The 137,119-nt window shown below is 64.2% G+C and overlaps 3 protein-coding genes across 3 annotated transcripts; all 3 read left to right on the top strand.

The window, feature by feature from the left end:
* Positions 1 to 44,308: 44,308 nt before the first annotated feature.
* On the top strand, positions 44,309 to 45,286 carry LOC142819881 (uncharacterized). Its single transcript, XM_075908527.1, has 2 exons — positions 44,309 to 44,838; positions 45,092 to 45,286. Exons 1-2 carry the CDS (start codon positions 44,365 to 44,367, stop codon positions 45,284 to 45,286), a joined length of 669 nt encoding a protein of 222 aa, XP_075764642.1. The 5' UTR covers positions 44,309 to 44,364.
* A 7,821-nt stretch (positions 45,287 to 53,107) lies between these two features.
* Positions 53,108 to 125,741, top strand: FOXO6 (forkhead box O6). Its single transcript, XM_075909185.1, has 2 exons — positions 53,108 to 53,597; positions 120,273 to 125,741. The coding sequence occupies exons 1-2, from the start codon at positions 53,157 to 53,159 to the stop codon at positions 121,665 to 121,667; spliced, it is 1,836 nt and encodes a 611-aa protein (XP_075765300.1). The 5' UTR covers positions 53,108 to 53,156; the 3' UTR covers positions 121,668 to 125,741.
* Positions 98,314 to 102,807, top strand: LOC142819930 (uncharacterized). Its single transcript, XM_075908847.1, has 3 exons — positions 98,314 to 98,415; positions 99,562 to 100,009; positions 100,097 to 102,807. Exons 1-3 carry the CDS (start codon positions 98,314 to 98,316, stop codon positions 100,693 to 100,695), a joined length of 1,149 nt encoding a protein of 382 aa, XP_075764962.1. The 3' UTR covers positions 100,696 to 102,807.
* Positions 125,742 to 137,119: the final 11,378 nt, after the last annotated feature.

The raw sequence follows: 137,119 nt of genomic DNA, 5'->3' as shown, positions 1-137,119 counted from the left end.
TCGGCGCAGGGCGTGTGAGACGGAGCAGCGCGTCGCTCGGCGCAGGGCGTGTGAGACGGAGCAGCGCGTCGCTCGGCGCAGGGCGTGTGAGACGGAGCAGCGCGTCGCTCGGCGCAGGGCGTGTCAGACGGAGCAGCGCGTCGCTCGGCGCAGGGCGGGTGAGACGGAGCAGCGCGTCGCTCGGCGCAGGGCGGGTGAGACGGAGCAGCGCGTCGCTCGGCGCAGGGCGTGTGAGACGGAGCAGCGCGTCGCTCGGCGCAGGGCGGGTGAGACGGAGCAGCGCGTCGCTCGGCGCAGGGCGTGTCAGACGGAGCAGCGCGTCGCTCGGCGCAGGGCGTGTGAGACGGAGCAGCGTGTCGCTCGGCGCAGGGCGTGTGAGACGGAGCAGCGAGTCGCTCGGCGCAGGGCGTGTGAGACGGAGCAGCGTGTCGCTCGGCGCAGGGCGTGTGAGACGGAGCAGCGCGTCGCTCGGCGCAGGGCGGGTGAGACGGAGCAGCGCGTCGCTCGGCGCAGGGCGTGTGAGACGGAGCAGCGCGTCGCTCGGCGCAGGGCGTGTGAGACGGAGCAGCGCGTCGCTCGGCGCAGGGCGGGTGAGACGGAGCAGCGCGTCGCTCGGCGCAGGGCGTGTGAGACGGAGCAGCGCGTCGCTCGGCGCAGGGCGTGTGAGACGGAGCAGCGCGTCGCTCGGCGCAGGGCGTGTGAGACGGAGCAGCGCGTCGCTCGGCGCAGGGCGTGTGAGACGGAGCAGCGCGTCGCTCGGCGCAGGGCGTGTGAGACGGAGCAGCGCGTCGCTCGGCGCAGGGCGTGTCAGACGGAGCAGCGCGTCGCCTGACACAGGGCACAATTAACAAGAACTAAAATAGCAGTGAGCCCTGAAAATCACCTGGAAGAGAATAACGAGAAGACGAGTCTCTGGGGTTGGATAACTCCTTGCAGCTCTGTGGATTTATTGTCCCCTTTCCAAAGCGTAACAGCGTGCGAGGCCGATGTGCTGGCTTCCACTACAGGGAACGTTTCGCTTTTTATTCCTGGATCCGAAGCAGCAGCGGAGCTAAATCACCAGGCAGTGAAAGGTTTGCGACCTGCCGGAGCGATGGTGCAAGCAAATGGGTTTCACCTGCCAGGTGGCCTCGCCCTTGGTGGGCACTGCGGTCCCAGGGCCGTTCCTTTCCCAGGTTTTCCCCATGTTCGGGGGCGTACGGAGGGGACTGGCGGGGACACACGTGCCATAGAGGTTCCTTCGCGCTGTTCTGAGAGGCGCGTTTCCGGGTTTGAAAGCCGGCGGAAGGCCGAGAGGCGCTGGGCCCTGGGGAGGGAGGGATGGGGCAGAGGGAGGGATGGTAAAAAAGCCCTAATTGGATTGGAGTCCTGAGCTGAGCGACTGGAGGCTCCACCTCCCACTCTGGTACCCCAGGCCACACGGGTGGGTGGGGCTTAGCACCGCGGGAACCCAGGACTCTGCGCTCTGCCCTGCCCTGGCTGGCAGACGTGGGGCAAGTCTTGGCTCCGGAGCTGGGTTATCGCTCCCAGTCACAAGGCCAGCAGGCTCAGGGCAGGCGGGGGAGACAGGCATCGCCCACAGCAGCTGGGCTCTCTCCCGCTAGGGCACTGGGAAGTGGATTTCGGTGTGCGAGTCCCTGCACCCCTGCCATCCTGGATCCTGGCTGCCTGGGGGCTTTGACACTGGCCCCTGGTCCCCGTCAGCTGCTGACCCCAGAGCTTGGCCATTGGCCTTGCCAGCAGAGCTGCCCAGCCGCTGGCCCGGGGTCCTGACCCCCACCCTGGCCCCGCACACAGGATCCCAGCTGCCAGTCTTGGCTCCAGTTGGCAGAGGGGGCGCAGCAGAGGCAGGTGGGTGCCGTGCAGCACCCCCAGTCCAACAATGTTCCTGAGCCACTGGCTTGGGCCCTGTCAGCGGCTCTGCTGCGTGTGCTCCCTCGGGCCCGGCAGGTTCACTCTGCCCTTGGCTGGGACGCTGGGGCAGGCTGGCTCGTGCGCCACTCCCTGGCCGTGGCAGAGAAACATGCGCTCCAGCCCCTCAGCAGTTTGGTTGCCCTCCGCTGGACCCTCTCCAGCGCGTCCACGTCCTTCCTGCAGTGGGAGGCCCAGAGCTGGACACAGCGCTCCAGACGTGGCCTCCCCAGTGCTCAGTGAAGGGGAATGGTCACGTCTCTGGATGTGCTGGCCATGCTCCTAATGCAGCCTGACATGCCATGAGCCCTCTGTGACAGGGCGCCTGCCCGGCACTGGCCCTTTAAGACCAGGACTCAGGCCCTGAGCCCGGGCTGGAAACAGAGGCCAGCTGAAGCCGTTAGGGCGAGTGAGAGCCCAGCTGGCAGCTATATAAAGAAGCACAGTTCCCTTAGAGAGGGGCAGCGAAGGGCTGACTGCAGAGGAAGCAGGGACTCCCAGGAGAGAGACCAGCTGGGGATAGCCGGCTGGGAGAGGGCCAGCCAAGACTCCCCCTGGACTAGGGGCCGGAGGCAAGGCCCAGGGTTCGGAGGCGGATCACAAGGCAGCCTAGGTACACAGGGCAGTGGAGACAACCCCGATGCCAATGCTGAGCAACCCGTCCAGGCTGTAACTGGCCCTGAGAGGGGCTAGATGAGGACAGTCAGGGGGCACTGAGGCACGGGGGGGGGACCTGCACCCTGACACCCTCTTGGCTACAAGGGCGCCCTGTGACTCATCTCCATGTTCTATGAGGGGAGGCTGTGAGATTTGGGCTGATTTGGTTGACAAAAGAGAAGCATGAGGGGGATTTGAGAGCAGCCTGCAACATACCCTCAGGGTCCTGATTCAGCAAAGCACGTCAGTGTGTCAGGCCTTTCCTGCTCCGCCCACAAGCACATGGCTGACTCCAAGGGCCTGTCTTCACTACCCTCTTGACTGGCGGGCAGCGATCTATTCAGAGGCAGTAGGTTTAACGTGTCTAGTACAGATGGAATAAATTGACTGCCAAGCGTTTTCCCATCGACTCCACCAAAACGAGAAGAGTTGGCGGAATCGGCAGGGGAGCATCAACTGCCAACGTAGCGCTCGAAAGATGCTCTGATGAGCAGGCGTGAGTGTGCCATCGTCAGCCTCGTACACTGGGGTGTGTGCTCCCTGCCAGCCCGCACTGCGAGACTCGTTCCTGTGGGCTGCACAGAGATGCCCGTGAGACAGCGCTCACCCTTCAGCACGTGCTTACGTATTCTGCCGAATAGGGAAGCACCTCTGAAACAGGGTCTGACGGAATTGCTAGGATCTCTCATAACTTTTCTGGGAAAAGGCCTGAAGCAAAAATGAGCATAAAGCTACCAACTCAGCCCTGACCAAAACACATTTTTTTCGGCACCTAATTTGAATTTGTTTCTTATGTGGACTGTATAATTTTTCTTTGTGGAGCCCCTGTATTGTGATAGAGGCAACTGAAAACTGCAGTTAACGTCTACGCTGCACTGATTAGCCTCAGTTGGAGTACAGCCGCTCCCCGAGTTGCGAACGGTCAAGCTACGACCGTTCGCACTTACGACCAAAGCTCCCATGGAGCGGTCGTAAAGGTGGTCCCCGAGTTACGAACGCGACCTGCGCTTACGAACAGAGCGGTCAAGTTTAACTCAATGGGGTCCGAGTTACAAACAGATCGAGTTACGGCCAAGTGTTCGGTCCGTAACTCGGAGAGAGGCTGTATTATGTTCAGTTCTGGGCACCACATTTCAAGAAAAATGTAGAGAAATCAGAGAAGGTCCAGAGAAGAGCAACAAGAATGATTAAAGGTCCAGAGAACATGAAAACTGAACGAACTGAGCTTGGTTAGTTTAGAAAAGAGAAGACTGAGTGGGGACAGAACAGCAGTTTTCAAGTACCTAAAAGGGTGTCACAAGGAGGAGGGAGAAAAATTGTTCTCCTTGGCTTCTGAGGACAGGACAAGAAGCAATGGGCTTACATTGCAGAGGAGGAGGTGTGACGGACCGGGCCGTGTCTGGGCACAGCTGAGGGCGTCCGCTCAGGGCGAATTGCTCAACTCCGGGGCTTCTTACAGCCCCCAGACTGATGACCTCTCCAAACAGGCCACAAACCAGTCCCACAGAGCGCTTCAGCAGCCTGCCTGAAGCCTCCCGAGCAAAACCCCTCCGACACCCCAGCAATATCCGTGCCCCAGATGGCCCCGGGCCTCATACACAGGTGGGGGGTCCTAACACCCAATCCCACCTACCCCGAACAAGTCCTGTCCGGTTCCAAGAAACCAGCCACAGATCCCTGGTCAATTTACCCTTTGGACCTTACCCAGTCCTTTAGCATCTAACATCTAAAGGTTTATTATTACAGTAAAGAAAAGCACGAGAGTGAGGTTGTTAAAGGATAGTACGTTACATGCACCGAATCTCCCAGTTCTCGATGCAGGCTCTAGCAGAGATATTACAGCTGCTGGTTTAAAAGTTCTTGTTGTGCATCCTAGGATCAGGATGGGTCCACAGGTCTTCCGGGCTCTTCGATCCCTGCACTGCTGCCTCGGGGATGAAGTGCTGAGCTGAGAACAAGATGGAGACCACCACATGGCCTATTTATCCCTCCTTCCTGGTCTCTTCTTGGCTATAGCAGGTCACCTGGTTCACCTTATTCCTGTGTTGCCTGCTGGTAGCCCTTAGGTATGAGTCACCCTCATTCTTTATGTGTGTCCTTGGCCCATCGAGTGCCATTGTCCCACAGGGCCTCGCTAATTAGCATGTCCATAGGCCGGGCTCTGCCCAATGCTCAACCACATGCAGAGAAATATTCAGTATCCACACAGACTACAGATTCCTAACTACACACACAGACATTATACACTCACATGACTAGTGTACACAGGATCAGCAGACAGCAAGCCTCTATTCAACACCCCACATGGTGCCCTTTTATACCATTTTCTGGGGCCATCACCCCCACCTATGGGTTCAGCAGTGATCTGGCTGCTCCCCTCAAAATCCAGTAACGTGACAGGAGGTTTAGTTGGACATTAGGAAAAACTTCCTGCCTGTCCGGGAGGTGAAACACTGGGATAAGTTGCCCAGGGAAGTTGTGGAATCTCCATCTCTGGAGATACTGAAGAGCAGGTTGGACAGACATCATTCAGGGATGATCTAGACGGTGCTTGGTCCTGCCGTGAGGGCAGGGGACTGGACTTGATGACCCTTCGAGGTTCCTTCCAGTTCTAGTGTTCTAGGATTCTATGACTCCCTGCAGGGGGTTCCAAAGAGGATGGAGAGAGGCTGTTCTCAGTGGTGGCAGATGGCAGAATGAGGAAAATGGTCTCTAGTTGCAGTGGGGAAGGTCTAAGCTGGAGATTAGGAAAAACTATTTCCTTAGGGAGGGGATGGAGCACTGGGATGCGTTCCCTAGGCTGGGATGATCGATTTGGGGCTGGTCCCGCTGGGGGGAGGTGTGTGTGTGTGGCGGGGGGCTGGACTCGATGCCTCCTGAGGCCTCTGCCAGGCCCAGGGCTCTCGGGTTCTGTGACGTCTGTAGATTGTTCCTCCGAAGGCAGAAGCCACAGAGCAAACTCTGCAGATGGAAACTCCAGGGTTCAAACGGCTCGTAGCCTCTGGGGCAGGCTTCGGGCAGCCCGGTGAGCGAGTTCTTACATGTCCAGGTTGTGTAACTTGAAAAGCAGCTTGGCTCAGGGCACTTACCGGCCTGGCCCAGGCGCAGCCGGGGGACAGTGAGGCCGCAAGCGGTGGGCGTGGGACTGAGCAGGGCGTGGCAGGGGATGCTGAGTGTGTCGCCACTCGGTGTCGCTGAGTGTAAAATCCCTGAGTTCCATGGGCCAACCCCACCCCAGCTGGCTCTCAGGGTCGCAGGACGGAGGGGCCGGCGTGGTGCAGAGAGGCAGGGTGGGAAGCAAGTGCCCCGGGACAGGGCGAACCTGAGGAGCCCAGCACTGAGGCCAACCCACAGGGCCAGCGCGTTTTCTCACCCTGGCTGCTCACTCACCGGGCTTCTCGAGCCTGGCCTGGCGCATGGAGCCGGCGCCCTGCAGGGGAGACACTGAGGCCCACCCGGGGGCCCAGACCCGTACCAGGGCCGGTCAGAGCCTGTGCAATGGGCCTGGCAGGGCAGGAGGACCCTGAAGCCAGCGGCAGCTTTACGGATGCAGAGCTAACCCTGCCGGCCTGGCTCAGCCAATGCTCAGGCCAAACTCGACTTCTTCCTCCATCTCCTGCACTCCCCCGCCATGCCAGTGCAAGCCCATGGACCTGGTCCCCTGCTGTACCGTGAGCCCCTCCCATCCCTGTGTGGGACCAGCTCTCCCGGCCACTGGCCAGGGCCTGGCCGAGCGGTGCCCTGACCCACGTCACTCTCGGTGCCAGGCCCCAGGTGCACAGCAGCAGAGATTTGACCCATTGGCATTAATGGGGATTTTGCACCATTGCTTTGTAACACGTGCTCCTCGTTGAAAGGGCCAGAGCCCTGGTTGGCTACGCCCTGACGTCAAGGGCCCCGCGCTACTGCCTGGCCGAGGGTCACACGGGACGAGGGTCCAGCGATCAGGGCCCCACCCCCACATGCCGGAGGTGGGGGCTTGATTCCCAGGCTAGGCAAGTCACCAAGCTGGCGCTCAGAGTACTGAGGTGTCTAGCGCCCACTGAAACCAATGGGAGTTAGGCACCTAAACACCTTCCAGAATCCAGGCCTCAGTTCCTCACCCGCACGAAGACAGTCTGGGAGCAGAATTCAAACGCCAGGAGCCCAGGGCTGCGGCAGCGGCTCCTCCGGATGAACTCACAACCCTCTCACAACCGTTCACACTGGCTCCCGCCGGGACGTGTCTCGGCTCCAGCTGGCATTTGCGCTTTTCCCAGGTTGCGCTTTAGCAAACGTCTCCCTTCCGCTTCCCTGCAGCCTTGGGCCTGCACACACGCCCCAGCGCCCCGCACGGAGCCGTCTGCTCAGCCTGGCGCTGTCCTCCCAACCGAACAGTGAGAATCTCAGCTGGCGGGACAGTGTCCGTGCGCTGCCCCGTTTACACCCGGCGTCCGGGCGCTGCCCCGTTTACACCCGGCGTCCGGGCGCTGCCCCGTTTACACCCGGCGTCCGTGCGCTGCCCCGTTTACACCCGGTGTCCGTGCGCTGCCCCGTTTACACCCGGCATCCGGGCGCTGCCCTGTTTACACCCGGCGTCCGTGCGCTGCCCCGTTTACACCCGGCGTCCGGGCGCTGCCCCGTTTACACCCGGCGTCCTGGCGCTGCCCTGTTTACACCCGGCGTCCGTGCGCTGCCCCGTTTACACCCGGTGTCCGTGCGCTACCCCGGTTACACCCGGCGTCCGGGCGCTGCCCCGTTTACACCCGGCGTCCGGGCGCTGCCCCGTTTACACCCGGCGTCCGGGCGCTGCCCCGTTTACACCCGGCGTCTGGGCGCTGCCCCATTTACACCCGGCGTCCGGGCACTGCCCCGTTTACACCCGGCGTCCGGGCGCTGCCCCGTTTACACCCGGCGTCCGGGCGCTGCCCCGTTTACACCCGGCGTCCAGGCGGAGGCGTCTCAGAAGATTCGCGTCACCTGCAGGGGGGCTCCAGGCCTCAACTACAGGAGTGAAAATACCTGCCCCAGCAATTGCTCCCCAGGGGAAAAGTGGGAGCAGCCTTGAGCCTGGCGTGGCCAGGGCTCTCCAGAAGTCACCAGGAAAATCCCCCCGGCCCCAGGCTTGCTGTCGCTGCGAGAGCCGGCCAGCAAGTCTGTGGCCAGGAGCCAGCTCCGAGCGCATCGCTCTAGCCGGGCTACAGAGAGTTCGCTCTGAGCGAGTCTGAAACCGGGGCCCTGCCTGGGAATAGGGCCGGCCTTCCCATGGGGCGAGCTGAGGCAGCCGCCTCAAGTGCCAGCCTGGGGGGGGGCACTTGGACCCAGAGTGTAGGAAATTGTGTCTGTGCTCAGGGCCGCATTACGACTTTCGTGGGCCGAGGCACTGTGCCTGCGCTGTGTGCTGGTGTCTGTGTATTCGCTCTGCAGTCCCATGAGAGGAGAGCAGGAAGGAGGCAGAATTGAGACGTTCAAAGTTCTGGCCCAAGCGAGGGGCCTGGGGGCGTCATTCGAGCGCCCCGCCTCAGGTGCAAAATGTTGTGGGCCGGCCCTGCCTGGGAACATCAGCACCAGGGTTGGGGAGCGGGCCTGGCCCTTCCCGCCGCCACAGGAGCGAGGCAAGATTCACCCCTCGAGAGGGGGCCCTGGCCCATTGGCCTAGAGACCCCGAAGCATCGAGCAAGCGCCGCCCTGCCCATGTCCCCACTGTGATCCCAGGACCAGCCTCTCGGCCTTGCTCCGGGCTCCCTGGGTGGGGCGGAGGCGGCCCAGGGGAGCACTGCAGGGTTGTGTAACCACTGGAGTTACTCATGGGCACAAGCCGAGCCAAGGAACCGGCTTGTCGGGAGGAACTCGACTTGCTAAGAAGCCAGGAAACTGGGTCAGGCATCTCCTGCTTTGCAAAGTGCTTGGAGATCTCCGAAGGCGCAGGGAGGGGCCCGGCGTTCTGTGCTCTGCGCAGTTTCCAGGCGGCAGGAGGTGGCACCGGTGTGTGTGGCAGGGTGGCAGGGAACGCCGGGGGCAGGCATCACCCACACCAGCCAAGGCACCGGGACGTGGACTCGTGCGTGAGTCCCAGCCGAACGCAGAGCGGTGGGAGCGTGTGCATGTCCGCTGCGTGTCCGTGGAGCGGGCGTGGCCCCCGGATCCGTGGAAGCTGCAGCACCGCTCTGGCTGCTGGAGAATCCGGCCCAGTGGCCAAGGCAGGTGCCAGCGCAGGGACAGGTCTGCAGCAGCCTGGCGTGGCGCGGGGTTAGCTGGCTTGCCCTGCACGGCCGCCCTCCCCGTTGCTGCTGCGGCTGCTGCCCAGGGGCATTGCAGCCACAGGCCGGCTGAGCCACGTCGCTCCTTTGCGGCTGGTTATTTCCCTGGATCTAAAATGCAAGTGACTCTGCAGGAATCCCTGCGCTTTGGGCACCGACACTGAACACGGAGGCCGTGCTGCCAGCGAGGCCTGGGCCCTGGGGCAACGGGAGCCCCCTCTGGCTGGAGCCGGGGTTGCCCAAAGGCTTCCAGCCCCCGCTGCCCGCGTTGCCCCAGGTCCCTGCAGGCTGCACCAGCTGAGCTACAATTGCCTCCCCACTCGGGCCAATTGACATCAGCGGGAACTTCCCCCTGGCAGGCTCCAGCCCCAGAGCGTCCCCGTCCCAGTGCCCTGCCACGTTCCCACGCTCCCGGCCCTCGCCCCTTGGTGTCAGACTCCAGGGTGCAGGCAGAGCCGCAGGTGCACGAGTCCCGCGAGGGGCCCGACAGCGCCCGTTGGACGGAGCCGGCCCACCCGCAGCAAGGCGCCCGGCTGGGGCGGAGGCCACGGCCTGACGGGCATTTCGCTCTCGTGTTGCTTTTCCGTGGGCATCGCAGTGAACTGCCGCTGGGCGCGGGGGGCGGGATGAAGGGAGCGAGGCCGCCAGGGGGCTCGGTCGGTTTGCCCAGCGGCGCTCGCGGGCTGCAGCTGCAATTGCCACAACGGCTGCACAAGCGGCAAATGGGATGTTTCCGGAGGCAGTCTGTGATTTGTGCGCACGCCCCCCCGCTCCAAGAGCAGCTTCGTGCAGCTCTGCCGTGCCCCAGGCGTGCAGTGGGGCGTGCGTGTGATGTGCACGTTCGTGGGGTTCGCTTTTCGGGCAGCGCAGGCCTGGGTGCGAGGCCGAGCGGAGCCGCAACCCCCCCCCGGCTGTGCTCATGTCATTGCTGGATCCAGACCCGTGTCCAGTAATGATCCACGTGAACAGGCCTTGGCTGGCTTCTGCCGCTTGCCCCCAGCGCGGCTCGAGTCCAGTGGCCCCAAACCTCCGCTCAGCTCTCACAGCGGCTGCAGCGTCCGCTGGAGGACTCCGGGCACTGCCGGTTCCATGGTGACTGGTGGGTTTCCCGCCCTCTGAACACGGCCTCTTGGCTGCCACACTCCTGCCATCTGCTCGAGGCCTGCCTGGGCGCTCGGCCTGCTTGGCCCTTTGCCCGGGGCAGAAGTGCCAGGAAGCGACGGTGTAAGCGGGTGGCTGGAGCAGCCCCGCGAGCTCCCCCCGGCGGACGCTGGCAGGCCCCAGTGCCACGCGCAGCCGGCAAGCAAAAGGGAGGCGCATGTCTGCAAGCCCCAGGGGTCCCGCAGGAGTCCCCGGGCTCAGGCGAGCCGGTGGGGGATGCAGCCCTCGCGGGACTACAGGAGCGACGCCTGGAGCAGGGCGGGCAGAGACCTCAGGAGGATCCAGTCCAGCCCCCGCCCAAGGCAGGACCAGCCCCAGCTCCACCACCCCAGCCTGGGCTTTGACTGAAACACCCTGGGGCTGGAGATTCCTCGGGAGCCCGTCCCGGCTCCCCCCCGAGGGGTGGATGGCGCCTGCGCAGCCCACGCGGGAACGGGCCGTGTCCTCGCTGAGGCAACTGGCTGATCGTGCAGTCAAGTCGCGGTTCGTCCTGCGGGGCCGCCGCGGCTCTGCAGGGTAAATGCAGGAGCTGGGTGCGCAGGCAGCCCGGCTCTGCTACATTTAAAGTGCAGGGCCACAGCGGGGCAGGGCCCGGACCCGGCTCGCCCAGGCCCTGGACTGCTGCGCCTCTGCCTCCCCCGCCCCACCCCCGCGCTGCGAGACGGTGCTGGGGGGGACCGGCTGGTGCAGAGGCAGCCCGGGGGGAAGCCATAGTCCACTTCCCAACAAGCCTAGAGCCACTGGGGTCTGGTGACCCGCTCTGGCTCTGGAGCCACCAGGATCAATCTGGGGGTCTCACCCAGGCCCATCTCCCAGCCAGGCCAATCAGACAGGGTCCGGGCACGCGGCCCCCTCGCTGGCAAGCCAGAGACAGGACAAATGGGGTTGGTGGCAGCGGGGTTGGCAGGTGGAGATCGGGGGGGGGGCAGCCGGTGGGAAGCAGGGCTGGTCGGGGGGGAGGTCAGGGCAGCGGGGCTGGCAGGCGGAGATTGGGGGGAGCAGCCAGTGGGAAGCAGGGCTGGTCGGGGGGGAGGTCAGGGCAGCGGGGCTGGCAGGCGGAGATTGGGGGGAGCAGCCAGTGGGAAGCAGGGCTGGTCGGGGGGGAGGTCAGGGCAGCGGGGCTGGCAGGGGAGATCGGGGGGGGCAGCCGGTGGGAAGCAGGGCTGGTCGGGGGGAGGTCGGGGCAGTGGGGTTGGCAGGTGGAGATCGGGGGGGGCAGCCGGTGGGAAGCAGGGCTGGTCGGGGGGGAGGTCAGGGCAGCGGGGCTGGCAGGGGAGATCGGGGGGGGCAGCCGGTGGGAAGCAGGGCTGGTCGGGGGGGAGGTCGGGGCAGTGGGGCTGGCAGGGGAGATCGGGGGGGGGCAGCCGGTGGGAAGCAGGGCTGGTCGGGGGGGAGGTCGGGGCAGTGGGGCTGGCAGGTGGAGATCGGGAGGGGCAGCCGGTGGGAAGCAGGGCTGGTCGGGGGGGAGGTCGGGGCAGCGGGACTGGCAGGGGAGATCGGGGGGGGCAGCCGGTGGGAAGCAGGGCTGGTCGGGGGGGGAGGTCGGGGCAGTGGGGCTGGCAGGGGAGATCGGGGGGGGGCAGCCGGTGGGAAGCAGGGCTGGTCGGGGGGGAGGTCGGGGCAGTGGGGCTGGCAGGTGGAGATCGGGAGGGGCAGCCGGTGGGAAGCAGGGCTGGTCGGGGGGGAGGTCGGGGCAGCGGGACTGGCAGGGGAGATCGGGGGGGCAGCCGGTGGGAAGCAGGGTTGGTCGGGGGGGAGGTCGGGGCAGCGGGGCTGGCAGGGGAGATCGGGGGGGGGGGCAGCCGGTGGGAAGCAGGGCTGGTCGGGGGGAGGTCGGGGCAGCGGGGCTGGCAGGGGAGATCGGGGGGGGGGGCAGCCGGTGGGAAGCAGGGCTGGTCGGGGGGGAGGTCGGGGCAGCGGGGCTGGCAGGGGAGATCGGGGGGGGGGGCAGCCGGTGGGAAGCAGGGCTGGTCGGGGGGAGGTCGGGGCAGCGGGGCTGGCAGGGGAGATCAGGGGGGGGGCAGCCGGTGGGAAGCAGGGCTGGTCGGGGGGAGGTCGGGGCAGCGGGACTGGCAGGGGAGATCGGGGGGGGCAGCCGGTGGGAAGCAGGGCTGGTCGGGGGGGAGGTCGGGGCAGCGGGGCTGGCAGGGGAGATTGGGGGGGGGCAGCCGGTGGGAAGCAGGGCTGGTCGGGGGGGGGGGGGGTCGGGGCAGCGGGACTGGCAGGGGAGATCGGGGGGGGGCAGCCGGTGGGAAGCAGGGTTGGTCGGGGGGAGGTCGGGGCAGTGGGACTGGCAGGGGAGATCGGGGGGGGCAGCCGGTGGGAAGCAGGGCTGGTCGGGGGGAGGTCGGGGCAGCGGGGCTGGCAGGGGAGATCGGGGGGGGCAGCCGGTGGGAAGCAGGGTTGGTCTGGGGGGAGGTCGGGGCAGCGGGGCTGGCAGGGGAGATCGGGGGGGGCAGCCGGTGGGAAGCAGGGCTGGTCGGGGGGGAGGTCGGGGCAGTGGGGCTGGCAGGGGAGATCGGGGGGGGCAGCCGGTGGGAAGCAGGGCTGGTCGGGGGGGAGGTCGGGGCAGCGGGACTGGCAGGGGAGATCGGGGGGGGGCAGCCGGTGGGAAGCAGGGCTGGTCGGGGGGGAGGTCAGGGCAGCGGGGCTGGCAGGGGAGATCGGGGGGGGGCAGCCGGTGGGAAGCAGGGCTGGTCGGGGGGGAGGTCGGGGCAGCGGGACTGGCAGGGGAGATCGGGGGGGGGCAGCCGGTGGGAAGCAGGGCTGGTCGGGGGGGAGGTCGGGGCAGCGGGACTGGCAGGGGAGATCGGGGGGGGGGCAGCCGGTGGGAAGCAGGGTTGGTCGGGGGGGAGGTCGGGGCAGCGGGGCTGGCAGGGGAGATCGGGGGGGGGGGGCAGCCGGTGGGAAGCAGGGCTGGTCGGGGGGGAGGTCGGGGCAGCGGGGCTGGCAAGGGAGATCGGGGGGGGGGCAGCCGGTGGGAAGCAGGGCTGGTCGGGGGGGAGGTCGGGGCAGCGGGGCTGGCAAGGGAGATCGGGGGGGGGGGGGCAGCCGGTGGGAAGCAGGGCTGGTCGGGGGGGAGGTCGGGGCAGCGGGGCTGGCAGGGGAGATCGGGGGAGGGCAGCCGGTGGGATGCAGGGCTGGTCGGGGGGGAGGTCGGGGCAGCGGGACTGGCAGGGGAGATCGGGGGGGGGCAGCCGGTGGGAAGCAGGGCTGGTCGGGGGGGAGGTCGGGGCAGCGGGACTGGCAGGGGAGATTGGGGGGGGCAGCCGGTGGGAAGCAGGGCTGGTCGGGGGGGAGGTCGGGGCAGCGGGTCTGGCAGGGGAGATCGGGGGGGGCAGCCGGTGGGAAGCAGGGCTGGTCGGGGGGGGAGGTCGGGGCAGCGGGGCTGGCAGGGGAGATCGGGGGGGGGCAGCCGGTGGGAAGCAGGGCTGGTCGGGGGGGAGGTCGGGGCAGCGGGGCTGGCAGGGGAGATCGGGGGGCAGCCGGTGGGAAGCAGGGCTGGTCGGGGGGGGAGGTCGGGGCAGCGGGGCTGGCAGGGGAGATCGGGGGGGGCAGCCGGTGGGAAGCAGGGCTGGTCGGGGGGAGGTCGGGGCAGCGGGGCTGGCAGGGGAGATCGGGGGGGGCAGCCGGTGGGAAGCAGGGTTGGTCGGGGGGGAGGTCGGGGCAGCGGGGCTGGCAGGGGAGATCGGGGGGGGGCAGCCGGTGGGAAGCAGGGCTGGTCGGGGGGAGGTCGGGGCAGCGGGGCTGGCAGGGGAGATCGGGGGGGGGCAGCCGGTGGGAAGCAGGGCTGGTCGGGGGGGAGGTCGGGGCAGCGGGACTGGCAGGGGAGATCGGGGGGGGGCAGCCGGTGGGAAGCAGGGCTGGTCGGGGGGGAGGTCGGGGCAGCGGGGCTGGCAGGGGAGATCGGGGGGGGGGGCAGCCGGTGGGAAGCAGGGCTGGTCGGGGGGGAGGTCGGGGCAGCGGGGCTGGCAGGGGAGATCGGGGGGGGCAGCCGGTGGGAAGCAGGGTTGGTCGGGGGGGAGGTCGGGGCAGCGGGGCTGGCAGGGGAGATTGGGGGGGGCAGCCAGTGAAGCGCGAGCGAGTCCGGCTGCGGCTCCACAACGCGTTGGACCAGCGCTCAGGGGCACGGACGGGGCTTCTCCTTTCCCCAGGGCACCACTCCACGTCAGACACAACCAGAGGCTCCCAGCGCCGATCACGCCCCCTCCCAGCCACGCCCCCGCCCCCTCCAGGCTTCCGTCGGGCGCCCAGCTGGAGAACCAGAAAACACCGGACATTGCACGTGTTGGGTATTTTCTGGATTTTTTTACCAGACAGAGGGTGCAAAAACCGACTGTCCGGTTGAATCCCGGACACCTGGCCGCCCTAGCAGGGGTGGTTGCACCTGGATTTCTGCGCAATGGACGTGCTCCGCTTCGCACGGACCGTGCCGCACACGGCCCTGCCTGCTGTGTCCGTGAAGCACGACGCTCGCTAACCTCTCCCAGCCCCCGCTGGCGTTTCCTTGGGGTGAGCGCCCAGGGCCGGTCCCAAGGCCCCTTCCCCAGCAGAATGCCCTGGCCTAGCCCCGGACAGGAGAGGGCGAGGGGCTCCGCGGCACCACACGAAGCACTGCTGGCTACACGCGCGTCTGCCTGTGCGCCAGGGGGCAGGGAGGGGCCGGGCCTGGCGCTGCTGGGCAGGGGAAGCAGGGGGCCGTTGGGGGCCGGGCAGGGCCAGGGCCCAGCTACGACAATCTGAGTCCAGGCCTGAGGGACTCCGAGTGGCTTCCGCGCCCTTCTCAGTCACGTGGGGGAGTCGCTCCTCATGGCCCCAGGCAGCCCCCGGCCCACGTGCACGTTCCTGGCACGACGGTTCGGCTCGTCACTCGCGAGTCTCCGGGCTTTGTCGCGACGGGAACATTTCACCAGAGATTTGCTGACCCAGCGACGGGATTTACTCCCGATTCCCAGACGAGGCGGGACTTCCGCACCCCCCGCCGGAGCGCTCGCCTGGCCGGACGTAGCGTGAAGTGTCGTGTGTGGAGCGATGGCTCTGGGGCTGGGAATTCACCCTTAGTGGGGGGTGGGGGGCTGTGACGTGACTGGAGGGGGGGCTCTTGCGGGGCCAGGGACGTGCTCTGCTCATGTCTCTCCCGGAGCCTCTTCCCAAAAGCAAAAGTCACCGGGATGGACTCTGCAAGGGGCTGGTTTGCCCCTCGCACACGCACATGGAGCCCAGCACGGGAATGACCCGGCCTCCTCCTTTGTCCCGTTCTGCGCTGCACGTTGGGGGGTCGCTTCCAGCCGCAGATTGCCCCCGGCGAGTGAGCAAGCCAGGGATTTGCGACATCCCCAGCGAGTTCGGCATCTAGCCCTGGGCATGTGCAAATCCCTGACGTGTAGACACGTGCAGCAGTGAGCACACAACACGGGCGTGCGACCTGCGTGTGCTCACGGCCCAGTCCCCGTGTAACGGCAGGGGGTTTGCAGCCCTGACTCTACCAGTGACTTTGCTTTTTAACAATTGAATTGATGGCAAAACATTTTCCACCAATATTTTCTTTAAAATTCACATTTTTTTACCCATTTTCAACCAGCTCTAATATTGAATAATGCCTCTCCGCAGGAAAAGCCTCAGACGCAAGCGTGCGGTGGGGAGCGGTGTGTTTTAACGGCCTGCTGTGCTTTGGCGCTGGAGAGGAAGGGCTGAATACCTCCACGTTGTTGTAGACAAAGGGAACGTGTTTTGCTTCACGTGTCAAATCTTCACTTAAATCTGTAGGTGAAACATTGTGTATAATTATTATTGTACATTTGTCCTCCTTTGCAGGCCGGCCTCCGTCACTCGCGTGCGTTTGCCAACACGTCCACTGCTCCTCCTGCTTGCAGGGATGCTCCGTGTAGAGTCCAAAGCTGCCTCGTGGCACCTTCTAGACTAACAGATTTATGGGCGTGTGAGCTTTCGTGGGCAAAGACCTGCTTCGTCAGATGCACCCAAGACGAAGTGGGTCTTTGCCCACAAAAGCTCGTGTGCCAATAAATCTGTTAGTCTAGAAGGTGCCACAGGATGCCTTGTTCTTGCAGATTCAGACTAACACGGCTGCCCCTCTGATACAAAGCTGCCTCCTCGCTCCCGTCACACCCCTGCCTGGAGCTGCGATGCCGCGATGCCCTGGATTGTGCCACCACAGGAGAATCTGAGCACGTATGTAAAAGGACAGGGACTGGCTAGCTCGGCACGGCCGGGAGGCCCAGAAAGTGGCTTCCAAGGGCAGCTGTGAGAGCCCTGTCCCTGGCGGTCCCTAGGAGCAGGTTGGACACACGCTTGTCTGGGACGATCTAGGAGGGTTGTGTAAGTGTCAAACTGCAACGTGTAAATGCTGCTAGGGACACGCCGCACGGAACTCGTTTCCACGGCTTTAACTCACGCCACCAGGCAGAATTCGTTCCGGCTTTTCAGCTCCTCTGCTCAGACCACGCCTCAGGGTTTGCATTTAGGCCAAAACCAAGGGTCTTGTTTGTTCAGCAGTCAGGTGAGGGCGAACGTGGGCCTCTCATTCCCACTGCAGCCTCAGCTCCGCCCTTGGCCCTATTCTGGCGAACGAGGAGGAAATTCTCGTCATGAGAACCTAAGGCTACGTCACATTGGCAAGATTTTGCGCAAATACGCTTTAACGCAAGAGTTTTTGTGTTAGAGTATTTGTGCAAGAGAGCGTCTACACTGGCATGTGCTTTTGCACAAGAGCATCCATGCCAGTGTAGACGCTCTCTTGCACAAGAAAGCTGTGATGGCCATTTTAACCATCGGGCTTTCTTGTGCAAGAAATTCATGTTGCCTGTCTACACTGGCCTCTTGTGCAAGAACAGTTGCACAAAAGGGCTTATTCCTGTGCGGGAGCGCCATAGTTCTTGTGCACGAAGCCCTGATTTCACACATTCGAACGTCAGGGTTCTTGCACAAGAACTCGCGGCCAGAGTAAACAGGCAGCCAGTTTTTGTGCAAAATCTTGCCAATGTAGACACAGCCGAAGAGCGGCCAGACGGAGTCAGACCAACGGTCCATCCAGCCCAGTGTCCTGTCTGCCCACAGTGGCTGATACACGATGCCCCAGAGGGAGGGAACACAACAGGCAATCCTCATGTGATCCCTCCAGTCACCCATTTCCAGACAAACAGGCTGGGACACACATCCTGGCTAATAGCCACTGATGGACCTAACCTCCATGAATCAATCTAACTCTTTTTTGAATCCTGTTAAAGTCCTGGTCTTCATAACATCCTCTGGCAAGGAGTTCCACAGGTTGGCTGTGCGCTGAGTGAAGAAAAAATGGCAAAATCCTCCCTGATTTCAGTGTGCCCAGGATTTCATAGAATCATAGAATCATAGAATAATAGGACTGGAAGGGACCTCGAGAGGTCATCGAGTCCAGCCCCCCGCCCTCAAGGCAGGATCAAGCTCCGTCTACACCATCCCTGACAGATGTCTATCTAACCTGTTCTTAAATATCTCCAGAGAGGGAGATTCCACCACCTCCCTTGGCAATTTATTCCAATATTTGACCACCCTGACAGTTAGGAATTTTTTCCTAATGTCCAATCTAAACCTCCCCTGCTGCACTTTAAGCCCATTACTCCTTGTCCTGTCCGCAGAAACCAAGAGGAACAAATTTTCGCCTTCCTCCTTGTGACACCCTTTTAGATATTTGAAAACCGCTATCATGTCCCCCCTTAATCTTCTTTTTTCCAAACTAAACAAGCCCAGTTCATGAAGCCTGGCTTCATAGGTCATGTTCTCTAGACCTTTAATCATTCTTGTCGCTCTTCTCTGTACCCTTTCCAATTTCTCCACATCTTTCTTGAAATGTGGCGCCCAGAACTGGACACAGTACTCCAGCTGAGGCCTAACTAGTGCAGAGTAGAGCGGCAGAATGACTTCACGAGTTTTGCTTACAACACACCTGTTGATACAACCTAGAATCATATTTGCTTTTTTTGCAACAGCATCACACTGTTGACTCATATTCAACTTGTGGTCCACTATGACCCCTAGATCCCTTTCCGCCATGCTCCTTCCTAGACAGTCGCTTCCCATCTTGTATGTATGGAACTGATTGTTCCTTCCTAAGTGGAGCACTTTGCATTTCTCTTTATTAAACCTCATCCTGTTTACCTCTGACCATTTCTCTAACTTGCTAAGGTCATTTTGAATTATGTCCCTATCCTCCAAAGAAGTCGCAACCCCACCCAGTTTGGTATCATCTGCAAACTTAATAAGCGTACTCTCTATCCCAATATCTACATCATTGATGAAGATATTGAATAGTACGGGTCCCAAAACAGACCCTTGAGGAACTCCACTTGTTATCCCTTTCCAGCAGGATTTAGAACCGTTAACAACAACTCTCTGACTACGGTTATCCAGCCAATTATGCACCCACCTTATCGTGGCCCTATCTAAGTTATATTTGCCTAGTTTATCAATAAGAATATCATGCGAGACCGTATCAAATGCCTTACTAAAGTCTAGGTATATGACATCCACCGCTTCTCCCTTATCCACAAGGCTCGTTATCTTATCAAAGAAAGCTATCAGATTAGTTTGGCATGACTTGTTCTTCACAAACCCATGCTGGCTATTCCCTATCACTTTATTACTTTCCAAGTGTTTGCATACGATTTCCTTAATTACCTGCTCCATTATCTTCCCTGGGACAGACGTTAAACTGACCGGTCTATAATTTCCTGGGTTGTTCTTATTCCCCTTTTTATAGATGGGCACAATATTTGCCCTTTTCCAGTCTTCTGGAATCTCCCGTCTGCCATGATTTTTCAAAGATCATAGCTAAAGGCTCAGATACCTCCTCTATCAGCTCCTTGAGTATCCTGGGATGCATTTCATCAGGACCTGGTGACTTGCTGACATCTAACTTTCCTAAGTGATTTTTAACTTGTTCTTTGTGTATCCTATCTTCTAAACTTACCCTCTCTCTGCTTGTATTCACTACGTTAGGCACACCTCCAGACTTCTCGGTGAAGACCGAAACAAAGAAGTCATTGAGCATCTCCGCCATTTCCAAGTTCCCTGTTACTGCTTCTCCCTCCTCACTAAGCAGTGGGCCTACCCTGTCCTTGGTCTTCCTCTTGCTTTTAATGTATTTATAAAAGGTCTTCTTGTTTCCCTTTATGCCTGTAGCTAGTTTGATCTCATTTTGTGCCTTTGCCTTTCTAATCTTGCCCCTGCATTCCCGTGTTGCTTGCCTATATTCATCCTTTGTTAGTTGTCCTAGTTTCCATTTTTTATATGACTCCTTTTTTATTTTGAGATCGTGCAAGATCTCCTTGTTAAGCCAAGCTGGTCTTTTGCCATATTTTCTATCTTTCCTACACAGCGGAATTGTTTGCTTTTGGGCCCTTAACAACGTCCCTTTGAAATACTTCCAACTCTCCTCAGTTGTTTTTCCCTTCAGTCTTGCTTCCCATGGGACCTTACCTACAAGTTCTCTGAGCTTATCAAAATCTGCCTTCCTGAAATCCATTAGCTCAATTGTGCTGGTCTCCCTTCTACCTTTCCTTAAGATCATGAACTCTATTATTTCGTGGTCACTGTCCCCTATACTGTCTTCCACTTTCAAGTTCTCAACTAGTTCCTCCCTATTTGTTAAAACCAAATCCAGAACAGCTTCTCCTCTGGTAGCTTTTTCAACCTTCTGAAACAGAAAGTTGTCTCCAATGCAGTCCAGAAACTTATTGGATAGCCTGCGCCTCGCTGTGTTAGTTTCCCAACATATGTCTGGATAGTTGAAGTCCCCCATCACCACCAAATCTTGGGCTTTGGATAGTTTTGTTAATTGTTTAAAAAAGGCCTCATCCACCTCTTCCACCTGGCTAGGTGGCCTGTAGTAGACTCCTAGCATGATATCACCCTCGTTTTTTACCCCTTTTAGCTTAACCCAGAGACTCTCTACACAGCTATCTCCTACGTTCATCTCCACTTCAGTCCAAGTGTGTACATTTTTAATATACAAGGCAACCCCTCCTCCCTTTTTTCCCTGTCTGTCCTTCCTGAGCAAGCCGTACCCTTCCATACCAATATTCCAATCATGCGTCCCATCCCACCAGGTTTCTGTAATACCAATGATATCATAGTTGTATTTATTGGTTAGCAATTCCAGTTCTTCCTGCTTATTACCCATACTTCTCGCATTTGTATATAGGCATCTAAGATACTGATTTGATCTTGCCTCCCTGTTGTGCCCTGACCCTCCTTTCTCCTTGCCATTATAGGCCGTAGTCCCCCCCATTTCCAACCCATCTCCCAGTCCCGCACATGCAGCACTTACCTGTGGGCTTTGCTCACCTGCCCCTGACAAACCTAGTTTAAAGCCCTCCTCACAAGGTTAGCCAGTCTGTGTCCAAACAAGGCCTTCCCACTCCTGGAAAGGTGAACTCCATCTCCGCCAAGCAGTCCTTCCTGGAAGAGCACCCCGTGATCAAGGAAGCCGAATCCCTCCTGGCGACACCATCGTCGCAGCCAGGCATTCACCTCCAGGATGCACCTCTCTCTGCCCGGGCCCCTACCTTTGACAGGAAGGATAGAAGAGAATACCACCTGTGCTCCAAACTCCTTCACCCGTACTCCCAAAGCCCTGTAGTCACACTTGATCCGCTCAGTGTCACACCTGGCAGTATCATTTGTGCCCACGTGGATGAGTAGCATGGGGTAGTAGTCAGAGGGCCGGATAATCCTCGACAATGCCTCCGTAACATCTCGGATACGGGCCCCTGGCAGACAGCATACCTCTCGAGATGAACTGTCAGGGCGACAGATGGGTGCCTCCGTTCCCCTCAGAAGAGAGTCTCCAACCACCACTACCCTACGTTTCCTCCTCGCAGTGGTGGCAGGAGACTGCTCAACCTTGGTGGTGCAAGGCCTGGTCTCCTCCACTGTGGGGGGTGACTCCTTGTCTCCTGCTGAAAGTAAAGTGTAACGGTTATGTAACAACACAGTGGGAGGGTTAGGAGCAGGGGTGGAACACTGCCTGCTGCCGGAAGTAACCAGCTGCCAGTGCTCACCCTGCACCACCGCCTCCTCCATAAGTGGCTGGTCAACAGTCCCACATCCTAGGACAGTGACCTCCGTGGACTCCACAGGAATACTGTCCAGGAATTCCTCATGGCCTCGAATGCTCCTCAGCCTGGCCACCTCCTCCTGTAGCTCTCCCACCTGCTGCCTGAGAGATTCCACCAGCAGGCACCTTTCACAACGGTTGTCTCCCCCAGCCTGGAGATCACTCAGTGGGAATTGCAAGCCACAAATACAGCAAGACCACACCAGGACCTGGGTAGAGGCATCCATGCTCTGGTTCTCTGTCTGGATACAGGCACAGGTGGAGGAGACAGGAGAAGAACTGGCACAAGCACTTCGGGTCTTCATCACCATAAGTCACTCCCTCTGCTCAACTCCCCTGTCTGCAGTCCCCTGTCCGCTTCGCCCATTCTCTTGCCTCAGGCTCCATCAGTAGGTGGGTTACAAGCAGGGAGTGATCTCCAACTCCTGCCCCCCTTGTCCACAGTCTCAGCCAAGAGACCAGCCCCACGAGCACTCCCTCTCTGGGTGTAAATCCCCTCCAGCCACACGCCTCTGGGACAGCGCAGCTGCACGCTGCAGTGTAGACAGGGCTCAGGCACGGCGGCCTCGGCTCAGCACTCCTGTCTCTGGAGAGAGAGGGGCCAGCCAATGGAACGGGAGCGGCGACATGGGTTCCATGACGAGTCGGTTCAGTTCCCCGCCCTTAAGATGGGGGCGACGCTCCTGACCCCTCGCTAAGGGACTCTGAGATTGCAGCTGACACAGGCGGGAGCAGAGCTGGTGTTACTGTCACAGGCTCCCGGAGAGCATCCTGTGTGCATCTCCTGGACGCCCTCCCCCGCTCCGCACACACGGCGCACGGTGCTGCTGGTGGCTGTGGGCTGGGGGCGCTGCGGAGGCAGCTGCATCCACACCCACACGTGGCCACGGCCCAGGAGGAAGGTGTCACGTTGCTGAATTGGAGGGAAGCAGCCAGATCGCTGCTGCACCCCTAGGTGGGGGTGTTGGCCCCAGAAATTGGTATGGGGGGAGCCATGTGGGGTATTGAATGGGAGATTATTGTTTGTTAATCTTATGTACGCTATTTATGTGAGTGTATAATGTCTATGTGTGTGGGTAGGAATCTGTAATCTGTGTGGAAGCTGAATATTTCTGTGAATGTGGTTAAGCATGGCTATGGACAGGCTGGGTAGCAAAGCCCTGTGGAACAATGACTCTCACTAGGCTATGGACACACCCAAAGAATGGGATTTGTCACCTGAGGGCAGCCAGCAGGAAACATAGAGATTGGCCTCTGACCAGGTGACCGGCTGAGACCAGAAGAGGCCAGGAAGGAGTATAAAGAGGCCATGTGGTCGATGCCATTTTGTTCTCAGCTCAGCCCTTCATCCCAGAGGCAGCACTGCAGGGATTGAAGAGCCCGGAAGACCTGTGAACCCATCCTGATCATAGGATGTGCAATAAGAACTTTTAAACCAGCAGCTGCAACATCTCTGCTAGAGCCTGCATCGAGAACTGGGAGATTCGGTGCATGTAACGTACTGTACTTTAATAACCTTACTCTCAGGCTTTTCTTTCTTGTGTTAATAAACCTTTAGATGTTAGATTCTAAAGGATTGGCCCAGCGTGATTTGTGGGTAAGGTCCAGAGGGTAAATTGACCAGGGATCTGTGGCTGGTTTCTTGGAACCGGACAGAACTTGTTCGGGGTAGGTGGGATTGGGTGCTAGGACCCCCCACCTGTGTATAGGCCCGGGGCCATCTGGGGCACGGATATTGCTGGGGTGTCGGAGGGGTTTTGCTCGGGAGGCTTCAGGCAGGCTGCTGAAGCGCTCTGTGGGACTGGTTTGTGGCCTGTTTGGAGAGGTCGCCAGTCTGGGGGACTGTAAAGAGCCCCGGATTTGAGCAATTCGCCCTGAGCGGACGCCCTCAGCTGTGCCCAGACACGGCCCGGTCCGTCACAGAAGGTGCTGGGGGGAGATTTCTAGGGAATCCTGTAAGCTCAGCTCCCTGCCACGGAGGGCTGCCGCTGGCCCGCCCAGTGCAGGGGGGGGGGCTGCCGTCTCCCCGCCTGACCCCTGCACAGCTCGCCTTCTGTGCCGTAGTGGGGGGCTGTCTGCTCTGTCACCAGGGCTCCCTGCGCTGGGCTGCACGACCCCACTGACTCACCCACCTAGGCTGGCCTGGGCAGAGAACCAGGCTCTTCCTGGGGGGAGACAAAGGGAGGGGGGCGGAGACGGCACCCGGCTGGGGGGCAGGCCCGGGAGCGGGGCAGTTTCCAGTTTCTGGCTCGAAAACATGAAGGGAACAGACTCAGCTGGGTGCTGAGGGTGGGGGGGCGATGGACCCTTAGCCCCAGGGGTCTGAGGCATCCGGGCCCTGGCTCCTGTAGCCACCTCACGTCTGTGCTGGGCTGTGTCCTCTCTAGTCCACTGGCTGGCGGAGCCTGTTCTTCCTGCTACGGGGCTGCAGGATCGGGGGGACCCCGACGCGCCGTCACACCTTCCCCCCACAAGGCAGCAGCCCCTCAGTGTGTGTGTTTGTGTGTGCAGCATTGCATGGCTCTCTGCATGCCGTATGTGTGCCAGTTTTTGTGTGGCTGCACGTGCCCATGTTAGTGTGTGTGGGAGGGTGTATTTGTTAGTGTGCGCGTTTGTGTCAGTGTGAGCGTGTGTCTGTGTGTGTGTGTAAGTGTGTGCATTTGTATCTGTGGGTGTGTGTCAGTGTGTGTTTGTGGTAATGTGTGTGTGTGTCATTGTGAGTGTGTGTGTGTCTCAGTGTGAGTGTGTGTGTGTGTGTCAGTCAGTGTAAGTGTGTGCGTTTGTATCTGTGGGTGTGTGTCAGTGTGTGTTTGTGGTAATGTGTGTGTGTGTCATTGTGACTGTGTGTGTGTCTCAGTGTGAGTGTGTGTGTGTGTGTCAGTCAGTGTAAGTGTGTGCGTTTGTATCTGTGGGTGTGTGTCAGTGTGTGTTTGTGGTAATGTGTGTGTGTGTCATTGTGACTGTGTGTGGGTCTCAGTGTGAGTGTGTGTGTGTGTGTGTGTGTGACTGTGTGTGGGTGAGTTTGCCGGGCCGGGCGGAGCAGCGTGCTCTGTAGGAGGCTGCGGGCAGGGCGCCGGGCTGGGCCGGACGAGCGCCGGGAAGCGCTGAAGCGGTGGCTTTGCCCAGGCCAGCGGTGTCCGCGGGCAGCTGGGCCCAGGTTCCTCCGGCGCTTCGGGAGCCTCGCGGCTCCTTGGCCAGCACAGGGAACGGCGCGTCCTCGGAGCCGCCCGCCAGGCCACGTGGCCGCGCCGCAGGAATGTGGGACCACAGGCGTGTCGGGCTCCTTTCCCACAGCCCCCGCGGGGCCGGCCCCCTGTGCTCGGGGCAGCCCTCCGGTTCTCACCATTGAAACTCCCCCGGCCTCGGCCCTGACATTCTGACAGTCTGGTCCTCGATGGCTTTAGTAAATAGTAAAACAGCACCCGTCTGCCCCCCACAGCACCCCTCTTTCCCCCACAGCACCCCTCTGCCCCCCACAGCACCCCCTCTGCCCCCCACAGCACCCCTCTGCCCCCCAGAGCATGCCCTCTTTCCCCCACAGCACGCCCTCTGCCCCCCAGAGCACCCCCCTGCCTCCCCACAGTAACTCCTCTGTCCCCTCATACCCTCTGCCCCCCACAGCACGCTTCTGCCTCCCCAGCATCCCCTGTGCCCCCCACACTCCTCTGCCCCCCACAGCAACCCTCTTTCTCCCTACGGCCCCACAGCACCCCTCTGCCCCCCACACCCTGCAGCACCTCCTGTCCCCTGCAGCACCCCTCTGTCCCCCTGCCTGGCCCTGCTAGAAACATTCCCTGCCCCTTGGTGCCGGTGCCGTGGCCCTGAACACCCCTCTGGTCCCACCAGCTCCACGTGTTGCGCAGCCCTGCCTTTCTGCAGCGTGGACAAGTGGCCAGCCTGGCCCTGGGGGCAGCTTCCTGCCTGGCAGGTCCCAGAGCAGCCAGTCCATGGAGCCCAGGGTGCAAATAGCACAGCATGGACCTGCGAGGGCCACGCAGGAAGGGGCGGCGCGGACGGGAGCCAGGCCCCTGCCTTGCTGGAACCTCAGAAAACCCACAAAACCGGAGCCTTGCTCCAACTTTGCACTCAGTGGGCCGGGCCTCCTGCAGCAGCCAGGCCGAACCGTGTATGGAGCCCTGCCCCGGCTCCCTCCCATCCTGGCCTGGCGTGCGAGCCCCATGTGACAGGCATGCGAGCCCCGTGTGACAGGCGTGCAAGCTCCGTGTGACAGGCGTGCGAGCCCCGTGTGACAGGCGTGCGAGCCCCGTGTGACAGGCGTGCGAGCCCCGTGTGACAGGCGTGCGAGCCCCGTGTGACAGGCGTGCGAGCTCCGTGTGACAGGCGTGCGAGCTCCGTGTGACAGCGTGCCTGGCTGCGGCGAGCAGCGCGGGCGGCTGAGGAAGGGCTGTGGAGCCGGTACCCGGGGAGGCTGCGGCGGGAGGGCTGCTGCCTGCAGGGCCGGGACGGCCCAAGCGCGCTCTGCATTCCCCGAGCCTTTTGGAGTCTCTCCAGCAGGCCCGTGCTGCACGAGAGCCAGGCCTCTCGCACGGGCCCCACCTCCGGCCGGGCGCTGCCCAGCTCCTCCCACCGGCCCCAGGGCAACCCAGGGCTCAGGCTGTACCAGAGCCCACCCGCTCTAGAGCCTCCACAGCCCGGAGCTGGCACCGTTCTGGCTGTGGGACCCAGGCTCCCGAGTCCCTTCCACACTGGGCCAAAGAGCTTCTGCAGGAGTCCTGTGTGTGTGTGTGTGTGTGTGTGTGTGTGTGTGTGTTCCTTCTCACACTGTTTGGAGTGTGTGTGTGTGTGTGTGTGTGTGTGTGTGTGTGTGTGTTCCTTCTCACACTGTTTGGAGTGTGTGTGTGTGTGTGTGTGTTCCTTCTCACACTGTTTGGAGTGTGTGTGTGTGTGTGTGTGTGTGTGTGTGTGTGTGTGTGTGTTCCTTCTCACACTGTTTGGAGTGTGTGTGTGTGTGTGTGTGTGTTCCTTCTCACACTGTTTGGAGTGTGTGTGTGTGTGTGTGTGTGTGGGTGTTCCTTCTCACACTGTTTGGATTGTGTGTGTTTGTGTGCGTGTGCGTGCATGCGCTGCAAGGCGTGTGTGTGTGTTCCTAGTCACACTGCTTGGATTGTGAGTGTGTGTGTGTGCTGCAAGGTGTGTGTGTGTGTGTTCCTACTCACACTGCTTGGGTTGTGAGTGTGCTGCAAGGCGTGTGTGTGTGTGTGTGTGTGTGTTCCTACTGACGCTGCTTGGGTTGTGAGTGTGTGTGTGTGTGCTGCAAGGTGTGTGTGTGTGTGTTCCTACTCACACTGCTTGGATTGTGAGCGTGTGTGCATTTGCTGCAAGGCGTGTGTGTTCTTAGTCTTACTGCTTGGATTGTGAGTGTGTGTGTGTGTGCTGCAAGGCGTGTGTTTGTGTGTTCCTACTCACACTGCTTGGATTGTGAGTGTGTATGTGTGTGCTGCAAGGTGTGTGTGTGTGTTCCTACTCACACTGCTTGGATTGTGAGTGTGTGTGTGCTGCAAGGCGTGTGTGTGTGTGTTCCTACTCACACTGCTTGGATTGTGAGTGTGTGTGTGTGTGTGTGTGTGTGTGTGTGTGCTGCAAGGCGAGTGTGTGTGTGTGTGTTCCTACTGACGCTGCTTGGGTTGTGAGTGTGTGTGATTGTGTGTGTGTGTGTGCTGCAAGGCGTGTGTGTGTGTTCCTACTCACGCTGCTTGGGTTGTGAGTGTGTGTGTGTGTGCTGCAAGGTGCGTGTGTGTGTGTTCCTACTCACACTGCTTGGATTGTGAGTGAGTGTGTGTGTGTGTGTGTGTGTGTGTGTTCCTACTCACACTGCTTGGATTGTGAGCGTGTGTGCATGTGCTGCAAGGCGTGTGTGTTCTTAGTCCTACTGCTTGGATTGTGAGTGAGTGTGTGTGTGTGCTGCAAGGCGTGTGTTTGTGTGTTCCTACTCACACTGCTTGGATTGTGAGTGTGTGTGTGTGTGTGTGCTGCAAGGCGTGTGTGTGTTCCTAGTCATACTGCTTGGCTTGTGAGCGTGTGTGTGTGCTGCATGTGTGTGTGTGTGTGCGTAGCCACACGTGCCTCTGCTAACTCCTGGGGAGTTTGTGTGTGAAAACACGGGCAGTCCCGTGACCTGCAGCGAGGTCCGGCCCGGGGGCTGGCGCGGAGCCGGGCAGATGGCCCTGCCGGAGCACGCTGGCCGTGCACGGGGGTTTGCTCTCCATTCCTGAGCCCGCTCCAAGGCAGCTCACGGAACAGGACTCGGGCTGCGCTCCTGGGAAGGCCGCCACACGCCCAGCCTGAGGAAAGCTGCTGGGACGAGGCCAGGCCTGGGTGTGGAGCAGGGGGAGGCTGTAGAGAACATTCCAGCCGAGATTTGTTCCCCACTGTGAAATGTGAAGCATGGAGCCAGGGAGGAGGGGCCGGAGGGCAGCCAGCACAGAGCTCAGGCTGGAGAGGAGCGGGCGAGCTGGGGATCAGGGGTCGGAGGGGCCGGAGGGCAGCCAGCACAGAGCTCAGGCTGGAGAGGAGCGGGCGAGCTGGGGATCAGGGGTCGGAGGGGCCGGACGGCAGCCAGCACAGAGCTCAGGCTGGAGAGGAGCGGGCGAGCTGGGGATCAGGGGTCGGAGGGGCTGGATGGCAGCCAGCACAGAGCTCAGGCTGGAGAGGAGCGGGCGAGCTGGGGATCAGGGGTCGGGGGGGCTGGACGGCAGCCAGCACAGAGCTCAGGCTGGAGAGGAGCGGGCGAGCTGGGGATCAGGGGTCGGAGGGGCCGGACGGCAGCCAGCACAGAGCTCAGGCTGGAGAGGAGCGGGCGAGCTGGGGATCAGGGGTCGGAGGGGCCGGACGGCAGCCAGCACAGAGCTCAGGCTGGAGAGGAGCGGGCGAGCTGGGGATCAGGGGTCGGAGGGGCCGGAGGGCAGCCAGCACAGAGCTCAGGCTGGAGAGGAGCGGGCGAGCTGGGGATCAGGGGTCGGAGGGGCCGGACGGCAGCCAGCACAGAGCTCAGGCTGGAGAGGAGCGGGCGAGCTGGGGATCAGGGGTCGGGGGGGCTGGACGGCAGCCAGCACAGAGCTCAGGCTGGAGAGGAGCGGGCGAGCTGGGGATCAGGGGTCGGAGGGGCCGGACGGCAGCCAGCACAGAGCTCAGGCTGGAGAGGAGCGGGCGAGCTGGGGATCAGGGGTCGGAGGGGCCGGACGGCAGCCAGCACAGAGCTCAGGCTGGAGAGGAGCGGGCGAGCTGGGGATCAGGGGTCGGAGGGGCCGGAGGGCAGCCAGCACAGAGCTCAGGCTGGAGAGGAGCGGGCGAGCTGGGGATCAGGGGTCGGAGGGGCCGGACGGCAGCCAGCACAGAGCTCAGGCTGGAGAGGAGCGGGCGAGCTGGGGATCAGGGGTCGGAGGGGCCGGACGGCAGCCAGCACAGAGCTCAGGCTGGAGAGGAGCGGGCGAGCTGGGGATCAGGGGTTGGAGGGGCCGGAGGGCAGCCAGCACAGAGCTCAGGCTGGAGAGGAGCGGGCGAGCTGGGGATCAGGGGTTGGAGGGGCCGGAGGGCAGCCAGCACAGAGCTCAGGCTGGAGAGGAGCGGGCGAGCTGGGGATCAGGGGTCGGAGGGGCCGGACGGCAGCCAGCACAGAGCTCAGGCTGGAGAGGAGCGGGCGAGCTGGGGATCAGGGGTCGGAGGGGCCGGACGGCAGCCAGCACAGAGCTCAGGCTGGAGAGGAGCGGGCGAGCTGGGGATCAGGGGTCGGAGGGGCCGGAGGGCAGCCAGCACAGAGCTCAGGCTGGAGAGGAGCGGGCGAGCTGGGGATCAGGGGTCGGAGGGGCTGGACGGCAGCCAGCACAGAGCTCAGGCTGGAGAGGAGCGGGCGAGCTGGGGATCAGGGGTCGGAGGGGCCGGAGGGCAGCCAGCAAGGAGCCGGCCAGGCTGTGACGGCGCTGCGCTGGCGCTAGAGGGCTCCGGGCAGGGCTGTGGCTAGTGCAGCCTGAGGCAGTGGGTGTCAGGAGAGCCAGGCGGGACGTGTTTTGCCGGTGCTGTGCTGTGACCGGAACAGGCAAGGCTGGTCCTGAGCCAGGGAGCTGCGCCCCCAGCCCTGTGTTGTAGGAGCTGCCTGTCGCGGGAAGCGAGCCAGCCCCGCTGCCACTGCTGGGACCAGGGCAGGACCCAGCCACGCGGACACGGAGGCAATCGCAGTGGCTCCCCAAACACCCGCGGAGTCTGAGCTGCACAAAGCAGAGAATCAGGCCTTGCACTAACCTCTCTTCCCCTCCCCTCCCCTCCATAGGGTCATGGAAGCCTGGGGCTGGAAGAGACCTCAAGAGTCATCCAGTCCAGCCCCCTGCTCAGCACAGGACCAACCTCGACTCAGTCGTCCCAGCCAGGGCTGTGTCAAGCCGGGACTTAAACACCTCCAGGGATGGAGACTCCCCCCTCCCCAGGGAACCCAGCCCAGCGCTTCCCCACCCGCCTGGGGAAATAGTTTTTCCTAATGTCCAACATAGACCTCCCCCACTGTAACCTGAGCCCATTGCTCCTTGTTCCGCCACCCGTCACTACTGTGACCAGCCTCTCTCCAGCCTCTTTGGAACCTCCCTTCAGGACGTTGAAGGCTGCTCTCAAATCCCCCCTCACTCTTCGCGTCTGCAGAATAAATAAGCCCAAATCCCTCAATCTATGCTCGTAGGTCATGTGCTCCAGCCCCCTCATCATTTTGGTCGCCCTCCGCTGGACCCTCTCCAGTGTGTCCACATCCTTTTTGTAGTGGGGGGCCCAGAACTGGATGCAACACTCCAAATATGGCCTCACCAGAGCTGAATAAAGGGGAATAATCACGTCTCTGGATCTGCTGGCAATGCTCCTCCTAATGCTCCCTAATATGCCATTAGCCCTCTTGGCTACAAGGGCGCCCTGTTGACTCATATCCAGCTTCTCATCCACTGTAACCCCCAGGTCCTTTTCTGCTGAACTGCTACTTACCCAGTCTGTCCCCAGGCTATAACTATGTTTGGGATTCTTCCATTCCGAGTGCAGGACTCTCCACTTGTCCTTGTTGAACCTCATCAGATTTCTTGTGGCCCAATCCTCCAATTTGTCTAAGTCACTCTGGACCCTATCTCTGCCCTCCAGCATATCTACCTCTCCCCCTAGCTTGGGGTATGTCTACACGACAGCACTAATTCGAACTAACTTAATTCGAATTAGTTAATTCGAACTAAGCTAATTCGAACTAGTGCATCTAGACCTAAAAACTCATTCGAATTAGCGTTTTGCTAATTCGAACTAGCATGTCCACACTGAGTGGACCCTGAACCGAGGTTAAGGATGGCCGGAAGCAGTGCCGGCAGGGCATCAGATTAGGACTTAGGGTATGTCTACACTACTCTCCTAATTCAAACTAGGAGGGTAATGTAGGCATACCGCACTTGCAAATGAAGCCCGGGATTTGAATTTCCCGGGCTTCATTTGCATGAAGCCGGCCGGCGCCATTTTTAAATGCCGGCAGTTCGAACCCCTTGCTGTGCAGCTACACGCGGCACGGAGTAGCTAGTTCGGATTAGGCTTCCTCATTCCACGAGGAGTAACGGTAGTTCGGACTAGGAAGTCTAGTTCGAACTACCTAGTTCGTGCCACGTGTAGCCGCGCTGCACGGGGTTCGAATGAGCAGGGATTTAAAAATGGCGGCTCCCCGCTTATGCAAATGAAGCCCGGGAAATTCAAATCCCGGGCTTCATTTGCAAGTGCGGTATGCCTACTTTACCCCACTAGTTCGAACTAGCGGGGTAGTGTAGACATACCCTCAGGGATCAGGGGTGGGGGGTCTCGCCGGGCCAACCGCCTCCCAGCATGGTGAGGGAGGGGGCCTCGACGTCCCCGGGGGATGGGGTGGAGGGTGCGGAGGTCGAGGTGGGGGGTGTGGACATTGAGGAGGAGGAGGGTGTGGAGGTTGAGGAGGAAGAGGTGGGAGGGGGGGCAGGAGTAGGAGGAGGGACAGTGGTTAGGGGGGCAGCAGGTGCAGGACTGGCGTGGTGCACCATGCCCTGCAGCAGGGCCTGCAGGTTTGAGTTCAGCCCTCGGACGTCAGCCAGCAGCTCATGGCGGAGCTGCAGGTCTGCCCGCATCCAGGCCTCAACGGTGCGGTTCAGGGCTCGCAGGGCCCCCAGGTACCGGTCCCAGTAATCCTGCTCCGTGGTGGCGGTCCGGAGCAGGCCGTGGGTGCGGGAGCATGTCCTGGTGCGCCCTGCACGAGCAGCTGGTGCAGCTGTAGAGAAAGGAGAGAAGTGTCAGTTCTCCCTGGGGACACAGCGGATGATGCCCAGCACCCCCCTGCGACGTGAGGGCGACCATGCCCTGCACCGTCAGAGCTGCTGTGTTTGTACAGAGGCCATGGTCAGGATGTCTGGCTCTCCCCGGGCTTGGGAGCTGCCCCAAGACTTCACCCATGTCCCCGTGCTGTGTATAGTGTGGCTGGGGCGGGGGAGAGGTGTCCCCTGCCTCTGTGTAGGGGGGCATGTGAAGGGAGAGCATCCTGCTGGGTCCTGCCCCGGGGTCGGGAGCGTGTCAGGTCTCTTCATACACGCATGTGTCTATTGGGCCACGGCCCCTGGGTGTCACACAGCTGGAGCCTCCTGCCCAAGGGTGGCATGGCACATGTGAGCATGTGCACAGGTGTCTGTATGATCCGTGGGAGGCATGGCCCACGCGCGCGGTCCCTGGTCTTCCTCCCCAGCTCCCCCCCCGGGCAGAGGACACTTACCCGGTATGGTCTCCGTGGCCGACCCTGCTGATTCCAGTGCCAGAACACTCGGTGGTGGCCCCTGTGGTGTGCCCAGGTCAGGGCCCTCCGGTCCCGGGCTGGTGCGGACCGCCCCGCCCCCCAGGAGTTGGTCAAGGGCGGGGAAGTAGGGGCAGGTGTCAGCCCCTGCTGTGGCGCCGCCCCTGGTGGCCCTGGCGTACGCCTGCCGCAGCTGCTTCCCTTTCAGGCGCACCTGCTCCTGGGTGCGCTGTGTCCCTTTTGGGCCATGGCAGTCGCTATGCGGCCATAGACGGTCTCGTTCCTCCTCCTAGTGCGGCGATCATGGAGGTGGGGGCCTGCCCCCAAACCTCAATGAGGTCCATGACCTCCGCACTAGTCCAGGAGGCCGCGTGCCGTCTACGTCCCCTGGCCTGCTCCTGGGTGCTGGGGGACTGGGCGGGGGACAGATCGCTGGCACTGGCTGGCTGGCTCATCATGGGGCCACTCAGTCAGGGGCAGAGACTGCTGGTAGGGCTGTCTCTGGAAAGTGCTGTCTGGCCAGAGTCTACCCCTTTAAGGGCCCGGGGCTGGGGGAGAGGAGAGGAGTTTCCTTGGTGGTGCCCAGAGTGGCCACCGGGGCAAGCTGGGGAGGGCTAGCCTCCCACTAGTTCGAATTAAGTGGCTACACAGCCCTTAATTCGAACTACTTAATTCGAACTAGGCGTTAGTCCTCGTGGAATGAGGTTTACCTAGTTCGAACTAACGGTTTGCTAGTGTAGCGCCTAGCAAAGTTAATTCGAACTAACGGCTGTTAGTTCGAATTAACTTTGTAGTGTAGACATACCCTCGGTGTCATCCGCAAACTTGCTGAGAGTGCAATCCATCCCCTCAGCCAGGTCATTAATACAGATTGCTTCAGGGAGCAGACGCGTTAGTCTGTCCAGGATAAACTTAAAAACCAACAAATGGTCTGGTAGCACTTTAGAGACTAACAAAACGTGGAGATGGGATCACGAGCTTCCATGGGCACCGCCCACTTCTTCAGATGGCCGGAGGTTTGAGTTTAGGATGTGCAGACCCAAAAAACATTAATAAAGATGTTGAGCAGAACCGGCCCTCGAACCAAGCCTTGGCACTCCACTTGAAACCAACCGCCAGCCGGACAGCGAGTCATTGACCCCGTTGGGCCTGACAGTCTAGCCAGCTGTCTGTCCATCTTACCGTCCATTTATCCAATCCACATTCCCTTAACTTGCTGGCAAGAATATTGTGGGATCCCGTATCAAAGCCTTGCTAAAGTCAAGGTCTATCACATCCACTGGCTTTCCCACATCCACAGAGCCAGTTACCTCATCATAGAAGCTAATCAGATTGGTCAGGCACGACTTGCCCTCGGTGAATCCATGCTGACTATTCCTGATCACTTTCCCCTCTTCCAAGTGCTTCAACATGGATTCCTTGAAGATCCCCTCCATGGTTTCTGTCCCCAGAGGAGACCTCAGAAGCTGGGCTGACCCCCCGCCCCCAACCAATGTCCCAAGCTGCCCTGGGCTGTTCATTGGCAATACTTACCCAGGCTCTCTTTGTGAGCCCCATGGGATGGCTTGCTGGGTATGTACAGCGCCTAGCACCTGGGGTCCTCATCTGTCCCTGGGGCCCCCAGGCACCCCCCAAAGAACTGGAATAAGCCCTGGATTTCCAGCAGACAGGGAAAGACCTGGCCTGGGCGGGTACCTACCTCCCCTGCCCCTGCCCCTAGGGGGCAGCTGGAGCCCACTGGGGCTCCAGGGAGAAGGGCAGTCCAGGGTCCATGCTCTGGAGAAGTTCCCAGCTCCTGGATCCTGCAGCAACCCGACCACGGCAGCAGCAGCAGCAGGCACATTGCCCAAGGCAAGTCTAGGAGCCAGAGACGCAGCCGGGAACAGGCTCCGTGTCTAGGCGCCACTCAGCCCCCCGCGGCATTTAACGTTCGTGGTGGAAGGAGCCAAGGACCCAGCCCTGCCTGCTAGCTCATGAGCTGCTCCCTCCCTGGGCTGCCCCGCTCCCATTTCACCTGCTGCTCCCTGCCTGCCTAGCCATGACCCTACAGCCCCGGAGGGCAAGGGGCTGGCCGAGGGGGCCGCTCGCTGGCCTCCCCAGGGCGGGCCCCTCTCAGGGCAGGCACCTGAATTCAGCTCTGCCCGTCCCCAGGGCGGCCCAGCCCCCTGCCACTGTGGGTCTGCCTGGGGAGCTGCTCCCTCGGGCCCATTCTGAAATGCTCCTTGGCCGCCACGAGGGACGTGCTCTGCCGCCTGGCGGCCACATGGTCCTGGCTCTTCGGCGGAGGCAGCCTCACAGCTCTGGCTGCTGCTGCCTGGGAGAACAGAGCAGCCCCCCCCCCCCCCCGAGCCTGCAAGCCAGGCTGCCCCGGGGGATGTGCAGGTGCCGGCTCCAGTGCCGAGTCGAGTGTGCAGCTCCCAGGCCAGCTCGCCAGCCCCAGGGCTGAAGGACGCCCTCGCCCCATGGCCAGAGCATCGCCCAGGAGCCCATGGGCAGCCCAAGAGCCACCAGGCCCCTCCGGAGTCCTGGCTTGCCAGGTGTGATGGCCGTCGGGGGCCCCGGAGCAGCCAGCCCAGACTCCGCCAGCCAGAGAGCAGGGGGGTTCTCGCTCCTCCAGGGGACAGCCCAGCACAGACGGGACGTGGCTACAGGAGTCTGGGCCAGGATGCCTCAGCCCCCTTGGCCCTTAGACCCGCAGCCCCCCCTTCGTCTGTCCAGCCAGAAACTGCCCCTGCCCCTGCCCCCAGCACTCCCTTCCTTTGTTCCATCCCTTCCCGTAACTGGTAGAACCGGCTCGGTCAGTCATGGGGGCCCTCCAGGTGCCCCCCGCTGGGCCGTGTTTACACACAGAGGCCAGGAGGGGTCATCCACAGCCCACAGCCCACAGCCCACAGCCCAAGCACAGCGACCAGCAAGCACCTGACACTACATCACGGCAGGCGGGAGTCCTGGTGATGGGCTCTGCTCCCAGCCGCAGACCCTGACGTCTGGCTCTATCATTCAGGCCTTGCTGGGGAGCAGTGGCTCTCAAACGACAGGGGCAGGGAGCGGAGGATGAGCTCCCAGGCTGCGCCGTGGGCCAAGGGGCCAGTGCAGAGCCTTGGATGCACAGCCAGGGACTCTCGAGCAGGATCAGAGAGGTTAATTCCCCCCATATTGGGCACTGGGATGACCCCCAGGCCTGGGGCCCACGCTCCGGAAGGATGCTGTAAGCGAGAGGAGCCCAGAAGAGCTGCAGGAATAGCTGAAGCCGGCTTAGAAAGGAGCTGCGTTGTGACAGGCACCGGGGCTCCGCCCGCCTAGCGTGGTCACAGCCCACGGGTACTGCTGTGTGTGGGGGGCCATCAGGCCACCAGGAAGGGCCGACAGGGCCACAGGGCTGGAAGTTGAAACTGCCCAAGCTCAGGCTGGGAGAGGCACAATGCTGTCGAGCGAGGGGGGTTCCTTGTGCAAGCCACGTGCCCCGGTGGGCGCTCTGCGGCTTGGCCATGGAGAATTGAAGCCAGGATGTGTCTGGGCTCAGTGCGGGGAAGGGCTGGGGCGGTCTCGGTCTGTGCCGTGCGTGTGGGTCAGACATGGTGCCACAAGGGTGCCATCCGGCCTTGCATTCTCTGCAGAGGGGCTTGCAGGACGTGCTGGGGCAGGGCAGGGAGCGGCTGCAGCTCTAGGCACTGGCAATCACTCCAGGAAGCCCATCCACTGCCATGGAAAGGCAGCCCTCCGTCACCCCAGCCCCAGCAGTGCTGAGTCGCTGGAGGCCCGGTACCCCCGGTACCTCCTTCTCCCACAGGCAGGGCCTCCGACAGCAGAACCCCCCCTCGCCTTTCGACGCACAAGCTGCTCGGCCAGCACACCTGAGACTGGAGCCATTCTCCTCCGAGCTCTCAAAGGGGCCCCTGGCCTTCCCTCCAGCCGCCCTGCCCCGGCACAGAGCAGGCACCTTCCAGCCGCCCTGCCCCGGCACAGAGCAGGCATCTTCCAGCCGCCCTGCCCCGGCACAGAGCAGGCACCTTCCAGCCGCCCTGCCCCGGCACAGAGCAGGCACCTTCCAGCCGCCCTGCCCCGGCACAGAGCAGGCACCTTCCAGCCGCCCTGCCCCGGCACAGAGCAGGCACCTTCCAGCCGCCCTGCCCCGGCACAGAGCAGGCACCTTCCAGCCGCCCTGCCCCGGCACAGAGCAGGCACCTTCCAGCCGCCCTGCCCTGGCACAGAGCAGGCACCTTCCAGCCGCCCTGCCCGGGCACAGAGCAGGCACCTTCCAGCCGCCCAGCCCGGGCACAGAGCAGGCACCTTCCAGCCGCCCTGCCCGGGCACAGAGCAGGCACCTTCCAGCCACCCTGCCCGGGCACAGAGCAGGCACCTTCCAGCCGCCCAGCCCGGGCACAGAGCAGGCACCTTCCAGCCGCCCAGCCCGGGCACAGAGCAGGTACCTTCCAGCCGCCCAGCCCGGGCACAGAGCAGGTACCTTCCAGCCGCCCTGCCCGGGCACAGAGCAGGCACCTTCCAGCCACCCTGCCCGGGCACAGAGCAGGCACCTTCCAGCCGCCCTGCCCCGGCACAGAGCAGGCACCTTCCAGCCGCCCTGCCCCGGCACAGAGCAGGTACCTTCCAGCCGCCCAGCCCGGGCACAGAGCAGGCACCTTCCAGCCGCCCTGCCCCGGCACAGAGCAGGCACCTTCCAGCCACCCTGCCCCGGCACAGAGCAGGCACCTTCCAGCCGCCCTGCCCCGGCACAGAGCAGGTACCTTCCAGCCGCCCAGCCCGGGCACAGAGCAGGCACCTTCCAGCCGCCCTGCCCCGGCACAGAGCAGGCACCTTCCAGCCGCCCTGCCCCGGCACAGAGCAGGCACCTTCCAGCCGCCCTGCCCCGGCACAGAGCAGGCACCTTCCAGCCGCCCAGCCCGGGCACAGAGCAGGTACCTTCCAGCCGCCCTGCCCCGACACAGAGCAGGCACCTTCCAGCCGCCCAGCCCGGGCACAGAGCAGGCACCTTCCAGCCGCCCTGCCCCGGCACAGAGCAGGCACCTTCCAGCCGCCCAGCCCTGGCACAGAGCAGGCACCTTCCAGCCGCCCTGCCCTGGCACAGAGCAGGCACCTTCCAGCCGCCCAGCCCGGGCACAGAGCAGGCACCTTCCAGCCGCCCTGCCCCGGCACAGAGCAGGCACCTTCCAGCCGCCCTGCCCCGGCACAGAGCAGGCACCTTCCAGCCGCCCAGCCCGGGCACAGAGCAGGCACCTTCCAGCCGCCCAGCCCCGGCACAGAGGAGGCACCTTCCAGCCGCCCTGCCCCGGCACAGAGCAGGCACCTTCCAGCCGCCCAGCCCGGGCACAGAGCAGGCACCTTCCAGCCGCCCAGCCCGGGCACAGAGCAGGCACCTTCCAGCCGCCCAGCCCGGGCACAGAGCAGGTACCTTCCAGCCGCCCAGCCCGGGCACAGAGCAGGTACCTTCCAGCCGCCCTGCCCGGGCACAGAGCAGGCACCTTCCAGCCACCCTGCCCGGGCACAGAGCAGGCACCTTCCAGCCGCCCTGCCCCGGCACAGAGCAGGCACCTTCCAGCCGCCCTGCCCCGGCACAGAGCAGGTACCTTCCAGCCGCCCAGCCCGGGCACAGAGCAGGCACCTTCCAGCCGCCCTGCCCCGGCACAGAGCAGGCACCTTCCAGCCACCCTGCCCCGGCACAGAGCAGGCACCTTCCAGCCGCCCTGCCCCGGCACAGAGCAGGTACCTTCCAGCCGCCCAGCCCGGGCACAGAGCAGGCACCTTCCAGCCGCCCTGCCCCGGCACAGAGCAGGCACCTTCCAGCCGCCCTGCCCCGGCACAGAGCAGGCACCTTCCAGCCGCCCTGCCCCGGCACAGAGCAGGCACCTTCCAGCCGCCCAGCCCGGGCACAGAGCAGGTACCTTCCAGCCGCCCTGCCCCGACACAGAGCAGGCACCTTCCAGCCGCCCAGCCCGGGCACAGAGCAGGCACCTTCCAGCCGCCCTGCCCCGGCACAGAGCAGGCACCTTCCAGCCGCCCAGCCCTGGCACAGAGCAGGCACCTTCCAGCCGCCCTGCCCTGGCACAGAGCAGGCACCTTCCAGCCGCCCTGCCCCAGCACAGAGCAGGCACCTTCCAGCCGCCCTGCCCCGGCACAGAGCAGGCACCTTCCAGCCGCCCTGCCCCGGCACAGAGCAGGCACCTTCCAGCCGCCCAGCCCGGGCACAGAGCAGGCACCTTCCAGCCGCCCAGCCCCGGCACAGAGGAGGCACCTTCCAGCCGCCCTGCCCCGGCACAGAGCAGGTACCTTCCAGCCGCCCAGCCCGGGCACAGAGCAGGCACCTTCCAGCCGCCCAGCCCGGGCACAGAGCAGGCACCTTCCAGCCGCCCAGCCCGGGCACAGAGCAGGCACCTTCCAGCCGCCCAGCCCTGGCACAGAGCAGGCACCTTCCAGCCGCCCTGCCCCGGCACAGAGCAGGCACCTTCCAGCCAGGACTGAGGTGGGGAGGAATGAGGATGAAGCCTCCATGGCTTTCAAAATACAGCTTGAAGAAGATGACTGAAGTAGGCACGGCCATGGAGCTAGGAGACACCTGCCCCCCCAGCCTGCCCAGGGCCATAGGCAACAATCCTGAGGCTGCTCATCACCAATGGGGATGAGGATCATCATCCTCACTTCACAGATGGGGAAACTGAGGCACAAAGTGGGCAAGTTCTTTCATGGGTTTCAAGGATTACCACCTGTTACAATGAGTCTCCAGTGTAATATCCTCTGGTCTCTCCACAGAATTTACTACTCAACAGAACAAGCTCCTGGCAGCAGCAGGGACGTCCCACCAGTTCACAACCACCCAGCCAAGCCAAACGTGAGCAGTGTTGTGTTGTGTTTGGTGATTGTATCACTAACTCCTGTGCCTGGAACTTGCTGTGTGTATGGTGGTTTTGTAAGAAATTCTACATCTCTGTTATTACTTATTCATTGTATTTTATCTACAGAGCACATTAGCTGTGTCAGAAATCCGAGCTCCCAAAAGCTAGGAGATTCCAGCTTCACAGTTGCTTGTGCAACCCTAATTCGACCCCCTCCCTCGTGCACTGAGCTCGGGGGCTGGGTCCAGTGGAAGAAGTGCTTTGCAAGTCACTACTGTCCCACTGCCCACAGGCAAGGGGCTAAAGTCAGGTTACACGGACAAATGCAAGTCTGATCTGTAACTTCCACCTGCATGACTCGCCAGCTGGGCGGGACTGGACAGGCTCTCAGAGTGGTGTGGCTACTCCGCGTCTTAACGAGCTGCCCGTTATTTCGAGATGGCGGGCGTGCTATTTCGGCCTCCCTGTAACCCTCATTCCACTATTTCGAAATAGAAATCGAATCTCATTTCGAGTTTAGGGTGCTGTGTAGATGGACCCCAGAGATCTAGTCCACTCTCCTGCAGATCTCTGGAGTATTATCTAGACCCTCCCTGTTTACCCAGCCTCCTCTTACGAACCTCCGGGGCTGGACGTCCCATCACTGCCCTAGGCAGGGTGCATGACTTTACCCGGTTAGGAAGTTTTCCATAAGGTCTAACCTGAGTCCCCTTTGCTGCGATTGGCCCCCCGATTCTTGCCCTGTGCCCAGGGGGAAGGGGACCAGTTCATCACCGTCCTCTCTCTAACAGCCTTTGATGTACTTGCAGATTTTTCAGTCTCCTCTGCTCTGTGCCTGCTCTCGAGCGAAGAGCAAAGCAGCCGATCTCCAGGGTTGGAAGTTGCGGCTCGAGTGAAGACAGGCTCTTTGGAACGGAGAGGGCACCCAGCGATGCTGGTGTCAAAGGCAGGGGGTGCCCCAGTCACCCTCTCGCAGCGTGGACGGTGCCAGAAGTCGAATGAAGATATTTCGACGTAAGCTCCGCAGGTAACGCAGGGATCTCGGGGGAGCAGCTGGCCGTGGGCTGGTAGCAGGCATCTAAGGGGCTGGGGAAGGCATGGACCTGCAGGTGAGAGGGGAAGGGGTCTTGCATGGCAGCAGAGCAGGGAAGGGGCCCCCGTTTGCTGGGAGAGTGCTACTTCCTCTTCTTGCAGGAGTGGGCAGGTGGGGGGGTTAGTGGCCCCCCAGGGCCACGGCCGGGCCTTAAGCCTGGCTTCCCTGGGGATGAGCAAATGGAGGGCTACTGCAGAAGCATCCCTGCTTCGTCCATGCGGGTATCAGCCTCCCCCTGGCCACGCAGTGGCAGGGAGCAGCCACTGACCCAGTGTGGCCGGAAAGCTGGTTTGCGGCCAGTGGGGCTGCGATGCTGCGCAGGGCAGGGGCAGCGTGAGGAGCCTCCCTCGGGCCCCCACCTGGCCCCCGGCCCGCTCTCGGAGTGCCGTGGGGGCGGGGCGGGCTGGGAGCCTGGCTGAGGGACCTGCAGTGTTTGTTACGTGTGTGGCCAGGCCTAGATTTTCCTTGATCGCCGCCCGCAGCCCCGCTTGGTCTTCCTTTGTTTTCTCCTTGTGGATCTGGCTCCAGACCCTTCCCTGCTGCTTTTCATTCCTTTTGCAAGGTCCCAGGCAGCTCCTGCCTCTGCTCCTGCTTGCCTGGCTCTGCTGGGAGCTTGGCCCTTCTCCAGTGCAGGTGCTTAGCATTCAAAAGGGCCGCCCCTCCCGCCGCGTCCTTAGCCCACCCCTGCTTGGCAGCACAAAGGAGCGGGAGCTCAGTGGCTGGTTGCTTGTGCAGAGCACACACCTTTTGCACCTGGCTGGGATCGGCCCTCCAGCTGGGCTGGCAAGCGGCCAGCCTGCAGCAATGAGAGGCTGAGCAGAGCCTCCCTGCAGCTCAAACACCTGGGTGCCCAGCTGTGATCTGGGCCCTGGGCTCTGGCTGGAGCTGAATCCGGAGCAATGGGAAACAAATGTGCCCCCCCCCCACACCCCCGAAACAAACCAGCCCGCGGATGTAAATGCAGAGAAACCCGCCTGGAGGGACGTGCGACTGAAATCGAGGCGCACAGGGCTTGCTGCAGCCTCACTGCCTGAGTGCAGGAGACTCTCAGCTCCCGGCTGATGGACAAGTCAGGTTCCAGCTCTCCCGGCTGCAGAGAGAGCTTGACAGCTGGGCCCAATGTGGCCCATGGCTCTAGCGCCAGAAAGCAAATTGATCCCAAATGTGTCCGCTTAAGCCAGTCTCAGCTGGGGGCCTGACTCACCATTCCGGAGCGCTTGGGGCTGCCTGCAGACTGACACGCCCCACTGGCAGCCCACGCTCTGGCTCTTGGCGGGGAGGGGCACGCCGGAGCGCCCCAGCCAGGAGCGGGGAGCAGTCGTGCAGAGAGCGCTGTCAGCAGGCGGGGCCGGTCCTGGTTTGCAGAGAATAACGACACGGCCCCCGTGGTCCCTTCGCCTCTCGAGACAGCCGGACAAATGCTCTTCTGCGCAGCCTTGGGCAGCACGTGGGTGCCTGGGGCGCCAGCCTGTCCCAGGTGCCTTCGCAGCCTTGGGGTAGCCGGGTTAGGCCCAGGGGAGGGGGTTATTTTATCTGGGCTTATTGACACGTGGAACGCTCCCACACAACAGCTGCGCAGCCACAGCACGCCAGCGTGGACATGACCGAGGCTGAGGGGAGGGGTAGCGTGGGAACCCCACCTTCTGGGGCAGGGCAGGAGTTAGGGGGCAAGAATTCTTCCACTGACCGAGCGCTGCCTCGGCTGGGGCCAGTCGCTCTCCTTGCGCCGCTCGGGGTGCGGGTGCCAGCCGGCTGTGACCAGGCCTTACGGACACTTCTCATTTATGCAGCCAAAACAATGAGATGAAACGGGCCAGGAACTCCCTCGGAACTGAGATTCGCCTTTCGCCACGTTCGTGTGTCCGGGTCCTAGAACGTGATGTAGCCCGTCTACGAGGTGAAACAACGAGGAGTCCTGTGGCCCTTAGGCTCCGTCTACACTGCGGCACTATGTCAGGATACCAGAGGTATCCCGGAAGAGCTATTCTGCATCTTTTGAGCGCCTCCGTTATTTTGAAATATAAGGGGCTCGCTATTCCGACGTCCCTGTAAACCTCTGTGACATAGTGGGGGTACCTGGCTGGTTTCTATGCTGCTGGCTCTGGGGTAACCCCCACTGGCTGCCGAGGGGACCACGACCCAGCAAAACAGGATGAGTCACTATGCAAACCAGTATGGCCAGACACCCCCCATGGAGAGGAACAAAGGAAGGGGGAGTGCTGCCCTGGCTGGGGGGCAGGGCTGGAAGAGAGTTAGTTAGTGAGTGGCGGTCTGGGAGCATGGAGGAGACAGCCTAGGGAAAGGGGCTGGAGTTTAGGGGTCCAGTCTCCCCCATCTAGAGGGGGCCTGAGGCATCCTAGCCCAGCTCTGTGACCAGATTCCATCTGTGCTGCGCTGTATCCTGGAGAGGCAATAAACTTCCTCTATTCCACCGGCTGGTGCAGTCTGTTTGTGCCATTTCGGAGTGCAGGAGACGGGGGACCCCAACGCGCCGTCACAACCTCATTCCGTGAGGAGTAAGGGACCTTTCGGAACAGCGATCTATTTCAAAGTGAGTGCTGTGTGGACAGCGCCAAATTTCGAAATAAGCTATTTCAAAACTAACTTGAAATAAGCTCTGCAATTAGCGTAGCTCAAATCGCGTCGCCTATTTCGAGCTACAGCTCAGTGTGGATGCACCCCTAGACTCTGCATTGTCTTTACAGACTGACATGGCTAGTAGCCCTCTAAGACTTTACCCGGCCAGGCCCAGACGAGAGCGGGGCTAAGGCTGCACAGTTTGGATCCAGATGTAGATTCCACCATCCCAAAGCTTTGGGGACATTCAGGTCTGGGGGTTAGTTCAGCCCATGCCATAGACAGAGGGTCGTTTACACACTGGGACTGTGGGGGCAGGTTTCAGACATGCCCAAAGCTCAGGGCTGTTTCCCTTGGGCTGAGCTCTAACACAGATACATGGAGCATCGCCCCCAGGGCTGGGCAGGACTCTGCCCTGAGGTGCCACACGACAGCTCACAAGTCCCATTCGCTGCGGAGCATGTCTCTAGATCATGTCATGGAGGTTAGGTTCATAAAAGGCGATTAGCCAGGGGATAAAATGGTGTCCTTGGCCTCTGTCTGTCAGAGGCTGGAGAGGGATGGCAGGAGACAAATCGCTTGATCATTGTCTTCTGTCCACCCTCTCTGGGGCACCTGGTGCTGGCCACTGTCGGCAGACAGGCTACTGGGCTAGATGGACCTTTGGTCTGACCCAGTCCGGCCGTTCTTATGTTCTAGCATTCCATCGGCAAGGCAGAGTGAAGGGGCAGAGATTGTGCAGGGGGCTTTGAAGGGCGGAAGCAGCTACAGGGACCGAAAGGGAACATTTATGCTGGATGTCAGGAAAGCTCCCTAGCACAGCACTGCACTAGGTGCAATGGTCTGCCCAAAGGGAGTGGTGGAAACGCTGTTGTTTGGGCCATTTAAAACTGGGTTGGACAGGGCCCTGAGGACTATGATCCAGAGGTCGGTCCTGCCCTGGCTGCTGGAGGCATGTGGGTCTTTGCAGAAAGCGCTTGGCAGTCTCCAGTTCTAGGCTGCGGAGAGAGAAAATGTTCAGTTGTACATTCCAGGCAACAAAAAGCATCACAGAGAATCGTTCCTGTCATACGAATTTACAAGGAGCATCTCGGTACCCATCATCTCTAGCTTCATCCCAGAAGATGCCACGGCACATTCCAAAGGACACTTGCTCAGCCGCCGTGAAATGCAGCCGCCTCTCAAGTGTGTGTTTGCACAAGGAGCTGCATGGCCAGGCCTCTTGGTGACGGGCGCGGAGCCAGGCTCATGGGCACTGGAAGGACAAACAGATGATTTGATGGATACAGTGGGGCAGGCAGAGCCCCCTTTGGAGCGCCGAAGGTTGGTCCTGGCAAGTACTGCCTTAAAACGACTGGACTTTTCAGTTTAGAAAAGAGGAGACTGAGGGGGGATAGGATAGAGGTCTATAAAAGCATGAGTGGGGTGGAGAGGGAGAATAAAGAAAAGTTCTTCATTAGTTCCCATAATAGAAGGACTAGAGGACACCAAATGAAATTAATGGGTAGCAGGTTTAAAACTAATAAAATAAAGTTCTTCACACAGCGTGTAGTCAACCTGTGGAACTCCTTGCCAGAGGAGGCTGTGAAGGCTGGGACTATAAGGGTACGTCTACACTACAGCGCTAATTCGAACTAACTTAGTTCGAATTAGTTAATTCGAACTAAGCTAATTCGAACTAGCGCGTCTAGAACTAAAAACTAGTTCGAATTAGCGTTTTGCTAATTCGAACTAGCGCATCCACACTGATCGGACACAGGGGGGCATTTAAGGGCGGCTGAAACCGGTTCTGGCAGGGCATCAGGTCAGTAGTTGCTTTGTGTGGCTGCTGTCTGAGGCTATCTGAGGCTCGTGCTTAAAGGGACCCCCCCTGGACAGCCGGTTCTCAGCTTTTCCTGCTTGCTTGCCAACCTCGCCGAGGGACAGCAAAGCGTCGGTCTTCGTGCCCGTCTGTGTCGGTGCTTCCCTTCGGGGGGGCCGCCGCAGGTGGCAACATGGAGCCACGGCTCGCCCTGCACCTTCTGGTGCACGTTCTGGACTTGCTGCTGCAAGCCTGCCACCAATGGCTCGAGACTGCCTGGCAACACCTGGTGAACGTCAGCCTCCTGCCTCTCCTCCTGGCCGCCCTGGGGGCCGTGGAGGAGCCGCGGCAGCGCCCCGGCACCGGCGTGCCCCGCCGCGTCTGGCGTCTGGACACGAGCAGCGACTGGTGGGACTGCATCGTCCTGGAGCGCTGGGACGACCGACAGTGGACCCAGAACTTCAGGATGAGGAGGGACACCTTCCTGGAGCTCTGCGAGTGGCTCGCCCCTGCCCTGCAAAGAAGGGACACTCGCATGAGGCCCGCCATCCCCCTCCAGAAGCAGGTGGCCATCGCCCTCTGGAAGCTCTCCACGCCGGACAGCTACCGATCCGTCGGGAACCAGTTCGGCATGGGGAGATCCACCGTCGGAGCGGTGCTCATGCAGGTACGGCACTCGTCGGCCACCGAGCCGGGAGTGAGGGGGGCTGCGAGGAGGGGATGGGCCGCCCCAGGGACAAAGGGGGGGCGGGAGGAGGCGAAAGCGCCCCGCACCGGAGGGGTCGGGCTGTCCCGGCCGTACTACACGCCGCCAGGGGGGTTGCTTCTGGGAGTGGGGCGCGGTGCACTGCCAGGGCACGCACGCTCCCAGCCACCCGGGCGCCCCACTGATTGGCGCTTTGCTGTGTCTCTCTCTGCAGGTGGTCAAGGCCATCAACCGGGTGCTGCTCCGCAGGGTGGTCCGCCTCGCCGACCCGGACGCCGTCATCCGGGGCTTCGGCGCCCTCGGCTTCCCCAGCTGCGGGGGGGCCATCGACGGGACACACATCCCCATCCGCGTCCCGGTACGTCAACAGAAAGGGGTACTTCTCTGTGATCCTGCAGGCCGTGTGTGACCACCGGGGCCAGTTCACGGACATTAATGTGGGCTGGTCCGGCAAAGCACACGACGCCCGGGTGTACCGCAACTCCTCCGTGTGCCAGCGGCTGCAGGCCGGGACCTTCTTCCTCGACCGCCACATCAGGGTCGGGGACGTGGACATGCCCGTGTGCCTGGTGGGGGATGCCGCCTACCCACTGCAGCCCTGGCTCATGAAGCCCTACACGGGGCACCTCAATCCCTCCCGCCAGGCCTTCAATGCCAGGCTGACCAGGGCCCGCATCGTGGTGGAGGGGGCCTTCGGGCGACTGAAAGCCCGCTTTCGATGCCTCCTCACCCGTCTGGACCTGGCCGAGCACAACATCCCTCCCGTGGTGGCGGCATGTTGTGTGCTCCACAATTTGTGTGAGCGGAAGGGGGAGGCTTTCCTGCCAGCCTGGATGGCTGAGGCTGACCGCATGGCTGGACACTACGGTCAGCCCCGCACCGCCGCCATCCGGGAAGCCCAGCGGGGGGCCATCTGGATCCGGGAAGCCCTACGGGAGAGCTTCCTGGTGGAAGAGGAGGAGGACTGACCTCTCCCTGCATGCCCCACTGGGGCCTTCTTCCACCCTACCCCCCTTCCCCTTTCCCCTCCCTATCTACTGTAAAATAAAGACACCTGTTTTTGAAACAAAAACGTCTGATTAATTAACATAACTGGGTGCGGGAAGGGAGGAATGAGGGTTGGAGAGGGGAGGGGGAAACCTGGGACGAGGGAGCTGGAAGGGAGGGGAGGGAAGGGAGGAAGGGAAAGGAAAGCTCAGGGGTGGGAGTCCGGCTGCCTCTCCCATCTCGCCACACTGCGGGTCCGGGGGCGTCGGTGGGAAATGATTGTGGAAGGGGGGGCAGGAGGGACAGGGGGTGTGGAGGAAGCAGGAGCGGAAGCAGGAGCGGAAGCAGGAGGGGGAGCGGGAGGGGGAGGGGGAGCAGGAGGAGCAGGGGGAGCAGGAAATGGGAAGCGGTCGAGCAGGCTCTGGAGGTGGCCTCGCAGGGCACGGCCCTGCTCCTCCAGGGCCTCCAGACTCCTTCGGCGCAGCCTCAGGTCCTCTTGGACCCAGTGGTCCTGGAGACGGAGCTGTTGATCCAGGAACCGGAGGTGCCGCCTCTGGTACTCCTCCTGGTTCCTGGCTCTCCTGCTTGCCTGGGCACGGGCAGCTGCTGCAGGCGGTGTGGTGCGCCCTGCAGGCCCAGGTGCTGCGGCTGTGGTGCAACAAGACCAGCGGTCAATTACCCCAGGGGCCAGGTGTGTGAAACCCAGCTCCCCTCTGCAAGGCCAGGGTCCCTGCAAGCTCCCCAGATGCTGCTCCGTGGTGGGCAAGGCCCAGGCGCACGGTCCCGGGGCTCCCTCTCGCCCCAGCCCCCCGTACACAGAAGGGGAACACGAGGGTACTCACAGGTGGACGCCTCCCCGGCCTCAGACGACACAGGCGAGCGGCTCTGTGGCGTGCCTCGGGGGTCCCGGGTCCTGGGCAGGCTGGCGGCAGGCTCCTGGCTCTCAGAGCCCTCCTCCTCCTCCTCCGTCTCCAGGAGCGGTCCCTCTGCCCCGGGGTCAATCACGTCCCGGGGGGCAGGGACGGCATGAGCCCCCAGGATGCGGTCCAGGGCATGGAAGTGGGGGCAGGCCTCCGGGTCGGCCCCTGGCAGGCAGGCCCGGGAGTAGGACTGCCGCAAGTCCTTAATTTTGCAGCGCACCTGCTCCCGGCTGCGCTGGTGGCCCCTGGTGGCCAGGCTGGCAGCCATGCGTCCGTAGACGGCCGCGTTCCGGTGGCTAGTGCGGAGATCGTGGACATTGGAGGCTTCCCCCCAAACCTCGATGAGGTCCACGATCTCCGCACTTGACCAGGCGGGCGCCCGCCTTTTGCGCCCCCGGGCAGGCTCCTGGGAGCCGCCAGGCTGGTCCTGGGGAGCAGTGGAGGGCTGGGAGCCCTCGGATGGCTGGCTCATCCTGTGGCAGGTGCAGGGTCTGCTGGCACGGGTGCTGGCAGCCTTGCAACTGGCACAAAGTGAGTAGCCAGCCCGTGGCCCTTTAAGGGCTCCGGGGCCGGGAGGGGGGCAATAGAGTTTCCCTGGTGTTGGCCAGAGTGGCCACCAGGGAAACCTGGGAAGCCTTAGCCTCCCACTAGTTCGAATTAAGGGTCTACACAGCCCTTAATTCGAACTAGCTAGTTCGAACTAGGCTTAATCCTCGTAAAATGAGGTTTACCTAGTTCGAACTAAGCGCTTCGTTAGTTTGAATTTAGTTCGAACAAACGGAGCGCTAGTGTAGTGCCTATGAAAGTTAGTTCGAACTAACTCTGTAGTGTAGACATACCCTAACAGAGTTTAAAGAGAAGCTAGATAATTTCCTGGAGGTTAGATCCATAAAAGGCTGTTAGCCAGGGGATAAAATGGTGTCCTTGGCCTCTGTTTGTCAGAGGCCGGAGAAGGATGGCAGGAGACAAATCGCTTGATCATTGTCTTTGGTCCACCCCCTCTGGGGTACCTGGTGCTGGCCACTGTCGGCAGACAGGATACTGGGCTAGATGGACCTTTGGTCTGACCCAGTACGGCCGTTCTTATGTTCTTATGTAATATGATGGGGGAGACTAGTTGGATCCCAAATGGGGAGGGGGGGGGTCTCCATTCCTTGCACACACACCCCAGCACATACTCAGCAGCAGGGATGTAACAGTGCAGTCGATTAATTGATTAACTGAGAAGCAAAAGCGTATCGGTTAATGCTACAGACCACATGCATTTCTCTCCTCCCCCCCCCCCCCCCCCGCCCGCCAGTACATTTTTAGCAGGATGGGCAGCAGCCGGGCTCAGCTCTGGCTCGCGATGGGTCTGGGACCTACCCCTCCTGCAGCTCTGCATTTAAAGTGTATTAGGAGCCAGGTGGGCAGGCAGCCTGGCTCAGTTCCAGCTCGTACCAGGTCCCATGGTTCGGTTTTTACAGTGGCTCTCCTCGTGGACCAGTGGCAGCAGAGTGGAGAGGCAGGTGCTCCTTGGGAGCGGGGCCAGAGTGCACTGGCTGCCGGCCCTGCCCCCGGGGACCACAGACTAGTCGACCAACCGCTAAGAATTCATGAGGTCACTCGACTATTCGATTACCCGATATTGAACATCCCTGCTCAGCAGGTGAAGGCAGCTTTGTTGCCCACCTCTAGGGCCTTTCTTGAGCGGGTCCTGCAGGGGAGCACTTCCTGCCTGCTCCTCACTCTGGCCCTCCAGGCCTTGTCTTCTGCCCCTGCCCCACAATTCCCACCCCAGCTGCTCCCTCTACATAACGACTTGCAGCTGGTCCATCTTTAGCCCATGCCTAGGAAACCTGTGTGTGTGCTCCTGCTCCACACCAGCGGTGTAGCTAGGACAGGACAAGTGGGCGGGCCCCAGCTTACAGGTGGGCGAGTGAGACGAGGGATGGAGGGCCTGGGAGGGGAGGAGGGATCGGGGCAGGAGTGGCTTGTGGAGGTGGGGGGAGGGCAGGAGGGATCCAGTGTCATGGGGAGAGGGAGGGATGCGATGCTCTGGAGAGGCAGGATGGGAAGGTTGCAGGGGGGTTGGGGGGCCTGCTTCCCGCATCGGCCTTACTGCTCAGCAGGCACCTGGCGCTCACGGGCCGTGGGGCACAGCAATGGGGCAGAATGGGATCCCTCCCTGGTGTTTGCCAGCCCGGCTGTAGCCCCTTTCTGAGGGCGCCAAGTGCTGCTGCCCAATTCCGATCCCAGCACAAGGCCCGCCCAGACCTGCCCCATGAGGCCCGGCCATCTGTGGAGGTGAGGATCCCTGGTGGGCCAGTGTGCGCCCCGCCTCCATCCCACGGCCTGCTGGCCAGCTCACATGCCAAGGAGCTGTGAGCGTGGCATGCACGTGGCAGTTGCCAAGGGGGCTCGGGGCTCCCGGACACCACGGCTGCTACTGCGGCAGCAGCCCACAGCCCAGCCTGGTTACATTGCTGCCGGCCTGGCAGGGTCCAGCACCTTGGTCCAAGTGGCTGCCTGGCCCTCCCCTTTCTGCCCACGGTCCCAGCTTCCGGGGCACAGAGCTGCCCATCCCCCACCTGAAGCTGTGGGGCCGGGCGAACCAGGAATTCAACAGGTACAATGCAGCAGGTCCTGTGTAGCTCATGGGCCAATCCCATGGGGTTTGGCCAGTTTAACCTGTCTGGTGACTGGCACTGTGCCTGTCACGTGCCCCATTCATAAATACGGACTCCAGACATCCGACTGACTCCTTCTCCCCTGACCCTGACCGCCACTGGGTAATTGCACAAAACTGAACCCCCTTCCCCCGGGGCATGCCCTCAGCCTCGCCCCTTCTTTGAAGCGCCACCCCCAGCTCACTCCATCCCCCTGCCCTCTGGCCCCAGCCTTTCCCTTCCCATTTTCACTGGGCTGAGGCAGGGGCTTGGGGTGTGGGAGGGGCTGAGGACTCCATCTGGGGGTGGGGGCTCTGGGCAGGGCTGTGTGGGGCGAAGGAGGCGGGGCTCTCGCCTGTGGGCGGGGCTGTGTGGGGCAAAGGAGGCGGGGCTCTCGCCTGTGGGCGGGGCTGTGTGGGGCAAAGGAGGCAGGGCTCTCGCCTGTGGGCGGGGCTCTGTGGGGCGAAGGAGGCGGGGCTCTCGCCTGTGGGCGGGGCTCTGTGGGGCGAAGGAGGCGGGGCTCTCGCCTGTGGGCGGGGCTGTGTGGGGCAAAGGAGGCGGGGCTCTCGCCTGTGGGCGGGGCTGTGTAGGGCGAAGGAGGCGGGGCTCTCGCCTGTGGGCGGGGCTCTGTGTGACGGGGGGGGGCGCTATGCGCAGTGTCGGCGCTAAGCACAGGACAGGCTTTGTCTGGGAGAAGGCGGGGCTTGTGATTGCGCGGGGCTTTGACTGGTGGGCGGGGCTTCTGGCTGTAGGGCTCGGGGTTGTGCGAGGGGCGGGGCACTGGGCGGGGCCGCCGCGGAAGGCCGTGGTGGCTGGAGCCTCGCTCTGACTGGCTCCGAAGCTCCGTTGCCCTGGGTTACTCACCGACACAGCTGGTGTCCTGACGTCACAGGTGGGAGGGAACGCTTGGCGCGCGAGGCTTCTCTGGCCCCGCCTGTTTAGGACGCTGCCGCTGGGGCCAATAGGAATGGGCTGTGGGCGGGCCCCGTGTCGCGTCCGTCCAATGAGAAGGGAGCAGTGGGTTCGGACCGCTGCAAGGGGGGGGAGGAGGGAGCGCGCGCGCCCCCCCCCCCCCCCCTCCCCGGCCCGGGGAGTTCAGGCAGCAGGGGGAGGGGGCAGGAAGCTGGCACTGGTGACAGGAGAGAGGGAAATGTGAAAGGGGAGGGGCAACGGTGGGGGAGGCGCCTAGCGAGGGGCACTGGGAGGGGCAGGGAGCAAGGGTACTTGTGGGGGAGGGGCAGTTGTGGGGGCACGGGACGGGGAAGGGTACTTGTGGGGGAGGGGCAGTTGTGGGGGCACGGGACGGGGAAGGGTACTTGTGGGGGAGGGGCAGTTGTGGGGGCACGGGACGGGGAAGGGTACTTGTGGGGGAGGGGCAGTTGTGGGGGCACGGGACGGGGAAGGGTACTTGTGGGGGAGGGGTAGTTGTGGGGACAGGGGATGAGGAAGGGTAGGTGGGGGGAGGGGAGGAGTGAGGATGGGGTAATCGTGGGGACACGGGATGAGGAATGGGAGGTGGGGGGAGGGGAGGAGTGAGGATGGGGTAATCGTGGGGGCACGGGATGAGGAAGGGGAGGTGGGGGGAGGGGAGGAGTGGGGATGGGGTAATCGTGGGGGCACGGGATGAGGAAGGGGAGGTGGGGGGAGGGGAGGAGTGGGGATGGGGTAATCGTGGGGACACGGGATGAGGAATGGGAGGTGGGGGGAGGGGAGGAGTGGGGATGGGGTAATCGTGGGGACACGGGATGAGGATGGGGAGGTGGGGGGAGGGGAGGAGTGGGGATGGGGTAATCGTGGGGACACGGGATGAGGAAGGGGAGGTGGGGGGAGGGGAGGAGTGGGGATGGGGTAATCGTGGGGGCACGGGATGAGGAAGGGGAGGTGGGGGGAGGGGAGGAGTGGGGATGGGGTAATCGTGGGGACACGGGATGAGGATGGGGAGGTGGGGGGAGGGGAGGAGTGGGGATGGGGTAATCGTGGGGACACGGGATGAGGATGGGGAGGTGGGGGGAGGGGAGGAGTGGGGATGGGGTAATCGTGGGGACACGGGATGAGGATGGGGAGGTGGGGGGAGGGGAGGAGTGGGGATGGGGTAATCGTGGGGACACGGGATGAGGATGGGGAGGTGGGGGGAGGGGAGGAGTGGGGATGGGGTAATCGTGGGGACACGGGATGAGGATGGGGAGGTGGGGGGAGGGGAGGAGTGGGGATGGGGTAATCGTGGGGACACGGGATGAGGATGGGGAGGTGGGGGGAGGGGAGGAGTGGGGATGGGGTAATCGTGGGGACACGGGATGAGGAAGGGGAGGTGGGGGGAGGGGAGGAGTGAGGATGGGGTAATCGTGGGGGCACGGGATGAGGATGGGGAGGTGGGGGGAGGGGAGGAGTGAGGATGGGGTAATCGTGGGGGCACGGGATGAGGATGGGGAGGTGGGGGGAGGGGAGGAGTGAGGATGGGGTAATCGTGGGGACACGGGATGAGGAAGGGGAGGTGGGGGGAGGGGAGGAGTGGGGATGGGGTAATCGTGGGGGCACGGGATGAGGATGGGGAGGTGGGGGGAGGGGAGGAGTGAGGATGGGGTAATCGTGGGGGCACGGGATGAGGATGGGGAGGTGGGGGGAGGCAGGAGTGGGGGCGGGGCAGGTGTTGGGCACGTGATGAGGAGCGGTAGTTGTGGGGTGGGGAGGGGAGAAGTGGGGGCAGGGAATGGGGAGCACCTGGGGGGACTCCCCGCCCCGCCCCCGCGCTAGCCCTGGGGACTGGCCGCGCTGTGGCCCCGCCCCTCGGCCCGCCCCTCCCCTCCCGGAGGTGCCGGCTGCGGGCGCTGCTGGCGCGGGGCCGGGCGCGGAGCGCAGGGGCAGCCGCCGCTCAGCATGGTGCCGTCCAGCCCCGTCCCGGGAGAGAGGCGGCGTCAGCCCAGGGCGGCGGCAGCGGGGGCGGCGCAGCGCGGAGCGGGGGCCCGCGGCGCCGGCAGGTGCTAGGTGCGGGCTGCTGCGGCGGGGCCAGTCTTGCAGCGCGCGGCGAAGCAGGCGGCGGGATCCGCCAGTCCCGGGCCGGGACCGGGCGCGGGCAGGTGCGTGCAGCCGTGAGCATGCCCGCCTCGGCTCGGCCGCCCAGCCACGCACCTGCCGGCCAGCGGGCAGCCCAGCCCTGAGCCAGGGCAGCCTCCTGCCGCGGAGCCTGCGCCGGGAGGGGCCGCTGCCCCCGCCCCCGATGACCTGATTTCGCCTCCTGGCTCTGCGTCCCCGGGGGGCCAGGCGGGAGAGCGCCGCTCCTCGCCCAGGTGGCCAGCTGGGATTCCGGCTCCGGAGCATCTGTTGCTGCCTGAACCGCCTCCCGCCGCTCCGCAGCCGGCCCCGATGGATGCAGCCGCCCTCGCCAGCCGCCGCACGCCATGCCAGTCTGGCTGAGCCCCGCGGCGCCGGGGCCGCTCCGCGCCCGTCACTGCCTCGGCACCCCGCATCGGGCAGCCTACCGGAGCTCTCGCGTGACGCCGCCGCTGGCTGCCATGGGGCTGGGGCCAGCTGCCGCCTAGGTGCCGGCGCTCGGCTTCGGACCGCCGTGCACCCTTGGTTCCCCGCCCCGCTGCACTCCCGGGGCCGGCCCGGCGGCTGCCGCCCTCCCCCGCCCCCTGCCTGTGCCGAGAGCGCTTGCCCCGGTCGGCTCCCTGCTCGCTCGCTCTCCGCGGCCGTGACTCCGCGGGGGAGGCGGAGCGCGGGGAACATGGAAGAGAAGCGGCAGGCGCATCAGGTTGAAATCGACCCGGATTTCGAACCCCAGAGCCGCCCCCGCTCCTGTACCTGGCCGCTGCCTCACCCCGACTTCCCCGGGGAGGAGGAGGACGGCGGCGCAGCGACAACCGGAGGCTCGCGAGCCCCAGCGCCCGGCGGGGCAGCCGAAGGCTCGGAGAACACGGGCGCCGTGGCGGATCGCAAAGCCGCTTCGGCGCTGCCTGCGCTGGGGGCGGATGTTGGACAGCTCCGCAAGGCGAAGAACTCGCGGCGCAATGCCTGGGGCAACCTGTCCTACGCGGATCTCATCACCAAGGCCATCGAGAGCTCCCCGGAGAAGCGGCTCACCCTGTCCCAGATCTACGACTGGATGGTCAGATACGTCCCCTACTTTAAGGATAAAGGCGACAGCAACAGCTCTGCCGGCTGGAAGGTAGGTGCAGCCCCGCGGGGCCAGAGCCCTGCGCCCAGTGTCATTTGAATCCATGTGTGCGGCTCAATTAATCTGGGTGGCCGGGCGCTGCGCCTGCCGCTGCCCATCTCCAGGCGAGGAGCGGCAAGTTTCTCTCTGCTCAGGGTCCTGCGTGGACCAGTTTCCGTGCAAGCGGCCAGAGGCCAGGGCCGGCGTGGTCGGGGGTCTGGCAGCCCGAGCCGTCTGTGAGCGGAGCTCCCCTGTTCCCCGGGAGCTGGGACTGGCGAGGTTTCTCGTCTAATTGGGGAGCGAGTCTCCCGGTTTCTCGAGGGTGGGCAGAGGAAGATTCCTGTTGCTGCGTGTGTCGCAGGGTTCACTGCAGGGCTCGCTCCTGTTCACCTGTTCACCCGCTGTGAGCGGCCCTCCCCCTTCCTGACAGCTGGCCCGGGGATTATTCTCTCCGGCAGTTCTTGCCGTCCCCGTGCTAGAACTGCCAGGCACCCACCCATCTGGAAGGGAGCCTGGGCAGCAGCAGCAGGGAGGTGCTCGTGTGTGCAGGACTCTGGCTCTTGCTGGTGCGAACTGAAACCCTGTTTGGATGCCTGACCCCAGAGGTTGCCCTTCCCCTCCCCTCCCCTCCCTTCCTTCTGTGCCTTGTTACAAATCGTTGTTCCAGGGCTGCATTTTAGAGCGAGGAGCCTGAGGACAAGGGGCTGGGGCGAGGAGAAATCCCTGTCTGCTTGATCGCAGGAGAAGTGAATGGCTCACCTCTGTCACGGGCTGGCAGGACTAGTGGCTAGCAGAGCTGGAATCAAGCATGTGACAGCCGTCTTGGCTCCCGGTGTGTCAGGATAAAATGGGTGCTGCTGTAAGCCGCCTTTGCCTGCCATATGTGAGCATTAGAGCATTATTAATGACAGCCCTGCCAATCCCAGCCCTGTGTGTGGAAAGGGCGACTGGGATTTGCCCTACAGCGTAACAGTGTGTGGTCCATGGGGCGAGATGAGGGGGGCCCTGTCCTGCGCTCCTAGAGCTAACTGCTTGCCTTGCCCAGCGTCGGTAGGTGCCCGCTGGCAGCGGAGCGGAGGGCTCTCCACGAACAGGTGTGCTCTGTGGCAACGGCTTTGTGAGGCGCCGTTCCGTGTGCATGTGAGTGCCCAGCAGAGCAGGGCTTAACTCTTGCAGCGCTGCGACTTTCCCCGCGCGTTTCCCTCCCCTCGTGCGCGCATGCAGCCCTCTGCTCGCTGGGTTTGGTTTCACTGGCAGCACTCCGGGCTGCTGCCTTCGGTTTGTTACATATTCCTGTCGGCAGCCATTGATCCCCACAGAGCGTGCTTTCCCGTGGGGCTGTGCTGCGCCCACACACCTGCAGCCAAGTGGCGAGGAGAGGCTGTGCTGAGTGTCGCACCTGCTGGCACTTGGACAGACGCCTCCTGTGAGCAATACTGGGCAGGGCGGCGAGATTGCCTGGTGTCAAGGTGCTGGTTCCGCTGAACCCCTCCTCTAAACCCTGCCACCTCCAGTGCGATTAGTGGACTGGTAAGAAGCAGGCTGTTCACTAAGGCCAAGGCTGTTGTGGGGTGTGGGCCAAACTCTGTCCCACATTAGCAAGCCCAGCTGCTGTGGGGGTCAGGAGGAGTTGTACTGCGTCTGGCCGTGCTGAGCCCACTTCCAGACTTACTGGCTGGGCTGCTCCAGCCCCAGGCGGCGTCCTCACTGCTCTGGAGACCTTTGTGCTGAGCTAACTCCAGATAACACGCTGGTCACTTGTATTAACATAGTCCCTGAGGCAGCTGAGGGGAGGCCCCGCTGTGCATGGCTGGACAGAGGGGCTCTCCTCCTGGGCTAGAGCTTATGCTTCACGGAGAAGACAGGCCGACAGATGGCGGGACAGAGGCGGTGGCTTGCTCAGGGTCACACACGGCGTGATTCCTGGCTCTGCTGCGCACACCTAGCTCTCCCAAGCCCCAGCTCAGTGCTTTGCTCTCAAAGCCATGCTTGTAGCAAAGGAGCTGAAACAAACCAGAGGAGAGCGCGACCATTTTACACGTGAGCACTGTCAAGGGGGAATTGTAGGGAGTGAGCGTGCGGGGCGCGCTGACCTGAGCGCGCATGAAATCCGTGCGAGATGTGCGGTCTCCTGGCTAGGTCCATGGGTGTGTCTGCCACACGAGGTGGTCGGGGAAATGTCCTGCACTGGAAAGGCGTCTGAGTGACAGGCATCCAGAGCGTTCCACAACTCCCTCACCCAAGGGCGTGAGCACTGGGCTTCCATGAGGAACTGCAATATTATTAGATTCTCTTAGGCAGCTGCCACGTTCCAGCCCAGAGGTGGTTGCATTTCAGTGGTGGGTAAAGGGATTCCCTTCCTATCCCTTGGTCAGCTCCCTAGGATGTTACTTACTGAGCATGAGACGTGTGTTTTGATCTCCCGGTGTATGGGCTCTTGGAAGGATAAAGGATTCTACTGTGAGAGGGGAGAAGGGGGCTTGGGGAGGGTTGGCGGCAGCAGTGGGGCGGGGTTTGATGTCCTCTGTAGGAGACGGAGAGGGTTGAGGTTGTCTAGTGGCATGGTGCTGGCACTGAAATGGCATATGGGAGATGGAAATTGCCCATGAGCAGAAGCGGTTAACCCAGCGGGAAAGAGCGCTGGCCAAGGGAGGCGTGTGGGCTGAGAGCCAGGTTTGGAGTGGGGCTTGTAACACTAGCACATGGGTTAAGCTACCTGCAGCTTGCAAGCAGGAGGAGTGACCAAGTGGGGTCCCTCTGCAGGGCGGGAGAGCAGGGCGGAGCTGGGACAGGGCTGGGCTTGCAGTCCCGCGAAGGCTGGGACGAGCAGAGACTCTGGCCTTGCAGCAGGAAGGGCTTGTTGCTATCGCAGCCCAGCCTCGGACCGGGTTAGCGTTAATGGGCTTCCTGCCGGGAGAGTGGGTGTGTCTGAATCGGGGCCGTCCCCACCTTCCCTTGGGTGTGCTGCTGTCTGTACATCACAGGCCGCTGCAGCCCCGGCGAAGGGGCCAGCGACCTCGCAGCGTGCTGGGCTGGTGCTGCTCCGAAGAATCCACTAGGGAGCACTTGAGCACGATGCAGTTTGCAGGGCTGGTTCCGCTCCCCACCTAGCGACTACCTTCCTCCCAGCACCCGTGTGGAGCCAAGAGTCTGCTGAGGCTACCAGCTCCGATGGGGATCGCTGATTAAATCAAGGGCATCATGACAGTGGGAGTGACCCTGAGACAGGCACGCAAGCTGGGAAAGTGCAATTGGCCTGGCCCACCCCCGCTGAGGCCATTGGGATGTTGGGGGACTACCGGAGGCAAGGGCCCTGTGGACCCCAGCATGCTGCAGTGAAGCCAGGATGGGCTCTGGAGTCTCAGCACTGGCCCGGAGGGAAGAGCAGTTCTCTCAGCTGTGCTCTGAGGGAGTCCGACTCCTGCTCGGACCCTGCTGCTGCAGCTGGGGGAGGAGACAGGAGCTGAGGGTCCCCCCAAGTGCTCAGCCAGCACTGGGCACTGGGTGTGGGCGTCCCAGGACCCAGGGGATTAGGGAGTGAGTGCAATCTGCTTCCAGAGCCTCGCCTCTCCCCCCACCCCTCCGGCCGGCAGGTGGTTCCTGTGCTGGCTTCTGTGCCTCTTGCTTGGGCTGAGAGCAGGCAGGTTTGTCTGCAGTGTGGTACAGCTGCAGTAAGTAGCCACTCCTCTCCCGCAGCCTCTTGGTGACTTTCAGAGCGTGTCTGACACCAGCTGTCAGCAGGCCGCCTGCCCAGCACACAGCTAGTGGGAAGGCCCCGTAGTGAGCTCCAGTGCAGCAGATCCTGACAGTAGCAGCATTCCCTAGGGCAGGAGCCCCTGTGACTCTGGGCAGAGCAGGGTTTCCGGGAGCCCGGAGCCCTGGGTGCTGCGTGACTCTCCCTCTCCGCATCCGGCACTCTGGAGCCACGTTCCCCACCTGTGCTGGAGCCTGGAGCCTCTCCTGTGCGCGGCACGGCCGTGTGCCCTTCGGTCTCTGGTCCTCCCGGTGGGGCTTGCTGAGCCTGTGGCTGGTGCTCCACAGGGGCCTGCCTTCTCCCGGTCTCCAGCAGCCGAAGGAGCGAGCTGCTGGGGCGCTGTGCCAAGCCAGGCCATTGGGTTTCTTGGCTGGAGCCAATGTGTCTGGCATGTCCAGCTACAGCCACAATGCCGCTGGGGGGGGGGCGGCTGTGCCATCCCTGTAACGTGCCAGGCTTCAAAGCCAGAGTTGCTGTCTCGCATGCAGCCCCTGCGTCCTCCCTGAAACGAAGATGGTTGCTGCACCTGCAGCCGCGGGGGCAGGGAGGGAGTGTCTGAAGTGAAAGTCTGTCTGCACCCTGCTCCAAATGCCAGGCCTTGCCCCGGCCCCTACCCTCGGCCAGCACCAGAGCTGTCTTCCTCCCCCATCAGAGCCAAGCCTGGCTCCCCGGGAACACACAGCTCCTCCCCAGTGCTAAGATCCCTACGCCCCTGCGGGCTCCCTCTCCTGGCCCCAGGCTGGCAGCGGGCACACCTGGCGCAGCAATCAGCTGCTTCGTACAGTGCCCAGCCTAGGAGAGGCGTTCTGGCTTTCCAGCCTTTTGTCACTGACACGCTGGCGTGTTGGCGGGAGAACCGGGCTTTGCCTGTCAGCTCCTGAGCGAGTAGCATGATCCTAGGGCTCTGCCCGAGCGCTGCGGGGCTGCCCAGAGCACCCAGCACTGCGCAAAGGGGGCTCTGGCCTCACTGCAGGGGGAACGTGCCACAGGCAGAGTCAAACCCTGACTCCAACCGGCTCAGCCCACTGGACCCCACTCAGAACCAGAGCTCTGCTCACTAGACCGGGCTCCCTCTCCGAGCCCAACACAGAGCCAGGCGCTCCTGCTTTCAGCCACTGCAGAGCTGGGCACAGAACCGCATCCCGCCCTGCCTGCGCCACTACACAGGCCACGCTCCCCCCCCCCCCCAGCTGTGCCTGGCACTCGGCAGAGCTGTCGTTCTGCTCCGTGGGGTGGGAATGCGCCTTCCAGGCCCAACCTGTGGCGGGGGTGGGGCTGACTACAGGAGGCACGGGTCTCTGGGAATCTCTCCTGCACGCACGCTTCTCCTTACCAGCCCCTCAGGCCTTTGTTCTTGGCCCTCACAGCCGGTTCCTCCTGGCGCCTGCCTGTGCACAGCCTGTGCCTGCACGGGAGGGTCCTTTCGCTGTCCCGGGGCAGGGCTGAGCGGGCTTTGCCCCTGCAGTGGGAGCACGGGGAGCTGGGTTTGGCCGGATGGCACTGCTCAGAGCAGAGTTCTGCCCCGGCCCAAGCCCCTGTGCCCTTCCCAGCCACGGGGTGGGTTGCAGCAACCCTGCCTTGCGTCGGGGGAAACTGAGGCACAGTGTTTCAATGACTTGCCCACAGTCACAGTTCGGAATGGGACGAGGGAGTCTTGGCCGCTGGTCTCTGTTGTATTCAGACCTCTGGGTCATGCTGCTTCCAGCGTACTGCCTGGCTAACGGGGAGCGGTGCCCTGCAGGCATGTCCTGGGGTCCCCGCTGCGCTTCTGAGCGGCCGCATCCCACCGTGCTGTTATGCCAGGCACGTGCGCTGGAAACTGCTGCTTTCTCCCAGTGCAGGGCAGCCAGCGCCTGTGACTGACAGTTCTGCTTAATTAGGGAGTTGTTATTTTATCAATTCCTAAGCGCTTGAAGTTTTCTGCTCCAGCTCACGCTTTCCACTTGTTAATGGGAAGCCAGCACCCTCCGTCAAGAGGCAGCCGCTCCGCCGCGTTCTCCGGCTCCGCTTTGACATCCCAAGCGGGGCGAGCTGGCGGGTGGCTGCTTGCTGTAGCTCTGACAGGGCTGCGAGCCGGGCTCTCCCTGTCCCCGGCGCACTGGCCACAGAGCCTCAGCACGGCGGCTGGGGCCTCGGGCTGGGGCGGGGCCTCGGGCTGGGGCAGGGCCGCAGGTGGAAGCCCCATTGCTTGGGCCAGTTTGCACAGCCCAGGCGGGAAGTGGGGCCCCTCCTCCCCTGAGCAGGAGCAAGGGGAGTAATGCAGTGGCTGTGCCGGAATCGCTCCTGGAGCGCAGCGCCCCTCGTAGGAGGGTGGGGGAATGGCAGGGGCAGCTGGGAGCGGCTCTCGGTGCCACCATGAGGGCAGAGGGCAGAGGGAGGGCACTGCTGGGGCTCTGGGCTCTTATTCCACCTGTCCCTGGCAGCCCCGTGTGCCAACATATTCCTCTGGCCCCGCCCTCGGGCCATGCCCGTGCCCCTCTTGGGCTGCCAGCTTGGGCCCCTGCTGCCCCACCCAGGCCTCCCACCAGACTCCAGGCTGCTGCACCTTCCCATTTGCTTCCATGGGCAGCAGCCACCCCGAGGGGGCCCCGGTGGAGTCGCCGTGCTGTGTAGTGCGCTCCCCCCGTCCAGGGCCCAGGGGGACTCGCAGGGCGATCCTTGCCGTGGGCAGTGGCTGCTCTGGGCCGTGGTTTGGAGGGGGTGGCTGGGGCGACCCCCACGAGAAGGTTTGGGCCGTGCCCCATGTGTGATCAGCAGGCTGCTCACTGCTCCTAGGCCAAGGCTGAGCAGAGGAGGTAACGCCCCTCTCCAGGGGTCCTCCTAGCCACCTGCTGGAATGGTGGCGGGCAGGGAACTGACAGGCCCAGAGCAGCCCCCCTTAGCACCCCACGAGACTGGTCCTGGAGCGGGGCCGGGAGGGACCAAGAAACCCCTCCCTGTTCCCTCCTCAAACGTGAGCTAACAAACTCCCCAAATGACCCCCTGGATCCAGCCCCCTCCCCCCATGCCCTGGAGGTGAGTGCGCGAATCCTTCTCTGGGCTTGGCCCTCTCCTGCCACCTCCTGGGCTTGCTGGCGCCCCGGTCCCTGTGGTGGCGAAGCGGCGCTGGGGGCTGCGGTTGCTGTGGTGAGGGCTCTGTTCCCCTCCCTGCAAGCTAAGGCCCAGTTGGGGGGCTGGTTCCCAGGCCTGGCGTGTGGGCTCTGGAGTAACGCTCCCGCTGCAGCCTGCGAGGATCCGGGCTGGGCAGATGCTGCTGCACAGAGCAGCCTTTGTCCTGTCTCCTCGGGGCAGTCACGTCCCCTGGCCTGTTCCCCTCGGAGCGGTGCGCGGTGACAATGCCGCGCGGCGCGCAGACCCTGGGGATTAGCTGTGTGGGAGCCGGGTGCGGTGCAGGGCAAGGCAGCTGGCGAGAGACGTGAGGAATCCTCGCTAGCCGGGCTCCCCTCCTCCCCGCCGCTTTTCTCTCTGCTGGCCGGGTGGGTTCCACCCTTCTCCGGCAGCGCTAACTGCTGAAGTAACACAAACCCGCTAAATGGTCCCGCTTTATGAGAACATAAAAGTGATACTACACGGTGAGTGGGGCTTTATGAGCCCCCAGGGAGCGGCTCCGAGTGAGCAGCCTGCTCTGCTCCCAGCTCCCTTCCTTCGTGTTTAATGGCCACTGGAATACGAACCGCACTTCAGCTGCCGGGGACGCCACGGAGCCCTGCCAGGCGGCTGCTCTCTGGCAGCGTCTCCCCAGCCGGCCCCGGGGAAGCCAGGGCCAGGTTCCTGGGCTGGCAAAGGGACGGCCTGGCCTTGGGGTTTTATGTCAAGGGCCTCGTCGGTATTTCGGCTGGCTCCCGTCACGCTGAGCTCCCAGGTGCAGGACTCGAGGTGCCAGGGTCGGACTGAAGAGCTGCTCTGTGCTGCTGCCCTGGGGGGAGATCTCTGCGCCCGGGCCCCGTTCCCAGCCCTTTGATGCTCGTGGGGCTGGCTGGTTTTCTTCCCGCTGAGGCTTCCTTGGCGATATGTGCAGTGGGGGTGGGGAAGAGAGGGAGCTGGGAAAAGCGGAGTCCCCCAATCGCTCCCATGGGGTGTGGTGGGCATGCTTAGACCTCTGCCCGGCATTCTGCTCCTGTGCTGGCCTGGAGCTTCATCCCGCAGCAGGGTGCCTGGTGCGGAGCCTCCCGTGCAGACAGCGTGGCCTCCGCCGCGGGGTCGCCGCCCTGGCACACAGGCAAGGAGCATGGATTCTCTCCGGCTATGCGGGGCACATGCCTTAGGGTGCACGGGGTCCGCCCTCCTGCCTGTGGAAGAGCGGGCTGCTGCTGCGCTCCTAGTGCCCATCAGGGGCCCGCTTCAGGAGCCACCCTGCTTTCTGCTAGCCCAGTGCTGGGGTTCGGCTCTAGGTGGAGCTGGTCCCACCAGCTACAATGGAGGTTGTAAGACCTGGCTTCCAGCATCCCCTTCCCACTCGGGGTGGCTGCCTCGGGCCGAATGGTCGGGGACGTTCCAACCAAACCACAGCTCTCCTGTTCCCAGAGCGAAAGGAGGGAAATGTGTTTGCTTCTAAGAAGTGCCAGCGCCTCATGCTCCAGAGAGCGGGCTGGGCGTGTCAGCGGGCTGGGCATGTCAGCGGGCACGGGCTGGGCGTGTCAGCGGGCTGGGCGTGTCAGCGGGCTGGGCGTGTCAGCGGGCACAGGCTGGGTGTGTCAGCGGGCTGGGCGTGTCAGCGGGCACAGGCTGGGTGTGTCAGCGGGCTGGGTGTGTCAGCGGGCTGGGCGTGTCAGCGGGCACGGGCTGGGCGTGTCAGCGGGCTGGGCGTGTCAGCGGGCTGGGCGTGTCAGCGGGCACAGGCTGGGCGTGTCAGCGGGCTGGGCGTGTCAGTGGGCTGGGTGTGTCAGCGGGCACAGGCTGGGCGTGTCAGTGGGCTGGGCATGTCAGCGGGCACAGGCTGGGTGTGTCAGTGGGCTGGACGTGTCAGCGGGCACAGGCTGGGCGTGTCAGTGAGCTGGGCGTGTCAGTGGGCTGGGCGTGTCAGCGGGCACAGGCTGGGCGTGTCAGCGGGCACAGGCTGGGCGTGTCAGCGGGCTGGGCGTGTCAGCGGGCACGGGCTGGGCGTGTCAGCGGGCACGGGCGTGTCAGCGGGCACGGGCGTGTCAGCGGGCACGGGCGTGTCAGCGGGCTGGGCGTGTCAGCGGGCACGGGCTGGGCGTGTCAGCGGGCTGGGCGTGTCAGCGGGCACGGGCTGGGCGTGTCAGCGGGCTGGGCGTGTCAGCGGGCACGGGCTGGGCGTGTCAGCGGGCACGGGCTGGGCGTGTCAGCGGGCTGGGCGTGTCAGTGGGCTGGGCATGTCAGCGGGCACGGGCTGGGCGTGTCAGCGGGCATGGGCTGGGCGTGTCAGCGGGCTGGGCGTGTCAGCGGGCACGGGCTGGGCGTGTCAGCGGGCTGGGCGTGTCAGCGGGCTGGGCGTGTCAGCGGGCACGGGCTGGGCGTGTCAGCGGGCTGGGCGTGTCAGTGGGCACGGGCGTGTCAGTGGGCACGGGCTGGGCGTGTCAGCGGGCTGGGCGTGTCAGCGGGCACGGGCTGGGCGTGTCAGTGGGCTGGGCATGTCAGCGGGCACGGGCTGGGCGTGTCAGCGGGCACGGGCTGGGCGTGTCAGCGGGCTGGGCGTGTCAGTGGGCACGGGCTGGGCGTGTCAGCGGGCTGGGCGTGTCAGTGGGCTGGGCGTGTCAGCGGGCTGGGCGTGTCAGCGGGCACGGGCTGGGCGTGTCAGCGGGCTGGGCGTGTCAGCGGGCACGGGCGTGTCAGTGGGCACGGGCTGGGCGTGTCAGCGGGCTGGGCGTGTCAGCGGGCACGGGCTGGGCGTGTCAGCGGGCTGGGCATGTCAGCGGGCACGGGCTGGGCGTGTCAGCGGGCTGGGCGTGTCAGCGGGCACGGGCTGGGCGTGTCAGCGGGCTGGGCGTGTCAGCGGGCACGGGCTGGCAGCAGGGACACGTCTCTGCTGTTGTCATGAAAAACTCCCACGTTTGGCTAAGTCATAAGCTGCTGAAAAATCTCGGTGTGCATGTGCTCCGGGAAACTAGGAACCGGCAGCTGAACTCCTGTCGCCTCCCTGCACTGAGCAGGAGCAGGCCAGGCTGCCGGGGCAAACAGAAGTTTCCCTGTGGCCGGCTCTTGGGGACTGCTGTGACTGGGCACCAGCAGCGGGGCAGGGAGAGGGCTGCTCTGTGCAGGGTGCTGTCCGGCAGCGTCTCAGCCCGGGGCGGAGGAGGAGGTTAGGCTGCGGGGGCAGAGGGAGCAGTGGGGTTGATGGCTGGAGGCAGGGGCCGGGTGCTGCGGGGGAGGCTTGCCCCCTCTGCTGGCGAGGGTGGAAGGGTCCGGCTGGGAGCAGAGGTCTGTGCGGGGGATGCCCCGCAGATGAGCCGTGGCCTCGTGTGATGGAATTTCAGGGGCACCTGGGAACCACACGCCCGCGATGACCAGAGAGCGTGAAGGTGGCAAGTGAGGCCCCGCAGGCAGGGCTGGCTGGGTGGGGCTGCTCACCCCCCGGTTTGCTCGTCACAGAGCCCGGCAGGTGGATTTCTTCTGGGCAGAGACTCTCCGAATACCTTGCAGCTGCCCGGGGGCTGTTGGGGCGGCTGAGCTGGCCTCCTCGTGCCCCCCGCCCTCAAGGCAGCTCATTCCCCAGGCCCCTCAGACAGACCGGGGAGCCTGCAGGGAGGCGGGTTCCCCCTCCACCCCCCATCCTGCCCTGCCCCCGCCCCCTCTGCTTGGAATCAGCCAGACGCCTGCTGCCCCAGGTGGAAGGCGCGGCGGGTCACGCGAGGACTCTGGCGCAGGCCACCCGCTTGCTGCTGCTGCTCCTTTTGGACGGCATCTGTTCCTGACTCTGCTTGGCCAGGCTGCTCGCCAGCAAGGCCAGCTGCCAGCCCGGCCCAGGCCCAGGCCCAGGCCCGCGGGGAGAGAGGAGCTCTCCTGCCGCTGCCTCGCTCCAGGAAGGGGGACGCAGGCCAGGGTCCGTCCCAGCAGGCCTGGGCCCCTCCCCTTGCAGGCAGGGAAAGCCCGGGTTTCCGGAGCAGGGAACGGCAGCAGCTACCGTCTCCCTTCTCTGCATGCTGCTCTTTAACCACCTACGCGCCTCGCGGAGGTAGGGAAGCTGAGGCACGGAGCAGTTAGCTGAGGGGGGAGGCGAGCCCAGGAGTGGCGCGCTAGCTCCCCACGGGCGCTAACGTCTGGCAGGGAGAGCGGAGCTCTTGCGAGCTGCTGTTTCACAGGCTCCATGCCACGCCAGCCTCTCTTCCCAGTGCCGGCTTCTGCCTCTCTCTAGCTCTGGAGAGCTGCACCCTGTGCTGCTGGCTGGGACCCTGTCGTACCCTTGCCCCTCCCCCCCAGCAGCTCTCCGGGTTCCCACGAGCCTCCTGAAGAGCCTGCGGAGTGGCAGGACCAGCCCTGCTCTGCCCTGGTCCCTAGCTCTGCCTCTGCGGCTTGCTGTCTCCAGGGCAGCGTCAGAGCAGAGCAGGGGCTGGAGCAGGCCAGACTCCGGATACGGCTCCTTGCGCTGCCACCGGCAGCCAGGCGCGGGCTGGTTGGAGTGTAGCCCACAGGCATGGGGGCGACCGTAGGGTGCCTGGTCTCCTTGGGCGTGGGGAGAAGGCCGGGGAGTCGCTACCTGTTGGCCCCAGGTGCTGGGAACTCCAAGGCCTGGGGTTGGCCCATGGCCCCTGTGAATCAGAGCGGGGAAAGGCTGCAGCCAGGCTGAGTGGCAAGGCTAGGGAGGGCGAGAGGCCTGTGCAGTGCCAGACCCTGGCCCGGCCATAGCAGCAAGAGCAGGCCCCCTCTCCTGGGATGGACCCAGACACAAGGGGGAGACCCTCCCTTGGCAAGGCCTTTTCCCGCCCATCACTGGGCACTCAGCACAGAGCTGGTTAAAACACGTGGCAGCACAAAGTAAACACACCTCGCACGAGCAGGTTTCCCTCGTGCTCACTAGTGCAGCCACCCTGCTACAGGCTGCCGCACGTGCACATAGGGTTGCCAGGAGTCCGGCTTTGAACCGGACAGTCCAGTATTTGAGCCTTCTGTTCGGGAAACAAATTGAGCAAATGGAACTGTCCGGTATCCTCTAAATAAGCTGGAATGTAGATTGTGGTGGAATGTCAAGTGTGTCCGGTATTTTTGTTGAAACCATCTGGCTACCCGACTTGCACACTCACTCTGCCCTATACTCTAGCGCTCCCCTGTGCACGCACACCACCAATATCCTCATTGCACGCACATCGCACGCTGAAAGACCCGTGAATACACATGCCACCGTACGCACTGCCACATACCTGCGTGCACACGCACACCCAGCATATTCAGCACCTGTGCACACGTGTCCTCTGACTGCCACACCCCCCCTGGCCTGCCTCTCCCTCTCTCACACTCACACTCACATGCACACACCCCGGCTGTATAATTGCCTAGTGGGCGTGCACAGGAGATGCTGGTAAATATTGTGACAATCCGATTGGGTGAACAGGCAGGAGCCTGGCCCTTCGTCGCCCCCCGCCCCTGCCCTTTCTCTGGGGCCCGGAGGGGAGAGTGGCTCATCCCTGCAGGGGGCCGCGAGGGGCTGTGAGTATCAAGGGGCGGGCGCGCCGGGGTGCTTTTGAAGCACAGGCAGTGTCTGGGGAGCTCCGGGGAGGCCGAGACAGGGAAGCTGAGCAGACACCTTTGATTTGCTCAGAAAAAAGGGTTCTTAGCAGCCGCCTGCCACCTGGCGCGGTGCCAGCGATTGGGCCGCGCTGAAGCAGACATGCCAAGCGGTAATTGCAGACAGACTCGCTCAGAGACGAGACGTTTATTTGCCACTTGGGTGAAGGGAACGCGCTGAGCTCCAGACGGCAGGTTCAAAAGTTCACTGCCCTGGTCCCTACCCCACCCCAGCCCAGTGGGGCAGTGTCCCCACACCCTGGCGTGCGGAGCAGCTCGTCTGGCCCTGCTCTGCACGCCCTGGGCCTCTTCTGAGCAGCCTTCGTAGTCTCCGAGGGGGTCTGGCTCCTTTCATGGGGGCGGGAGGAGCAGGCCTCCGGGTCCTGAACTCCAGGGAGGAGCCTCGGGCCCCGGGGTCGGGAGGAGAGGGGAGCAGGTGGGGCTTGGCCAGCTCGGCTCCACTCAGCACTGTCGGGCCGCAGCATCCGCTGGAGCCAGTCGAGCCCAGGGAAGGCTCCGGGTTTGTTGGCAGAGGGAAGGGGAGGGTCATCGGGGCTGGGCTGACGTGCAGGAGCCAGGAGCCAGGCTGGCTCCTAGGGACCTTACACAATCCCGTTCCCACTCTCCGCCTGGCTCTGCCGTCTGCAGCGCAGGCCGGGGCTCGCCCCACACCCCAGGGCGCTCAGCGGGGGACACGCCCCACCTCGGGCAGACTGTCTCTCTCGGGGGGTGCAGGGAGCTCCTCCGGCTGAGCTGGCTCTTACCCAGGGGCAGCCGGCCACTTCACCTCCTGCCCTCACCTGACGCTGGGGCTCGTCCCCAGCTGCCCTGCAGCGTGGTGCAGCCTTCGGCCGAGCCTGGCTTGGGAGGCACCGCTGCCCCGCTTACATGAGGAGAGAAGCTTTTGTAACACGGGCGGGCAGAACCGAACCTGGGCCCGGTGGGGCTTAGTGCCTCAGCTTCCAGCGCATGGGCTGAAAGCCAGCGGGCTCCCAGCGGCCGTGGGGCAGTGGGCACCAAGCAGTCGATCGGGAGCTACCGGTAGATCCTGGAGCCTCTGGCAGATCATCCTGACTAGTCTGGCCAGGACGCTCTCAAGGCTGGCGCTGCAGTTGCCCCTCCCCCCACCTCCCTGCTCGCTGTGCAGGGTGTGGGAGGGAGAAAGGGGGGTTCATGTCAGGGGGACCCTCCCCTCCACCCCGTCCCGTCCCCACACAGAGAAGGGGATGGAGGGAGCTTGGCAATACCGATCTGTCACCGCCCCGCACTCACCTCCCAGCCCCGCGCGTGGGGGTTGTTACCCCTTTACCGCTTGCAAAGTGGGTTCTTCATTTGCATTTCTCGCTTCCGCTTGCATTCTCTGAGCAGTGAGTCCTCAATGCCGACCCTGGCGCGGCTGGAGTCCGTATCCCTGTGGGAATTGTGCTCCTGGAAGTGGCTGGCGGGCCCCTCAGCCCCTGAGACGGGCAGCGCGGGGGGTCTCCACATGCTGTCTTGCCTGCAGACCCCTCTCCTGGTGGGGGGCAGAGCGATGCCAAAGCAAACAGAGCCCCTTCCGGCTGTGCCTCTGGGCGCTGCCACAGGGAAGTGCAGCCGCCCTGGGGTGGGCTGGCCTGTGGTCTGCCCCGGCAGCGCTCGTGCAACATGGAAGTGCGGGGGAGGGGAGAATCCCTGCTCCTATGAAAGTGCGCTCGCCCCTCAAAGGGCACATGGATGGGTGAAGCCCCGCCCCACCGAGCACACGTGGCCAAGTGCACAGGCTCCTGCGCGTGGCCGTCCGAGCAGAAGGCCTGAGCCAGCCGTGCTGGGAGCGGCGCCCGAGGCATCGCAGGCCTGACGCTCACTGAGCCCCTGCGACACTCGGCCGCTTTGCCTCGATGTGCTGAGCACTCAGGTGCCTGCTGGGAGCTGTCGGCTCACACAGTGGCGCCAGGACTGTGCATTGTCCCGTTACAAAGGGCTCGCCCAGTGTGACGGCGCGTTGGGGTTCCCCCGTCTCCTGCACCCTGAAATGGCACAAACAGACTCCACCAGCCAGTGGAATTGAGGGTGGTTTATTGCTTCTCCAGGACACAGCGCAGCACAGATGTAATCTGGTTACAGGAACTGGGGGCTAAGAGGCCTCAGTGCCCCCTTGAGATAGGGGAGTCCCAGCCCCCTCCCCAGTTCCTTCTCCCCTGCTTTCCCGACAGGAACTAACTCCCCTCTTCCAGCCCTGCCCCCAGCCAGGGCAGCATCCACCTCCCTTTGTTTCTCCCCATGGGGGGGGTTGGCTGGTTCAACCGGTATGGAGTCACCTTTGCATAATGAGGTTTTCCCTGATGGGTCTTGCTCCAGACAGCAGAGGTCACAACAGCCCAGCAAGTACCCCCACTACGTCACACCCAGGCAGTGCAAACCATGTGCACACACAAGTGCAGCCATGTACACAGGGCCGGCAAGGCCCCGCGGGTGTGGAGGTGGCAGCTGGACAGCAGCCGGGTGCTCCCTTACCTAGTCGCATGTGGGACTGGCCTAGCTGCTCGTGCACATTCCGTGCATCCCACGGGCGTTCCGCTCCCAATACTTGGCTCCCAGCGCTTCCCCTTTCGTGTTCCCGGGTCAGTTACAGGCTACGCACGGCTGCCTAGACACGAGCGTATCCCGCTGCTGGGGCGGTTCCTTCGGTCACCCTCAAAGCGGCCACCTCGGTGCAGACGGAGCTGTGAGCACAGGGCTCGCGAAGTGGCTGAATAGTTGAGCTGGGAACAGGAATGTGAACGAGGCTCTGTCAGGTCTGCCTCCTGCCCACGACCATGCAGTGGAATAGTTTAAAGAAAGCTGGAGCAGGACTGCTCTCCGATGCATCGCTCTGAACTTGCCCCACTACCAATACATAAAGATAACCCTTCCCTCTTCACTAGCCTCGGTGCAAGGGTCTCTAAACAGGAGATGTGGGGGCTCTGTCTGTCTGTCCTCTGTCAGCAGTATCCTGCATGTTCTCCAGACTCAGGATCCAGGGTTCTTCAAGGCTTGCTCATGTCCGTTCAACGTAGGTCTGGACCTCTGCGGCTTGACTTGCTACCTGGTGAGGCTCAAGTTCCATGTGGTTTCTGTGGCCCCTATCATCCCCTCCCTGGATCCGGGAGGCTGGCAAGCTGCCCTTGCTAGCAAGGTATTGCGATGTTCGAGGGACACAGACATTTCCCATGGTCCATGGCAGGTGCTGACCACTCCGGCTGCGTCTACACTGGCAAGATTTTGCACAAAAACTGGCTGCCTGTCTACACTGGCCGCGAGTTCTTGTGCAAGAACCCTGATGTTCTAATGTGTGAAATCAGGGCTTCTTGCGCAAGAACTATGACGCTCCCACTCAGGAATAAGCCCTTTTGTGCAAGTGTTCTTGCACAAGAGGCCAGTGTAGACAGGCAACATGAATTTCTTGCACAAGAAAGCCCGATGGTTAAAATGGCCATGAGAGCTTTCTTGTGCAAGAGAGCGTCTACACTGGCATGGATGCTCTTGTGCAAAAGCACATGCCAGTGTAGACGCTCTCTTGCACAAATACTCTAACACAAAAACTCCTGCGTTAAAGCGTATTTGCGCAAAATCTTGCCAATGTGACGTAGCCTCCGAGTTCACAGTTCTCCCGTTCAGCCTAGCCACGGCCCGTGGTGTTCACCGAATGCATGGCACAGGGAATGCAGATCTGCCCTTCTCAGGACAATTGGCTCATTAAGGGTGACTCCAGTTCCAGTGTTCTCAGGGATGTGGATCTTCTGCTTAGGGTGTCGGTCTCTGCACCCTCCAGACACTCCCCCAGCGGGGTTGTGACCATTCGGCTCCAATCCTTCACTCTCGCCTGCTGGACCAACCGTGGGAATGGCTTGACGGGCCTGCCATTCCAGCTCCTCCCTGCCGTGTCGAGCTGGCGTCGATCGGAGGCTGCAGGCCTGGGATGATCTCCAGGCCCGAGGCACCTGGGCCGTGCAGAAATGTCACAGGAGGTTCGCAGGGTGTGCAAGGGCTTCCCCCCTCACCTGGTGGGCAGAGTTGTCCAGGCCTTCATGGGCAGTACAGCCAGCGTATCCAAATGCCACCCAGCTGGTTAGCAGAGCGCCCACAGGGCCCATAGCCAGCAGCACATGTTTCTACTGGTGGTGCACAACTGCACATGCCTGGGTGCACACAATAACATTTATTCCACCCCGGATGGAAAAAATTAGCGAGAATGTGGAACCCAACCAGTGTTTTATGCTGAGCATCAAGGGGAAACTCGATCCAGGTCGCTCTGTCAGGAGGCCATCCATCTCTGGGACTCCTGCTCCCAGCATGGCCCGTCACCTCCCAGGAGCGACACTCTGAGCAGGCCGTTCCGAGCCACCGCCATGCTGCTCTGAAGTGGGGCTCTCGCCCCATGGCCGCCGCCGCCACCAGGCAGAACACCAGGTGCCCCAATTTCTGCGCCAGACGACGTGTGAGCGCAGACTCCCTGGCAGATGCCTTCCTGGGCCCTGTGGCCCCGTGACTTGTTTTGTGCCTTTCCCCAGGACCCCTCATCGCCAAGGGCCTGGTGAAAGTCAAGCAGGGCACAGCCACGGTCACTTTCATCGCACCGGCACGACCCCGCCAGCACTCAGCACTTTCTGATGAGCCTCACGGGGCTTCCTTCGTGGCCCTGGCCTCCGCCAGACCTGCTCTCTCAGGACCACGGCTGCACGCTCCACCCGCACCTGCCGTCGCTCCGCTCCTCGCGTGGCTGCATACAGAGGAACAGTCCTGCTCAGCGGTGGTCCAGCAGGTCCTCTTGGGAAGCTGCAAGCCATGGACCAGGCAAATGTGTGTGGCCAAGTGGACTAGGCCCCTGGCATGGCCGAGCAGAGAGGCCTCACCCAGTGGAGGCTCCTATTTCACCATCCTTGATCATCTTCTCTACGGAAAGGAGGAGGGCCTGGCGCTCGTGTCCCTCAGAGTGCACCTGGCAGCGATCTCACCCTTCCACCTGCCGATTCAACGCGAGTCGGTGTTTTCGCATGACGTGGCGGCCAGGCTCCAGAAGGGTCTCCAGTGGCTCTTCCCACGTGTATGGCTTCCCCTTCCCAATGGCAGCTCTCCAGACTTACCGGACCCCCCTTCGAGCCCCTGGCCGCGTGCTCCCGTCTGCCCTGTCTTGGAAGGCAGCCTTCCTGCTAAGAGGTCTCCGAGCTGTGTGCCTTGACTTCGGAGCCCCCATACGCTGTCTCTAAAGACTAGGTCCAGCTGCAACGAGACCCTGCCTTCCTACCCAAGGCCTCGGCCTTCCACATGGGCCAGGATATTCTCCTCCCTGAGACCTCACGCAGCCCATGAGGAGAGGTGACTGCAAGCCCTGGCCGTTTGCAGGGCCCTTGCTTTTCACGCCGGCAGAACGAAGCCGTTCCGAGAGTGCCCCAGCTCTTTGCTGCATAGGCAGAGAGGGTGACGGGGCTCTGGGTCTCCAATTGACTAACCTGCTGCATTCGGACATGCTCCCAACCGGCGGGTATTCAGCTGCCTCTGCTAGGCAGGGCCCCTTCGACCAGAGCACAAGCCTCCTTGGCAGCCTTCCAGTGTTCCTGTGCAGGAGACTGGCAAGGCTGTGAGGTGGTCCTTGGTGCAAACCTTCGCTACGCACCATGTCCTGCTGCCACAAGCCTTTGCAAGAGCTGGGTTGCAGTCGGCATGCCAGTGAACTCCTCCCACTCCACAGTCCCCTACGCTGAATGGGCATGAGCAGCACCTCTCAGAGGACGCGGGATAAGTTGCCATGGGATAAGAGGGAAGGTCCTTTCGTGGACTGATAGCTGGTTAAAAGAGGAAACAAGGGGTAGGAATAAACAGTCCGTTTTCTGAGTGGAGAGAGGTAACTGGGGGTCCCCTAAGGGTCTGTCCTGGGACCAGTCCCATTCAACCTACTTATAAGTGATGTGGAGAAAGGGGCAAACAGTGAGGTGGCAAACTTTGCAGATGATCCCAAACTGCTCAAGATAGTTAAGACTAAAGCGGACTGTGAAGCGCTTCAAAAGGTCTCACCAAGCTAAGTGATTGGGCAACAAAACGGCAAATGAAATTTAATTTCATTTGGATAAATGTAAAGTAATGCCCATTGGAAAACATAACCCCAACTATCTATACAATATGATGGGGGCTAATTTAGCTACAACTACTCAAGAGAGATCTTGAATAGTTCTCTGAAAACATCCACGCAGTGAGCAGCGGCAGTGAAAAAAGCAAATAGAATGTGAGGAATCATTAGAACAGGGCTAGAGAATAAGACAGAGAATATCTTATTGCCTCCATATAAAACCATGGGACACGAACATCTGGAATACTGTGTACAGATGTGGTCGTGTCATCTCAAAAAAGATCTATTGGCATTGGAAAAGGTTCAGAAAAGGGCAACAAAAATGCTGAGGGGTTTGGAACAGGTCCCATATGAAGAGAGACTAAAAAGACTTGGACTTTTCAACTTAGAAAAGAGGAGACTAAGGGGGAATATGATAGAGGTCTATATAATCATCAGTGGTGTAGAAAAGGTGAATAAGGAAAAATTATTTACGTATTCCTGCAATATAAGGACTAGGGGTCACCAAATGAAATTAATAGGCAGCAGGTTTAAAACAAACAAAAGGAAGTTTTTCTTCACTCAGCGCACAGTCAACCTGTGGAACTCCTTACCAGAGGATGTTGTGAAGGCTAGGACTGTAATAGCCATTGATGGACCTAGCCTGTTTGTCTGGAAATGGATGGCAGGAGAGGGATCACGTGAGGATTCCCTGTTGTGTTCCCTCCCTCTGGGGCCTCTGGCATTGGCCACTGTGGGCAGACAGGACACTGGGTTAGCTGGATCTTTGGTTTGACCCAGTATTGCCGTTCTTATGTTCTTATTATGACACCAGTAATGGAAAGAAAGAACAGTCTTTTCTCCTTGGTTCTGTTCAGGTGTCTCTTCTTCTGGTGGCCCCGGCCCTCAGGGTATGATGGTGTGGCGGACATAGCTGGTTCACTTGGTGTGGGCAGTGTAGCTGTTCTCTTTGAAATTTGTGAGCCGCTCCCTGTTTGGATACAAAGTGCTCCACGTAGGGAGGAACAATCCGTTTCACACACACAGAATGGGAAGCGACTGTCTGGGAAGGAGCACGGCAGAAAGGGATCAGGGGTCAGAGTGGACCTCAAGTTAAATATGAGTCAACAGTGTGACGCTGTTGCAAAAAAAGCAAACGTGATTCTGGGCTGCACTAACAGGAGTGTTGTGAGCAAGACACGCGACGTCACTCTCCCGCTCTGCTCTGCGCTGATTAGCTCAGTTGGGGTCTGTCTACACTACAGCGCTAATTCAAACTAAGATAATTCGAATTAGTTAATTCAAACTAAGCTAATTCGAACTAGTGCATCTAGACCTAAAAACTAGTTCGAATTAGCATTTTGCTAATTCGAACTAGCATGTCCACATTGAGTGGACCCTGAACCAGGGTTAAGGATGGCCGGAAGCAGTGCCGGCAGGGCATCAGGTTAGGACTCAGGAATGTCTCAGGCTAGCCGAGGGCTGTGCTTAAAGGGACCCAACCCCCACCCCGGACAGACAGTTCTCAGGGTTCCCCACTTGCTTGTCTACCTCGATGAGGGACAGCAAAGCAGTCCTGGCTTGGAGTGCCCTGAGTGCCCGCACTCGACACATCACAGCACTCGGCCATCAGCCCGGTGGCACTTGCCGCAGGCTGCCATCCGGGGAAGAGGGTCAATTGGGGGGCTGCAGGAGAGCTTCCACCCCGAGGAGCCTGCAGAGCCACCCCAGTCCTCCCCATCGGGGGCTCGTACCCCATTCCTCCCTCACCTCCTTCCACTTACCCTTCCCTAGCCCCCCTTCCTGATGTACAAAATAAAGGACACGTGTTCAAAAATAGAAACTCTCTTTATTGAACAAAACTTGGGGAGACTGGGAAAAGGAGGTGGGAGAGGGGAAGAGAGAGGGTGAGAGAGGGGAGGGCAACTAAAATGATCAGGGGTTTGGAACAGGTCTCATATGAAGAGAGGCTACAGAGACTGGGACTTTTCAGCTTAGAAAAGAGAAGACGGGGGGGGGGGATATAATAGAGGTCTATAAAAGCATGAATGGTGTGGAGAGGGTGCATCAAGAAAAGTTCTTCATTCGTTCCCATAATAGAAGGACTAGAGGACACCAAATGAAATGAATGGGTAGCAGGCTTCAAACTAATAAGAGAAAGTTCTTCTTCACAAAGCAAATAGTCAACCTGTAGAACTCCTTGCTGCAGGAGGCTGTGAAGGCTAGAACTAGAACAGAATTTAAAGGGAAGTGAGATAAAGTCATGGTGACTGGGTCCATGGGGTGCTATTAGCCAGGGGGTAGGAGTGGTGTCCCTGGCCTCTGTTTGTGGAAGGCTGGAGATGGATGGCACGAGACAAATGGTTTGGTCATTGTTTCAGTCCATCCCCTCCAGGGTACCTAGTGTTGGCCGCTGTTGGCAGACAGGCTACTGGGCTAGATGGACCTTTGGTCTGACCCAGTACGGCCATTGTAAGCTCAGGGCTCAGGGTCGGGGGTCTCACCGGACCACCTTGATTTTCATGTACATCTGCTCCTGGCTGGCCAGGCTGGCAGCTCTCCTGCCCTAGACGGCCACTTTCCTGTGCCTACGTGGACGAGGTCCACAATCTCCGCACTAGACCAGGTGGGCACCCGCCTCTTGCGGACCCGGGCAGGCTCCCGGGAGCTGCCAGCCTGGTCCCGGGAAGAGGCGGAGGGCTGGATGGCAGCGGGTGGCTGGCTCGTGCCGTGCCAGGTGCAGGGTCTGCTGGCTGGGTGCTGGCAGGCTTGCACCTGGCATGGGCACTGTAGCCAGCCCGTGCCCCTTTAAGGAGTCCGGGGCCGGGAGGGGGGCAGACGAGTTTCCCTGGTGGTGCCCAGAGTGGCCACCAGGGCAAGCTGGGGAGGGCTAGCCTCCCACTAGTTTGAATTAAGTGGCTATACAGCCCTTAATTCGAACTGCTTAATTCGAACTAGGCGTTAGTCCTCGTGGAATGAGGTTTACCTAGTTCAAACTAAGCGCTCTGCTAGCTCGAATTAAGTTTGAACTAGCAGAGCGCTAGTGTAGCACCTATCAAAGTTAATTCGAACTAACGTCTGTTAGTTCGAATTAACTTTGTAGTGTAGACATACCCTTGGAGTCTTGCATCCAGTTCTGGGCACCACATTTCAAGAAAGATGTGGAGAAACTGGAGAGAGTCCAGAGAAGAGCAATGATGAGAATGATTAAAGGTCTAGAGAACATGAGCTCTGAGGGAAGACCGAAAGAACTGGGCTTGTTTAGTTTGGAAAGGAGATGACTGAGAAGGGACATGGTAGCGTTTTTCAGGTATCTAAAAAGGTGTCACAAGGAGGAGGGAGAAAAATGTTCTCCTGGGCCCCTGAGGACAGGACAGGAAGCAATGGGCCTAAACTGCAGCAAGGGAGGTTTAGGTTGGACATTAGGAAAAACTTCCTGCCTGTCAGGGTGGTGAAACACTGGAATAAATTGCCTGGGGAGGTTGTGGAGTCACCATCTCTGGAGATATTGCAGAGCAGGTTGGACAGACACCTGGGTTACGTCTAAACTACATGGCTCCGTCGACGGAGCCATGTAGATTTGTTGTTTTGGCAAAGGCAAATGAAGCCACAATTTAAATGATCGCGGCTTCATTTACATTTACATGGCTGCCGCGCTGAGCCGCCAACAGCTGATCAGTCTGGACGTTCCCCCTGCCGACATCAAAGCCCTTTGTCAGCAGCCCCGGTAAACCTCATCCCACGAGGAATAACGGGGCTGCCGACAAAGGGCTTTGATGTCGGCAGGGGAGCGTCCAGACTAGCGCGCTGATCAGCTGTTTGGCGGCTCAGCGCGGCAGCCATGGAAATGTAAATGAAGCCGCGATCATTTAAATCGCCGCTGCATTTGCCTTTGCCTGTGTGTCTAATCTACATGGCTCTGCCGACAGAGGCTTGTAGTCTAGACACAGCCCTACGTGGGGCTTGGTCCTGCTGCGAGGGCAGGGGACTGGACTTGGTGCCTCTCTAGGATTCTCCCTTCTCTGCCCTCTGCAGGGCAGGGAGCCATCGGTACTCCTTTTGTCGCCACTTCCTCGTGCATCACACCCGTGTAAGCACTTCGGGGCATGTTGCCTTCATGTCTGGAAGCTGCTTAGACATTAGCTCTAAGGACGGGGCCTTTCTGCATCCACCTCGCTGCGCCTGGTGACCCAAGAGGCGCCTTGGGGGCGTGGCGAGACGTTCCCGTCACGTTGAACCTGTCCCTTTCCTTGATCAGCTTCGTTGTGGTTGGCGTCGGCCGCCCTGCTGAGCCACTTGATCGTGTGCGGGAGGCCGTGGGGCGGAGTGCCGAGGGGCGATGCCGGGGTGAGGCGCTGGCCAGTGTGGGCCCTTGTCTGACTAGCTCACCCAGGTTCCCCTCCAGGAGGGCGGGGTTACATCATGGCGATTCTTTGTGTGCGGTAGCACCCACAGCGGGCAAGGCGCTTTCAGGCTGGCAAGAATGCCAGGCCCCTGCCCAGGGAGCTCCCAGTCTGTTACTGCAGAGTGTCGCTCTGTGCTGTGCAGCACACACTGGGAACATGTCAGGGTGAGCCACGGAGGAGAAGTGCGTGTGTGTGCACGTGCACGTGTGCCTGTATGTGTGTGCGTCATAGACACACGCTTTCGCTTACAGGTGTAACAGAACCTGAAATGCTGCTCTGGGCGTGGGAGACACACTGGCGCTGGATTTGACAAAGCCCTGGGTAGTTTTCACAGTAATCCCTGCAGTTCTGTATTTAGATAAGGAGAATCAACCTGCGCACTACAGTGCACAAACTGATCCCCCCGGGCAGGGGCAAGACCCCCGCCCACAGACAACGCTGCCCGAGGCTAGGTGACTTAGAGCAGGGACGTCTTGCGTGTGGCTGGACACCCTGCGTTGCGGGAAGCAGGCCTGGTTGCAGAGCAAATCCGAAGTTCCTAAACACCAAGTTTAACAACCAGGACTTGTGCCGACATCCCCTTGCTTAGGTTGGGGTCCCAGGGGAGAGGAGCAGCGTAGTTGTCCTGCCTCTGTAGGCCTCTGTACGCAGTCCCGGGGCTGTGGGCGGGGTGCACGGATCGCTGCACAGAGCAATGAACGAGCTTGATCTGGAGTGACAGACGGATAAGCCCCGGCCGCCCCTCCCTTGTTTCAGACTGTCAGACCGACTTCTGTCCCAGGGCTGTGAGACAGCCTTTTATTGCTGCATGCTGGACGGCTGCTCCCAGTTCTGCTGCTGCCGTGATTTATCTCTGCACTTTGCACTGATTGGATTAGAAGTTGAAATGCTACGAGTGCATAACAATATATTTTTCTTATTAATATTAAAAAATCATTATTGGATTTTTTATAGTTCTGTTTTGAATTGAATCCCCATGTTTGATTTATTCTCTCTCCTAGAGTAGAATTTAATGCTAATAGGAACAATCATTGCTTTGTTTTCAGGCTTTGACTGTTTGGAAAACTTTCACTGCAAAGGGAAATTGCAGCATTATTAAGAGTCCATTAAAAAGGGTTTGGCCATTGCTGGCTGGTACCTGCAAGCTGGAGAGAAAACAAAGGAGCCTGTTTTGCAAGGCTCTCTCCCCGCACCCTTCCCGGGGTGTCACGCAATTATCATGGCAATTATTATAATCAACTCTATTATGTTCCAGGTATTAATTGCAGGTCCCACTGGTAAGGTTTCCTGTGGGACGCCAGGCTAATAATGTGTGTAAATCACGGCGGGGCAGGGGTGTTGTTAACCAGTGAAAGGCGAGATGGTGTCTTTGTGGTTGGGTTTTGTTAAGGGAAGCCTTGTGCTCACTGGTGGGAAGGTGCATTGTCTAGTGTGCGTGAACGGTGGAGAGCAAAGCTCAGTGAAAGCTCTGTGCTCTGCGCCTGGCCTAGCCGCGGGCTCCGCTCTGCATGGTGGGTTCACCGTGTGTTAGCTGCAGGGCAGGAAATGCACTTTTCAGCAAGGAAGGCAAAGCTGAGACCCAGGGAAAGCGGCCTCAGGTGCAACCACAGATCTGCTGCTAAACTGCCGAACCCCCTGCCAACGGGTCCCGATGCAGCACCTAGAGCTGCTCTCCACAGAGCCCTCTGGGGCTGCCGGTGTCAGTCCGGTGGCAGGTGTGACGTAGTGGGGGTACCTTGCTGGTTGCTATGCTGGGGCTGTGGTAACCCCCACTGGCTGCTGGCTGCAGCACGGCCCAGCAGGACAAGGGATGAGTCATTGTGCAAAGAGGGTCTCAACCTGTCTGCCCAGCTACCCCCCATGGAGAGGAACAAAGGAAGGTGGAAGCCGCCCCTGGCTGGGGGCAGGGCTGGAGGAGAATGGGTTAGTCTCTGTCTGGTATCATGGAGGAAGCAGCCTAGGCAACAGGCTGGAAGTTAGGAGCCCAGTCTCCCCCATCTCAAGGGGGGCTGAGGCATCCTAGGCCTGCCCTATAACCAGATTCCATCTGTGCTGGGCTGTATCCTGGAGAAGCAATAAACTCCCTCTGTTCTACTGGCTGGGGGAGTCTGTCCGTGCCATTTCGGGGGTGCAGGAGACGGGAAAACCCCAACGCGCCGTCACAGCAGGACAGAAACCAGCCCCTGGGTGGAGTCTCCAAAGGGCCAGTGTATTTCTTGCCTTTCCTTGTGGTGGCGCAGGGCTCCTGCTGCTGGGGTCGTACGCTGCCGGGGGGCCCGTGGCTGAGGCTGGGGTCTCTGGGCGGCGGGGGGGCTGCGGGCGGGCGGGCCTGGTTTCTGGCCATTTCTCCTTAGACTGCAGTGGGGTGAACTTTTTTGTGAAACAAATTCTGCAGTGGAAGCCTAGGCCCTGTGCTGGGCGGGGGCCTCTGTCCTATAGGACACCGCTGTGGGCGGGCGTGTGCCTGGCATAAACAGTCGGAGCTGGGCAGGATGTGCCTGTGGGGGGGCCTTTGGGGAGCTGGTGGAGTGAGCCCCCCGCCCGCTCGGTTGTTCCCTCGCTCTGCTCCCAAAGGCCACGGGCTTCCTCCAGCGCGCCTGGGGCCCGGGCTCCATAATCACGTGGCTGAACTGGGGCTGAACCCCCTGGCTGACTCACTCCTCCAGCCCGGGCCCTGCTGGACCCCGGAGGGGCGGGACGGAGCCGGGGCTGGTGGCCTGGGCAAGAGGAGGCTGCGGGGCAGCAGTTTGTGACTTTTTCACTCCCTTGAGAGCTGAACCCGCCTGCCCACGGCCTGGTTCCCGCGCAGCCCGGCGGCCCCAGATCACGGCCTGCAGCCTTGGCAGCTTCCAGCATGTGGGCGCGGGGACTGAGCCGGGCTGCGTGCACGGCAGCCCTGGGAGCGGGCATGGAGGGGAGAGGATCGCTCCGGGCCCGTGCACAGTGCGGAGAGAGCAGGGCCTGCTCCGGCCACGCTACAGCAGAGTAACAGGGACCTGCCGCAGGGAAACAGCAGGGTCAGAAATTTCATGGGCAGCCCCCCAGCGCCTGGCGCCTGCTGCTCACCCAGCCCCTCCCCCGCCTGGCACCTGGCACCCCCTGCTCACCCGGCCCCTCCCCTGCCTGGCACCTGGCACCCCCTGCTCACCCAGCCCCTCCCCCGCCTGGCACCTGGCACCCCCTGCTCACCCAGCCCCTCCCCTGCCCGGTGCCCGCCACCTTTTGCTCACCCAGGCCCTCCCCCGCCTGGCGCCTGGCACCCCCTGCTCACCCAGCCCCTCCCCCGCCTGGCACCTGGAACCCCCTGCTCACCCAGCCCCTCCCCCACCTGGCACCTGGAACCCCCTGCTCACCCAGCCCCTCCCCCGCCTGGCACCTGGCACCCCCTGCTCACCCAGCCCCTCCCCTGCCCGGTGCCCGCCACCTTTTGCTCACCCAGGCCCTCCCCCGCCTGGCGCCTGGCACCCCCTGCTCACCCAGCCCCTCCCCCGCCTGGCACCTGGAACCCCCTGCTCACCCAGCCCCTCCCCCACCTGGCACCTGGAACCCCCTGCTCACCCAGCCCCTCCCCCGCCTGGCACCTGGAACCCCCTGCTCACCCAGCCCCTCCCCCGCCTGGCACCTGGCACCCCCTGCTCACCCAGCCCCTCCCCCGCCTGGCACCTGGCACCCGCTGCTCGCCCAGCCCCTCCCCTGCCCGCCACCCGCTGCTCGCCCAGCCCCCTCCCTGCCCGGTGCGCGCTGCTTGCCACACCCACTCCACCCGGCGCCCGCTGCTCGCCCAGCCCCCCCACCTGCGTGACACCTGCTTGCCCAGGGGAGAGGCTGCTGATGTTGAGGAAGCTGCTTGACCTGCTCCATGCTGCCTGCAGGGGAAGGCAGCAGCTCGGCCAATCCCAGCCTGCGCGTGCCCGGAGCCTGGCCCCTTTGCACACTCACGGCCCGGGGGCGTGGGCCGCACACGAGCCCCGGGCCAGAGCGCCAGGGAACGGCTTGCGCAAAGCCCTGCCGACCGGCGCCGTGTCCTCAGGCGCCCGCCCACCGCGGTGACCGACCACATGGCAGAGGGCTCCCAGCGCCCGGTTCGCAGCCAGCTCTGGAATCCCAGCCTGGGAGCCGCTCGCCCCTCCCTGCGCATTCCTTGGCCGGTCGCAGCGCTGGGGAGCGGCTGGCGGGGAGGCTCTGGGCCCTGTTAGACCTTGGGGCTTGTGGCAGGAGGAGGCCGCACTCGGGGAATGCGGGCGGCCTGGGGTTAATAGTGAAACCAGCCCCGTGTTTGGATGACGAGCGGATTCCTCTCCCGGCCCTGGGAGCTGCCAAAGGCTGCAGAGGTTCCACTCCCAGGCCCATACAATGCTCCGACTCCACTGCCCTCCCCTCCCCCGCCGGCGTCCTGGCCCCAGGCAGCCCCAGCCCTTGCGCATTCAGTCTTGCAGCCCCCACCTCCCACTTGGGGAAGTTGAGGCACGGATCGGGGCTTGCGAGAGCACGCGCTGCAGGTGTGCGCAGCTGCACCCCTGCCTGCATGCGACTTGCCTGGCACGGTGTGTGGGTGGGGGCCGTGATCTGTGTGGTCACTTGCACACTCAGCTGCCGGTTGTGTGCGCCAAGCACAGTCGTCTGCCCATGAGGCTGAGGCGCTGGTCTGACGTCACCCGAAACCTCAGGACGTGGCTGCAGCTGCCAGCCTGGGGAGTCACAGACTCCAGGGCCAGAAGGGACCACTGTGCTCTACAGTCTGCTCTGCGTAGCACAGACCAGAGACCTGCCCCCCCCCCAATAACGCCTGGCCCAGAGCTGTTAGAAACACCCGCCCCCGTAAGAAACTGTCAGGGATGGAGACTCCAGCCCTCAGCCTATGGGACCGTTCCACCCGTCAATCACTCTCTGCCTGTCAACCATGTGCATCACCCTTCCCAGCCAAGTGCCGTTCTCCTCCCTTTCCAGGCGTTGGCTTCGACCTTTCTCTGCCGCGCTGGGAGCCCTTAGGGCCTGCTTGCTGCCAGGGGCCAGTCCAGTCTCTCACCCCCTATCACTTGAGCTCTGGGAGTCTGTCCCGGGAGGCCGGGTTCTCTAGACCTCCGGGCTCGGCTAACCTGCTCCTGTTTACCAGCATGGGGCTTGCACGGCGGCCGAGGGAGCTGGGCCCCAGATGCCGGCGCCGCTCACAGCAGCGCCAGATACAGACGTAAACAGGCTCCCGCTGCAAGTCGAGAGTCTCCCGTTTATACGTCCCGGGACCACGTTCGCACCATTTCCACAGCGCTGCGCTGGCCGCATGGATGCTTTTCAGCGCCACTGCTCCCAGCGCAGCCCCCTCCATTTCAAGAATGATGAAAGGTCTCGAGAACGTGAGCTAGGAGAGAAAACTGAAAGAGCTGGGCTTGTTTAGCTTGGAAAGGAGAAGACTGAGAGGGGACACGACAGCAGTTTTCAAGTATCTAAAAGGGTGTCACAGGGAGGAGGGAGAAAACTTGTTCCCCTGGGCCTGTGAGGACAGGACAAGCAGCAAGGGGCTTAAACTGCAGCCAGGGGGTTCAGGTTGGACATTAGGAAAAGCCTCCGGCCTGTCAGGGGGGTTAAACACTGGAATCAATTGCCTGGGGGAGTCTCCTTCGCTGGGGATATTTAAGAGCCAGTTGGACACACGCCTGCCAGGGATGATCCAGATCGGTCGGCATCCTACGGCAGGCGCCATAAGAGCAGGAAGGCGAGTGTGCCCTGGACTAGGACCTGCCCACCCCTGGCTTGCCCATTTCCCCGAGCTACCCCGTTCCCAGCCCCTGCTGGCGATCCAGCCTCAGGCCCCCTGCAAGGCTGGAGCTGGAGCCGGCGCCATCGTCCTGCGGGGGGAGCCGGAGGCTCCGCGCCACGCCCGGCTTGCGGGGAAGAACGCGATGCTCCTCCCCCCAGCCCATGGGAGAAGCCAGAGCGGAGCCCCAGGGGACATGTAGTCCAGCCAGGAGGGTTAAATCTGGGCCCAAAACTTGGGAGCGGCGGCCGCCCCTGGGCTAGAGGGTGCTCGGTCCTGCCGGGAGGGCCGGGGACTGGACTTGGTGACCCCTCGTGTTCTACGATTCTGTGATTCCCTCTGGCGGAAGCCGCGTCTGAATCCCCTAGACGCTCCCAAACACCCAGCCCTTGTCTCCCGCTGCCTGGGGCGTCCCATAGCGACCTGCTGGCGCACATGGTCCCTGAGCAGCAGCGAGGGCGACGAAGCCGGACTCGGAGCGAGCTCTCGGCGCGGCGCCCGCCCGGCTCCTGCTCTCCCCACCCAGCCAGGCTGGAGGCCGCCACTTGGATGGATTTGCCCCCCTGACCCCTTGCTATTGGAGCAGCCCATTGGCACCCTGTCCAAGTCCTGTCCCGGGGCAGCCCCTGCAGAGGGAGGGCAGCCAGCCAGCACAGGCGCCTGTCGTGACTGTTACGCCCTGAACAATTCGCAGCCTCAGGACTCCCAGGAAGCTCAGGGGGCCGGCTGCCCGGGAAGCACTAGCTGGGGTTCGGGGCAGCCAGAGGGCAGGAGTGGACTGGGAGGCTTCAGGGCAAACTGTGACCCCCCAAAGGCAGCTCCGGAGGCGGGACTGTCCCGGCCGGTCAGCGCCAGCGGGCAGCAGGGAAAGGCTGGAGCAGGCCGGGCACGACAGGGTGGGCAGGGTCCCCCCCGGAGCACCCGGCGCTGGAGGCAGCGGCGTAGGGGAGCGAGACTCCTGCTCCTCGTCCTGCGACTGGCTCAGGGCAAGTCACCCCCGTTCTGGGCTCCGTGCCCCGTGCAGGGGCTGGGGTTGCTGCGTGGGAACCGATCCAAGTCTGGGACGTCTCTGGGAGGCCCCGGGAACGCCAGCAGTGAGAGGCACCGACCGGAGCCTGGGGCGGCTCTGGGCTCTTCCCCCGGGCTCTGGGCCTGCCTGGGTGCCCGCAGCTCTCCACGGGGCGGCCCAGGGAGAGAGGGCGGCTTTGGAGGGGGCACGTGCTGGGGCGGGCGCCTGCGGGCTGCCTGCCCCTCTCCCCGGCCGGGGGCTGGGAGGGGTTACCAGGAATAAAACCGCGTGAAACTCCAGCTTGGGAGCTGCAGGCAGAAAGTGCATTTGTGGCCTCAAGCGGCCGCCTCGAAGCCAGCCCAGGCCTGTCTGGGAGCCGGCTGCTGCTAAAACCCTTTGATCCACTTACCATCCCCGGGGGAGCTCCCGCGGTAATGGTACTAATGCCCCCGTGGCGACAGGGGCTTAGCTGCCAGACATGCAGCCCCCCCCAGCCATAACGCAGCAGCACAGAGCCAGCCACCCGCCCTCTCCTGTCAGGGCCAGGGGGCCACAAGGGCTGAGCCCAGCTGGGGGCCGGGGGGCGCTGCCTTTGGAGCAGGAGATGCCAGGCGGGGTCGTGGGAGGGGCCGTTTGGAGAGGGGGCTTCCTGAAACAGAAACAAACGATTTCCAGGTCGATCTACACCTGAAAACACAGTCACTGGGGGAGTGTAGTGCTGGGCAGACCTCTGTTGGGGGGCTCCGCTGGGGGGCCCTGGCAGGGGGGGCTCAGTTGGGCGGCCCAGGCAGGGGGGCTCCGCTGGGGGGCCCTGATGGGGGGGCCCTGGCAGGGGGGGCTCAGTTGGGCGGCTCTGGCAGGGGGGCTCTGCTGGGGGGCCCTGGCAGGGGGGGCTCAGTTGGGCGGCTCTGGCAGGGGGGCTCCGCTGGGGGGCCCAGGCAGGGGGGCTCCACTGGGCAGCCCTGGCAGGGGGGCTCTGTCTGGGCGGCCCTGGCGGGGGGGCTCTGCTGGGGGGCCCTGGCAGGGGGGCTCAGTTGCGTGGCTCTGGCACGGGGGCTCTGCTGGGGGGCCCAGGCAGGGGGGGCTCCGCTGGAGGGCTCTGGTAGGGGGGCTGTGCTGGGGGGGGGGCCCTGATGGGGGGGCTCCGCTGGGCAGCCCTGGCAGGGGGGGCTCCGCTGGGGGGCCCTGGCAGGGGGGCTCTGCTGGGGGGCCCTGGCAGGGGGGCTCCGCTGGGCAGCCCTGGCAGGGGGGCTCTGCTGGGGGGCCCTGGCAGGGGGGGCTCAGTTGGTTGGCTCTGGCAGGGGAGCTCTGCTGGGGGGCCCTGGCAGGGGGGCTCCGCTGGGCGGCCCTGGCAGGGGGGCTCTGCTGGGGGGCCCTGGCAAGGGGGGCTCAGTTGGGTGGCTCTGGCAGGGGAGCTCTGCTGGGGGGCCCTGGCAGGGGGGCTCCACTGGGGGGCCCTGACGGGGGGGCTCCGCTGGGCAGCCTTAGCGGGGGGACTCTGTCCGGGCGGCCCTGGCGGGGGGCTCCGCTGGAGGGCTCTGGTAGGGGGGCTCTGCTGGGGGGGGCCCTGATGGGGGGGCTCCGCTGGGCAGCCCTGGCAGGGGGGGCTCCGCTGGGGGGCCCTGGCAGGGACTCTCTCGGGCAGGCACGGTGGGGAGCTCTGTAGGGGTCGCAATGGAGAGCTCTTGTGGCCAGGTTGTAGTTGGCAGCTGCACTGGGCGGTGGTAGCTGGTGTCCCCGTGGGAGCCCCCATGGAGCGGCTGTGGTCGTAGCTGCCATGATGGGGGCTCGTCTGAGCAGGCCCAGTGCTTGCATCGGGGAGCTCCGTGGGTCGCTCACCGTGGGGAATCAGAGCCGCGGGGGGCTCGTGGGGGAAGCGTCACTGGGTGTTCACGAGGGGTCGCTCTCGTGAACAGGGCTGTGCTGGGTGGGCGTGGCAGGGGACATGCCATGTCGATGGTCACAACAGAAGCTCTTGAGGGGTCTAGTTTCTTCCTTGGCAGTGTGGTAGGATCGCGTGTGCGCCTGGGGCGGGAGTGCAGCTGGGTTCGCACAGGAGGGGGTGAGCCGCGCCCCCTTTGGCGAGGCCTTGGAAGGGCCCTTTGGGTTGTTGCTTCTCATCGGTTGCACCTTGCCTCAGGAAGTGGGGGGGCTGGGCTGCGTGGGGTCCCCCTGAGACCAAGGACACGACCTGCTTGTGGGACAGGCCAGCGAAGAGGGAAAAGCCCGTTTGCTGTCAGGAGCGCGGAGTCCCAGGAGGTGCAAAGCGTTTCTGTGGAGAAGGTTTTATTGGAGACGCAGGGAGGACACCGATCCCAAGCCATGGCCGGCTTGGGCTTCCCTTCGGAAGGTCCTGAGACAGGCAGAACCACACCTGGGACCTCTGGAGCTTCGTGCGTGAGCTCGACGGCTTGAGCTAGAAGCCAGCTGCCAGGTAGCTAAGGCTGTAGAGCAGACTCGTTCTCTCTGGGCGTGGTCTCGGTGCCACGGCGGGGACAGCCACGCCCAGCAGGTGTGGTGCTTACATCGCATCTCTGTAGGGGTGCAGTGCTGAGTTGGGCCCATCAGCAGATAAGCCTAATGCGCCTCTCCCAACGCCCTTCCCTGCCCGGTCCCGCCCAGTGTCTGGAAGATCTGGCGTGGCCCAAATCCACGGGATTTCCTTTGGGGAAGGAGGCCCCTGCCCTGGGGTGCTGGTGCGTTTCTGTGTGCAATGGGCCCGGACGCCCCTTTCCACTTCCTCGGCCACCCCGCGCGGTGGCGGGCGAGACGAGGTCTCGGGGGCTCAGGAGCTCGGCGGTTACGTGGTCTCAGCAGTTCCCGGGCCGGGGAGGGAGGTGACTGTGCTTGGCCTGTGGGCAGGGCCATGCTGCCCTCGTCACCTGAGGGGCGTTCTGCCTTAGCCCCAGTGCCAGAGGCCTGTGGGGGCTGAGCTGAAGAGCAAGCGCCTTAGTCCTGGCCCCTGCGGGTGCGGGATGTGTCTGGTGGTCGACTGGTGCCGAGGCCCGTCTGTCAGTGGCAAGTGCCGCCATTCTGCCCCGCCTACAGGGCAGCTGGGATGGCCGATGCGTCTTTCCGCCAAAGTATTGCAAGCTAGCGGAGCAATGGCAAAGGATTAAAGGTCCCAGCCCCAGCCCCTGGGTTAAAGGTCCCAGCCCCCAGCCCCTGGGTTAGAGGTCCCAGCCCCCAGCCCCTGGGTTAAAGGTCCCAGCCCCCAGCCCCTGGGTTAGAGGTCCCAGCCCCCAGCCCCTGGGTTAGAGGTCCCAGCCCCCAGCCCCTGGGTTAGAGGTCCCAGCCCCCAGCCCCTGGGTTAGAGGTCCCAGCCCCCAGCCCCCAGCCCCTGGGTTAGAGGTCCCAGCCCCCAGCCCCTGGGTTAAAGGTCCCAGCCCCCAGCCCCTGGGTTAAAGGTCCCAGCCCCCAGCCCCTGGGTTAGAGGTCCCAGCCCCTGGGTTAAAGGCCCCAGCCCCCAGCCCCTGGGTTAGAGGTCCCAGCCCCCAGCCCCTGGGTTAGAGGTCCCAGCCCCCAGCCCCTGGGTTAAAGGTCCCTGCCCCCAGCCTCTGGGTTAGAGGTCCCAGCCCCCAGCCCCTGGGTTAAAGGTCCCTGCCCCCAGCCTCTGGGTTAGAGGTCCCAGCCCCTGGGTTAGAGGTCCCAGCCCCCAGCCCCTGGGTTAAAGGTCCCAGCCCCCAGCCCCCAGCCCCTGGGTTAGAGGTCCCAGCCCCTGGGTTAGAGGTCCCAGCCCCCAGCCCCTGGGTTAGAGGTCCCAGCCCCCAGCCCCCAGCCCCTGGGTTAGAGGTCCCAGCCCCCAGCCCCTGGGTTAAAGGTCCCAGCCCCCAGCCCCTGGGTTAGAGGTCCCAGCCCCTGGGTTAAAGGCCCCAGCCCCCAGCCCCTGGGTTAGAGGTCCCAGCCCCCAGCCCCTGGGTTAGAGGTCCCAGCCCCCAGCCTCTGTACACCATTACCTGCCCTTCCCCCTTGTGGTTCCCACAGTGGCTTGCCCCTTCCCTTCCCCAGCGCGGCCTCCCCCTTTCCCCTCCCCCCCGTTTGCAATGCAGACTGGGTGCAATGCAGACTCCCCTGTGATTGCCATGGCCTGCCCCCGGCCCGGCGGGGTGAGTGCTGCAGAGGAAGCTGAGGCTGGAGGCTGGCGCCGGAGCCCCGTGCTGCGTCCACGCAGGGCCCCAGAGCGCGGGGGGCGGGTCCCCATGCGGGGCCTTGCCTGGCTGCCGGGACGGAGCCTGTGCCAGGCTCCCTCCGGCCTCTGCTCCCGCCTGCCACCCCACCAGCCGCCCGGGGCCTTGCCGGGACTCTGGGCCAGGCGGGGCGGGGGGAGGAGGCGTCCTAGGAGGTAACAGGTGCTTCCGGCAGCCCCCTGCCACTGCCTCCGAGATGCTGGGCACCGCGCCAGCTCGTCCGTCGTGCCAGGCGCTGCAGCTGCCGGGCTCGGGGCGGGGCCGTGGCCCGAGGGGGAAAGAGGTGGGGGCACGGGGGATCCCTGCAGACGGGAAGGGGGGGCAGCAGAGAGCATGCTGGGAGTGCGGGGAGGGGGAGGGGGAGGGGCGCTCTGGAGCTAACAAAGGCGCAATTGAGCTTGGCCAGGCTGCGCTGCGCCGAGCCAGGAAAACAGGCCGGGAGCAGGAGCACACGGTGTCCCTGGCTGGAGCCCGCGGGACGCTCTGTTGGCAGGGAGCTGGCGGGAGGAGGCCCTGCACTTCTGACCCCGGCTGGGCCGGCTGCTCCGTGCTGGAGCCCTCAGCTCGGGGGCCGTCTGAGCGGGAGGCAGCCGGGGCTCAGCCCGGTAACTCCCCGGGCAGCAGGGCCGTTTGCAGGCGGCTCTGCCCGGGCAGCAGCATCTAGCTCGCTTTCCCGGAGTGCCCCAGGCTGGCGAGCCCGCGGGACCCTCTGAGAGCCGGGACGGGACCCGCGGGGGCTGCCTGCCCGGGGGGAGACCCTAGGTCGCCTTTCTGCCGCTGCTCCCGCCCCCGGCCTGGGCGTCCCCGTCGCCAGGCCGCTCCGGGGGGCGGCCAAGGGGCTGGCTCTGAAGGCCACTTTGCCCCGGAGGGTCCCTGTGCCGAGCCGCAGGGGGAGGTGGGATGGGCCAGGGGCTGTGAGCCGGGCCCGGCGACGGGGTGACGGCAGCTCCCCTTGGAGCAGCCTGCGGCCGAGCTTGTACACGGAGCCCCTAGAGCCCCGTGGCCGCCCAGTCAGGCGCACTAAGGATCCCCCACTTCCATTCAGGCTGGGCCTGGTCATCGGGGGGCGGGTCACAGGCGGACAAAGGCAGGGAGCAGAGACCCAGAATCACCCCACATGCCAGCCCCTCCCCCAGCCAGCCATGCCCCTCTCTTACTGCCCAAACCCTGCCACACCCAGCTATCTCTGCCCCTCCCCCGTTGTCCCAAACCTGCATCTCCAGCCACAGCCTTCACCCCTGCGCCCCAACCCTCTGCCCCAATCTTGAGCCCTTTCCGCAAGCGAAATATGAGTCAACAGTGGGACACTTGCAAAACTAGCAACCCTGATTCTGGGCGGCACTAGCAGGAGTGTTGTGAGCAAGAACGAGGAGTCATTCTCCCGCTCTGCTCTGCGCTGGTCCGGCCCCAGCTGGGGTCTTGTGCCCAGTTCTGGGCACCGCATTTCAGGAAAGATGTGGAGAAATTGGAGAGGGTCCAGAGAAGAGCAACGAGAATGATTAACGGTCTGGAGAACATGAGCTCTGAGGCAAGGCTAGGAGGGAAGAACGAAAGAACTGGGCTTGTTCAGTTTGGAAAGGAGAAGACTGAGAGGGGACACGATCATGGTTTTCAGGTATCTAAAAGGGTGTCACAGGGGGGAGGGAGAAAACTTGTTCCCCTTGGCCTCTGAGGACAGGACGAGAAGCAAGGGGCTTAAACTGCAGCAAGGGAGGTTTAGTTTGGACATCAGAAACAGCTTCCTGCCTGTCAGGGGGGTGAAACACTGGAATAAGTTGCCTGGGGGGTTGTGGAATCCCCATCTCTGGAGATATTGAAGAGCAGGTTGGACAGACACCTGTCATCAATGATCTAGTCGGTGCTTGGCCCTACTGTGACGGCAGGGGACGGGACTGGATGCCTCTCGAGGTCCCTTCCAGTTCTAGGATTCTGTGATTCCCACGGATTGTCCACGTGGGATGTGCACCAGTATGGAGGTGATGTGTTGCATGTCATCCCCCTCGGGTGCACAGAACAACATTCATTCTGCACATGGACGTAAAAGATTAGCGGGAACCCTGCTGGCCCTTCTGTTACTCCCCAGCATGGCAGCTGCCAGGTCTCCCATTGGCCCACGTCTGGGGCAGGGATGGCTCAGTGGCTTGAGCACTGGCCTGCTAAACCCAGGGTTGTGAGTTCAATTCTTGCAGAGGCTATTTGGGGCAGAAACTTGTCAGGGATGGTACTTGGTCCTGCCGTGAGGGCAGGGGACTGGACTCGATGACCTCAAGGTCCCTTCCAGTTCTAGGAGATAGGCATCTCCATTAATATATAAAATGAATTCTAGAGCCACTCCGGCAGGGCTCTCGCTGTCAGGGACCGGGGCATGTTGCTGCCCCTGCCCCTGCCTCTGCCGCGTCTGCGTGACGGAGGCCGGGCTGAGCTGCTCTGGCGGGTCCTGTGTTCCTAACGTCCTCCGCAGCGTCCATTAGTTCTCAGACACCTTCCGCCTCCGTCCCGGGGCCCTTCGTAGGGCATGTTCCCTGCCCAGACGAGCTGCCTGGACCGTGCCCGCCCAGGGAGGCCGCTCCAAGGGTCAGGACATGGTTGGAGGGGGATGCTGATGGCCTGCTCTCCGAATAAGGTGGGCATAATCCAGAGGAAAAGGGGGAGTTTTCCTCCCTGTAGCCCCTAATGAACCCAGTTAATTGGTCCTAGCCGGGCCGTCCCCGCCATATTTTGGCTCCCGTTGGAGCAGTGGAAGGGTTTTGTGTCTGGACTGGCGGCTGACGTCTGGCTCTCCAGGGCTGCTAGAGGTGAGGGGCCCCTCCCGCCTGCCTGGCCCCTGCAGGGTGTGCGCTGTGCCCAGAACCGCTGCTCCTCCCCAGGCCACCGCGCTGCGCAAGGACCGGCATCAAGATGATGTAATTTTTGCCATTCTAGGTCCCCCGTGTGGCCAAGGGCTGAGCTCCTCTGGGAGGCTGCCAGGTGTGTAGGTTCTTGTGTCCTTGCGCCTCAGCTCCACCCTAACTGGAACAGCCGCTGCCTCCCTGGGCGAGTCTGCTTCCCTTGGTGGGGCCTTGCCGGGATCCAGAGGCGTGGGGTTTGAAACGGAGCCGCTTTCCTGTGTCACGCCAGGGTTCCTGTGTCTAGGAGCCTGAGACGGATGGGAACTGCCCGCCGGGCATGGAGCCATGCGTGGCCCGGCCAGCCTGCCGCTCCCAGGCAGTATATCCCCGCGCGGGGCCCTCCGTGGTGCGCGCAGACTCCCCGTCATCCCGCAGGCAGCCTGGTCACGCCTGCTGCTGGGTCCCGGTGGCAGTGAGCTAAGGCCTGGCATTTCTGTACAGCACTGACCCCCACCCCGCCCCCCGGGGCCCCGTGCTGGGAGCCCCTGCGGCCACCCGTGACTCCGTCTTCCCAGTTGGTGCAGTGGAGATGATTAGCCCTGGCACCGGGCAGCGCGAGAGCTCTGGGCGCCTCGGAGGCAAGGGCAGGGCCCAGGGCTGGGGATGCTGCAGGGGAGGCGGCTGTAGCAAGTCGCGGTAGCGCCCTGCTCAGTGATGGGCGAGGCTGAGCCGACACCAAGGCAGCTGTGATCATACGGAGCGGACACCTCTTTGGAGAAGGAACCTCTCTCCCTCCCTGCAGGGCAGCCCAGGGGAGCAACCTGGGGATGACGCTGTGACGACGCGTTGGGGTCCCCCGTCTCCTGCACCCCGAAATGGCACAAACAGACTGCACCAGCCGGTGGAATAGAGGAAGTTTATTGCCTCTCCAGGATACAGCACAGCACAGATGGAATCTGGTCACAGAGCTGGGCTAGGATGCCTCAGGCCCCCTTGAGATGGGGGAGACTGGGCCCCTAAACTCCAGCTCCTCTCCCTAGGCTGTCTCCTCCATGCTCCCAGACAGCCACTAACCAACACTCTTCCAGCCCTGCCCCCCAGCCAGGGCAGCATCCCCCTTCCTTTGTTCCTCTCCATGGGGGGTGTCTGGCCATACCGGTTGAGAGATCCCTTTGCATAGTGACGCATCCTGTTTTGCTGGGTCGTGGTACCCACGGCAGCAGTGGGGGTTACCCCAGAGCCAGCAGCATAGAAACCAGCCAGGTTCCCTCACTATGTCACAGATGCCCCGCAGGCCGAGAGCGCCCCAGGCCCCCCTGTGCTGCCCCGGACGGCTGGCCGTGTGCCCCGGGGCGGGGTGATGGCGTGGATCCCTTCCTCCCCAGCAGTGCTGGGAACCCGCGGGAACAGCCGGTGCCTTTAGCCTGAGCTAAGAGACAAATCAATAACCCTGCAATCGGCTCCACCCTCGCTCACCTGCCGGGATGGAAGGAGCGCTCGGTGTTTCCTGGCAACGGGGACGGCCTCCCTAACACCTACAGCAGCGAATTTCCCTGGCCGGCTTGACGGGGCTTGCGGTGTCATCAGCCGTTTCCTGGGCAACAGAGAATCCGGAAGCCGGGTCGTGGCAGGCGGGGAGAGGAGGCGCTGGGCTTCAGCGCCCTTTCCTCGTGCTGGCGTTGACGCAGCAGTGCTGGGACCCGTTCACGGCGACTGGGGGCGTTGGGGGCTTGCCCCACACTCCCTCCGGGCAGGGGCAGGGCAGGGGGACCATGCATGCCGGGAGGCGGGAGGCTCTAGCGCAGTGGGCGAGGGTCACGGTGGCCTCCTCCCTGGCCAGTCTGAAAGTTCAAACCCAAACTGTGCGGGGGGCGAGGGGGCTGCCTGTTTTGTTAAAAGCCGGGCCTGGGGGATGGTGCCTCTCCTGGAGGACTCCAGAGAAGCCCGGAGGCCGGGTGGCTCGCAGGCCTGGTGCTCTGGGCGTTGGCCACCGTAGCTGTGTCGCTTGGGGTGTAAAAGCAGCCCTGCCCAGCTCCCCGGCAAAGGAGGAGCCGGGCCTGCGGGTGTGGCTAGACCTGCATTGCCTGGCCCGGCAGGTCGCCGAGCCGTGGAGACGGAAGGGGGTCGGGAAGGCCGGGAGGGGTCTCTGGCGCCACCCCGCAGCCAAGACTCCCCGTGGGCCCTCGCCCGCCGGGGGCTGCTCTGGCCTGCCGATGTTTCAAGCAGCAATTAAACGAGGCTTTTGTCGGGGAGACGCCAAACAGGGCAGCAGCCTGATTTGTAGCGTCCCTTGGTGGGGGCCTCAAGGCAAAGGTGCAGGCGGCCATTGAGGCGTGCCTGCGGGAGGGGGAGGGGGATGTCTCCGTGCCGGTGGTGTGCCCTAATGGTCACCCCGGGGTGCACGCCGTGAGCCAGGCCCTGCCCGACTGACGCCCCTCTCCCGGTGTGGCTCAGCCAGGGACAGGCCGGGGCCCGCAGGCAGCAGCCATTTTGCGCCACTGGTTGTGTAAGTGGATTTCTTGGTCATTGCAAAGGGCTTAGCTGTGCTCCAGGTCTGAGTGGCAAATCCCCGTCCGAATCCCGGGAGACGTGTCTTTGGGAAGCCAGGAGAAATCCTGCGGAGGCAGGGCTCTCTGGGCTGGAGGGGGCCGCAGCGAGGCGAGGCCCGGCTGGCGTTCACAGGGTGCCGGGGATGCGGCCAGCTCGTCTCGGAACGTCCCTCATCTCGGCCCTGCCCGCGGTGACACGGGGCCGGGCAGGTTACACGGGGGTGAAACCCGAGCTGCCTGCTGCAGCCACTGGGAGACCCCCCGGGATCCAGGGGACTCCCACGCCTGCCAACCGCTCCCCCTTCTCCGGCGGCAACCCCTCCCCCAGGAGTCCCGCCCTGCCCGTGGTGCCCCTGCCCAGAGCACACCCGGCTCCTCAGGAACTGCCTGTGTCATATGCTCATGTCCACGTCTGTGCGGGGCCAGCGGAGCCGGGAACAGCCGCAGGGGCGTAGACGCCAGGCAGAGAGCAGCAGCCTTAGCCAGATGCACCATGGGGGTGTCATGGGGGGTGCACACCACTGGAGGGTGTATGGGGGTGTGTGTGCACACCCGTGGGAGGTGTTATGGGGGGGGTGCACCAGTGGAGGGTGTGACGTAGTGGGGGTACCTTGCTGGTTGCTATGCTGGGGCTGTGGGTGACCCCCACTGGCTGCTGGCTGCAGCACAGCCCAGCAGGGCAGGGGATGAGTCACTAGGCCAGGGTCTCTCAACCTGTCCGACCAGCTACCCCCCAGGGAGAGAACCAAAGGAAGGTGGATGCCGCCCCTGACTGGGGGCAGGGCTGGAAGAGAGTTAGTTTCTGTCTGGGATCATGGAGGAGACAGCCTAGGGAAAGGGGCTGGAATTTAGGGGCCCAGGCTCCCCCATATCAAGGGGGGCTGAGGCATCCTAGGCCTGCCCTGGAACCAGATTCCATCTGTGCTGTGCTGTATGCTGGGGAAGCAATAAACTCCCTCTGTTCTACTGGCTGGGGGAGTCTGTTCGTGCCACTACGGGGGTGCAGGAGATGGGAAAACCCCAACGCACCGTCACAGAGGGTGTCATGGGGGTGTGTGCGCACACCCGTGGGGGGTGTCATGGGGAGGTGCACACCCGTGGGAGGTGTCATGGGGGTGTGCGCACACCAGTGGAGGGTGTTATGGGGGGGTGCGCACCCGTGGGGGGTGTCATTGGGGGTGTGTGTGCGCACTCCCGTGGGGGTGTCTCATGGAGGCGTGCAGGCCTATGGCCAAAGCTGTGTGTGCATGGCAGCTGTGTGTGTCGGGATGTGCGGGGCTGGGGTCAGGCTGTCAGACAAGGTCTCTCAGGCAGGGGGCTAAGGGGGGCTCCCTTCTTGCTTCCTGAACTGCATGAGGAGGAAGTGTTGGGGGCGGGGCTTCGGGGTGCTCTCGGGGAGGCTCTGGGGAGGTCGCCCAGCCCTAATGCTGAGCCTGGCGCGGGTGCCTCTTGCAAGCAGCCGGGGGGGGGGCACTGGGCATGGTGGGCACCGCCAGGGGCTCTCTGAGCCGGGGAGCAGGCGTGACCCTGGCCCAGGGCGGGTGGGCAGAGGTCCCAGGAACAGCCCTGCCGGGCAGTTTCCTGCCAGCGCCCGGAGGGTTAAGCATCTGCAGCTATAAATGGCACAAGCCCCGTGTGCCCCTCCCCCCTTCTCGGGGCACCTGGGCCCGCCTGCCTCTCCAGTCTCAGCACAGCAGCTGCTGTGCGTGTGGGATGACCCCCCCTGGAAGGATGAGTAAGCCCTGCCTGGTGAGACCCTGGCGAGAGGCTGAGGGGTGGGAGGGGAGGTAATTACCAGGTGCAAAGCAAGCTGCTGCCCATCAGGTTGGCTGAGTCACGGCAGAGACGCGTGTGCACATGTGGCCAATGTATGTGAGCTCTGGGCGTTTGCTCGTGTGTTTGTGGGTGTGAGAACAAGCATGGGGGGGGGCTCGTGTATTGTGTGGATGCCTGGGCCATGCAGAAGAGCTGTGGGAGAGCATGAATGGGGGGTGGGGTTATGCGGGAGGGCCATGGGAGCATGTGCGCGTGTGTCTGTGAATGTGTGCACATGTGTGTTCATGTCCTGGGAGTGCACGGGCTGTGCACGGGCCGTGGAAGTGTGCAGGGTCACACAAGGGCTGTGCACGGGCCATGGAAGTGTGCGGGGTCACACAAGGGCTGTGCACGGGCCATGGAAGTGTGAGGGGTCACACAAGGGCTGTGCACGGGCCATGGAAGTGTGCAGGGTCACACAAGGGCTGTGCACGGGCCATGGAAGTGTGCGGGGTCACACAAGGGCTGTGCACGGGCCATGGAAGTGTGCGGGGTCACACAAGGGCTGTGCACGGGCCATGGAAGTGTGCGGGGTCACACAAGGGCTGTGCACGGGCCATGGGAGTGTGCGGGGTCACACAAGGGCTGTGCACGGGCCATGGAAGTGTGCGGGGTCACACAAGGGCTGTGCACGGGCCATGGAAGTGTGCGGGGTCACACAAGGGCTGTGCATGGGCCGTGGAAGTGTGGGGTCACACAAGGGCTGTGCACGGGCCATGGAAGTGTGCGGGGTCACACAAGGGCTGTGCATGGGCCGTGGAAGTGTGGGGTCATATAAGGGCTGTGCATGGGCCGTGGAAGTGTGGGGTCATATAAGGGCTGTGCACGGGCCATGGAAGTGTGCGGGGTCATATAAGGGCTGTGCACGGGCCATGGAAGTGTGCAGGGTCACACAAGGGCTGTGCACGGGCCATGGAAGTGTGCGGGGTCACACAAGGGCTGTGCACGGGCCATGGAAGTGTGCAGGGTCACACAAGGGCTGTGCATGGGCCGTGGAAGTGTGCGGGGTCACACAAGGGCTGTGCATGGGCCGTGGAAGTGTGAGGGGTCACACAAGGGCTGTGCACGGGCCATGGAAGTGTGCGGGGTCACACAAGGGCTGTGCATGGGCCGTGGAAGTGTGCGGGGTCACACAAGGGCTGTGCACGGGCCGTGGAAGTGTGCGGGGTCACACAAGGGCTGTGCATGGGCCGTGGAAGTGTGCGGGGTCACACAAGGGCTGTGCATGGGCCGTGGAAGTGTGCGGGGTCACACAAGGGCTGTGCACGGGCCATGGAAGTGTGCGGGGTCACACAAGGGCTGTGCACGGGCCATGGAAGTGTGCAGGGTCACACAAGGGCTGTGCATGGGCCGTGGAAGTGTGCGGGGTCACACAAGGGCTGTGCACGGGCCATGGATGTGTGCAGGGTCACACAAGGGCTGTGCACGGGCCATGGAAGTGTGCGGGGTCACACAAGGGCTGTGCATGGGCCGTGGAAGTGTGCGGGGTCACACAAGGGCTGTGCACGGGCCATGGAAGTGTGCAGGGTCACACAAGGGCTGTGCACGGGCCATGGAAGTGTGCAGGGTCACACAAGGGCTGTGCACGGGCCATGGAAGTGTGCAGGGTCACACAAGGGCTGTGCATGGGCCGTGGAAGTGTGCGGGGTCATGTCTTGTAGGTGCACAGGCCGTGCGGGCGAGGCCGTGTGAGGCTAGGAGCGAGCACACAGCCTGCTGGATACCAGAGCTCTGTTGAAGGGCAGGAAAGGTTGCCTGCTGCCATGGGCCGCCCAGCGCGAGGTGCCATCGCAGGTCCATGGTCCCCGGAAGACGGGCGCTTCAGCCTCCTCCTCTCAGGGACGGCGCTTGCACTTTGGCTCGTCCTCAGCACCCACGGGAAATCCGCCCTGCGTCCCTGTGCTGGGGGCAGAGCTGTCTCCATGAGGGGACGCTGTGCTGGCCTTGCTGCCGGGGGAAGGCCCTGCATCTCCTGCAGTGAGGCTCTCGCACGCTGGAGAAAGGAGATGCGCGTGCATGGGTGTGCACGTGCACACACACACACTGGTGCGCAGGCAGAGCTCAGGGATTGAACAGAGGAGCGATACAGCAAGGGTCCCTGCCTGCGTGGCGCTGCCTGGACCAGCAAGCCAGGCTGGGGCAGCAGGAGAGCAGGGTTCAATTCCCTGCCTCCCACTGCCTCACTCTGTGATCTGGCCATGGCCCCACCATGGGCCTCAGTTTCCCCAACCCTCCTCCGTGGGTGCATACACTGCTTGACCACAAGGGCTGGCCCGCCAGTCCCCATGATGTGCCTGGGCGCAGTCGCCCGCTCTGGCCCCCGCAGCAGCTGCCTGTGCCAGGGCGCGGGGCCGGAAGTCCAGTAGCAACCTCGCTTTGCCGCCTGACGTGGGCTCTGCGGAGCGTGTGCCCGGGGCCGTGGGCTCAGCTGGAGCAATCGTCACGCGCAGCTCGTCGCAGCTGCATGTCTGGGGGCAGCTCCCCCGCCTGGCTGTGGCTGGCGCGTCGTGGCCCCGAGCAGAGACTAGGACCTGCCAGCTGAGACGCTGTGACCGGGTCCCTTAAAGGGGAAGCAGCTCGGCTGGCCTGGGCCACCCCGCCGCTGCTCGCCCTGCGCGTGTGCCTGCCTGCCGGGAACGTGTCACGTGCGCGTGCCCCTTTGTGGGGCTGTGGACTCGTGCACGAGTGTGTGCACTTTTGGGCCTGCCTGGCGTGCATGTGTCCGTGTAGTGCCGGCACTGGTGCGAAGCCCCGGCTCCCTGACCATGGGAGCAGGCTGGCTCCCGGGTGCTGCTGTTGTCCCGACACCCTCCCTAGCGGCCTCCGAATTGCACGGCCTCCGCCCGGCCCCGTGGGCCCTGCCGGGCTGGGGGATTGGCAGCCTCACCCGGGAGCAGCTCGCAAGGGGCCGTGTTCCAGCCCTGACCAGTCGCTAGCAGCCTCGTCCCGTCCAAGCCCTCGCAGTGGGACAGCGCCCAGGCTTTTGCCTCCCTCCCTGGCGCTATCGCCGCCTCGCTGGCCCTTCTCCGCCCCGTCTGCGCGGCGGCAGCGCGCCTGGCCCAGGCTCTGGGCATGCGGCAGTCAGCCGGGGCCAGGCAAAGCCGAGAGGAGCTGGCAGGGGCTCGGCTCCCTGCTCCCAGCCAGGCAGGACAGCAGCTCGGGGCTCCGCTCACCTCTGCCTGCCAGAGCGGGGCGGGGGCGCTGCAGCCTGGCCTGCGCCAGGGTCCTGGGACGGGCTCGCGGGCCTCAGGCTGCCAGGAGCGGAGGGGCAGTCCCGGGTGCAGGCCCCTTTCCTCCGCTGGCCCCTGCAGCCCGGCCGCAGGGTGCCTTGTGTGGGGGCAGGCAGCTCCTGCAGGGACCCGCCCGCTCTGGGGAATGCCTCCTGCCAGCCCCGCCGGGCCGTGCTGCGGCTGGCGCCCTGGCCTGGGCTGCGGGCGGCCTGTGGGGCTCGGCCATTTCCCTCCCGCTTCGCAGCGTCTGAGCCGGGTGGGAGCGAGAGCTGGGCCCGGGCTGCCACAAGGAGCTGCCAGGGCAGGGTGGCGCATCCCCCCAGGCCTGCCCTGCCTGCCCCCTCTCCTGGGCCCGTTCCCGGCAGGGGCGTGGCGTCGGGGCACACGGGTCTGTCTGGCCCGGGCTTGGCAAGGGCTGGTGTTGCTGGAGAGGTGATGGGGGAGGAGTGGCTGTGGGCATGGGTCTGTGTGGGGGGCCCTGTGCTGGGCTTTTCAGTGGGACCTCCTGGAAAGCTGCTGAGCCCAAGGCTCACTGTCCCAGTAGGGCCGTGGGCCGCGGGGTAAGTGCCAGGCCTGGGCCAATCCCTACCTTCTGCCTGGGGGGCTGCTAGCTGGCGTGTGCTGCGGCAGGGGCCAGGGTCGTGCTCCAGACGTGGTTTGGCAGCGTCTGGCGGGGGAGCTACAGGAGGGGCGTGGGCGGGAGCCCGACACGGGACTAGAGCGCATGTGGCTGTTTTCAATTCCGGATTGAGAGGCTCTGGCAGAGCTGTAATGAACCGGGCGCCTCATCGTGATCTGCCATGGAGAGGGCATCCTCCCTCCAGAGCAATCTCCGGCCATAGCAAACGGAAACACTCGCCAGACTTGCCTGTGCCTCTGGGGTGGAGCGTGCCTGCCGCTCAGCCGCGCACTGCAACGCGGCAGAGCAGGTCGGTCAGGCCCTGAAGAGCAGCCGCAGCAGCTCCCAAGGAAAGTGCAGGTGTGACATAGGGCTCGTCTAGACTACAGAGCTGTTCAGGATCCTCTGCCCCAGCCAAGGAAGAAAATGTGAGAAAAGCAGACGCGTTCCGTGGGCATCCCTGTAACCTCGTTTCACGAGGACGAAGGGCTGCTCCGAAAGAGGGGCCCCGTGTGGACGGGCTGAATGTCGGAAAAGCCTCTTTCGGAAGAAGATCCGTTGGCAATTTGCAAATATCTCCGACTTTTCTTTGCAGAGTAGACACAGCCTTATCCAGAAAGGGTGCTCCAGAACGGAAAGGTATCCTGGAGCCGGGCTTCGGGACCGGCCCCAGAAACCCAGCCTTTCCTTTCCATAGACAATTCAGATTCACAAACCGTGGGCTAGTTCAACAAGCAATTTCGTCCCTGCATTGAATCCATTGCTCTGCAGGGCCCGTTAGTTCCCGTCAGGTATTTCTGCCTGTGCCGGTCTAGCCCACATGTTTTGGAGCAATTCGTGCCCTGCTCCTAGGACGAGCAAGGGGCGGGTACAGGACAAGGCAGTAGCAGGCTGTGAGCCAAACAGAACGGGGGTGGCACCGGGCAGAAGAGGGCTATTTTATTTTTCCAGATATTTTTTTAAAAGTCTTTTGCAAAATTTCTTACACGAAGCTTCTGCTTTTTAAAACTCAAAACAGGGACAAACCATTTTTTCAAAAACTGAACACAAGCATTTAGAAGGGTTTAGACGGATTTCTTTCTGAAAGCTGAACATTTTTACCCAAAATGACCAGTTTCCTTTTTCTGGCAAAAAACTGGAAACAATTGATCAAAATGAAGAATTTCAGCAACATTTTCTTTTCCGTTTTTGTAGGAAAAAACATTTTGCCAGAAATAGTGTTGGAAATTGGGGTCCCCGGTTGTGCGTGAGCTCCCCAGGGGCAGCCAGAATCCCACGTCCCTGCCTGGGGGACGCCCTGCTGTGCCAAAGGACAGCTGGGATTGCTCACGTCCTGAGGCCCCCCCCCGCGGGATGGAGCGGATGTTGCGCCAGCAGGAGGCGGGAAGGCCCTCGCCCTGGTGTGGGGAAGAGGCCTGCGGATTTCAGAGGGGCTGGGAGCCCGCAGCTGCCATTGGCCTCATTGGTAGTGCCAGCGGGGCGCCCCTGCTCTGAGACGGTTCGTGGAGCTGTTGTCCCGTTGCCGTGCGGGGCAGGTTCTCCTCCCCGGTTACACTGTCCCGTTGCAGTGCGGGGGCAGGTTCTCCTCCCCGGTTACACTGTCCCGTTGCCGTGCGGGGCAGGGTCTCCTCCCCGGTTACACTGTCCCGTTGCCGTGCGGGGCAGGGTCTCCTCCCCGGTTACGCTGTCCCGTTGCAGTGCGGGGGCAGGTTCTCCTCCCCGGTTACACTGTCCCGTTGCAGTGCGGGGGCAGGTTCTTCTCCACGGTTACACTGTCCCGTTGCCGTGCGGGGGCAGGGTCTCCTCCACGGTTACACTGTCCCGTTGCCGTGCGGGGCAGGTTCTCCTCCACGGTTACACTGTCCCGTTGCCGTGCGGGGCAGGTTCTCCTCCCCGGTTACGCTGTCCCGTTGCCGTGCGGGGCAGGGTCTCCTCCCCGGTTACGCTGTCCCGTTGCCGTGCGGGGCAGGGTCTCCTCCCTGGTTACGCTGTCCCGTTGCTGAGCGGGGGCAGGCTCTCCTCCCCGGTTACGCTGTCCCGTTGCCGTGCGGGGCAGGGTCTCCTCCCCGGTTACGCTGTCCCGTTGCCGTGCGGGGCAGGGTCTCCTCCCCGGTTACGCTGTCCCGTTGCCGAGCGGGGGCAGGCTCTCCTCCCCGGTTACGCTGTCCCGTTGCCGAGCGGGGGCAGGTTCTCCTCCCCGGTTACGCTGTCCCGTTGCTGAGCGGGGGCAGGCTCTCCTCCCCGGTTACGCTGTCCCGTTGCCGAGCGGGGGCAGGCTCTCCTCCCCGGTTACGCTGTCCCGTTGCCGTGCGGGGCAGGTTCTCCTCCCTGGTTACGCTGTCCCGTTGCTGAGCGGGGGCAGGCTCTCCTCCCCGGTTACGCTGTCCCGTTGCCGAGCGGGGGCAGGCTCTCCTCCCTGGTTACGCTGTCCCGTTGCTGAGCGGGGGCAGGCTCTCCTCCCTGGTTACGCTGTCCCGTTGCTGAGCGGGGGCAGGCTCTCCTCCCCGGTTACGCTGTCCCGTTGCTGAGCGGGGGCAGGCTCTCCTCCCTGGTTACGCTGTCCCGTTGCTGAGCGGGGGCAGGCTCTCCTCCCCAGTTACGCTGTCCCGTTGCCGTGCGGGGCAGGTTCTCCTCCCCAGTTACGCTGTCCTGTTGCCGAGCGGGGCAGGTTCTCCTCCCCAGTTACGCTGTCCCGTTGCTGAGCGGGGGCAGGCTCTCCTCTACGGTTACGCTGTCCCGTTGCCGAGCGGGGGCAGGCTCTCCTCCCTGGTTACGCTGTCCCGTTGCCGAGCGGGGGCAGGCTCTCCTCTACGGTTACGTTGTCCCGTTGCCGAGCAGGGGCAGGCTGTCCTCCCTGGTTACGCTGTCCCGTTGCCGAGCGGGGGCAGGCTCTCCTCTACGGTTACATCGTCCCATTGCCATGTGGGTGCAGGCTGTCCTCCCTGGTTACGCTGTCCCGTTGCCAGGCGGGACACCCTGAGAGGGAGGGTATCTGTATGAGTATCTACCAGCTCATGCTGTATTCATGTGGTATGTACAATATGAACTCACATTGTATTCATGTGGTATGTACAACATGAACTCACATTGTATTCATGTGGTACATACAACATGAGCCGATACAACGAGTAGCAGTGTGTGCACACCGTGAGTATATACTACACTGTGTACGCCACGCTGACTACGCTGAGTATCTACAAGTAAGAACAAGGGGTAAGGCCTCAGAAATCAGCCCAGCTCCTATGGCAGGTGCCCCAGGAGGCGCGTAGGGCGCGGGGCTGCTCGGCTCGCCAGCACCCCGGACTGGGCCCGAGGGGGGGGCGGCAGGGGCCTGGCAGCTGTGTTGTGTTCAGGCCGGGCTGCTCTCCCTGGTATCCAAGGGAGAAGGGGGCTCTCGCGCTCCAGCATGGCCCGGTGCCCAGTGCGCTGTGGAGTCCTGGCTGCTGGCCAGTGCCGTGGGGCTCTCAGCCTGCCATGGGCACTGGCTGCCAGCAGGGACCTGGCTCGGGGCAGCAGCCAAAACCCGGGAAGCTTTTCCCAGCAGCGCCAGGCTGGAAATTCCACACGAGCTGGTTTCTCTGAAGGCGGCTGCTCCCTCCTCCCCAGGGGTGGGGGCGGGGAGAGCCTGGAGAAGCCCTGTGGAGCTCTGCCTGCTCCTGCCTGGGTCCAGGCAATGCCCGTGCCGGGGCAGGCTGGTCTGACTTAGGGGTCCTGCCAGCCAGGGACGGAAGGCGCCTCTAAGCATCCTGACTCCGCCAAGCACCAGGCCCCCGAGCGACCTCGCGCTGCGCCCTGCGCCCTGCGCCCTACCCACGGCTGAGATGGAGGCTCGCGTAGGAGCGAGGGTGGGAAACGGCCTGTCACCTCCCCTGGGACTCTGGCCTGCGGGCCAGGGCTCCGTGCGGCCGGCTGGAACGTCCCGAGCAAGGGGGCTTCCGCCCTTTCCCTGGAGAGTCTGGGAAGCCCCAGCTCCCACGGCCGGACAGCTAGCTCCTCGTGGGAGCAGCCCTGCGCTCAGCCAGCCCCGGGAAGAGCCTAGGATCCCACAGCAGCAGCACACCGGGGGGACGGACGGCGCCCCAGAGCAGGGCAGGGCCACGCAGTAGTGTGTGCGTGTCTGCATGGAGGGGTGGGACCGCACAGTCGATGGACCGAGAGGCGAAACCCTACAGGTTAACGCTACAGACCATGCGTGTCCCCGGGCCAGGATGCTGGTTAGCAGGCTGCCAGCCAGACTCGGTCCTGGCTCGCGCTGGGTCCGGGACCAACCCCTCCGCAGCTCTGCATTGACAGTGTATTAGGAGCCAGCGGGCGGGCAGCCCGGCTCAGGTCCGGCTCAGCCTCCCCCTTCCCCCTGGACAGGGCTGCTGCCAGGCACCAGCACCAGGCACCAGGCCCGCAAGGGGAGCTGGGCTTAAACTGGCTCCCCTCACGGACCTGCTCCTGCCTGGCTCCCCGCGCTGCTGCCTCTGATACAGCAGCAGCAGGACGCAGTGCCAGGGGGCTACTGGGGAATGAGGCCGGAGGGCACTGGCTGCCGGCTCCGCCCCCGTGGACTAGAGACTAGTCGACCAACCGCTAAGAATTCACGAGTTTAATCGACTGTTCAGTTAACTGATATTTCACATCCCTACTGCATGTGTGTGTGTGTGCGTGTGTGCTTCTGCATGTGTGTGTGTGTGTGTGTGCGCCTGCATGTGTGTGTGTTCGAGTCTCTGCGTGCGTCTGAGTGTGTGCGCACCTGTGCATCTACTTGTGTGTGTTTGTGACTCTGTGCATCTGCGTGTGTGCGTGTCTGCGTGCGCACATGCATGTTGGTGGGTGTGCACGCCTGTGTGCATGAGTCTGTGTGTGCGCGTGTGCACGCCTGTGCATCTACTTGTGTGTGTTTGTGTCTCTGTGCATCTGCATGTGTGCATGTGTCTGTGTGTGCATGCGCGTGTTTGTGGGTGTGCATGCATGTGTGCGTGCGTTTGTGTGTGCACATGTGTGTTGCACCATTGCGAGCTGCTGAGCCACACTAGATCGGTTGCTTCTCACTGGTCGTTGTGTTACCCTCTCCTGGCGGAAGAGCGGCTGTTCGTGTGCGGCCCTCTGACCAGTGACAGCTACTGGGGACTCTCCTTCAGCTCAGGGTGGGGGGTTGTGTACCGATGCTCTTGAGGGGCACAGTGCAGCGTGTGCGGTTCACACTGTGCTTGGTTCACTGAGCTGCTCGGGCGCCATCCCCGTGGCCTCTGGGCTGCCCTGCCGGTTCCTTGCATTTGTCTCCGTGGCCGACCCCTGGGCGATCCGACACGGGGCCCGGCGCGTTTCCGCAGCCTGGGGTGCTCAGAGCGGGTGGCTGTCCCAGTCCAGACCCCACCCGGGGCTCTGGGACAGGCCTCTGCAGACTCAGCCGCCTGGCGCGCTCTCGTCCCCAGCCCCCAGGCGAGGCTGCCAGCACCTGAGGAAAAGGGAACGCCGCCCCTTTAATTGTTTGGCTGCGGTTAGAACTTGGTGTGGAGGAAATTGCACCCAGGGGAAAAAATCCTGTAATTTCATGCAAAAATGACATGGCGGCTGGGTGTGATTTCCTGCTCTGGGGTGTAATTAGCGTATTCCTGGGCCTCGCCAATGCACCGCGCTGGGGGAGGGACAGGCTGGACTCAGCCTTGGTCTTTGGGGTCACACGCCCTCCCCTGGGGCTCCCTCCCTCCCCGCTCAGCCCTCCTGGCCACGTGGAGCCGGGCGCTGCGCCCACTGGGCAGTGACGGGGGCCGGCCTGGGCTCTGCGTGCGGCTGCAGGAGGGTCTGGAGGGCAGAGCGGCGCGTGGGCTCAGACGCCCGGGTTCTCTCTGAGACTCTGCAAAGCCCCCCCACGGCAGCGTCTGAGCCCCGGTCGACCTGCGCTCCAGGGCTCTCCGTTCCCTCGGGGCGGGAGTGTGGCTCACAGACACAGCCAGCCGCCCTCCAGCCTGGTTGGGCGTCAGAGCCCCCGGGCGCTGGAGCAGGAGCGGCTCCGCTGCTCTGTGCAACCCCAAGGCGTGAGCCCAGGCTCCGAGCCTCCCTGCTGGCAGCCTTGGGCGCGGTGTTGCCGCTCTCGGAGCCTCGCCCCATCCGTAACACTGGACCGCCGCCCTCTCCAGCCGGAGCCTTCCCGGCTCGGGCGTGTCCCTGTGCGAACCCCCTCGGCACCCGGCGCTGGCGGTTTTCGCTGTGTCATGGTGCCCGGAGCTGGCTGCTCAGGGAGCGGGGGCAGGTCGGGAGCATGTTTTCCAATTAAAGCTGCCAGGGCTCTGCCATGCGCCTCCGTGCACCTTGCTGCTGCTAAGGGAGCGGGGGGGCAGAGGCTGGGGCCAGCGTGCCGGGAATGCAGCCAGGGACAGCCAGCTCCAGGAGCAGGCCAGGCCGGGAAGTGGCGCTGGGCGGGGGGTGTCTGGCTTTGCTTTTAATCCTGGGATATCCCCCCCGTGCCAGAGCCCTGTAGAGCCTGCCCGTGGCAGGCTGCCCACGCAGCCCAGGGCTGCCAGGCGATGGCTCTGCGCCCAGCCTGGTTCCTGCAGCCCAGCTGTCACGGTGGAGCCTCTACCGAGATCCCAGAACCACCACCAGGCAGAGGCCTTGGCCAGACAGACGGGCGCCCAGCATGGACAGGGCCCTGGCTTGGGGTGCGTGGCCGGGGGAGGCGCTGAACTGATCCTGGGCAGAGCTCACGAGAGCAGCCCCCTTGGCTTGTGCCCCACGGGAGTGTGGCTTCCGGGCTGTTACTTCCAGAGCTGGTGAAGGACCCCTGGAGCCAGGCCCTGAGCAGCTCCCCAGAGCCAGCTGCAAGCTGCTCCCATTGCAGCCCGCCCAGGACTCTCCCCTGAGCCTGGATCCCCCACGCTGCTTCCCAGCACCTGCCGCTAGACCTCAGGGCGACTCGCCCCGCCCCGCCCCGCCGTGGGACACGGAGCCGCGGGGGCTGATCGCTCACAGCCCCTGCCCCCCGGCCTGCTTTGGCCCCTCCTGCAGCACTCGGAGACAGGAGACACCCGGCAGCAGGGGCGGGGGGAGGGGGGGGGGGGGCTGTGCCTGGCTCCGCCGCCATCGCCCTGTCAGCCAGCAGAGCCCTGCCACTGCCCGAGCTAAAAATAGCTGAGAGGAGCGCTCGGCTCGGCAGCCGCCAGTCAATCGCCTGTCTGCAGACAGCTCCCCGGGGCAGGGCAGGGCGTGGGGAGAACCTCAGCCCCTGGGCAGCGAGCCAGAGCCGGTCGTATGCGGGAACCCCCAGCCGCACCCCCATGCGCACCCAGCCCCCATCCGAACCCCCCACCCCCCACCGCCATCCTTACACAGGCACCCCCAGCCGCACCCTCACACCCAGCACTGCCATACGCGCAGGCACCCCCCTCCCCATGTTAACCGCCTGCATCCTCACTTGCCCCACACCCCATCCTTGCACACCCTGGCCCTCCCTCAGTGCTCCCTCCCCCCCCACACGCTCAGGCCGGCCGGGGAAGCAGGGCAGAGCTGGGCTGGGGGGCTTTACAGAGACCGGCTGCCACCTGCCGAGCTTCCCAGCCGCTGACTCTCTGGGGGCCTGTGGGGTGAGACGGCTCCACCCCCCAGCGCCCCTGAGCGCCCCGGGCTCGTTATCTGAACCATGCAACTCGCTCTAATGAGCCCTGTGGGGAGCTGGGGCAACCCAGGATTCCTCTGTGCCCCACGCTGCCCGCTGGGCTGCCCCTCCCCTCCCCTCCCCTCCCGTCCCACCCGCCTGCACCCTCATCACGCAACACAACACACACGTGCCTGCACCACACAGCATCCCCCCCACACGCCTGCACCACACAGCATCCAGACACACATACACATCTCTGCACCATAGAGCATCCTCTCTCTCTCTCTCTCTCTCTCTCTCACACACACACACACACACACACACACACACACACACACACACACATGCCCCTGCACCATAGAGCATCCCGACACACACACACACACACACACACACACACACACACACAACACCCCTGTACTACGCATCATCCCCTGACACGTACACACACACACACAACACCCTTGCACCACACAGCATCCCCGACACACACACCCAACACCCATTCCCCACGCAGCATCCTGTGACGCACACACACACGCATGCACCCCTGCACCACGCAGCATCCCCTCCACACACACGCACACACAAACACCCTCCCTTGGCTCTTTTGGAAAGAGCGACCCCTCCTGGGCCTGCCCCCCGTGAGCAGCCGGGAGCCCTGCGCAGCCCAGGAGTGGAGCGCAGGGAGCCAGACGCAGGTTGCTCTGTCCCCAGGTGCCGGGCAGGCAGCGTGACCCCCCCCCCCCCGCAGTGAGGCCATGGCCCTAGCCCCAGCCACCTGCACGGCCAGGCACCGTCCTCCCCGCCCCCGGCACGTCCACCCGCACGGCCAGACACCGGCCCCCTCCCGGCACGTCCACCCGCACGGCCAGGCACATCAGGCAGCACAACAGCATCTCCAGGCCCAGCTCCTGCTTCTTCACGAGACAGGGCCGTACACCCAGGGCTCCCTCTGCAGTTCGGGGACACCCCCAACCTCGAGGGTGCTGGGATGAGCGTACGGCCCGGGGGAAGGGCCGCCCGGCTCTGCGTGTGGTGGGGGCAGCGGTGGCAGGCGGTAGAGCCGGAGGGGCCCTTGTAGAACCCGACGGAGCATCCAGTCTGGGCACAGCCCTGGCTCTGGTCTCCTGCTGCCCAGGGCTCGGGCCAAGCGCAGGGCTCGGAGGCCCCCGTAAATCCAGAGACGCCCCAGTAGCTAGTGGTGCTGGGTTTGCACCCGTGTCTCGGAGATCTGGGCATGGGCCCGAGCGCCACAACCTGCCTCAGGTACTGAACTCTGCCTTCGAGCGGCTGCCCCTCGCCCTGCTGGCCAGTATCCTGCCCCCGCCCCCGGGCCCAGTCCCAGCGTGGCCCCTGCCAGCCCCACCGGCGGGCCGAGGGGGAGACGCTCCCCATGCCCAGCGCGCCCCCCCACATGCCGGGGACGCCCCGGGAAGCAGCAGCCCGCAGGGCTAGTCCCTGGCGCTCCACCACCGCCATGACTGCCGGGCGATCTCATTGGCTGCCGATCGCCGTCTGCGGCCAATGGGAGAAACAGGAAGCGGCGAGGAACGGGACACTGCTTCCCGCTGCTCCCATTGGCCGCGAACGGTGACCCACGAGGGCTGCGATGGCCCGGCGCCTGCCGAGGGGCCGGCACTCAGCGGTGGGGCCGCCAGGCACGAGCCCAGCTGGGCGGGATCCAGCCTGCGGGCCGTGGTGGAGAATGAGCTGAAAGTGAGCTCCGTGCGAGGCTCAAGCCAACAGGGCCGACGTGCACGACTGGCTCCCAGGCAAGCTGGCAGGGACGGTCCAGGCCGGGGCGCTGCCAGTGACAGAGAACGGTGCTGAGCGCCGGCCAAGTGGCGAGAGGGCGGGGCCATAACTCGGAGCCATCCGGACACACTGGAGAAGGGGTCTGCGGTCAACAGGGTGGCGCTCAGGGACACATGCAAAGTGCTCCGCGGAGGGAGGAACAATCCGTCACACACACAATGGGAAGCGACTGTCTAAGGATCTAGGGGTCATGGCTGCATTAACAGGAGTGCTGTGCGCAAGACACGAGGGCTGTGTCGACACTCGCGGCTTCTTGCACAAGAATCCGCAGAGCGTCCATACTGCCCGCCCGCTCTCGCGCAAGGAAATTTACAAGAAGCTGCGAGCGTAGACATAGCCGAGGAGTCGTTCTTCTGCTCTGCTCTGCGCTGAGGCCTCAGCTGGAGTATTGGGTCCAGTTCTGGGCACCGCATTTCAGGAAAGATGTGGAGAAATTGGAGAGGGTCCAGAGAAGAGCAACAAGAGTGATGAAAGGCCTAGAGAACAGGGGCTATGTGGGAAGACTGAAAGAACTGGGCTTGTTTAGTTTGGAAAGGAGCAGACTGAGAGGGGACACGATCGCGGTTTTCAGGTACCTAAAAGGGTGTCACAGGGAAGAGGGAGAAAACTTGTTCCCCTTGGCCTCTGAGGTTAGGATGAGCAGCAAGGGGCTTACACTGCAGCAGGGGAGGCTGAGGTTGGACATTAGGAAAAAGTTCCTGCCTGTCAGGGGGGTGAGACACTGGAATGAATTCCGGGGGGCGGGGGGGGGGGGGTTGTGGCATCTCCATCGCTGGAGATATTGCAGAGCAGGTTGGACACACGCCTGGCAGGGGTCCTGCCTCTCCAGATCCCTTCCAGTTCTCCGATTCTGCTCTCCATGATGTGGAGCCAGAGATGGCTGGCAGGTTCTTTGCCCCGTTTGGTGCTGGTGCGATTGCTGCTGGGAGCCTGTGGCGGGCTCTGGGGCAGTTCAAGCGGCGGTTGGCGAAGTGGAGGGGGGCCGAGGGGAGCCCGGAGGACGGCTGGAAAACCCGCCTTTCTGTGCAGGGCTGTGTAGCTTGTCCGGGAGCTGGGGGGGGGGGGGGGGCGGTGGAGCCCAGTCTGCGAGTGCCTGCCGGGGAGCAGGACAGCCCCCCAGTGTAGCGGCCCTGCCAGTGGCTGGAGGTTGAAGCCTGGCACATGCAGATTAGCAGACCGGGAGGGGAATGGCCACGGATCAATGGGCTCCTCCGCCGCTCACAAGCTTAAATCGCGAAGGGAAATCTGTGGGGAAGGTCGCTCTTGTTCACAGAGGGATCAGCCCCGAGAAGGTCGTGGGCCTGTGTGGTGCTGGGGTCGGAGATTTAATCACCTGCTGGCCTGGGAAGTGATGACGTATCGCCACTGAGAAACTGAGGCACAGGCCGGGGGCTGGGCAGAGCAAGGGAGCCGCTCACCACCGCGTGCTTCCCTGCGCCCTCGCTCGCGTGGCGCCAATTTCTCCTTTTACTCGCTCTGGCTGGGGCTGCCCTGGGCTGCGTGATGCCTCCCTGGGCCACAGGCGTAGGATGTGGGACCCTGCTCGGGGGGGCCTGCCATGCCGGGCCGGGGGGCTGGTTCTTCCCACGTGGTGCCTGGTGTCTGAGCACCCTGTGGGGGCAGGGAATGGCTGATACCCCCTCCCCTGGGAGTCCCAGCAGCAGCTCCGGTAGCTCCTCTGCCCAGTCCCTGCCCTCCAGCTGGTGTCGGGCCTGACCCCAGGGGCTCCGGGTCAGTGACGCTGGAGAGGGAGGGGGCTGGGGAAATCCACTCGCCCGTCTCCCCCCAGCACCCGGCTGGATGCTCTTCGGGGCGGGGGCTGCAGCTGCCGCCCCCAGGCTGAGGGACAATCGCAGGCTGCTGGCCAGGGCCCACCCGGACCAGGCGACGGGTTATGGGTTGTGGGACGCGGGGAGGGAGGGGGGCTGTCTGCTCTGTCACCCGGGGTCCCCCCCGGCTGCGCTGGGCTGTGCGATTCCCACTGACACACCCACGGGTGGATCGACCCAGGCACCTAGGCCGGCCTGGGCAGGTAACAAGACTCTTCCCGGGGGGAGACAAAGGGAGGGGGGGAGATGCCACCTGGCTGGGGGGCAGGGCTGGGAGCTGAGCGGGGGAGGGAGCAGACTAACCAGTGTAGGGGGTTCAGGGCCCTGGAACCCCTCCCCCGAGGGCACTAGGGCTGTCGGCCCGTCCCTCGCGCCTGCCTCCATAGATTCATAGACTCATAGACTTTAAGGTCAGAAGGGACCATTATGATCATCTAGTCCGACCCCCTGCACAGTACAGGCCACAGAATCTCACCCACCCCTCCTAGAATAATCCTCTCACCTAGATCTCAGATATTGAAGCCTTCAAATACTTTAAAGACCCCAAGATGCAGAGAATCCTCCAGCTGTGATCTGTGCCCCATGCTACAGAGGAAGGTGAAAAACCTCCAGGGCCTCTGCCAATCTACCCTGGAGGAAAATTCCTTCCCGACCCCAAATATGGCGATCAGCTAAACCCTGAGCATGTGGGCAAGACTCACCAGCCAGACACCCAGAAAGTTCCCTATAGCAACTCCTATCATCCCTCCATTGACCTATTTACCTCTGATAATGAATGGTCAATTAGTTACCAAGATCCTGTTATTTCATCCAACCATCCCCTTATCATAGAATCATAGAACTGGAAGAGACCTCAGAAGGTCGTCAAGTCCAGCCCCCCGCTCTAGGCAGGACCAATCCCATCTAAATCAACCCGGCCAGGGCTTTGTCAAGCCGAGACTCAAACACCCCTAGGGATGGAGACTCCACTACTTCCCTAGGTAACCCATTCCAATGCTTCACCACCCTCCTAGGGAAATAGTTTTTCCTAATATCCAACCTGGACCTCTCCCACCACAACTTGAGCCCATTGCTCCTTGTTCTGCCATCTGCCCCCACTGAGAACAGCCTCTCTCCATCCTCTTTGGAACCCCCCTTCAGGAAGTTGCAGGCTGCTCTCAAATCCCCCCTCACTCTTCGCTTCTGCAGACTAAACAGACCCAAGTCCCTCAGCCTCTCCTCATAAGTCATATGCTCCAGACCCCTAATCATTTTGGTTGCCCTCCGCTGGGCTGTACCTCGGAGCGGCAACAACCCTCTGACCTACCGGCTGGTGGAGTCACAGGGTCGGGGGTGCAGGGTCGGGGGTGCAGGGCCGGGGGGTGCAGGGTCGGGGGTGCAGGGTCGGGGGTGCAGGGTCGGGGGTGCAGGGCCGGGGGGTGCAGGGCCGGGGGTGCAGGGTCGGGGGTCCCCAATGCGCTGTCACAGGTTGTTTCTATCCTGGTGGTGCCCGGAGCCCCACAAACCCCGAGGGACGTCCAGCCTCTCCCGCTGCCTCCCTCCTCCGCCAGGCACCTGCCCCTTCCGGCTCCGGGCTCTGGGGCAGGCTGCCTGCGTGTACACCCTGGGGCAGCAGGGGGGCCTGAGGCCGGTGGTCAGGCTGCAGCGCTGGGCGTCGGACGGCAGGTCCTGGTGGGGCCTGGCCCTTCTGAGCAGGCTGGGCTGTTCCTGGAGCTGGGCGCAGAGCTAGCCAGCCCGGGGCCGTCGGGTGGGAGGGCCTTTGCTCGCCAGCCTGCTGAGCTGGGTGCAAGCCCAGAGCAGGGGCGAGGGGCGGGTGGGCTCAGCTGCGGGCGCGGCTCCGTGGGGTGTCACAGGGCTTGAGCGTGGACCCCGGCGTCTGCCAGACTCTGCCCCCTCGCTGCCACCGGGACAGATCTGCCTCCACTTCCTGTCCTGCGTGAGGGCCCCTGGACCCCCCTCCCCGAGGGAACGAGGGCTGTGACCCGGGTCTGCCTGTCGCACAGATGCAAAGCTCAGGGCCTTCTGGGCCCAGCCTGGACTCCGGCTTCCCTGCCCCCACCCCTTTGGGTGCAGAGCTGTCCCTCGGCCTGCGCGGTGACGATGGCGCCCAGAGGCCATGGGGATGGGCACCTCAGAGATGGAAGTCCACCGGCCGACGCTGCCCCTTGCCCGCTCCCCTTTGGGGGGTCTCCAGTGCAGGTGCCTGTGTGGTGGGGCCAGGAGCACTTGGGGGGCTTGCCGCCGTGGGTACCCGCCTGCCAGGGAGCCCGGCCCCAGCCGCAGGCAGGACGTGCTGGCGCGGGGATACGTAGCGTTTCTGGGAGGGTCCTGTCAGTCACCTGTCGCCGCGTCTCTCGCGAACAGTCCCAGTGTCTCGGGCAGGTAAAAGGCTCCCGCTCTGGCTAGCTACGACCCCCTGCCCGGTTAGCCACGGCCCCCCCCCGGCCCCGCTCTGGCTAGCTACGACCCCCTGCCCAGTTAGCCACGGCCCCCTCCCCGGCCCCGCTCTGGCTAGCTACGACCCCCTGCCCGGTTAGCCACGGCCCCCTCCCCGGCCCCGCTGTGGCTAGCTACGGCCCCCTGCCCGGTTAGCCATGGCCCCCCCCCGGCCCCGCTGTGGCTAGCTACGACCCCCTGCCCGGTTAGCCACGGCCCCCTCCCCGGCCCCGCTGTGGCTAGCTACGACCCCCTGCCCGGTTAGCCACGGCCCCCTCCCCGGCCCCGCTCTGGCTAGCTACGACCCCCTGCCCAGTTAGCCACGGCCCCCTCCCCGGCCCCGCTCTGGCTAGCTACGACCCCCCGCCCAGTTAGCCACGGCCCCCTCCCCGGCCCCGCTCTGGCTAGCTACGACCCCCTGCCCGGTTAGCCACGGCCCCCTCCCCGGCCCCGCTCTGGCTAGCTACGACCCCCTGCCCAGTTAGCCACGGCCCCCTCCCCGGCCCCGCTCTGGCTAGCTACGACCCCCTGCCTGGTTAGCCACGGCCCCCCCCCGGCCCCGCTGTGGCTAGCTACGGGCCCCCTGCCCGGTTAGCCATGCCCCCCCCCCCGGCCCCGCTCTGGCTAGCTACGACCCCCTGCCCTGTTAGCCACGGCCCCCTCCCCGGCCCCGCTCTGGCTAGCTACGACCCCCTGCCTGGTTAGCCACGGCCCCCCCCCGGCCCCGCTCTGGCTAACTACGACCCCCTGCCCGGTTAGCCATGGCCCCCCCCCGGCCCCGCTCTGGCTAACTACGACCCCCTGCCCAGTTAGCCACGGCCCCCCCCCGGCCCCGCTCTGGCTAGCTACGACCCCCTGCCCGGTTAGCCACGGCCCCCCCCCGGCCCCGCTCTGGCTAGCTATGACCCCCTGCCCGGTTAGCCATGGCCCCCCCCCCCGGCCCCGCTCTGGCTAGCTACGACCCCCTGCCCGGTTAGCCACGGCCCCCCCCCCGGCCCCGCTCTGGCTAACTACGACCCCCTGCCCGGTTAGCCACGGCCCCCCCCCGGCCCCGCTCTGGCTAACTACGACCCCCGGCCCGGTTAGCCACGGCCCCCTGCCCAGGCCCTGCGGCAGGGCGCTGGCAAGTGGGCCCCCGATGGGCGGGCCCAGGAAAGGGCGAGCTCCTTCCGGATGCTAATTGCCACTCAAGCCACTGGCAGACAATGGGTCGGGCTAATCCGCTCACAATGGGCCTAATTGCTAATCAGACCAATTTCACGCTGGCGCGTCCCTTGACAATGAGGCTCCTTGGGGAAGGGCCGGAGCCGGAGCCGGGCTGGCGGGGGCAGGGTGGGACTCGCCCTGGGCTGGGGGCTCCGGCGTGAGTGGGGCGAGGCCGGTGGGGCTGCCTCTCCTGCCTCCCTCCCTCCCGGCTTCCAGGGCCCCTCCTAGCCCGGCTCAGAGCCACCAGCCAGCCCGGGGCTCCCCAGGGGCTCTCACCCTGCCCTGCCGCCCTGGCGCAGACGCCCGCAGCCGCATGGGCAGGAAGCGGCAGCGCCCGGTCAGTGATGGCCCCGGGCCAGGGGCTCCCTGACGGTGTCACCTGGCCAGCGCCAGGCCCCACGCGGGGGTCCCCCTGCACCGGTGGGGGGCAGCCCCCTGCTAGGTCGCCCGCTCGCTCCGCCGGGCCGGTGGTTTTATGCTGAGAGGCAGCGTGGGCCAGTGGTGAGCGCCCGGGCCTTGGAGCCAGCAGCGTCTCGGTCCAATCGCGCCGTGCGGCCTCCGGGGATCCCAGGGCGGCACCCTGGCCAGAGCCGTGCGGCTTTGGCACCCAGCCCGCAGCCCCTGCCCCTTCCCACGCTGGCTCCTGGGGCGCCCAGGGCAGGGGGCAGGGGACTGTGCTCGGCAGAGGGACCCTTCCCGGGGAGCCTTGGCCTGGGATGGACTCCGGCAGCAGGGACCTGCCAGGGCTCCTGCCTGCTCCTCGCTGGGGTGTCCCCAGCCACCGCCGGCGCCTTTCCCTGGGCGGAGCCCCAGCGGGCGCCCCCCTCCCGAAGCACAATTCCCTCCCTTCCCCGCCTCTCCCTGGGCTCCCAGGTTCCGGCGCTGCCAGACCCAAGCTCCACACGGGCCCCGCCTGCGTCAGTCACCCCCTTCCCTCAGGGAGGGCTCAAACTCACCCTACATTCATGGGGCCTCGCTGCCCCCCCCACGCTCCCCCAGTTCTGCTGGGGCCCCTGAGTCCTGACATGTAGCTGCATTTGCACATTCATCCGTGCACACACGTGCTCAGACATAGGTGCATGCAGATGAACACACCCAGATATGCATGCACAAAAACACAGCTGTGCACAGACCCTGGTGTGCACACACCCAGATACACGCCCATGCACAAGAGAGGTACACATGAATATGTGCACACCCAGATATGTGCACGCAGGTGTGCATGCACACCCACATTCACACCCACCCACGTGCACACTCCCACATGTGCACATGTGCACACGCACGAGTAACCACACTAGGTGTGTACACGCATGCACACGCAGACCCATGCCTTAGGGAGCGAGGTCAGCTGGCTGACCTGGTGCTTTGTCTCCAGCGTGGCTCCTCCCTGCCCCCTCTGTGCAGCTCACCCCAGCTGCTAGCTCCGGGCTCTGGCCGGCTCCTGGGGCCAGCAGGGCTCTTGGCTGAGGACACTCGGCATCGGTGCACCCGAGGTCTCATCGCCCCCTGCCCAGAGCACCCGGCAATGCCAGGAGGGTTCTGCCCCGGGAGAGCTAGAGACCAGCCTCAGCGTCAGTGCAGAGCCCAGGGCCCCCGCCTGGGGCTAGGGGGCATTGTGCTGCAGAGAGCGGGGCAGCAGGGGGCGCTGTACTGCAGGGCATGGGGTGGCAGGCTCACTAGGGGGCGCTCTCCCCTGGCCGTCAGTGCTGCGCTGTCTGGAAAGGTGGGGCAGGTCTAAGAGCTGCCCTTTCTCCAGTGACGCGCTTCGCCGGTTCCAGGTACCAGACCCCTAACAGCTGCCCTGGCACAGTGCCCCCTGCTGCCCCCTGCTGCCCCCACAGCTGCCCTGGCACAGCGCCCTCTGCTGCCCCCTGCTGCCCCCACAGCTGTCCTGGCACAGCGCCCTCTGCTGCCCCCTGCTGCCCCCCAGCGCCTCGACAGCTTCCCCCTGCTGTCCCCCAGCGCCCTGAGAGCTGCCCTGGCACAGCGCCCCCTGCTGCCCCCTGCTGCCCCCACAGCTGTCCTGGCACAGCACCCTCTGCTGCCCCCTGCTGTCCCCCAGCGCCCTGAGAGCTGCCCTGGCACAGCGCCCCCTGCTGCCTCCTGCTGCCCCCACTGCTGCCCTGGCACAGCACCCCCTGATGCCCCCACAGCTGTCCTGGCACAGCGCCCTCTGCTGCCCCCTGCTGCCCCCACAGCTGTCCTGGCACAGCGCCCCCTGCTGCCCCCACAGCTGTCCTGGCACAGCGCCCTCTGCTGCCCCCTGCTGCCCCCACAGCTGACCTGGCACAGTGCCCTCTGCTGCCCCCTGCTGCCCCCACAGCTGTCCTGGCACAGCACCCTCTGCTGCCCCCTGCTGCCCCCACAGCTGTCCTGGCACAGCACCCTCTGCTGCCCCCTGCTGCCCCCACAGCTGTCCTGGCACAGCGCCCTCTGCTGCCCCCTGCTGCCCCCACAGCTGTCCTGGCACAGCACCTCTGCTGCCTCCCAGCGCCCTGAGAGCTGCCCTGGCACAGCGCCCCCTGCTGCCCCCAACACCCTGAGAGCTGCCCTGGCACAGCGCCCCCTGCTGCCCCCAACACCCTGAGAGCTGCCCTGGCAGCAGAGGCACAGCTGTGTCCTGGTGCACAGTGAAGGGGCTGGGGACTCATCCTAGGGCGGCTGCAGGGGGCAGGAAGCAGCCGGGCGCCTTCCAGGGCATTAACTGAGCTCCCTGCCCCGCACGCTCGCCCGGCGCTCTGGCCACTCGTGCCCACCCCGCGCAGGAAAGGCCTCGGGTCGGGACACTAATGAGGCCGAGTCCTGGCGCGGCTGAACCAGGCTCAGCCCCAGTTCATTGCTGCTGCCTAATGAACCTTCCCCGCGCGCAGGAGGCCTCAGCCCCCCAGCGGGTCCTTTGGTCTCAGGCAGGGGAGGGGCTGCCCCTCCAGCCAGCGCCAGTGGAGCCTGGGGGGGGGGGAGGTTTCCAACGTGCTGGAATTGCCTAAAAAGGAGAGAGGCTGCGGCTGGGCGCGGAGCCGGAGCCGGGGCTGGGGAGGTGTCTGGCGCCAAGGCCCTGCCGTTAATGCAGCAGGGAAGCTCCGGTCCCCTCCTGCGTCCGCACTGCCTGGCAGCCCCGGCTCAGCCCCCAAGCCCCAGTGGGAGGGGAGAAGCCCCTCCCCGGCCATGTCGGGCATCTGCATTGCCACGAGAGACGCGGGCGCCTGGGGCCAGGTCGCCCCCTTCCCAGGCCGCGGCTCTGCTCCCCCAGCCCTGCCAGGGACGAGTGCGTCTGCCACTCCCCAGGGCCAGGTGAGGGGAAGAGGGGGAAGGGCCGGTGGCTACGTGGGCCTGGCCTGTGCTCACAGCAAGGGAAGGGCCAGGACTGGGGCCACGCTGTGTTTCCACTCCTCCTCCAGGAGGCGCTCTGTTCCCCCCCGGGGCAATTTCTTCCCCCCCAGAGGGGCGCTGTGTTCCCACCTCCTGCTCCAGGGGGCGCTGTGTTCTCCCCCCACACCAGGGGGCGCTGTGTTCTCCCCCCACGCCAGGGGGGCTGTGTTCTCCCCCCCACGCCAGGGGGGCTGTGTTCTCCCCCTGCACCAGGGGGGGCTGTGATCTCCCCTCGTGGCAGGGGGGGCTGTGTTCTCCCCCCGTGCCAGGGGGGCTGTGTTCTCCCCCCACGCCAGGGGGCGCTGTGTTCTCCCCCCGCGCCAGGGGGGGCTGTGTTCTCCCCCCACGCCAGGGGGCGCTGTGTTCTCCCCCCGCGCCAGGGGGGGCTGTGTTCTCCCCTCGTGGCAGGGGGCACTGTGTTCTCCCCCCGTGCCAGGGGGGCTGTGTTCTCCCCCCCACGCCAGGGGGTGCTGTGTTCTCCCCCCACGCCAGGGGGGGCTGTGTTCTCCCCCCGCGCCAGGGGGCGCTGTGTTCTCCCCCCACGCCAGGGGGTGCTGTGTTCTCCCCCCACGCCAGGGTGTGCTGTGTTCTCCCCCCACGCCAGGGGGGGCTGTGTTCTCCCCCCGCGCCAGGGGGGCTGTGTTCTCCCCCCACGCCAGGGGGGCTGTGTTCTCCCCCTGCACCAGGGGGGGCTGTGATCTCCCCTCGTGGCAGGGGGGGCTGTGTTCTCCCCCCGTGCCAGGGGGGCTGTGTTCTCCCCCCACGCCAGGGGGCGCTGTGTTCTCCCCCTGCACCAGGGGGGGCTGTGTTCTCCCCCCGCGCCAGGGTGTGCTGTGTTCTCCCCCCGCGCCAGGGGGGTGCTGTGTTCTCCCCCCGCGCCAGGGGGGTGCTGTGTTCTCCCCCCGCGCCAGGGGGGGCTGTGTTCTCCCCCCACGCCAGGGGGTGCTGTGTTCTCCCCCCGCGCCAGGGGGTGCTGTGTTCTCCCCCCACGCCAGGGGGGCAGGGGAGGCGGAACAGCAGGGCCCTGGGAGCGTCTCCGCTCCCGTTGGCCGGGGGGCCGGGGGCTCCCTGCCGAGTGGAGAGGCGCTGGCGGCCGGGGGCCAGGCCGGGCGAGGGCGGGAGAGCGGGGCTGCCCGGGCCCGGAGGGGAGGGGAGGGCAATGGGCACCGGGCCAGGGGGAGGGAGGAGGAACAGAGAGGCCGGCGAGGTTCTGGGTGGGGTGGGGCCTGTCTCCCGGGACTGGCCAGTGCCCTGCGGTTCCTGGGAGCAGCCACAGGCTGGGCGGGAAGGTGCCTGTGGGCCAGGTGCCCCATGGAAGCCCCAAGAGCAGCAGGTGTTTTCCGCCAGTGGCCCTGGCCTGTGTCCGTCTGGGCTCCGGGTGGCCCTGGCCTGGGTCTGTCCTTCAGCTTCCTGCAGGGGGGTCCCAGAGGGGATGGAGAGAGGCTGTTCTCAGTGGTGACGGATGCAGAACAAGGAGCAAAGGGCTCAAGTTGTGGTGGGAGAGGTCCAGGTTGGATATCAGGAAAAACTATTTCATTAGGAGGGTGGTGAAGCACTGGAATGGGTAACCTAGGGAAGTAGTGGAGTCTCCATCCCTAGGGGTGTTTACGTCTCGGCTTGACAAAGCCCTGGCTGGGTTGATTTAGATGGAATTGGTCCTGCCTAGAGCAAGGGGCCGGACTTGACCTTCTGAGGTATCTTCCAGCTCTATGATTCTATAATTTTGGGGCCCTGGCCTGTGTTCGTCTGGGCTCCAGGTCCCTGGCCTGGGTCCGTCTGGGCTCTGGGGCCCTGGCCTGGGTCCGTCTGTGCTCCAGGTCCCTGGCCTGGGTCCGTCTGGGCTCTGAGGCCCTGGCCTGGGTCCGTCTGTGCTCCGGGGCCCTGGCCTGGGTCCGTCTGGGCTCTGAGGCCCTGGCCTGGGTCCGTCTGGGCTCCAGGTCCCTGGCCTGGGTCCGTCTGGGCTCTGAGGCCCTGGCCTGGGTCCGTCTGGGCTCCAGGTCCCTGGCCTGGGTCCGTCTGGGCTCTGGGGCCCTGGCCTGGGTCCGTCTGTGCTCCGGGGACCTGGCCTGGGTCCGTCTGGGCTCTGAGGCCCTGGCCTGGGTCCGTCTGTGCTCCGGGGCCCTGGCCTGGGTCCGTCTGGGCTCCGGGGCCCTGGCCTGGCGTGTCTGGGGCTGTTTGGTGCCGAGGACGCAGGAGGCTGGGAAGGGGTTAACGGCCAGCCCGTACCTGCAGTTGCATTTTAAAGATGTGAAATTAAAGCCTGTAATTTATTCTCCCCACACACGAAGGAGCAATTAGTTCTAACCACGGCTTAATCAGTCAGCGCGAGATTGATTTCTGTAGACGCGGGTTTGGTGGCTGCTGGCGCGGCGCCAGGCTGGGAGCAATCTCCAAATAAATGAAGTGCGGAGAAGGAAGCCATTACATAATGTGATGGATGGGCCGGCGCTCCCGCACCTCCTCATTGCTATGCCACTCGCAGCCGGCACCGCACCAAACTTCCTCCAGCTCCTCGGCAACTTCCCGCCCTCCCCTGCCCCCACCTGGGCCGGGCGGGGCGCCCCCAGCAGGCTCCCCTGGGCTCAAGGCCGGGGCTGAGGTGGTCGCAGCCCCTCTGCAAAGCCCCAGAGATGGTTCTCTCTGGCTTCCAGCGCAGCGTGTCCCCGGCCCCGGCCTCACACCTGGCCCCTTCCACCCAGCTGTCTGCACCGCGCAAGGCACCGGGCCGCCTCGTATCCCCGCGTTACAGATGGGGAAACTGAGGCACAGCCAGAGTACATGAGTCCCCCAAGACCATGCAGTGAACCTGCAACACAGCAGCACGTGGAACCCAGGGGTCCTGCTCCAGACCAGACTGTGGAGGGGGTGTCAAGGCCGCGGGATGCAGAGGAGCCATGTGGGCCGGGAGCCAGACCCAGGGCTCGGCTGGAGTGAGCGCCGGAGGCCCCAGCTTCGGGGCGAAGGTTTTTCCCTCCCTCCTGGGGCCTCGCCGCGCTGTGGCAGCCGGTGGGGGGCCGATCGGCGGGAAGGCAGCCCGAGCGCAGGAACAGGGGCTCCGTGCCCGCGGGGGCTGAGGGAGGGGCGCCAGCCGGGCATGTGCCTGGCCCAGTGCCAGGTGGCATGGGGCTGCACTGGGAGCCAGAGATCCTGCCAGGACGCCTAAGCCTGGCTCTGAGCCTGAAGACTCCCTGCCCTCGGTGTCGCTGCCTAGCCTGAGGCGCCCTGGAGTCCCGCCCGGCCAGGCGGAGGCTCTTCCAGCACCGCCCCTGCTGAGGGAGCCGAGGCTCCGCTACCCTGGCCCGGCCTGGCACCCTGCGAGCCCCCATGGGCGCTGCTCAAAGGGAGACAGAACCCCCAGCCCCCACCGTGGAGCTCCAAGCACTTGTCCCAACACCGTGCCAATGGGGAAACCGAGGCGCGGGGCGGGGCCGGCAGGCTGGTGGCGGCGCAGGGAGTGGAGCCCAGTTGTGCGGGTCCGGCCAGGGCGGCGTGGGAAGCCCCGGGGCCGTGCGGGGGCCTCACTGACCCCGGCGCTCTGCTTTGTCTCCGCAGAACTCGATCCGGCACAACCTGTCCCTGCACACCCGCTTCATCCGCGTGCAGAACGAGGGCACCGGCAAGAGCTCCTGGTGGATGCTGAACCCCGAGGGCGGCAAGACCGGCAAGCCGCCGCGCCGGCGCTCCGTCTCCATGGACAACACCAGCAAGTTCCTGCGCATCAAGGGCAAGGCCAGCAAGAAGAAGCAGCTGCAGGCGCCGCAGGAGCGCGGGGAGCAGAGCCCGGCCGCCCCGCAGGCCAAGTGGGCCGAGAGCCCCGCCCCGCGCGCCACCGAGGAGTACGACGCCTGGGCCGAGTTCCGGACGCGGGCCGGCGCCGCGGGCAGCGCCCTGGGCGGCCGCCTCTCCCCCATCCTGTCCGGCCACGCGCCGGAGGAGCTGGAGGAGGACGAGGGCGCCCCCTCCTCCCCGCTGATGTACCCCAGCCCCTCCAGCACCGTGTCGCCCGCCCTGGGCAGCCGCTGCTCCGTGGAGCTGCCCCGCCTCACCGACCTGACGGGCACCATCAGCCTGGGCGAAGGGCTGGGCGAGAGCCTGCTGGAGGACCTGCCGGACAGCTACAGCATGAGCCCGCCCCAGCCCCTGCCCCCGCCCCCCGGCAGCCTCCGGCAGAGGGGCCCCAGCTTCCCCCTCCACCCCAAGGGCTCCGGGCTGGGGGCCGCCAGCAGCTCCTACTGCGGGACCATCTACAGCCAGCCCGCCCCTGGCCTGCTGCGGCGCCTGCCAATGCAGACCATCCAGGAGAACAAGCAGGCCAGCTTCTCGCCCGCCGGCCCCTTCCGCCACTCGCTGCACGACCTGCTCTCCTCCATCCCCTACGCGCACAAGGAGGGCCTGGCCCCGGCCGAGCCGCCCCTGGCCCCCGCCCGCGCCCACAGACACGGCGCCCTCCTGTGCGGGGGCGGGGAGCTGGGCTTGTCCTCCTACCCGGCCCACCCGGCCTCCCTCCTGAAGAGCAGCCCTTTGTACCACCCGTCCCCGGCCAGCCACCACCCCGCGGGCAGCACCAGTGCCTTACCCAGCCCCGTCAGCCTGCTCAGCCTGCCGAGTGACTCCTGCAGCCTGGCCATGGCCCACCACGGGCACCTGCACCCCTACGCCGCCCCCCAGGGGGCACACATGGGCCTGCTGGAGTCCCTCCCGGGCCCCTACCAAGGGGCCATGCACCCCCCGAGCCTGGGCCAGGACCGCTTCCCCGCAGACCTGGACCTGGACATGTTCAACGGCAGCCTGGAGTGCGACGTGGAGTCCATCATCCTCAACGACTTCATGGACAGCGACGAGATGGACTTCAACTTCGACTCGGCCCTGCCCCCGCCCAGCGGCCTCGGCATGGCCACGCTGCCCAGCGCCCCCCAGCCCCCCAACCAGAGCTGGGTGCCCGGCTGAGACGCTGCCGGGCTCCGGCACCGAGTCCCAGGGGCCAGGCCACGGACGTCCTTTTCCTTTCTCTTTGCCTTTGTTCCGACAGGCTAGAGCCATCGGGGAGCCCTGGGCACAGGGCGCGGCCCTGCCCGCCCGCCCACCGTCCCAGCCCACACGACCCAGCTCCGGCGGCGCCGGGGAGCCCGACCTGCCCAGCTCTCTCCCCAGCGCTGGAAGGGAAGCCGAGGGGTGCGCACACGCCCTGTCCCCCCTCCGCCCTTAAGGGATTCCCAGCCTGGGGGGCTGGACCCAAGGCCTTTCCACATTGCCCCCGCTAGCCGCTCCGGTGTGCTCTGCTGTGGCTCGGTTTCCCTCCCCCGGCAGCCCTGGCCTGGCACGGGACATTCGGCTGCAGCCTAGGGAGAGGTTGGCTGGACCCAGCATTCAGTTAGTGTCAGCTTGAGCCCTTCCCCCACTCGCCCGGCGCACACCCCTGGCTTTGTGCGAGCTGCCGAACCCTGGTCTAGACCCCGGTGCCGGCCTGGGGTAGCGGGAGAGCCAGGGAAAGGCCGGAACTCGAGCTGGCAGCGCCCGGAGCGCTCTCCGGAGCCTGAGCTGGTTCACCCACAGCCAGCTTGGGGGATGGCCATGATTTCTACCATCAGTGCCTGCAAAACCCAACCCACCCACACTGGGCAGCTGTCTGCAGGCCACGTGGCATGGTGCACGGCTGGCGTGAGCAGGAGCTGGGGCACAGGTGCATGTCTGCAGGCCACGTGGCACGGTGCACGGCCGGCGTGAGCACGAGCTGGGGCACAGGTGCATGTCTGCAGACAACATGCGGCATGGTGCACGGCCGGCGTGAGCACGAGCTGGGGCACAGGTGCATGTCTGCAGACAACATGCGGCATGGTGCACGGCCGGCGTGAGCACGAGCTGGGGCACAGGTGCATGTCTGCAGACAACATGCGGCATGGTGCACGGCCGGCGTGAGCACGAGCTGGGGCACAGGTGCATGTCTGCAGACAACATGCGGCACGGTGCACGGCCGGCGTGAGCACGAGCTGGGGCACAGGTGCATGTCTGCAGACAACATGCGGCACGGTGCACGGCCAGCGTGAGCACGAGCTGGGGCACAGGTGCATGTCTGCAGACAACATGCGGCATGGTGCACGGCCGGCGTGAGCACGAGCTGGGGCACAGGTGCATGTCTGCAGACAACATGCGGCACGGTGCACGGCCGGCGTGAGCACGAGCTGGGGCACAGGTGCATGTCTGCAGACAACATGCGGCACGGTGCACGGCCAGCATGAGCACGGGCCAGGGCACACGGGCCTGCCCCTGCACATGCAAGTGTTGGCTTTGCAGATGTGAGTTTCACAGGCCCAGGGACCGGGTGAGGCTGCGGCTCGGGGATGCTGCTACCTGGGCTCTGTGCCGGAGAGGCCGGCTGCGGGAGGTGGGTGATTTCTCTCTCTTGCCAGGGAGAAGAGCAAAGGGAGAGCAGAGCCGGCCCGGCCTGCAGGCGAAGGGGGGAAGGGCAGGGGTTTGCTGACAGCCGGGGCTGGGGGGGGGGGGTTGCAGACCCGGGACCTGGCTTGCACCGGGGAATGTCTCGGCGCCAGGCCTTGGGCCTGCCAATGCCACTTGGGGTTTGACCACCAGCTGCCCTGGCAGAGCTCGCTGGGCTCCACCTTCGCAGCCCCTTCACCACTGCCAGCCACTGTGGCCCCGCCCGTGTGCCGCCCACAGCCCCTGGCCTGAGCCCCCCTTCTGAGCAGGGGGCTGGAGCCCGGGCAGCCCTGCCTGGGGGCCACAGTCCCACGGGGGCGGAGCTAGGCCCTCCCTGCAGCCCCGTTTCTCGGCACCGAGAAGGGCGTCGGGCTGGTAAAGCCCCCACCTTGCTCGCGCCCCTGCAGCCCCAGCTGGCCTCTCCGTGGGCCCGGGTGGGTGGCACCCTGTGGTGGGCATGGCCACGTGCTCGCGCCTGGGCGGGGTGGGGAGGGAAACGCCCCATTGCGAAGCCGTGTCCCTTTGCTCCAGGCCCGGGGAGGGCGTGGGCTGTCAGTGGCGTTTCCGTGCTGGGCCACGTACAGGCGGGGAAGGGCCCTGCTAGGGACGCTGCCGCCGAGCCTGGCTCAATTATTACCATTTGCTCCCCCGGGCCCTTGCCCCAATTGTCACCCACGGAGCTCGGAGCTGCCAGCCCCCTCGCCCGCCCTGGCCTGGGCAGTAAGGGGGCGGGCCCAGCCTGCCACGGGCCCAGGGACACAGGAGATAGGGGCTGATCTTCAGCACAGGGGGCAGGGGGGCAGGATGTGCCGTCCACCTGTGGCATGGGGAGAGCAGCCGCCTGCCCCGCCCAGCACCGCTCTGCGGCAGGGGGGCGGGGATCTCACCCCCTTGGTGGCAGGGCCGGTGGCCCAGGCCAGCCCGGTCCTTGTGGGGCTTGGCTCATTCCTGCTGGGCAAGGGGGTTTCGGAGGGGGGGAGCAGAGCCCACGCTGGGCAGGGACCCCCACCCGGGGAGCCAGGCGCTGTCCTGGCACGGAACAGGCTCAGTGCCCAGTGTCTAGACCAGTCGCCCCGGCTCTGAGCCAGGCGAGGGACCTGCCCTCCCCACCCCCGCACAGGGCTGTCCGGCCTTGGGGTGGCCCCTCTGCCCGAGGGACGAGAAGCCCCGGGAGGCCCTTGGCCGCGCCCAGCCCGGAGCCATGCCCCAGTGCTTACAGGAGGCCTGCGACCCGCGGGGAGCCTGTGCCCGCCCGCCCCGCCGTGTGTGTGACCTGGGACGCCAGCCCGGGCCCGTCGTCTTGCGAAGCTGTCTGTGGTTCGTGACCGTGGGGTGTGGTGTGTCCGGTGCAGTCGTGTTGGTGAGCGTTGTGTGTGCGTCGTTGTGCCGTGCGGGGGCGGCGTTCCCGGACCCTCGGACAGACAGCTCAGCCTCCGGCAGGGCGGGAGCAAAGTGCCAAGGCGTGGGGCGGGGCGGGAGGGGGCTGCGTGCCTGGGGCCAGGGCCCTTCAGGGATGGGGATGGGGTCAGGCACATGGTGTCGGATGGGGGGCTCACCAATTCCCTCCCAGCCTCATTTCTGTCCCATCCCCGGTGTGCACGCTCAGATGAGACGGGCACAGGGCTGGGCTCCGGGCACAGCCCCCCCCCATCAGTCCAGAGCCCGCCCGTGTCGGCAGGAGAGCCGATCTCCTTGGGGAATTGCTGCTAGTTCTGACCACCCAGCCGGGGAGCCCAGCGCTCGACAGGGCCCACGGGAGGGAGCCACGAGCCAGGCTGGGAGGGTCGGCCAGGGCTGGCCGTGGGAGCCCACGGGAGGGAGCCACGAGCCAGGCTGGGAGGGTCGGCCAGGGCTGGCTGTGGGAGCCCACAGGAGGGAGCCACGAGCCAGGCTGGGAGGGTCGGCCAGGGCTGGCCGTGGGAGCCCACGGGAGGGAGCCACGAGCCAGGCTGGGAGGGTCGGCCAGGGCTGGCCGTGGGAGCCCACGGGAGGGAGCCACGAGCCAGGCTGGGAGGGTCGGCCAGGGCTGGCTGGCCTGCTCTGCACAGGCTGGTGGTACGTGGTTGGGGGCTCGTCCAAGGAGCCCTAGAGGCAGCCGGGCTCTTAGCCCCTCGCAGGGAGCACTGGGTGGGGGGAGACCAGTTGATGTGAAGGAATCGGGGAGGGTGGAGGGTTATAAATCTCCCTTCGGAAATGGGGCATAGCACAGCCTGGGACAGACCCCTCTCCTGGGCCTCCCAGCTGGTCCCCAGCGCTCTGCCCCACGCTGCCGGCCCGGCGCCCACGTCTGCCTTCGCAGGCAGGAAGCAACCCAAGAGCGGGGCTGGCTCCCGGCAGGGCTGCGCTCCCAAGGGGCTGGTGCCACCCGTGTGCTTCGATGGACGTTTCGGTTCATTCTTCCCGCGTATTTCTAACTGTACAGAGGTGGGGGCGGGTCCGGCCCGGCTGTTCGCTCACCGCACACATAGTGTAGGCAACGTATCCTTGATTGTGCTATTAGCGTTTGTGTATGTGGCAATGTAAAGAACTGTGTATAGTGCATTGTACAGCATATTTTCATGAATAAAATTGTTTTAAATATTACAAGGATGGTCAGCTGGATTCCCTGTGTGTGTGTGCGTGTGTGTGTGTGCATGCCCCTCTGTGTGCGCGCACATGTGTGCGCATGCCCCTGTGTTTGTGTGTGTGTGCGTGCCCCTCTGTGTGTGCACGCACATGTCTGCATGCCCCTGTGTGTGTGTGTGTGTGCGTGCATGCCCGCGCGTGTGTGCGTGCATGTGCATGCCCCTGTATGTGTGCACACACGTGTGTGTGGATGTCCCTGTGTGTGTGCATGTGTGCGTGCCCCTGTTATGTCTGTGTGCATGCCCCTATGTGCGTGCACACATATGTGAGCATGCCCCTATGTGTGTGCGTGCGTGCCCCTATGTTTATGCGTGTGCAAGGATGGGGAGGTCAGTGACTGTGGGGAAGGTGGCAGGTGAAGGGGTGCGAGGACGCTGATTGGTGCTTGGGTGCCCCATGGCTTATTCTGGGCGCTCGCCCTGGGACGTTTGGCAAAGGTGGGAAGGCTGCAGCAGCTCCGGCTTTTATTCCTTGGAAAGTAAAGGGCCACGGTGGGAAGCCACGGCCAGGACGAGAGTAGCTGTTCGCCAAACAGGCCCAGTGCAGCCCAGCTCAGCAGAAGCCCCTCCCCTGCCACTCGACCACTGGGAACGCTAGCAAGGCTCTGCTGCCCCAGGTCAACACTCGCAAAGTCCCTGGTGCCAGGCTAATGCCCCGCACCCAGCCTCCGTGTTCACAGCCACGCCCCCCCGGCCAACCCCTGCCACACCCACCACCACCCCCTTCACAGCCACGCCCCCCCGGCCAACCCCTGCCACACCCACCACCACCCCCTTCACAGCCACGTCCCCTCCCAACTCCTCCCATGGCACCTCCCCTTTCACAGCCACGTCCCCCGGCCAACCCCTGCCACACCACCACCCCCTTCACAGCCACGTCCCCTCCCAACTCCTCCCATGGCACCTCCCCCTTCACAGCCACGCCCCCCGGCCAACCCCTGCCACACCACCACCCCCTTCACAGCCACGTCCCCTCCCAACTCCTCCCATGGCACCTCCCCCTTCACAGCCACGTCCCCCGGCCAACCCCTGCCACACCACCACCTGCTTCACAGCCACGTCCCCTCCCAACTCCTCCCATGGCACCTCCCCATTCACAGCCACATCTCCTCCCACCCCTCCCACGCCACCTCCCCCTTCACAGCCACGTCCCCCTCCCAACTCCTCCCATGGCACCACCCCCTTCACAGCCACATCCCCTCCCAACTCCTCCCACGCCACCTCCCCCTTCACAGCCACATCCCCTCCCAACTCCTCTCATGGCACCACCCCCTTCACAGCCACATCCCCTCCCAACTCCTCCCACGGCACCACCCCCTTCACAGCCACATCCCCTCCCAACTCCTCCCATGGCACCACCCCCTTCACAGCCACGTCCCCTCCCAACTCCTCCCATGGCACCACCCCCTTCAAAGCCACGTCCCCCGGCCAACCCCTGCCACACCACCACCTGCTTCACAGCCATGTCCCCTGGCCAACCTCTGCCACACCACCACCTGCTTCACCGCCATGTCCCCTGGCCAACCCCTGCCACACCACCACCCCCTTCACAGCCACGTCCCCCGGCCAACCCCTGCCACACCACCACCTGCTTCACCGCCACGTCCCCTCCCAACTCCTCCCATGGCACCTCCCCTTTCACAGCCACGTCCCCCGGCCAACCCCTGCCACACCACCACCTGCTTCACAGCCACGTCCCCTCCCAACTCCTCCCATGGCACCACCCCCTTCACAGCCACGTCTCCTCCCAACCCCTCCCACGCCACCTCCCCCTTCACAGCCACGTCCCCCTCCCAACTCCTCCCATGGCACCACCCCCTTCAGAGCCACGTCCCCTCCCAACTCCTCCCATGGCACCACCCCCTTCACAGCCACGTCCCCTCCCAACTCCTCCCATGGCACCTCCCCCTTCACAGCCACGTCCCCCGGCCAACCCCTGCCACACCACCACCTGCTTCACAGCCATGTCCCCTGGCCAACCTCTGCCAGACCACCACCTGCTTCACTGCCATGTCCCCCGGCCAACCCCTGCCACACCACCACCTGCTTCACCGCCACGTCCCCTCCCAACTCCTCCCATGGCACCACCCCCTTCACAGCCACGTCCCCCTCCCAACTCCTCCCATGGCACCACCCCCTTCACAGCCACGTCCCCTCCCAACTCCTCCCATGGCACCACCCCCTTCACAGCCACGTCCCCTCCTAACCCCTCCCACGCCACCTCCCCCTTCACAGCCACGTCCCCCTCCCAACCCCTCCCATGGCACCACCCCCTTCACAGCCACGTCCCTTCCCAACCCCTCCCACGCCACCTCCCCCTTCACAGCCACGTCCCCCTCCCAACTCCTCCCATGGCACCACCCCCTTCACAGCCACATCCCCTCCCAACTCCTCCCATGGCACCACCCCCTTCACAGCCACGTCCCCCAGCCAACCCCTGCTACACCCCCCCTTCACAGCCACGTCCCCTCCCAACTCCTCCCATGGCACCACCCCCTTCACAGCCACGTCCCCCTCCCAACTTCTCCCACGCCACCTCCCCCTTCACAGCCACGTCCCCCTCCCAACTCCTCCCATGGCACCACCCCCTTCACAGCCACATCCCCTCCCAACTCCTCCCATGGCACCACCCCCTTCACAGCCACGTCCCCCAGCCAACCCCTGCTACACCCCCCTTCACAGCCACGTCCCCTCCCAACTCCTCCCATGGCACCACCCCCTTCACAGCCACGTCCCCCTCCCAACTTCTCCCACGCCACCTCCCCCTTCACAGCCACATCCCCCTTCCAACTCCTCCCATGGCACCACCCCCTTCACAGCCACGTCCCCTCCCAACTCCTCCCACGGCACCACCCCCTTCACAGCCACGTCCCCTCCCAAGCCCTCCCACGCCACCTCCCCCTTCACAGCCATGTCCCCCTCCCAACCCCTCCCATGGCACCACCCCCTTCACAGCCACGTCCCCTGGCCAACCCCTCCCACTCCACCTCCCCCTTCACAGCCACGTCCCCCTCCCAACTCCTCCCATGGCACCACCCCCTTCACAGCCACGTCCCCTCCCAACTCCTCCCACACCACCTCCCCCTTCACAGCCACGTCCCCTCCCAACCCCTCCCACGGCACCACCCCCTTCACAGCCACGTCCCCTCCCAACCCCTCCCACGGCACCACCCCCTTCACAGCCACGTCCCCCTCCCAACTCCTCCCATGGCACCACCCCCTTCACAGCCACGTCCCCTCCCAACCTCTCCCACGGCACCACCCCCTTCACAGCCACGTCCCCCTCCCAACTCCTCCCACGGCACCACCCCCTTCACAGCCACGTCCCCTCCCAACCCCTTCCACGGCACCACCCCCTTCACAGCCACGTCCCCCTCCCAACTCCTCCCACGGCACCACCCCCTTCACAGCCACATCCCCTCCCAACTCCTCCCATGGCACCACCCCCTTCACAGCCACGTCCCCTCCCAACTCCTCCCATGGCACCACCCCCTTCACAGCCACATCCCCTCCCAACCCCTCCCACACCACCTCCCCCTTCACAGCCACATCCCCTCCCAACCCCTTCCACGGCACCACCCCCTTCACAGCCACGTCCCCTCCCAACCCCTCCCACGGCACCACCCCCTTCACAGCCACGTCCCCCTCCCAACTCCTCCCACGGCACCACCCCCTTCACAGCCACGTCCCCTCCCAACCTCTCCCACGGCACCACCCCCTTCACAGCCACGTCCCCCTCCCAACTCCTCCCACGGCACCACCACCTTCACAGCCACGTCCCCTCCCAACTCCTCCCACGGCACCACCTCCTTCACAGCCACGTCCCCTCCCAACTCCTCTCACGGCACCACCCCCTTCACAGGCACGTCCCCTCCCAACTCCTCCCACGGCACCACCCCGTTCACAGCCACGTCCCCTCCCAACCCCTCTCACGCCACCTCCCCCTTTACAGCCACATCCCCCAGCCAATCCCTCCCACGCTCCCTCCCCATTCATCGCCACCAGGAGATGGGTATCGTTGCCCTGTTCAGAAAGGCCACGTGGGGTTACCGAGGTGCCACCTTCCTGGCTGCCTGCTAACAATGACGGTGCCGATTCATGGCTTAGCTGCTAAACACTCATTGGCTGGGGCTGTAGTTTGCGCTGCCCGGATTTATATGGACACGGCTTGTCAAAGCAACAGGTAGGTGGGGACGTGACCGGGCATTTGCGTGATAAAGATAAGAGACGGGGCGTGTCAGGGATTTCCACTCGTGCTGCATGAGGCCTATTAACCCCCCCACACAACTAGACACTCCCCCAACACTCCTCACCCGCCAGACACACCCACCCACCCTCACAAACACCCCCCCCCACATGTCCAGGCCCCCCCCCCACACACTCTAGAATGGCAGGAGCCCATGTGGAAGTGGCTGGAGAACTGGCCAAGGACCCGTCTCGGGACGTAGCTGTGGAAGGGGCGTCATGGTGTGGGGTCGTTCCCGTGCCAGGCAAACCCAACGGGAGTGCCCTGTGCAAGCCTGTGGCCACAACGGGTCTGGGCAGATGTGGGGCCGGGCGCTGGCGCCCCTTGGCACATGGCGCTGGGGAGACAGAGCCTGCAACACGCTGGCTGGTCCCAGGGGAAGAGCGGAGCCAGGCTGGCTTGGCTTGGAGCCTGTAAAAGCCGGGATTGTTAACGCGAAGTGTCCGGGTCCGGCCCGCGCGGGTCCCAGACGTCCTCTGAGGGAAACGTGGCCACATGGATCAACGTGGCAGCCACTGTCTGGTCTCCAAACGGGGGCCGCGTGGGCCGAGGGAGGGGCCCATGAATCGCTGGCGGTTTCCTGGCCTGCCAATGCCCATGATGGGCACGTGCCTCCCTCACCCCGGAGAGTCAGCGAGTCAAACGTCATCCCCGGAGACATGGCCCCGAGCAGCCAGCCTGGAGCACGGGAGGCACCAGCTGCACTGCATGGACCTGGCTGCGGGCCCTCCGTCAGAAACACGGCGCTGGGGCCCACTGTCAGGAATGGAGTCCTGCCTGGACAGGGCCTGGCCCATGCGACCAACTCCAGCTTGTGGCTGTGCCCTGCCCGGCGAGGCCCTGGCATTCCCTGCCCGGCGAGGGGCCCTGGCATTCCCTGCCCGGCGAGGGGCCCTGGCATTCCCTGCACGGCGAGGGGCCCTGGCATTCCCTGCCCGGCGAGGGGCCCTGGCATTCCCTGCACGGCGAGGGGCCCTGGCATTCCCTGCATGGCAAGGGGCCCTGGCATTCCCTTCCCGGCGAGGGGCCTGGCATTCCCTGCATGGCAAGGGGCCCTGGCATTCCCTGTACGGCGAGGGGCCCTGGCATTCCCTGTACGGCGAGGGGCCCTGGCATTCCCTGCACGGCGAGGGGCCTGGCATTCCCTGCATGGCAAGGGGCCCTGGCATTCCCTGTACGGCGAGGGGCCCTGGCATTCCCTGTACGGCGAGGGGCCCTGGCATTCCCTGCATGGCAAGGGGCCCTGGCATTCCCTGTACGGCGAGGGGCCCTGGCATTCCCTGCACGGCGAGGGGCCCTGGCATTCCCTGCCCGGCGAGGGGCCTGGCATTCCCTGTACGGCGAGGGGCCCTGGCATTCCCTGTACGGCGAGGGCCCTGGCATTCCCTGCCCGGCGAGGGGCCTGGCATTCCCTGTACGGCGAGGGGCCCTGGCATTCCCTGTACGGCGAGGGACCCTGGCATTCCCTGCATGGCAAGGGGCCCTGGCATTCCCTGCCCGGCGAGGGGCCTGGCATTCCCTGTACGGCGAGGGGCCCTGGCATTCCCTGCACGGCGAGGGGCCCTGGCATTCCCTGCCCGGCGAGGGGCCCTGGCATTCCCTGCCCGGCGAGGGGCCTGGCATTCCCTGTACGGCGAGGGGCCCTGGCATTCCCTGCCCGGCGAGGGGCCTGGCATTCCCTGTACGGCGAGGGGCCCTGGCATTCCCTGTACGGCGAGGGCCCTGGCATTCCCTGCCCGGCGAGGGGCCTGGCATTCCCTGTACGGCGAGGGGCCCTGGCATTCCCTGCATGGCAAGGGGCCCTGGCATTCCCTGCCCGGCGAGGGGCCTGGCATTCCCTGTACGGCGAGGGGCCCTGGCATTCCCTGCACGGCGAGGGGCCCTGGCATTCCCTGCCCGGCGAGGGGCCTGGCATTCCCTGTACGGCGAGGGGCCCTGGCATTCCCTGCACGGCGAGGCCCTGGCATTCCCTGCCCGGCGAGGGGCCTGGCATTCCCTGCACGGCGAGGGGCCCTGGCATTCCCTGCCCGGCGAGGGGCCTGGCATTCCCTGCACGGCGAGGGGCCCTGGCATTCCCTGTACGGCGAGGGGCCCTGGCATTCCCTGCACGGCGAGGGGCCCTGGCATTCCCTGCCCGGCGAGGGGCCTGGCATTCCCTGCACGGCGAGGGGCCCTGGCATTCCCTGTACGGCGAGGGGCCCTGGCATTCCCTGTACGGCGAGGGGCCTGGCATTCCCTGCCCGGCGAGGGGCCTGGCATTCCCTGTATGACGAGGGCCCTGGCATTCCATGTACGGCGAGGCCCTGGCATTCCCTGTACGGCGAGGGGCCCTGGTATTCCCTGCATGGCGAGGCCCTGGCATTCCCTGTACGGCGAGGGACCCTGGCATTCCCTGTACGGTGAGGCCCTGGCATTCCCTGTACGGCGAGGGGCCCTGGCATTCCCTGGCGGCGAGGGACCCTGGCATTCCCTGTACGGCGAGGGGCCCTGGCATTCCCTGGCGGCGAGGGACCCTGGCATTCCCTGCACGGCGAGGGGTCCTGGCATTCCCTGTACGGCGAGGGGCCCTGGCATTCCCTGCCCGGCCAGGGGTCCAGGCATTCCCAGCCCAGCGAGGGGCCCTGGCATTCCCTGCCCGGTGAGGGGCCTGGCATTCCCTGTACGGCGAGGGGCCCTGGCATTCCCTGTACGGCGAGGGGCCCTGGCATTCCCTGCCCGGCCAGGGGTCCAGGCATTCCCAGCCCAGCGAGGGGCCCTGGCATTCCCTGTACGGCGAGGGGCCCTGGCATTCCCTGTACGGCGAGGGGCCCTGGCATTCCCTGCCCGGTGAGGGGCCTGGCATTCCCTGTACGGCGAGGGGCCCTGGCATTCCCTGTACGGCGAGGGGCCCTGGCATTCCCTGCCCGGTGAGGGGCCTGGCATTCCCTGCCCGGTGAGGGGCCTGGCATTCCCTGTACGGCGAGGGGCCCTGGCATTCCCTGTACGGCGAAGCCCTGACATTCCCTGCATGGTGAGGGGCCCTGGCATTCCCTGTACGGTGAGGGGCCCTGGCATTCCCTGTACGGCGAGGGGCCCTGGCATCCCCTGTACGGTGAGGTCCGTGGCATCCCCTGTACGGTGAGGTCCATGGCATTCCCTGTACGGCGAGGGGCCCTGGCATCCCCTGTACGGTGAGGTCCGTGGCATTCCCTGTACGACGAGGCCCTGGCATCCCCTGTACGGTGAGGTCCATGGCATTCCCTGTACGGCGAGGGGCCCTGGCATCCCCTGTACGGTGAGGTCCATGGCATTCCCTGTACGACGAGGCCCTGGCATTCCCTGTACGGCGAGGGCCTGGCAACCCCCCCATTTGCTCTTTGATCCCGATTGTTAACCCCGCCGGAGCGGAGCTGCAAGCATCCCAGACCCCTAGCCGCTCCCCCTGGGAGGGGGTGGCTACGAAATCTGCCAGTGTCCCAGGGGCTGCAGGGATCGTGGCTGTTAAGTCATGTTGTGCTACTCACAGGAGCTCTAGGGCCGAGTGACCCGTCCAGGCCGTGGACGTTCTCCCGAGATGTGGCTGACGCCAGCTCTCTGCCATGACTGCTGCAAGCCTCAGCCGAGAGCGTGGTGAGCGCGCTGTGTCCCCAAAACTCCCTCTCGCCCTTTCCTCCGGCCCTTCGTTCTCCCGTTCGCTTGGAGAGTCTCCGGGCCTGGCCACATGGTGCTTTGGGGTACGACCCTCAGTGGTCTGTTGACCTGGGAGTGTGGCTGGCCCTGGGCCCCGGAGAGCCTGTCAGTTGGGGGCTGGTTCTCAGGGTGCGCGGTGCCGCAGGAGTGCAGTGTCTGAGGGTACGTCTACACTACAGCGCTAGATCGAACTAACGCATCTAGAACTAAAAACTGATTGGACGCAGGGGGGCATTTAAGGGCAGCTGAAACCGGTTCTGGCAGGGCATCAGTAGTTGCTTTGTGTGGCTGCTGTCTGAGGCTATCTGAGGCTCGTGCTTAAAGGGACCCCCCCGGACAGCCGGTTCTCAGCTTTTCCTGCTTGCTTGCCAACCTCGCCGAGGGACAGCAAAGCGTTGGTCTCTGCGCCCGTCTGTGTCGGTGCTTCCCTTCGGGGGGGCCGCCGCAGGTGGCAACATGGAGCCACGGCTCGCCCTGCACCTTCTGGTGCACTTTCTGGACTTGCTGCTGCAAGCCTGCCAGCAATGGCTCGAGGCTGCCTGGCACCACCTGGTGAACGTCAGCCCCCTGCCTCTCCGCCTGGCCACCCTGGGGGCCGTGGAGGAGCCGCGGCAGCGCCCTAGCACCGGCGAGCCCCGCCGCGTCTGGCCTCTCCCTTGCATGCCCCACTGGGGCCTTCTTCCACCCTACCCCCCCCTTCCCCTTTCCCCTCCCTACCTACTGTCAAATAAAGACACCTGTTTTTCAAACAAAAACGTCTGTTTATTTCACATAACTGGGGTGGGGGGAGGGAGGAATGAAGGTGGGAGAAGGGAGGGGGAAACCTGGGACGAGGGAGCTGGAAGGGGAGGGGAGGGAAGGGAGGAAGGAAAAGGAAAGCTCAGGGGTGGGAGTCCGGCTGCCTCTCCCGTCTCACCACACTGCGGGTCCGGGGGCGTCGGTGGGGAATGGTTGTGGAGGAGGGGGCAGAGGGGACAGGGGGTGTGGAGGAAGCAGGAGCGGAAGCAGGAGTGGGAGCAGGGGGAGCAAGAGGGGGAGCAAGAGGGGGAGCAGGGGGAGGAGGAAATGGAAAGCGGTCCAGCAGGCTCTGGAGGTGGCCTCGCAGGGCACGGCCCTGCTCCTCCAGGGCCTCCAGACTCCTCTGGCGCAGCCTGAGGTCCTCCTGGACCCAGTGGTCCTGGAGACGGAGCTGTCGGTCCAGGAACTGGAGGTGCCGCCTCTGGTACTCCTCCTGGTTCCTGGCTGTCCTGCTTGCCCGGGCGCGGGCGGCTGCTGCAGGCGGGGTGGTGCACCCTGCAGGCCCAGGTGCTGCGGCTGTGGTGCAAGAAGACCAGCGGTCAATTACCCCAGGGGCCCAGGTGTGTGAAACCCAGCTCCCCTCTGCAAGGCCAGGGCCCCTGCAGGATCCCCAGCTGCTGCTCCATGGTGGGCAAGGCCCAGGCGCACGGTCCCGGGGCTCCGTCTCGCCCCAGCCCCCCGTACACAGAAGGGGAACACGAGGGTACTCACAGGTGGACGCCTCCCCGGCCTCTGACGATGCAGGCGAGCGGCTCTGTGACGTGCCTCGGGGGTCCCGGGTCCTGGGCAGGCTGGCGGCAGGCTCCTGGCTCTCAGAGCCCTCCTCCTCCTCCTCCGTCTCCAGGAGCAGTCCCTCTGCCCCGGGGTCAATCACGTCCCGGGGGGCAGGGACGGCATGAGGCCCCAGGAGGCAGTCCAGGGCGTGGAAGTGGGGGCAGGCCTCCGGGTCGGCCCCTGGCAGGCAAGCCCGGGAGTAGGACTGCCGCAAGTCCTTAATTTTGCAGCGCACCTGCTCCCGGCTGCGCTGGTGGCCCCTGGCGGCCAGACTGGCAGCCATGCGTCCATAGACGGCCGCGTTCCAGTGGCTAGTGCGGAGATCGTGGACATTGGAGGCTTCCCCCCAAACCTCGATGAGGTCCACGATCTCCGCACTTGACCAGGCGGGCGCCCGCCTTTTGCGCCCCCGGGCAGGCTCCTGGGAGCCGCCAGGCTGGTCGTGGGGAGCAGTGGAGGGCTGGGAGCCCTCGGATGGCTGGCTCATCCTGTGGCAGGTGCAGGCTGTGCAGGCACGGGTGCTTGCAGCCTTGCAACTGGCACAAAGTGAGTAGCCAGCCCGTGGCCCTTTAAGGGCTCCGGGGCCGGGAGGGGGGCAATAGAGTTTCCCTGGTGTTGGCCAGAGTGGCCACCAGGGAAACCTGGGGAGGGCTAGCCTCCCACTAGTTCGAATTAAGGGTCTACACAGCCCTTAATTCGAACTAGCTAGTTCGAGCTAGGCTTAATCCTCGTAAAATGAGGTTTACCTAGTTCGAACTAAGCGCTCCGCTAGTTCGAATTAAGTTCGAACTAGCGGAGCGCTAGTGTAGCGCCTAGGAAAGTTAGTTCGAACTAACTCTGTAGTGTAGACATACCCTGAGGGACTGGCTTGTGGGGCTTCGTGTGAGCCGGCGCGGGGACCAGAGGGTCTCTTGGCGAGGAGCCAGCCCAGCCTGAACAGTCACGCTCAGGAGGGTCTTCCCGGGAGCCCTTGCTGCAGGGGTGGGAGCCGGAAAGGCCCCGGGGCCAGGGTCCTGCAGCGCCTGGCCGGGCTGGCGGCTGCCTTGGTTTGAAGCACAGGAAGGTGCTGAGCCAAGCGACAAACGGGGCCGGGCAGGTGGCTCCTGGCCCACGTGCTCACTGCAGCGTCCACGTGGCCCCGACTCGGCCAGGCAGGCTGGGGCGCCCCCTGTGGGCCCAGGCCCCTCGTTGGGAGGGCTGAGTCCGAGTGCAGAGGTGCCCCCCCCGGCCAGAGTAACCCTCTGCACCCGCGGGTCAGTGGCAGGCTCCCGGCGCTGCCTGGCCGGAGGGGGGGCCCGGCGAGCTGGGTGAGGTAACATCGCTTGTTGGGGTGCAGAGGTCGGTCTGCTACAAGCTGTGACGCCCCCTGGCTGGCCAACCCCCCGGGCCCTACTCGGCCCCACCCCGCGTGAGACGCCTGGGCACACAGCGGGGCCGGGGGCTGCTGCCCAGACGTCCGGCGTCGGCTGGAGACGGCTCCGAGACCCTCCCCCTGCGCCACGCATGACCTGCCCGCCCCAACCCCGGCACCGGCCAGCCCCGCGGCAGCACTTGCAGCTCAGACCCGCGGGGGTTTACTCTGCATCGGCCCGCGGCTCGGGGGCGAGTCCTCCAGCTGGACGGCGCCTGCCTGCCGGGCTTGGGTGCCCTGTGCCGCTCCCGGCTTAGGGGTCCCTCCGGCACCGCCCTGGCTCAGCCACGGGCCCTGGCAGTGGGGTGGGGGAGGCAGCCGCCAGGTCCTGCCTGTGACGTCTGCCCCGTAGGGCCTGGCTTTGTGCAGAGGCCATGGCTGAGCCAGGCCAGTCACCTGTCTGCAGCCCCTCCCCGCTGCCCTGCGCTGGGCTCCGCGACAG

Source organism: Pelodiscus sinensis, chromosome 25 (assembly GCF_049634645.1).
Source record: "Pelodiscus sinensis isolate JC-2024 chromosome 25, ASM4963464v1, whole genome shotgun sequence".
In the NCBI taxonomy this organism is placed as follows: Eukaryota; Metazoa; Chordata; order Testudines; family Trionychidae; genus Pelodiscus; species Pelodiscus sinensis.
The sequence above is the reverse complement of the archived record's forward strand: the minus strand, read 5'-3'. Positions and strand labels throughout refer to the sequence as shown.

Bases quoted from the DNA above. Each gene is read 5' to 3' on its own strand.
- LOC142819881 (XM_075908527.1), top strand. From the start codon at position 44,365: ATGGAGCCACGGCTCGCCCTGCACCTTCTGGTGCACGTTCTGGACTTG. The intron at 44,839-45,091 runs GTACGGCACTCG...CTCTCTCTGCAG, and splicing joins TCGGAGCGGTGCTCATGCAG to GTGGTCAAGGCCATCAACCG.
- FOXO6 (XM_075909185.1), top strand. From the start codon at position 53,157: ATGGAAGAGAAGCGGCAGGCGCATCAGGTTGAAATCGACCCGGATTTC. The intron at 53,598-120,272 runs GTAGGTGCAGCC...TTGTCTCCGCAG, and splicing joins ACAGCTCTGCCGGCTGGAAG to AACTCGATCCGGCACAACCT.
- LOC142819930 (XM_075908847.1), top strand. From the start codon at position 98,314: ATGGGTCTGTGTGGGGGGCCCTGTGCTGGGCTTTTCAGTGGGACCTCC. The intron at 98,416-99,561 runs GTAAGTGCCAGG...TCTTTCTGAAAG, and splicing joins GTAGGGCCGTGGGCCGCGGG to CTGAACATTTTTACCCAAAA. The intron at 100,010-100,096 runs GTTCTCCTCCCC...CGTGCGGGGCAG, and splicing joins CCCGTTGCCGTGCGGGGCAG to GGTCTCCTCCCCGGTTACAC.